The following is a 143,109-nucleotide window of genomic DNA, read 5'->3' on the forward strand; positions in this document are numbered from 1 at the left end:
AAGCAATTCAATAAGGAAGTGTCTTCCTCCACGTGACAAGAATTAAGGCTGAAAAATGGGCAACCTCTGATCTTCCACCTAGAGAGAATTACTCAACCAACAACATTTAGTATTGGCTGCGATAAAGAAAAATTAAAAACAAATTACTCAATTTCATTCTTTGTGGAATTTCTAAAACTTTATTTTTGAAAGTATTCATATAATATCGATAAAATTTTTATATCCCTATATTTATGTATGAAACTTTCTCACAAGCTCTTAGAAAATAAACTATTTATGATTATTTGTTGTTTATACTGCAGCTATAGAGCAATAGCAATATTTAATATTAAAACTTATTAATATTTTTTATTGTAATTTTTATTTTTTAAAGAATTATTTTAATATTTTAAATACAAACCTAGTTAGATGAATGACTAGGACATTTGGCCAGGTCAATCTTTGTGATGATTTAGTAAACATTTAATTTACCTAGTTAGTTTTTGTTAGTTTTCATTTTAAAATTTTCCTGAAAAATTAATTTACATCCAAATGACATCCATCTTATATCTGTTCGGATAGAAAAAATATGAATATAACCAATATCTGATTTGTATCCATATTTATTTAAAATAATAATAGATATTAATATGTATATATAAATACTAATTTTAGTATCCGTTTAATATCTACATCTATATTCACATCTTTTGACAAAATAGGAATACCTATATGAATATAGCAACATTCAATTCATATCCGAACTGTATATGGTACCCCTCTAGAAGTGTTTGGAAAAAAAAAGAAAACAAATGCAGCATGTAGTGTCTATGAAAGCAAGATATAATGTCATGTATGTTCAAAGTGTTGTTAGTTTTACTAGCATCCTCACCCCAGATACTAAAATTGGGAAACAAAAAACAACAAATCTTCTTATCTCTAATTGGTCGCTCTGATGCTATCCTATGACCCCTACTTATAGGTTGCAAGATGGTGCAAGCCAAGAAAGGTTATGTTTAAGTATCTCATCAAGCAATTTTTTTAATAAAGGGACGCCCCACCGGACCTATTCTCTAATATTAACAAAAGTGGGTGTAGAGCATCATATGACTATACGAACATTTGGGTTGCTTCTGGCTCACCACTCTTAGGGCTCGTTTGGTTCGCAGGAAAACGAGGGGGGAAAGTGTGGTCAACGGGAAAGTAATGAAATGCCTTTTGTTTGGTTAGAGTTTTCAAAGGAAAGAGATGGGAAAGTTGTATTCCCATGGGAATATAATTCCCACATTTCATGGGAAAGTCTTTCCCATGAGAAACATGGGAAAGTTACTTTTCCATGAGGTGGGAATCACTCCTTTTTTATTTTTTCCCAAAAAGACCCTTCAGCATTAAAGAAACATTAAAAAGGCATTAAAGACCTAATTTTTATTAAGGGCATAATAGGAATTATACATAACTTTTCTAGGAAAGTGGATGGTCAACCAAACATAAGCACTTTGGAAATTAGTCACTTTTCCATGGTTAACCAAACATGTCAAAAGTACTTTCCTAGGTATCCTCTTCCTAGGAATCTGATTCCCAGGAATCCTATTCCTAGGAGAGAAAATACTTCCCGCGAACCAAACGAGCCCTTAAAGATTTTACATGGATCCTGGCCGAGTGCCGGAATTTTTATTTAATATTTTTTTTTTGATTTTGTTAACCGCAACCACTTGTATAAAAATAAATAAATAAATAAATAAATAAATAAAGAAGCCCGGCATATTCCGCGCATTCACGGCTTGCAACGTGATCGTGTCGTTTCGGCTATGGCAGGGTGAGCCGCTGGACATCAAACCTACGAAATCCGGTGCATACAACCGTTAGAACTTAATCATGCGGCTCTCTACATCCTCCGCCCGAACTCGAAAACACGTGGACCGGAGGCGGCCCGGACCGGACTCGAGTACTTCTCCGTACATCGCTCATCGCACCTCCCATGACCCTTCTCTCCGCCCCCAACCACGCAGCGGCACGCTGTCTTGATCGGCCATTCAAAGACGTCTCCCGAAGAGCTGGTACACCTTCGCATCTTCTTCTCTCCTCTCTCCTTCTGCCCCTCTCTCTCCCCTCCATTTTTCTTCAAGAATTTGGTTTCTTTTTTCTGCGGAAATTTACTTTTCTTGCGTTTGTTTGGGATCTTCCCGGACTTCTTGAAACCAGAGAGTAAGAAGGAGATCAGATCAACGTATGGTCTCAGATTCATTCAATTCTATATTTTGCTTCAGATCGAATCATTGATGTTTCTTTTATACTTTGTTGTTTTTCTATTGGATTTAGTTTGAAATAATTGAACTCTCAATTGAAGTTTTGAAAAAAATTCGTGGGTGTTTCTTGAGCGATCACGTATTGAGGCTTTATCTCGTTTACCTTTTCTTGGATGTATGGCAGATTAAATCTTTCATACCAGAAAGTTTTTTTTGGTAATTGGAGCACCTCAAAGTTTCCTTCAAGTACCGTCAGAAGTATGGCCCAATAGAGGGAAGAGGTTTGCATCGAGCAATCGGAGCCCCGGGCAAAGTCATGGCGAACGTTCGCTCGCTTCTCTTGGGGTAGATCGCCCAAGCTCTTGCAAATTTTCCATTTGTTGTTCATGTGTTTTAATCTTATAGCATTAGTCTAATTTTTCAACATCCTAACGCAATGTTATGCGTGCACAGTCCGCTGATCGTATGTATGTCTCTGATTCTTTGTTTGTTAGAGTAATATAAAGATTTACTTTATTTCAGTGGAAATTGAATTAAATATAATCTGTAGGTCTATGGTAGAATCAATGTGGTGAAGTGGATGAGGGTGTGTTTCTCAAATATCAGAACTCAGACAAAGAAAAGAATTCAGAAATACATAGACATAGTGAGGAATTTTTAATATATCCAGCAGGGACTTATAAGCATAATGAATCACAAATAGAAATAAATTCTTGATCAAAAAAAAATCTTGGAGGAATTGTTACACATGAGTGGGTCTTGGAAAAGATGTATAAAGATTGACAGAGTTAGAAAAATAGCTAGTAAGGTTAAATATGTTGCTTACTGTAAGTTGCATAATGGGTTGATTTCAGAAGAATGCTAGTAGGGATCCTCTAAATCAGTTGGGAAGGGAGAGAGTGTGTGTGTGAGAGAGAGGAATACTATTGATACAGATCAAGTGAGATGCTTTAGGAGTGAGGATGATATGTTTTCACTGAAAGATGGAGAGATTAAAGAAAGATATAAAGGTTACTTTAAATCTTAAATTAAGGATCTGTGAGTGGAATTTGTTTTTCAGTTGGTTCAATTGGGGAGTTGTTAGGTATTTCTTTGTTGATCAAGAGACGTAAGGTACCTTTAGAGAGGATACAATGGATGAAATTACATAGAAAATCAACAGAGGAATTGCATTAACTTGGTTAACTAGCTTAAAAGCCAAAAATTGACAAACGAACAAGAAGTACTAGAGTACTCATCTATGACTTTGAAGGTATCATATAATTATATCATTTATTAGGGAAATAAACCTATAAGTAACACCATGATTTTTTGGAAAAAAGCAATGGAGCAAAGACTTGGAAAATGGCAACAATTAGAGAGAACTGCTTTGTTTTTAGTCGGAAGACTAAAAATGGAGGCTACCTTCTTCCTTAGGCAATTGATGGTAAGTTTTTTTTTGTTTTCCAAAAAGAAGGGGGGAAAGAAGATGTAATCTAGACTCAATCTTGAAATATGCTAAAAAAGCATATGAAGTGTTCCAGGAGAAGTAATTTAGTGGCTATCAATGGAAAAGATATGCACTAGTTGTATGTTGGAGTGGAGGGGTACATGATGTTGGGGCTATTACAACTGTTGGTAGCAGTTGTATTGAGATATATGAATTGCTAATCAAATTGGCTTACGCAAAGGATCAACACTAATCCCACATTTGACTACACTAGTCATCTAGTTGGACTTTTGCTAATAGTTAGGAAGATGTTATTTTATTTTCCAATTGCACATAATATGGTGTTGATTTAAGAGAACACAATAAGGTTAAAAAAATGTTAATTTCAATTTATGGAGGAAATACTTAGAGAATAAGGGCCTAAAAACTAGTAGAGCAACAATTTAGTACACAATTGTAAATCTTAAGTGGGAAACTTAATGGGATTGGGACCCCAATAAGATTTAACTGCCAAGTGATACCACAATGTGCTCTGATTGTTATCTTGGATATATTGTATAATCGAATGAGGAGGTAGATGAAAAGACATCTAAAGAAGAAAAATTAATGTTGGGAGGATAAAATGGAGGGTTGCTTTTAGGTCATATAGACCTATGCTAGATGACTCAAGGAAAACTTTTGTATGCTAATAATATGGCCAGCAACAATTGCTACCCTTATGACGTGATAATGGTTATCGTGACAGTTTAAGGGGCCTCCTACTGCATAGTGTATACATAAAAGGACTTCAGATAACACCTGGTTTTGGTTTTTATCCCATTATAATAGATGTTTTATGAGAATAGCAACCATTATTGAAACTTTTTACTATTCTTCTAATTGTAGTAATATACATGCATATACAAGTACATACCTATGAAATGACTTTGTAAGTTTGTCCTACCAGCAAATGACAACTTTACCTCCCACATATATTGCACTAGATAATTTTACACAAATGAAGGCATTGTCAGTTGACCTTATTGGTGCAATTTTTTCTGCAATAATTGCTCTACTAGTTTGTGCATTGATCATGGTTTGTTGTGCTGGTACCGGACTCCGGACCGGTTGCTTGGCGGCACGAGTCGGTACAGACCTGACATGGTAGAGGAGGCGGAGGAGAGAGCGAACGAGAGAGAGGAAAAGACAGAGAGAAGGGGGGGAGAGGGGGTGGCGGAGGCCGACGGAGGGCCAGCGAAGGCCAGTGGAGGGCCAACAGACGGGCAGAAAACAGACCGGGTCTTCTGTTTCGTTCGAAATAGGGGCTTGGGCCTTTTTAATTTCGCAATTTTTAAGTGAAGTCGGCAAGTCAAGCCCTTTTTTAATTTCGCAATTTTTAAGTGAAGTCGGCAGCGATTGCCGACTTTACTTAAAAATCGTGAAATAAAAAAAAGGGTCGGACCCTTGTTCTGAACGAAACAGGGGATCCAGCTTGTTTTCCGTCTGCAGAGCTCGGAGGAGCGTCCTCTACATGGCTCGCCGGCCAGCCTCCACCTCCCTCTTTCTTCCTTCCTCTCCCTCTCCCTACCCCTCCTTCCCCACTCACTCTCTCTTTTTCTCTCTTTTCTTCTTCTTCTCCCCCTCTGGCAATGGATTTCGTTTTCGTTGCTAGAACCGTCCCGATTTGCTGCCAGGACGGCTCGGTACGACCGAAACCGCATGGTTCGGAACAGTTTCGCTGACCTTGGCATTGATGGCATGGGCCAAATGACAAAATGCTCACGTACATGTAAAACTATCTAGTACCTACATGGGAGGCAAACTTGTCATTTGTTGGTAGGACAAATTCAGAAAGTTGATATAATGGGTAGGTCTAAATGAGTCAAGCTTGAAAGAGCTAGGCCTAGCTCAAGCTTTGCCCATTTTTGTAGTCGAGCTGACCTTGAAGCTCATTTAATTTCAAGTGAACTTGAGCTGCTTGCAAAGATCTCATTTAAGAGATCTAGTGAGAAACCAAGGTCCCCGTCAAGGCTGTCACATATATTTATATCATATAATATATATTGAACTAATTTCCACCATTATATCTCAATTTTATTGCTAAAGTGCATTCTTTTTTATGTAAATTATATTATTTTTCAACAATTAATATTAAATCAAATTTTTATCTATAAATAATAACTATATAAATAATAACTAAAAAGTATATGAATTATTTCTTTCTATTTCTAGTTTTGTCGACTGAGTTGAAGCAAGTCAAGCCTAGCTCTACCTCGTCTCATCTACTAAACAAGCAAGCTGAGCTCAAGCCAAAATTTGAGCCGAACATAAAGTGCTCATGAACAAATTGTTCTTTTGACAATCCTAGCGATGGGAGCATGATAACCCTATCCATATACATCAAATCTCTGTTCCACTTTAAAGCCAATGTTTTCATTCTATGAACAATGACATAATCAAATAATGCTATTAGTTCACTGATGTTGTCTGTTATTTCTTGCTATGACAGCTGACAACAATTGTTACAACAACCATAACTATATTGCAAAGTATATAGTCAAAGACCTGTTTTTTTTTAATTTTTTAATGGGTCTTATTTCAATTAGAATGGTAAGTGATGGTTTTGAAAGGGTTTGGTCTGTCATTTAGGGATATTTGGTATATTTCAAGCTGTGCTTCCAATTTTGTATGGTTTAGAATTCACAATGTTGGGCAATAAAGACCAAGAAAAGAAGATTAACAAGGTAGAAATTAGAATTTTATGCTGAGTTCGTGGTAAAAGTGTAAAACTAGCAAGGACATGGAGGGATGCATCATTGAGGATATAGGAAGTGGTTGACCTAGTATGAGCATGTACAATGAGATTTATTTATTTTGGATGAAATCTATGTTGTTCTTACAAGATAATTCGTTTTAGATGGACTCTAAATCCATTTGACCAAAATCTTATGTTTTAGATCAAACTCGGTCTATCCTTCCTGTCTCTAATGGGATGAGGTGGCCATAATTACCTGATCTGTACCTGGTTTTTATTGGATTGTCTACATTAATAATGTTCGGACAAATATCATGTTGAATGAAGCATCAATATATTAGAGTGTATCAGGTGGATTTTTATAGTAAGTTGTATTCTTTCCTCTCTTGGTGTTGTTGCCAATGGTAAAGCATGGATATTTTAGAGTGTATCACGTGGGTGGGGGGGTTATAGTAGTTGTATTCTTTTCATTCTTGGTGTAGTTTCCAACAGCACTAGCAACTTTTTTGAAGTAAGTTGCAAAAAGAGGAAATCTTTCTAAAATAAATTGAACCAAGTTATAAGATGACTCGTGTCAAACTAATCCAATGAATTACACATGCAGAACTGATACAAAAATAACTCTATAAATAAGTAAGTATGAAATCTATTATACATAAGTATAAAATATCAATGTGAACAAGCATACCGAAATTCTAAAGCTAGTGTAGCTAATTTGTCAAATCTCCTAGAAGTAGCTGTCTTCTCAGGTTAAGTTGCTCTAAAGTTTTGGATGTTGATTTGTTTAACTGTTTTCTAACTCTGCTAGTGCAGGGCATCAAATTGAACTCTCATGGTTGACTGTGTTGACGGTTTTTAGATTATGCAATATTGCTAAAAGTTATATGAATTTAGGAGTTCTTTAGAAGCTCGTCAAAAGGGGAGAAGAAAATTGTGTTCTGACTTCTTTTCTTTTGTTCAATTAGTTTCAAACCTGTTGAGTATGTCCTTTTGTTCAATTAGTTTTAGTTCATACATCATCATCATCATCATCATTTGTTTTAGTTCGTAAAACACAATAGTTTGTCAAAGTATGTCTAAGTAAATATGATCTTCCTAGATATGCTTGTGGTTGGGGTGATTTTCCTTATGTATATGTTTAGGCAGGGTAAAAGTTATTTTCCTTTTACCAAGCAATAATGAGCGGCAACTATATATTATAATTATTCTTCTATTTTCTTTCTTAAATGAGTCTCCGAGCCTATTACCATTATGTGTCATTTATCTTTCTCTATTGCTTTCTGAATTTTTTGTGTAGTTTGGCCCGTGCACGGGGTCCCTCTCTGTTTGGCATTGGTAATGGTACTCATCTAAGGTATGCAAATTTAAATTTACCTTCTTGGTACGTCACATACTTTATTATCACATTTATTCATTTACTTTGTTGTCTACCAAATGAACCAGTTTATCATCATGGCTTTGAAGTGGATTTTTGCCTAAGATGATTTTTCTTTAGTTGCATGATATCAGATATGTCACGTATTATTATATTTTTATGTTGAAGTATTTTACTTGTTATTAGTTTAGTTCAAAAAAGAGATCAGGTGTTACTTGCTTTTTTTGCTATCACCATGTGGGTAAACGTATATGTGAGACTGTTCTAACATTTTCTGGACTTAAACAGGATATATCATCTACAGAAGTTTAGTTGAAACATGATATTCATGTACTTCAATATGTTTATTATGAACTTGTTTGAAGCACAAAACTACTTTTGCACATTTAAGCAGGAGAGCATATTAGTTATAAGAACATAACAAATGTGACCTTAATTAATATGTAATATGGGAGTGTGGAAAATCCTACGAAACCTTTTAGTCTAAACTTTTCCAATAGATACTTTGGCATTGTAAGGCAGGAATGCATGCTGATATGGACGATGGTGGCTCAATTATCTGTAGATAAATGTGCTAGCCTGCCCCATTCACATCTAAAATTTATGTTATTGGGGATCGCTAAATCAATATGATGCTCATGTATCATTTTTCAATGCAGTGTATGCTGATTTGTGATCTCTCAAATATTTTTCATGCCAATATATCAAAGTGCTGGATTTTTTTTGGAAACACTGAGTATAACATCTTTCAGGATAATTAAGGTGGTGGATGGTGCATATTGGCAAGGACTTTAGTAGCTTGAATTTGCATCCAAGAAAAAGGGTGGGTCAGGCATATTGCCTTGGACTTTAGTAGCTTGAACATGGATCAACCAAGGAAGTGGAGTCACATGCCTATGCTGAATGATGATGGTGCCCACAATAATTTAGGCCATCCTAGTGCAAAAGAAATATATTTTTAATCATGACATTAATATCAAGAGATTCAAGACTTTGTCCAAATATTTAGGGTCGACTTGTTAATCCTTCAGTACCAAGGTCATTCCTACTTAGGGGTATGAGGTGTCTAAAATCACTTCCATCACAAGATTTTTGAGTCTTTTCTCCAACTTCCATCCACAATTTTTTGAATCTTCCCTTTCTCATCAACTCATGTATGATCTTCTCTCCTTTACAGGTTGGACATGCCCACACCATGTATGATTTATTATTGTGAACTTTTCTTTGTAAAATGCATGCTGTTCAACCATTTGACTTTTTTAATACCTTCAAATATTAAAGATTGTAGATGAAAAGTGTTATAAGAATACATGCAAATATGCACTTAAATATTTTTGGTGTCTAAACCAACAAAAATGTGATCCTTTGTACCTTTCCCGATCTTTTTCTCATAGGTCTTCCTCATTAGCATTGACCAGTATCTTGTCAAGAAGCCATTTATGTGATGAGGTTGGTCAGCAAATTGTTTTCATTATCCTTTCATTATGCGGCCATGTACTAATATTTATTATTCAATGCAGTTACTTGTTCGAGTTCGTTGTATCTCATCTACAGGTATCATTTCTTTGCTGATGTCCTCAATTATGATATATATGTATGTATGTATGTATGTATGTATGTATGAGATAGTCTTGGCTACACTTGAGTAGATCTCCACTCAAATCCGATCAGATCTAGAGCAGACGATAGATATTCCACATCAATGATCTGAGTTGTTGGATGTGATGTACTACCTTTAAACTGTTTACACACAAAAATTCATTTGATTTAAAGATCCCTAGCCTATGCATCAAATGATCAAAAAATTAGACAGTTTAAATCAAGATACGCCATCTCGGATTAGGCTCCCTATCGATGCCATCTTGTTACTGTGTCAGTACATCTAGTACGGAGACTGGTTTAGTGTATCGAGTGTCATTACTCCCTCGTACTATATACCGATACCGAATTGGTATGGTACGGTACGTTTCATACTGTCTGGTTTGGTACGATATAACGTATCTTAGTTTAAATAACACAAAATGATACTTTTTTTTTAACTATTTGATACATAAGCTCGAGATCTTCAAATCACATAATTTTGGATATGTATGCAATTTAGAGGTAGTATATCACATTTAATGGCTAGGATTATCATGTGAGACCCTCATTGTCCGATCTAGACTTGATCGGATCTAAATGGAGATTCACTCGAGTGTAGCTCTACCCACACATGGCACATATATATACACTGTTTTACCATACTATTTTTTTCGTTGGTACCATGCAAGGGTCCGCAATTTTGGTATCAAGTACCAAATCAGTACCTTATCGGTACGGTACGGTACGGTACATCCCTGTACCGAAATAGAACTCTAACTATTTTTCTCAATTTTTATCTCAATACGTCTCGAGATAGGTCGGTGCACCTCGGTACACGCCGGTACGCGCCTCGACACGAGGCGGTACACCTCAGTACGGGCGATATGGGGTTTGTACTGACTTGAAGTTAAGTTTGTACCGGTTTTCTTCCGATACGGTACAATACGCCCCATACTGAGTAGTACGGGGCGGTACGGCAGACCATGGTACCATGTTTAATGTTTGTGTTCATGGAGTTCTCTAAGTAATTGGTAAGATATTACCATTTTTTCTTAGGGGTGTTGGGGAGGGAGGGAGGCAACATTTACATGTTTAGGAAAAGTTAAAAGGATGCTTATCTAACTGTCCTTTATGTGAAAAGTTCATGGAAAAATTTACATAAGGTATTATCTCTACTTACCTTTTGCAGATATTTATGACTATATTGGTTTAGTCAAGCTGTAGGGTACATTATGTTTATGCTTGTGGCATTTGTGGATAATGTAAATTGGTTATCATGTCACATATGTCACATGGCAAACTAATAGCGAACAACTATGTTTAATGCTGTATTATACTTCTAAGCAAAATTTGAGTTCACCTTTACACACTTTGAATGGATTAACCAACTAGATATATGAGAAGTTAGAAATCTGCTCTTATCTCTTGATTGGGAGGATTCTTTATTTGAAAAAGGAAAGAAACATATGATTAAATTGTTGTCCAATTGGTTAAACGTGTTTGAAACTCATATTTATTGTCAGCCTTTCAAAGTATGAAGTAGAAGTAACTTAATGGCCATTTTAAACATTTTTTTTTTTATAAAAATAGTCTCCTAGACTTAGGGGCTGTACGGTCACTGGGTTGCAGGAAAACATGATTTGTATAATTGTTAGATTTTGTTAATTCATATGTTTTGGCAACTTATTAATTATTAATCAGGTTTTAGGTAATCTAAGTATCTCATATAACCCAAAGGATGAATTTATGAGATACCAAGGGACCCATTTTTTGTTCTTGTCAGTACTTTTCTGAAACCTCTTAGAAACCCTATCTCCCTCATCACATCCTTAGTAACCACCCTCTTAGTAACCAAATCTCCTTCCTCTTCCTCTCTCTCTTTTCACCTTCCTCTCCTACCTTCGGTCTCATCTTCTTCGCCATCTTCCTCTTCCTCCATGTCCTCCACCTCATCCTCATCAGCCCCATCCCTGCCCTGCTGCTCATGTTCCTCTCTCCCAACCACTTTCCCCACCACCATTCCTCATTCTCTCTTCAAAGTTCAAACCTTCCTTTCCCACCTGCCCTTTCTTCTTTCCTTCCACTCTCCCCTTCTTCCATTATCCTCCCTTCACCCTTCATCCCCCTCCCCCGTGACTGCTTGTATTTCTCTCCACCACTCCACACACGTCCACCATATAGTCATTCTTATTCTTCCTCTACCACCTGTTTGATTGTTAATTCATTTTTCAACCCTCCTAAATCCTTTTCTTACCAAAGTAACCAAACACCACCAACAACAAAAAAGGATGTTTTCTCTACGCCATTCTTAAAACTTGTTTTTATCCAATTGAAAATTGTTCTCATGAAACCAAGAACTAAACAGTTGCTTGAAGACTGTTCTTAGACAAAGCCCCAGTTTATAACATTCTTGAATCTGTTCTGGGATCCTGTAACTATGCATAAAGTCTACCATGCTATCAGCATTTTCTCATCAAGCAATTCTGGATTTTTCAAGCTTAGTCCTTTGTTAACGGGATACCTTTTAGCTTTAGCTGATTATTGCCTTCTCATTGGGTCTCCCACATTCAAATATCTCCTCAATCACATGTAAGAGGAATCATTTTATTATATTATCACCAACTATATATAGATGATGAGAAATAAAATAATTTAAATCAGTGGGGTTTGGGGGGGTTAGCGGAGAAGAGGTCGGGATTGGGATTGAAGTTATTCCTCAAAGGTTCTAGCATGCCAATAGCTTGAAGAGCCCTTATCAGAATAGTAAGTTTTAACAGAGAAGCAAATAATGCCCTCTTGGAAATTATGCTATCCCTGTAACCTCATAACAGTGGAATGAATCTTATTCTGAAAAGCATAATTATATCTTTTAATCTATATAAGCACCGTTATTAGATCACTCTACAGTTCGAAGAACACAGAATTATCTCTTCAAGGGTATAAGTCCATTCTTATTTCTTAGATGTCTTGGAGAAGGATACAATTGGACCACTAAAAGTCTTTCCATGCACATTGCAACCCTAATCTACCTCATTGCATCCATGCCCTTCCTAAGACTGACACATAAAGGAAAGGAAGCCCATTTTTTATACTATCCTTCCATTGATAACTTAAGGCAGGTAATGCCAATTAGTTCTGCACAGTGAGCATATTGGGGCTAATCGCATCTGAACCCTTGAAAGCTCATTAGGACAGATAGTATCCTCACCTTCATCATTTGTTTTTTAACTAGTACTCTGTTAGTTAACCTGTCATTTACTCACATTGTCCTCATCAACTTAACACTAAGCATTGATATTGTGGACATCTTGGAACAATGGTATGCCATACCGGCCTGAACCAGATGGTACAGAGTGTACCATACTGTATCGGTTCGGTACTAGACGTACCATACCGTACCGGTATCCGGTATAGGTGATATACCGATACTCGGTACGCCAAAAAAAATCATAGTGCACCGTACCAACACCGTGCTAGTGTGGCAACGGTAGGGAGTCCGGTACCAAGACGGCGAATCTTGCTTGGGACGATTGCGAGATTGACCTTTTGAGTTAAAGAAAAAGCTACTAGAATACTTTGTTGAAAGTTTATCCAACTTATCAAAATTCATGAACCAAATAGACTAAACTTTTGTTTTTTTTATATCAATTAACACCTTGGCATTCGCTAAATCAGTATTGGTTCTACTTTCCCTTTTTACATCCAACTTTCTTCATGAGCTTTGTAAATGACCTATCAAGAGAACAAGTTATCTTAACAATCATCCTCGATTCCCATGAGAACCACCATGCCAGTGCCTAAGGCACCACATAGCCACTAGATCTCGACATTACATGCAAGACCCAATATTTTTACAGCATATATGGTCTTCCTTGTTATCCATGACCTATATAGCGAAATGAAACTCTACTGAAACCTTTGGGTGCTAATATTGCAAATTTCCATCATCTATTATTAAGCTTGTATGGTCCATATGCAGAGAAACTCCATCTCTGATTTCCTGTTTGAGAGAAGTCGTTGCTATTTTTTCAGTTTGTATCTATAACCACCTGTTCTACCTTCATGCATAGCCTCCACTGCAACATATATCTAATCCTACTTGTTTGTGCCCTCTGCCTAATCTTCACAAGCATCACTCTGTCTTCAACTCTAATCTTGTGGAAGTGCTTTCGCCTTTGATTTTGATTTGAGCTCCTACCCATTATTTTATTGGGTGATATAACGGATAGGTGATATTGTATATTGTATTAAGTTTCACTTGACAACAAGGGACTCGGCAAGGATGTACAATTGACATTACTGCCTTGAGAAGGCTATCTTGACACAAAACTATCACTTAATTTGACATCATGGGACTTATCTCAAATTTTTGTTACTTTTCAATTTGTCAATGCAGGAGTTGCTTCCCATATGGTTCTTGAAATGCCCGCATTATCCCCAACAATGGTGAGTAAAACAGGAAAAGTGAATCACCATCAGCTGTTTCAGTTTCTCAAAAGCCTAAAACTAAAAGCTGACCTTTGATGTGATGCTCTCAGAATCAAGGCAACATTGCAAAGTGGAGGAAGAAAGAAGGAGATAAGGTCAGTTGTTTTAGTTCAATATTTTATAATTCGAAACATTCATATTATGACCCTTTTGGTAGGGAACTTGGAAACCTATCCTCTCCTCTTATTGCAACTCTAAAGCCATTTCTTGCTGTCTGTTTATTTATATTGGCAGATTGATGTGGGTGATGTGTTATGCGAGATAGAGACAGATAAAGCAACTCTTGAATTTGAAACTCTTGAAGAGGGGTAATAATACTTAGCTTGATCTTTGATCAAATTATATTGCCATTTGAGAAATTTCTATAAATATAAAATTATATTTTATCACAATGTATGTGGTGCAAGTAACATTTAAGCTATACATATTTTAGACCTCTCATTTTGAGAGCTTGCATTAATTTGAAATTTCTTTTATTGCTAGAAGGTTCTTTGAAAGAGAATAGAAGACCTTATTTGAGGTTAGAAAGTGACATGACAATTTCACTAAAAGATTTACGTCATATGTAGGTGGTACCAATATATATGCTCATGAACTTGCTGATGCTGCTCTTTCCAAATAACCCAACTTCTAAAAGTTATTAACTTTCCCTTTACCCTTTAATATCCTTTAAGGCCCATTAATTTCACATACGTTCTCAAAGGTGGCATTTTTATATAAATGTTTCCTCTGAGTTGAAATCAAAAGGAATCATCTATCAAATCTAACTTTTATTCCGTTATATTTTTCAATATCAATCAAGGTTTCCTGAGAGGTGATAATTTTAAGAGAATTGACATGGTTTAAGTTCCAGCCTATTATTTCTGCTAAGACCTTGTCTATTTTTGTGGCGAGCCTTGGCCCTCGCCATTTGATGTTGAGAATACTCGAAGGCTTTGAGATCTCCTTCTTCCAGATCTTTAGGGACCTTAATGTTTTGATTTAACTACCTTTTTTTCCTTTCAAACATTTTATAGCCATTAGTAAATTTTATGTTTTCTTCAGTCTTTGCACTTGCTGGAAAATGACTAATTTAGTTGCTTTTGATCAATTCTATGATGCTGTATAACCTCAATTTTTACTTTATTCTCCCACTTCTGATGATTGGCATGAGCAAGGGGAATTTGTGGAGTGTGTCTGCAAATTGATAGAGGTTCAGTGTGCAGTGACTGCTTGGATAGTGATTCTTTAACTTAGCTGGCTGGTTTAGTGGTTCTTCCTGCTGTAAAATAACCTGTAGTGACAGCAGTGAGTTTCTCAAAGACGCAAATATCCTGCCATCAGCTACTCTTGAGAGGGGTGCATTATAAGTTGGTTGCACAATATACTGTATACATCTGCATGGTGACTGGGGAATCATTTGAACCCTAGGCAATTGAAGTTTGATCTTTGCTTAGATATCCTAGACAAAGGGAAAGAAAGGGTGCTAAAAATAAGATAGTTGGGGTTAGCGAACCAATGAAACTCAAAAGGAATAAGATTATGAGTTATTGGCTGCTTTTACCAAATTCTAGAACAATTTCCTAGAATTCTTTGAATTTGTATAAGCAACATGATTTCCACACTTTAATTCTTGAAGTAGTCATGCACCTTCAGTTCCATTTGCATAGAATAAACACTAACTCTTAGACTTGGGTAAGGATCCTCTGACTTGGCTCATGACCCATTTTATGTTAGGAGTATTGTGGAGCAAATTCGGATCTTGCTCTCATGCATCCATTAGATACTATTAAGAAGTGACTAGGTCAATTGCATGGCTTGCTAATCAGGAAGTGGAAATACATATTTTTTCAGCTAGCCCTGTTTACAGCATTGATTGTACTATGGAGTACTCCAATACTGGTCCTATACTGTCCTGTTTGTACAGTACCATCTAGGGACTCGTATAGGGTAACCTGGATAATATCCCCAAACAATCTCCCATCCTCACACTGAATTTCTATCAACCCATATTGCCCCGAGTCACCCTAACCTGCACTGACCCTACTGTTGGATATGCTCTCTTTTTATTTTTTAAGCTCATTTTAGCTGGCCCAACAATGGCTGGTATATTGTTCCAGTATGATTTGCAGTACGGCACATACCTTACTGGCTAGGGATCATTATGGTCCTGATCCTCAATATTTAAAACCTTGGTACGATATCCTTCTTCTACCTCTCTATGGTTTCTTAAGGTATAATCCATCTGCTTTATAGTAATTATTGTCCGGAGATGCATGTAGATCTTGTAATCTCAGTGATAGAACATGAACCATTAGGTAGCAATAAGGTATATTGGGGAGCTTTCTTGCTCAACTAAGTTTGAACATGGGCACTTGTAACTATTTAAATTTCTTCGTAATAGTGGACTAAAGTTATGAGAGTTTTTTTTTTAAAAAAAAAATGAATTGTGATGGTAAAGGATTTAGATATTAGGAATTGAACGGATCCTTTTAGATGAAAGTTATGATGGCAACCTTCGCTAAATATTGTAGTCTGCAAGCCTGCAACCATGGTTGTAACTGAGAGTTTATTGTACTTGCTCGAGGAAAAAATGATGCTTTGCCTCCCATATATGTATGTATTTTCCATTAAATGTTATCATGTTTGTATCTCTTCTTCCTTGGCGACTTTTTTGGTTAAATGCCTTTTCATGTTTTGACCATGTTGATACACTTGTTTAAATAGCTTTCTTAGTCTCTGTCATTGCAGATAATGTAGTCATGAAATGATGAAATAATGGAGATCGTGTATAGCATTAAATTTAGTTTTATTGTAATCCGCTTCTAATTTAGTGTCCACCTTTTTTCTTTTGAAAATAGTAATGGCAGTGGCATTCATAACAGTTGATCCATTTCCTTGCCCAACTTTTAACTCTATCCAATTTGTCTGATAAAAATCTCAACAGGTTTTTGGCTAAGATATTAGCACCTGAAGGTTCAAAGGATGTGCTTGTAGGACAACCTATTGCAATTACGGTATATGCTTCATGAAATTCTAGTTATCTACTCAAGTAAAATTTTCCATATTTGGTCTTATTGATCCAGGAAGATTAGAATCTAAACTATAGATAATTAGATATATCACAGTGTTATTGTTTTACATAAATGGTGCCATTTCTATGCTATCTACATCTGTTACTTTAATAGAAATATTTATTTTATTGATATTGGTTTTCTGCTGATTTGCAAGGTTGAAGATCTAGATGAAATTAAAAATTTACCAGCTGATATACCCAAAGGAGTCGAGGCCAAACAGGACAAATCAATTCAGGATTTAACTCATGATGTGAAACATGAAGGGAGATCTGAAAAACCAAATTTCAGCAGAATCAGCCCATCAGCAAGGTTGCTTATTTCAGAATATGGACTAGAACCGTCTTCATTGAAGGCATCAGGCCCCCGTGGTACTCTTTTGAAAGGGGATGTGTTAGCAGCAATTATGTCTGGAGGAGGACCTCCAGGAATTTCGGAGTCTTCTCAAGAAAAGATATCTGGGTCGACACATACCTCTCAGCCAACTTCTCATACACCACCCCAGTCTGCCACCCCTTTACTTGACAAGGATACTCATGAAGATTTACCAAATACTCAGATACGCAAGGTAGATTTTATTAATTTACAAAATATGCTTTTGAGCATGACAGCTTTTTTAAGTAGAATAAGAAAATTCATGATTCTTCAAAATTTTGGTCTCCAGAATTAGTAGTCTTTTTAACGTGGTAATAATAACCGTGACTTCTAGCTGTCTCTTTCTTAAGGTAGATTTTTTGTTTTTTTGTTAAAGGTCTATTAGATGTGCATTCCCATTCATTGGAAGGGAATATGTACATCTAAGTGGGAATTACAAAGAAATCTATGTACATTTATCTTGAAGATGAGCCATCCTACCTGCTACTAATTGGTTGGTCAATGAAGACATTAGTTGATTTGTGCAAAATTAACATTTCCTCTTCTTTCTAACAAGGTTCCCCTTGCCAATCAGATAAGCATCAACTTTGAAATAGTAGCATTAGTTGAGCCATCATCTAACCTCTGAAGTAATATCGGGAACCTGTGGAAAAAAAAATAAAGAAAATGTAATGATATTGTTCATGCTTTCATTATGCTTTTAATTCTTATAGGCTCAGATATTGGCTTGTTTATTCAACCCCTAAGTATTTCTTAGAATCCCACTACTAGAGCTTGGGTAGCAGAATGATTGACCACATTAGTTGAACACTGTGGCCTTTTTCCATGGTGGATCCACTTGGATTGACTCGTTCAAACTTCAAATGGTATTTGCAGATTTAGTTTTTAATCATTGAAGAAAGCAGTTTTTCTCTTTAGTAAATTAGATATCACCACCTGCCGCAGAGCTTTTACAACTTTCTAATTCCCTATTTTGCACTTCTCTTACTTGATAAGGGCACAAGACATATGAAATGATGTCACAAACATTTTCATCTCTACGATAAACTATTATTCATGTGCACTTATATAGCTGAGTTGTGGATTGCCCTGCAAACCCTACTTGCTCATCTCTGAAACTTCTGCTAAAAATCTTTGGCGGCTTGTATTTCGTTGTCACCTGAATCCTCTTGTGATGCCACTGTCTCAGGTATCTCTCTTGGAGACAGGCTGGCATTGGAGAAGAGAAACACCAACCAATATTTTACTAATTTCATAAATCATGATTTGAATGTGAAATCTCATTAAAAACTAATGTTCTGTGACAAAGCTTTTAGATTTGAGGAACATGTTTTGGGGAACCAACTGTACCAGCTACTTATACTTAAAAATTGGAAAATTCTGTGAGTTTCATGATATGAAAATGCAGCCTCTTGTAATTTCTGGAAACAACTAAATCTTTTTAGCATTTCTAGAGCCAGCTACCATGATAACACAGAGGAGAATGCTTCCATACACTATCCTGCTTGTAGGGTCCAGAGTCATACTCCATGTGTATAAACTTCCAGTTTGTGAGTGTGATAGTTGGTGTCTTTGTCTTGTTATAGAAATAGGTGAAGTTCGATCTGAAAGCAGGCCTACAGTAAAGTCATATTAAACAAGGTTTCTGTGCACGTCCAGTTCATTTTACAGATTCAAGATGTTATATACCTTCTTGTAGGTTTATGTTTGCATATTCCTGAGCAAGTGTTGTTTTATTTTTCCACCAATTGCAACTCATGATGGAAAACTGTAACTTTGACATAATAAAATTAAAATGACTGTGATTCACAGGAGACCATAATACGGTTTTACTAAAATTCGAAGATTGATTGTATTTCTTTTCTTTCTTTTCGCCAAAATCTATGTTTGATGATGTTGCTGAGTGTGTTTTTTTGTTAGGTGATTGCAAAGCGGTTGCTGGAATCAAAACAAAGCACTCCACATCTATATTTGTCTACAGGTTCGTCCTCATTGCTTGACCATTTTGTTCTATCAACTTTTCAGCTTGTTGAATTATTTTCGATTTGTTACCAGATGTCATTCTGGATCCTCTACTTGCTTTCAGAAATGAACTTAAAGGTAAGCAGTGTGTAGTTCTATCTTTCACCAATTTAGTTCTCTATGTTCTTTTTTTTTTTGAGAGAGAGAACTCTATATTCAATTTACAGTTCTACTTTTTTTGTATTTCGGGCATCTACTGACTTTGGATGATGTTATTGCTCCCTTTTTGTGATCTGAACCTGCAGAGCAGCACAATCTGAAAGTTTCAGTTAATGATATTGTCATAAAAGCCGTTGCACTTGCATTGAGAAATGTACCTGAGGCAAATGGTAAGGCTTCAAATACAGTGTAGGACACTCTATGCTGAAATGAGTCATTTCATATCAGGACAAAAATCAATCCATTGAGAAATACATGTTATTTTTTTTTAAACTTCTGAGTTACAACGGGAAACTGCAGATTTCATTATCTGATCATGACCAAAACCAATTGAGGCAGGCTTAGTCAACCTACCTCAACACATCAACTAGTAATTTCCTGTGTTGCCTAATTTTTGATATGATAGGGTAAAAGTCTCTGTTTGTTCACCAATGGTCAGAGATGTGGAGCTTCTAGCTGCTGTCATATATCAGTAATTGATGAACAATTAAACCTTGTCCAATTTTGTTAGAATTTAAGTTATATAACTTACTGGTGAGAAGCTGCAATATCGAGCTAGACCAAATAGACCTAGAATGGCAGATGATTTTAATTGACTCATTGTATTTTTCTTTCTCAGAAATATGTATAGTAATATATAAATAATGGATACAACTTACTTTTACCTTTTATGCAAGGATTATTCAGTATACATATTTAAAATTTAAAAAACAAGATCTGCATGTTTTAATGCACTTCATTCTGTGATAATAATAATGTTGGACGATTAGAGAGAAGGGAAAAGAGAGGCATCACGTCAAAGATATATGATTAATGATTTGGAGTACCATTATAAGACCACTGCAAACTACAAAAAAAAACACTGGAAAATTAAAATCCTTATGACTCTCTGCACTTCAGATCGACCTTATATCAGTTGAGTCTAAATACCTAGTCAACCGAACTTGGGGCTAGAGAGTGTATCTTTCATAATACCTAGACAGGTGGTGGGTTGGGACTTAGGATTGCCGAACCAGTACTAGGGGCCGAACCGGTCGACTCCCATTCGGCAATCTTTGGCTTGGTTCATGCATCCACACACCGTATTTTTAATTTTTTTAGAGTTTTTTTTTTTCAAACTTTTTCTATGAATTTAAGTCTAATTTGATTTTTTATTGTTTTCTTGATTTTTTTTGATATTTTCTGATGTTTCAGTGGCAAAATTAATCGGACTCGGTGCGAACTGACCGGTTCGCACCGAGTTCTGACCGAACCGGATGGACGGAACCGGCCGGTTCCAGCCGGAATTACTGTGATTTTGGCCTCTATAGAGCCGGAACCGTTTTCCATGCACGAACTAACTCGGTCAGAGACGGGGTCGGCTCGATTTGGCCCGAACCGGGTGGTACAGCCCGGTTCGGCAATCCTTGATTGGGACACTTGCCTTACTATGTGGTTTGAGTTTAGGAAACTGGAAGATACCCCCCTTGGTTTCCTAGAATGGAATGTTTCTGAATGATCAGAAAATTAGGTTGGGTTCAATATGGAGATGCATCTTTGAGGCATGGGCTATTAACTGAAAAGCCATTTTATATCGAATTCTTGCTGAAAATGTAAACCCAATCATTAGGTACCAATTTGAGCTTCTATGGTGCTCAGTCATGCCTATCTTAGTATGCACTTTGATGCTGCAACCCTTGAGGATCCTCTATGTTTATATTGCTGCTCAGTAACCATGAGAAAAATAAATTGTTAAAACCAGCCCATAATTCTTCTTAATTATATAGGTTCAGATTTGTAGAAGGCATTTAGAATGTCTTTACCTTTTTAATCTTATCCTGTCAGTGTCTAACATTGTAAAAAATATCTTTTCACACATAATGGTGCTCAAGTTTCATCAGATTCTGTGTGCCTCGCTCCCTTTTCACTTTTTGATATCTATTCTTGATTGTCCTGCATTCAACATTTCGGCTTGACAGAATTTTTTGACTAAGTAAATGCTCACTACTTTTTGTTGCATGTGGATATTTTGCAAACATAACAGGCAAATATTTTTAGTATTTGTAACTCTATTCTTTGCCAAGCCAATTCAGTGTCATAATTAGGTTTAAGACTATCTTATAGAATAACCAAATGCTGACTCAGAGGATAACAATAGAATCCAGCCCATGTATAGAATGCATGTTCCACATCTGTTATTGCTTCATTCTAATGGTATAGACTACTAATCCATGCATGCTCAAGCAGCTTACTGGAACAATGAGAAAGGGGAACCCTCTTTGTGTGATTCGGTTGACATATCGATAGCAGTTGCTACTGATAAGGTAATTCCCCCAGATTGCCCCTAAAAATGATATTAGTTTATACTAGTATAGCTAATTTGACTGGTAATATATGTTGTACAGGGCTTAATGACTCCAATCATAAGGAATGCAGATCAGAAAACATTATCAGCAATATCTTTGGAAGTAAGCAAAGTTCTTTTGGTCTAGATTACAGCATTTTAATCTTTAAATGTGCAAGCAAAATCTAATAGTTATAAATTTTGCTGAACTTACTGTTGAAATTCTGTGTCTTAAATTTCATTGTTCTTGAATTAGGTGGCGGCTTCAATATGTGCAAGCAAAATCTGTTAGTTATGTAAATTTCTGTATGAACTGGCGAAGATGCTATGTTCGCTGTGCAGTTGTTTAGATACTGCTGGATATTTATTTGTGAAATGTTATGTCTCGATTTGATTACTCTTTAATTATTATTATGCATTTGCAAATCATCAAGAGTTGTGCAACATTAATTGAAATGCATTAAATGCTCTTTTAAACCACTCTAGAGTTGTTAGAGTCTAGATTTGAAATATCCTTTTCTATTATAGATATCTAAATGCATTCTTGTTGTAGAAGCTGATTTGTTTTCTGATTTCTATATGAGCAAAGAAACATGAACTGTTATAATTGGCTCCATCTTCTTCTTCTTGAGCAATCTCCAGGTCAAAGAATTGGCTGAGAATGCACGAGCTGGGAAGCTTAAACCTAATGAGTTTCAAGGTGGGACTTTCAGGTGAGTTTTTAACAGTTCAAGGTTACCGTGGGAAGTATCTTATGCTTTGATCATCTTTTGCAATAGACACTATATATACTCATATTTTTATATCTTATGCAGCATCTCAAATCTTGGAATGTTTCCTGTGGACCATTTCTGTGCAATTATTAACCCTCCACAGGTCCTCGCCTCTCTCTCTCTCTGTGTGCGTGTGCATGTGCATGTCCATGTGTGTACGTGTCAATGCAAACGTGTGTGTTGTTTTCTCAAAGAATCTGCCATTCCTGCCTGAACATGTGTGTTCATGTCATCATTATAGGCTCCTTTGCCATGGTACCTGTCAAATTACATCCTATTGATTGAAAATATGTTCAAGAGTGTTGCTTTACATGCTTTTCTTCTAGATAATGAAGTTGATATTTAAATGATTTCTCATAATGCGCACACATTGTAACAACCCAGGACCTCACCCAAAAAAGCTAGCCAGAAGGTATTTTTTTGGCTCCTTAGTCCTGTATAAGTATCCAAAATCTTCTTGGCGAATAACTGATGTAGGACTAAATACACGCCCGCACGGGTCCTCACATATTTTTTTTGTTCAAGCCCTGACATGCTCGTCAAGCTAAGGGTTCAAATCCATTTAAATCTAATCACAAGCACCACAATCGGCCTATGGTCGGCCTCCATGAACCCATGTTGCAGTGTCCCCTAGTCTACATAGGCTATGGGCCGAGTTCGCTCTGATATCATTTATCACAATCCAGGATCTCACCCAAAAAAACTATCCGGAAGATATTTTTTTTGGCTCCTTAGTCCTGTATAAGTACCCAAGATCTTCTCGGCGAATAACCGATGTGGGACTAAACATACACACGCACAGATCCTCACATACTCCATTAATTCCTGATGTCCTCATCAGGCTAGGAGCTCAAATCCATTCAAATCTAATCACAAGCACTATGATCGGCCCATGGTCAGCCTCCATGAACCCGTCCTGCAGTGTTCCCTAGTCCATATAGGCTATGGACCGAGTTCGCTCTGATACCATTTGTCACAATCCAAGACTTTGCCCAAGAAGGCTAGTCGGAAGGTATTTTTTTGGGCTCCTTAGTCCTGTATAAGTACCCAAGATCTTCTCGGCAAATAACCGACATGGGACTAAACATACACCCGCACGAGTCCTCACACATAATGCAGAAATAAAGGCTAACAAATTTGAGCAGGTCTTGTTTTAAATATCGATCCAATCCGTCATCTCATTTTAGGGTCACCAGGGTCGGAGGAACCGGTACCGGGCACCGTACTGATTTTCCGGCGGAACGAGTCGGTAGAGGTCGTGCCGAGCTCGTACCGAGAGAGAAACCGCCGGAGCCGGAGAAGGAGAAGAGAAAGCGAGCGGGGGAGGGAAAGAGAAGAAGCGGCGGCAGACGCCAACAGAGGACAGTGGGGGAGCGGCAGAGGCCGAGGTTGCGGCCGTGGCTAAAAAATTTGAAATTTTTTATGTGAATTTGGCAAACCTCTTCCCAACTTTACTTAAAAATTCGAAATTTTTTTAATTTGAAAATTTTTAAGTGAAGTTGGCAAGCGATTTGCCAACTTCACTTAAAAAATTCCAAATTTTTTTAGGGCTTTGGAGTTGGCATTTATTGAGCGTACCCCTCATTATGAGCGTAAACATCTATGAATATATTAATATGAGAACAATATGCTCTGGGTAGATTTGCTGTCAGCTTTTGCACATATCAGCATAAACATATACAATGATATATTGATTCAGCTAACCGCTATGCCAGACTCTTAATTTCTTCATTCGGATTTTCTTAATCATTCTAGTACTTTTGATATCGACAGCTATCTTATTAAACATTATTAAGTACTGGCTCTTGCTCTTCACTTCATTAAACCTTCCAAGACTCTTCTGTTGGTTCCAGCTGGAGCTCGTCTTAAATCTCAATGGTCCATGGGTTGTACATCTGATACAATGCTGTATAGGCCCATTTTGTGTTGTTTGTGCCTAAATACTAGCTATTGCATTGTTTTTTCTTTGGGTCCAGATTTGTAAATATTCCTATTGAGCTAGTGCTTGCCTTGATGGAACATATTTGCACAATTTCATTTTTAAATAGTTACCAAGCAAGGATTGGACACGAGACCAATATTTCTTAGAACTGCTACAAATGTCTTGACCTCTTGAGTTTAATTGTCTGCTTGAATTTTCTGCAGGCTTGTATTCTTGCTGTTGGCCGAGGTAACAAGGTTGTTGAACCTGTGGTCGGCAGCGATGGTATGTTTCTGCACTCTCAAATACATCACCCATGTTTATAAATCTGCAAGTAATTATATCTATTAGAATCTTCAGGAATTGAGAAGCCTGGAGTTGTTACAAGGATGAGCTTAAAATTGTCTGCTGATCATCGTGTTTTTGATGGCCAACTGGGAGGTAATTGCTTAACTGCTCTTCGTCTATAACCTGTAACTGGGAACCCTTCACTAAGGACGGTTTTTTCTCGTTGAATTCTCTTTGCAGGAAAGTTCCTTTCCTCTTTGGCGTCAAACTTCAGTGACATTAGAAGACTACTCTTGTGAGGCTTAGGAAAAGAACTCTACAAAGCCAGTGAGAACATTCTCTAAGAGACTAGCAGATACCAAGGTTTTAAATATGTGATTTAAAGCTCACCTAGTGTTTATCAGTACAAATCCAAAAATAATCAAGTACAGAAATGAAAACATCAAATCACTACCTGGCATTCCTGGAGAGGGACACTGAATTGCTTGGTCTTCATTTATACTATTTCAGGCTCTCATTTTTGTATACATTTTACAAAGCTCAGTTACTCGAGACCCACGTTTCTCCTGATCTGGCAAATTTTATTTATTCATTTTGGGGCTTGCTGGTGATAAACTGAAACGTCAATTAGCCCAATTGAGCTGGGCATTTTCTTGTACCTGCTAATAAATACGCTGTCTGAGTTGTATGCATTTTGCAGTGATAACAATAAAAACTGTCTGAGTTGCATCAATTGATTTGTTAAGCTTCCGAGTGGACAACATGCATCAAAAAGCCTGGTAAGCCATGAGCCCATGAGGGATGTTGTGCTTGATCAGCCATGGGTCTACAACTAGCCTAAATTCAGAAAAGGTGGTGGGTTGACAGAATAGAAGATGCATATGAGAGAGAGAAACTATTGCCAATACTGCATGCACTACGTGGCCGTGCATACAACCAATCATGGCTGCAGGTTTTTGTAGGTTCTATTCATCGAGCATACATCTTAGTGCACCACCATAGAAATCAGCAGTTTTGATTGGTTGCTTGCATGGCCATATGGGTGCATGCAGTATAGATAATATTTTTTCCTTTAAGATCGCTGCAATCACATGATGAATGGAGCCCACAAAAATAAGCACCTATGATTGGAGTGGTGCACCATCACATGGTGCCATGGTGTAGGATAGAATTTCTCTCCTCTCTAGTGGATCAAAGCAAGATGGTGGGGCAAAGCTATCCTACATAAGGTTCTTCAGTAGATCACAAAGGGGGATGACATGTGGCAATGAGTACAATTTGAAAGCACCAAATGGTTTTTCTGGCAAATCGAAAGCACAAAAAATATTAGTAAATAAGGAAAGAGTAAAAAGAAGGCAAAGAACCTGATGTCTTTCCTTTTTGTCTGTCCTCAACTTTCAATCTCCATCTCTTACCTCATCCCACCTCTCCAAGAGGTTTTGGTTGCATCTTTCATGTGAAAGAACGATAGATCTTCTTTCACAACATCCATCATTGGATCATGCCTTGCATAGATCTCCAAGCGCTCTAAACTTATTCATCCACTTGCACAAAATTTGAGGTGATCACTGCATGATTCAATAGTAGTTTCCTGCGAAGAAAAGTAAATCCTTCATTACAAGCTCCAAATCCCAAGCCAAACCTAGAAGATTAAAAAAAAAAAAAAGAAAGAAAAAGAAAGGTGGCGGCCTTAATCGGAAGCTGCCTGGGGGTACATCAGCCTTGATGTTTATACAAGTCTTAGTAGCTAGCTACAGTATGGCTACCCTTAAATGCAAGAGACGTATGGCACATCAAAACCACGGTGTAAACAAGTATTGAGCAAACAATCAGGGAAGATAGCATGCTGCCCCTGAGCTGCTTTCACTCAATTCATTCCCGATCACCGAACTCTAGTTGTTTATGTTATGGCTAATAGGATGCAACATGGTCGGAGTACTGGTGGTAACTCGGTGAAGCAGACCCTATTGAGGAAAAGATGAATAATCAAAAAAGTTGAAAGCAGAATTGGACAGCTGATGATTGCGATCACATTATGGGCATCATACATGATATGGAATCCTTATTACCAAAGAAAACTTATAAGGTGATTCAAATATATTACTAAGCCCTGACATGCTCAGTCAAGATCAGTGTGTTTTAAGGCCATTTAAAAGAATTCATCAATACAATACTCATGGCTGACACCCCTATCGAGTACACTTTGAAAAACTCAACTGTGTGCATGTACATGGTTACAAGGTAAGAAAATATGGACAAAAATGTTAAAAGATTATCTGTCACGCTATATCAATAATGGAATATTACAAACAAGCATCTGGGGCTTGCTCACCGAATTTCCATATGCTTCAACTGGACTTTGAAACTATGGTGGGATCAGCAACAGATGCATTCGTCCTCCACGATATGCATCTGACCATCTACAAATTGCAGAGAATGACAAAACACCTCGCCCTCTTTTTTTCTTCTTTTCCATTTACAAGAATCTATAGAAGTATGAATAAACTCTAATCATCTAGGACAGATGTTCAAGGGATCCGCTTTTTAGCCTCTCCATCCGGGCTTGAAGTCCAGATAATGCCTTCTCATCCATAGGAAGAACACCGGTCTGACTTGGTGGCTCTCCATCCATGCGGTCTGTTCTGTGGAGGGCATTACCATTAACATATGCCAATGGCCGGGCCCCACAATCCACATTGCCTGCAGCTGCAGCAGCTTGGATGCTTTTCATCCGTTCCCTGATGGCATCTAAAGTCCCCGTTGTAATTGCAGGAGCTGATTAATTTCAGTCGTCATCATATCAGAACAATTGCAGTGACAAGAAAGAAATGCATGGATGCACATAAACAAGGATATGAATATGTGCATGTGAGAGAGGGAGGGAAAGGAGTACGGAGAGACCTCCAGATGGGTATCTATCATTTCGATCACCCCCCAACTGTGACCTGAAGTCTGATGAGTCACTTTGGCCTCTCAAAGAGGTTGTTGTACCAACAGCATCATCTTCACTATATGATACAGCCACATTGGAGTTTATGCTTTCAGTTTTTACATGAAGCGACTTCGTTTGTACCGGGGAAAGAGGTGCGAATTTTGGCGATGGAGCAGTTGCTAAGGGAGGAGGGGTGGACATTGGAAGACTTGAAGGTATCCTTCCAGCTGCTGCATTCTTTTCCATCTGCATGCACCAATAGCAGGACTAGTTGTAGCAAACACTAGTTTCATGTGGTAATCCCAAAAAGCCTGCAAGCAAAAAGACCCTGCTAACCTGGGCAAGCCCATCTCTGATATATGTTCTAAAAGCCTCGCTTGCATTTTGAAGCTGAGCAAATATATCAACCTAGAGATAGTTCAAAAGATGTTAGGAACAGAATACAAGAACTATCCAGTTACATAAAATAATTAAATAAGTTAACTCATATAGTTCACAAAAAAAATCGAGCTTCTCTGAGAGACAAGTTGTCATACCTTGGGATACAGTTGGGTGATACGGTAGAGTTCAAATAGACCAATGGTGCAGGTTTGTTTGTCACCAATTTTCTTGAATACTGCAGCAAGCTCTTGCTGTTTCATGTCAAGAAAGAAAATAAATAGCACAAAAAAGGCCAATAAGAACAAGAAGTCACATGCAGAGGAAAAATAAAAAAAATTGATGGAATTAAAATGAGCTAATCTAATAACGATCAAACATGAAAAGATAAAAAATTGTAATTACTAAAGTGAACCAGCACCTTCAGTTGAGCATCTGCAGAATGTGTTGTAGGATTTGGGCTGTTTGAAGCAGTATCACCCCAATGTGTTTGTCCCATGGGACCAGATGGAGTCAACATTCTAGCAGCTGCGAGAGTCTGAAGAAACATATATAGTAATTGTCACTATAAAAGCAATATCTCATGACCATATCAATTCAAGCAAGCATTTCTATTTCCAACAAATTTACCTGAAGGTTAAGATCAATGTATGCAAGAATGATAGGTTGAGGTTCCATGTCTATAGGAACCATGGAGAGGTGACCTTTAATTGCTGTCCCACGAAGCTTGACTAGTTCATGCAGAACAGTTTTAACCATTCGTAGTGGCTTGTCATCAGCCCCAGCCCTATGCACAGTCGGCCAACAAATTATACCATAAAATGAGAAAATAGTTGCATAATTTACAAGCAAGTATATAAATACCTTCTTCGTATCTCTTCCATCCCTAGTTCTTGCAAATACACGTGAATGCTTTGAAGTATACGGTCAAGATCAACATCATATATTGTACTTTGTAGTACCTAGCAAATTACTGACCATGTTAGCACAAAATTGGGAAGAAATATACAACAATTTGGAAAAAATCTACGAGTTACCTTTGTCAGCTTAATTAGACACTTGACAACTAGATCTGAAAACTTTTGATTCCTGGTAACAAAGGCCTCACTCGGTGCCGGGGAAGGCCACCTTGAGGGGTCCAAGGGCCTCAATAAATTGATTAGCACGACAAAAGATGATGTCCGATCTGCATTGTCCTGCTCAAACAGGAGCAAGTAAAATATCCTAAGTAAACAAGATGCAAACAAGTGAATGCACCAAGGAAAGAAAATTAAAACAGAAAAAAATTGCAAACCAGAATTTTAAGCATCAAAACATTAAGTGCTTTCAATAGTTGGCTGCCATCATCCATCATAGGAACTCTTTCATCTAAAAGCCAAAGTAGTAGCTCAGTAATGAGATTGTCTAGAGTACTCTCCTTCACAGCATGAGCAAGTTTCTTGATTTGGAAGGTCTGCAGCAACAACATTTATCATATAATTCTGTATAATTTTACAGAAATAATATATACACATTCTCAAAAAATGACTAAGAGATATACACACCTGCATAAGCGTGTTCAAAACATATTTACACGACCTTGAAGAAGCTCCAGAAAGGCTAAAATTGAAGGTCTTTGGAACCTGCAAAAATAATTGAGATTACAGAAATGAACAGAAAGCCAAGCTATATCAATGAGAAAAACAGAACCCATTACCATAGATGCTAGGTTTGAAACTAGTCTATCTGCCTCCTTAACAATATCTTCAATTATACTGCTTTCAGGATCACTTGTAGCCTGCGTCAGCTCATGGCAGATAATTTTCATGCCCTCAACTGACTGCACCAAAGCAAAGCCTGGGTAAGCTAAGATGTTGTAACACAACAGCTTTCAGTGACAACAGAATCTCAAGCAGAAATGTTCTTCAGATTTAAAATCAGGTCATCTGCATGTTATGTAATGCCAATGATGGAAAGCTGACTCACTTCATGCTCCATCAGTCAATTTTGACTCATACCGTCTAACAAAATCATCAAAGAAATGAAACAATTAAATAATATATAAAACAAGAACATAGCAGGATTCTAGAAGGACCCAAAAGTTACTACATCTAAATCCCCCTCCTACCTCACTAGAAATTGTGAAGTATGAATAGTAGTATAATAATATGAAAAGATATATTTTCTCAATCCCTTACTGGAGGTCCAAAGTTACATCTACGAGAACCCCGTATGTACCTGGATATTAGAACCTGTTTTGGTATCATTTTTTTTTTAAAGGCCGCGCACTGTGGCCTTTTTCAAAAATAGCCGACAGCACGTGCGCATGATGTCACCTTGTTGGCCCGCAGGGCATTGCAATCCCAAACCCCGCGCCAAGGTTCAGTCGAGGGAGTTGTTGTTGATTGCGGGACCGTCTTTAGGGCGGGTAATGCGCTATCTCTTGCTGCCTTTAGAACCTTACCTATGCTACTCCAATGATGGTGCTCGGCCAAGGAGAAGAATCAAGTATGAGGATGAAAAGATGATGATTCTATTCCAAATGACAACGAAGAAAGGTAATCTAGCAAGATCGGAAAGGGACCATGCTAGCCTAATACAATCCAAGGGGAGCTGATTTACCCACCTCTAGCCCAAGCCTTGCGGCCGAAAACCCACCTAAGGGACCGAAGGGATAACCCTTTACAATGCAGAAAAATGATATCCAATGGATGCCTTAGAAGGGCCCTAATGGCTCCTTTATATAGGCCTAATGCCCATGTGCCAAATAGGTTTATGGGCGGAAGCAAATTTGAAATTCAAATGCTATTCCTAATCTACCGCAAGGGGATCCAAACTAAGTCAGATCCCTTGCGGCCATGTGCTGAAATTGCTGGGCTCTTGACGCCGGGGATGCGTTGCCTAGTTGGCCGGGGCGCGTCCCATGCGGGTGCTGCCATTTGTCCGCGGAGTCTTGATTTGGTATCCTTGAATGGCTGGCTGTGTTATGCTCCCCAACTGGCTCGGACGCAGGTCCTGGTCGGCCGGGACAAGGGTCTTGGCTGACCGGGATGCGGATCCAGCTGCCTCTTCTCTCGCGGATTGATGGCATATCTTCTTGTGCTTCTTTGATCCTGCGGCCTGTTGCATCTTGGTCGCCTATGCTTCTGCTCGCCTGGCCTCTATGGAAGAGTCCGCGAACTCCTCCATGGATTCTGCACGCGTTCCTTCCTTCTTTGGCTCCTTGCGCTCGGATGCATGCCATGTGGCTCGGCTTGCTGTCCTTGGCCGAGCGCTGCCTTTGGGGTTCTTTTCTTTTTTGCTCTTGCACGCGGATGCATGACACTTGTCTTGACCTGCTGGCCGAGCGCTGCCTTTGGGGATCTTTTCATGTTTGCTCCCTTGCCCGTGCACGAATGCTTGCCACTTGTCTTGGCCGGTTGTTGACCAAGTCCATTGCTTGGCTTGCGGGCGCGCTCATGATGGCTGATGTGTGGCCCCTTGGATTGCGCTCGGTTGGCCATGATTCAATGTGTTCGGTCTCGGGCCTGATGTTGCTTGCTTTGGTTTAGCTCAGCCCGTGCACATGCTTCTAAACTGATTGGCTTGATTGTGCTCGGCTGGGCGCAGTGTTGCCCGAGCCTTGTGCTTGTCGTGCCATGCCTTGTGCCCGATCTTTCCTCTATGCGCGCGCGCTCAGGTGCACGCGCAGGGGCTGGTGCCTCTTGTCGTCGCCCACGATCATGCCCACTCTTGGCGTGCGCGCAACGTGTTGTTGCGCGTGCCGAGTGCTGGCAAAGTGTGGGATGGCGGTCCGGCAGTGCACCGGCCCTTTTTTGGTCGTGGCGAGGTTCGGGCGCGCCATGCGTGACATGCTGGGTGCGCGCACGAGGATCCTTGCATGGCTGTGGCCGCGCGCTGGTGTTGATGGCCCCGAACCTCATGTAGGCGCTGGGAAAGGTCTGCGCGACGCTGAGTCGGTTGTTGGTGAGGTTGGCTAGTGCTTGGGCAAACCTCCAAGCAGTGGATTTGGCCCGCAACTTGGTCTTGGCTGAGGTTGGCCTCGGCCAATTCTTCCAAAATTTGGCTTGGCGGGCTGGGGTTCTCATCACACCCTTCCTTTTCGGCTATAAAAATCGAGTAATTCAAGCAAAGATCGAAGCATTCAGCAGAGGAAGGAAAGGCAAATCGAACAGGGATCGAACAAATCGGTTGATGCTTCGGATCAGGTGCATGACGGGTGATTGATCATGGCCGCAATATAAGTTGGTCGGAAAGATCTTGATGAAGCAGCGACCACATATTTTCGGGATCCCATGTGCTATACATTGTATCGACCTCATGCTGATGGAAATTGGAAAGATCCGTAGGGTGCAGCATACAGTGGAGATAGACCAACGCATCACCAGGTATATAGCCATACCTGGGTTTTTTCACTGATGAGAAAGTTTGCAGAGAGATTCTGAGACAAGGAGTCACACGGTTTGCTACGAACTACATTGCACTGGATAGCCTTATCGAGAAGAAAGAAACCCTACATCAGATGTTTGTCAGTCCCGAGTGGCGGCAAAATAGGTATGCCCATGCCAGCACCGAAGGGAGCAAGATGGAAGACTTAGTTACAAAGCAGTCATTCTGGTAGCGGGTCACTGCGATAGTCAAGGCTATCAAACCATTATACAAAGTGTTGCGTGCCGTGGATACCGAGAAGTACCCCCATATAGGTTTTCTGTATCACATGATGGACATGGCAAAGGCTCAAATCATGGAGAGAGACCAAGCCCGTACCCATGAGTACATCGAGCAGCAGTGGGGAGCCCAAATAGGTAGAAAATTGCATCTAGCAGATAAGAAAGAACATTGATAATTATATTGATAGATGTACTTGTATAATTTTATTAAGACAGTCTCGTCTATGTGCAGCATACTACCTAAACCCCAGGTTTCAGTACAACGAAGTTGGAATTGGTATGGATGACGAACTTCTCGAAGCTTTGCGTAATGTCATTTACAAGATGGATACTGATCCAGAAGTCGCAACATTATGTCTAAAAGAGGTAACATGATTTAGTAGTAAGTACATCGGCATCTTCTATTATTAACATAGTACAACATGCTTTTTTTCACAGACCAAATTATTTAGAAATGACTGCAACAGCTTTGGACAGCGAGTAGCTGTCGTGAGCAAGACAGCTATGAATCCAGGTATGTTACACATCAAAAAGACATTCACCTAGCGTTATATAGTTACTAATATGACCAAGGTACGCGGAACCGACCGAACCAACGTACCGATGAAGATCGGTACCGGTTGGAGGCGGTACCAAACCAGTTCTGAAAAAAAAGAGAATGTGCGGAGATGCGCGCATCTGCGTTAATGCCATTCTGTCGTATTAAAAGCCCACACAGGGCAGCGCGTGGGCTCGTTGCCCCGCGTGGGCACGAGTTGGGGGACGCATTTCCCCACTTGTGCCCGCGCGCGGGCGTGCTCCCCGTAGCCTCTCTTTTTTTCCTTCTCTTCTTCCCTCTCTCCTCTCTCCTCTCTTTCCCCCTTCTCCTGTGAGCAAGGGAGGTCTTTCCCGCAAGGTGCTTGGGAGGAAGAAAGAGGCCCGGTAGTGCAAGAGAGGTCTTCTTCCCCTCTCCTCTCTTCTCCTCTCTTCCCCCCCATTCTTCCCCACAAGTACCGATGCGAACTGGTGCAGTTCGCACCAAGCTTGTACCGATGCGAAGCGAACCGCACCGGTTCGCATCGGTACGAGCAAGGAACCGTTCAGTTCCGACCCCTTTGGAGTCGAAACCAAATTCCACCGCGGTACCGTACCGATGGAGGCTGGTACCGGTACAGTACAGGCTGAACCGGTTGATTCCGACCAGTTCAGCAGACCATGAATATCACACTATCATATATGTAATTTTTTTCAATATTTTTGTAGCTGAATGATGGATTCATTTTGGCAGGTCCGCAAAAAATTTTAAGCGGATAGCTATCCAGATCCTCTCAGACGGTCTCCTAGAGTGGTTGTGAGCGCAACTGATCCACCTTCGCCCTCATCCACAGCAAACAAAGGAACCGTTTGACACAAAAGTGCCTCAATGACCTTGTTTATGTACACTACAATCTGTGATTGAGGTTAAAATGCATTCAAGAGAAAGTGGACCTCAAGTATGCAAATTCGATCTATAGGGTTTTCACAAATGATGATGATCCTATGCTCGGCTGGCTTGTGGGCCAGCAGCAGGAGCCCGAGTTTGACGAGCCAGGATTGCCTCCACGACCGGCCGGCTTCATAGCCAGCGAGGCTAGGATCGATCCACAGCAATGGGCTAAGCGCAATATTCCACGCACTCCCATAGCTGATCAACCGCAGCCAGAGAACCAATCACCACATCACTGGTACGACACATCCTCTCAAAGAGATGATTGAGAGATGCTCAGACAAGGACGCTAAGATACCCAGTCAACTCGGTCAGGAGGGCGTGGTAGCCAGGCGGAGAAGGACACGAAGGGTAAGAAGGTACCTGCCCAACAAGCAAAAAAAAGAAAAACAAAGGGCCTCAATGGAGTATCGAGAAGATCTGGAGCAACAGCGTTAGAGGTTCTGGTGGTGATGGATCTACTAGCCATGAAAAGAATGGAGGACAATATGGTACTACTTATAAGACAGCCGGAGACTGGTCTTCGATACACCGGTGAGTCCCAGTTTACGCATGCTACATATGATAGGGACCACGGTAGGCCATCTGATAGAGTTCACGAGGATACCATTGCATATAGAAGAAGGGCTCCTTGAGGTCGTTCAAGAAAACAGAATGCAGCTGCAGATGACCTCACATGTGGAGTAAGATCCATACAAGTGTCACTCGCCAATAAGTCCCTACTACGGTACGTATTGTACCAAGCGTGCAGCATTTCGATCCAAGATTCACATGCAACATTTGCTCATATGTTACATTAGATAATTCTTAATGTCTCAACTTGCTTCACTTTTCCAAGGCCAAAAGGAAGAGATGACTCAACCACTGAAGGAAATGTGATACTCCTAGTATTTTCTTTCCTTCTTTTGGTAAAGCGTACTTACGGAGATGGGACAAAACACATGTTCTTTTTTTCTGTTAATGACTTAACTTCTCGTCTATGATTTTTTTTTTTTGCTTTCCTCATGCAAGCAAGCTTTTTCGGAGATGTCTTGGAAAGGGGAAAAAATATAGCAAACAAAAAAAAATACAGAATTACTATTCATTAAATAATAGCCATACTCTTATGAAGAAATCCAGCAAGTACAACCAGTGAAAAGATAATATTTTGCTTTATAAATAGCAGGATAAAAAATACTTATTTATAATTTCAATAAGAAAGACCTTCACATGCTATATCTAGGGAGTATTTGACCTGCTCAGGTGAACCCAATGCAACGATATCAAGAGCTTCATGCCAGTCAGCAGGACCATTAACAGTAGCCAGCTGTCTGGCTAAGATGTGCCTCCCCACATGGGAATCAGCATAGCCAATGTTTTCCCTACTGATACAGCAAAATATATGATGAAATTCCAGGAACACAATAGATCATGTTTAACACCAAAATTTCAGCTATGTATTATTTTTAAATATTCCAGTTACCTTGTCGCCATTGGAACAGACATGGAACGTGGGAGAAATTCTCCACTCTGTTCTGCAACATCTGACCTGAAATCGGAAATGATATTTAAAAAATACATAAAACTCAAGCATGTATCACACATATAAGTTTCAAGACTGCAAGTAATAACCTAACCACCCTATACACGAATCTTGAAACATTTTTTTTAAAAATAAATCCAGAACTTGATATATCTAGAAAAAATAGAACAAAAAAGATGTATAATTGATGATTATGTTGCAAAAGAAAAACAGACATCAAAACAGTGTAAGGTAGTTAATAAACCTTCAGATATACATTAGTTTATAAATTTTCAAATATATAATGTTTCAACATAACACCAGCAACAAATATGATAATTTCCTTCACAAAGATATTAAAATGGAGATAAAGCACTACTTCCATTATGAAATTAAGAACAATTTAGAATATCTTAGTGTAAATTCAGCCGAGATCGTATTTTGACATGAAAACGAGACATGCATTTTGAAAGATAAAAGTCAGCAAATTTGTGCATGCACAGACGTACACAAAGAAACAGAGGGAGAAATGACAGCAAGACAGACAAGAGAGAGAGAGAGAGACCCATTTTCTCTAACTGATCGCCTTAAAGCTGCTCTAGCCTCACCAGGCTTTCCTTCCTTCCTCTTGTCCATCTCACGGGCCTGAATGAAGAAATGGCAAAAAGATATTACATGATCCGTGGTATTTAATTCTTAACATTTGGAAGTGTCTCCTACTTCTGTTATAGCTCTGCCATCACCCACTAACAGGCATTGAAGCCATTAATTTCTAACATTCCTCCTTTGTCCCACTATTCTATGTAAAGACAATAACATTCCTCGGCATGGTGACAGTAGTAGTCTGCCGTTGGGTCTTCGTATACTAACCTTCCACTTAAATCTATCATCTAGCATGCTTTTTTGAGCATCTGATAGTTTCCCAACATATCTCCAAACATCCTCCCCTGTTCAAGAAAGACATTGAAATCAAACAAGCATAAACCAAAAGTATTAAAAGTACGAACTCTGATTTTACCTTCAACTGCCTTTCATGAACATTGATCCAACAAATGCGAATGGATTTATATAAGTCATCAGGAGGAATGATTATTAAAATAATAATCATTATGATGACTAATTAGCTCAGTAAATCAAGAAATATTTATACAATAATTCATTCAATCCTACCAAATGTTACAGATCTATTGAATGAAATGTACATACCAAGATTCTTATAAGCAGTAGCCATTGTATTTAGAGCAGCTTTCCTAATTTCACCATCTCGTTCCGATGTCAACCCAGCAACAAGTTGCAAAGACTTCAATTGTCCGCTTATCTGAATGAAAGAAACAAATAAGCATGATTTGTTGAGAATTATAGGACTACAATTACATCAGAAAATTCATTAGTGCACCTCAGCTCCATAGCGATCAATTAAATATCCAACAAGATCAACACACTCTATCCGAGTACGGTTATTTTTTGAACGCAAGCCCTCTAAAATGTACGGAAGAACCTTTGATGCAGAATAGATGGTTACAATTTGCTTCATCAGTTCACGCATTTTCTCCCTAACCTTTTCAATGTTATGACCAGCCTACATTACAACACCAAAAACCACCGCTGTTATGTAATGTTTATGACCTCATGGGTGCACAGTAAGAAATTCAAAAATATGGCAATAGGAGTTGCACAATATAAAACAAAAAAAAAAAAAACAAAAATGTAGAAATATCAAATAATAAATACTGGAAAGGATACAGAAAATTGAACGAAGAATATCATCATATCCTAACTGAACAGCAAGAATTAGATCTATTTAATATACATTGAAAACCAAATACATAGATAAAAAAAAAACCTACCTTCTCTACAAGGCATGGAAGAAAAATTGCAGCTTCTGCCTCAGTTAGAGTATAGCCCTCAATCTTCAGACCATCAAAAAGTTCAGGAAGAAACTCCAGCACCTGCAGAGCATGTCCAGTGACAGATGCTTCAGCAATCAGTGTATTATACATGCATATGTATAATATACTGACAACAAATGGATCATATATATATATATATATATATATATATATATATATATATATATATATATATATATATATATATATATATATATGCATATGTATAATATACAGAGCAATCAGTATATTATATATGCATATGTCCAGCGACAGTGCATATGGATCATCAAAATGGCAGAATCACTTGCAAGACAACAAATCAATTGACAGGAAAGATCTTTACCTTCAACAAGCATGTTGTGTTGGACTCACAAAACCGCAAAACAAACCACCTTAAAAGTATGTCAAGAAGTTCAATCATTTCCTTTACACTTGATGGCAAAGCCTACACAACAGAAGGCATTGGAATAAACTCATTTTAGATATATTATACATGCATATGTGCACACATCTAAGAAAAATGAGTGTGTATGAAGCCACCTTCTGCAACAACTCAAGCCCGTCAACTTGCTTCTTAAAATCCATGCTCAGGAGTCTCCTGTGCAGGTCTTCTCTGAAATGCTTCATAAAATCGCACTGCAGTAGATGGTGTTTGACATGAAAAAAAAGGGGCAAATGCTTGACATCAAACAAAATTGTTACAATTACTAAATATTATCCATTTTCATTCGAGATTCATGTTAAAAGGACATAGGTACATAAAACACCAATCAAACTTCATCGTCAAATTCAAGCTTTTCTACTCCATAAGCAGCTTCCATTTCCATCAAACCATCCACCAAAATTTTTTTATGCTCTTTAGAATATCTTCTTGAGCATATGAAAGCAGTGTAACAAAGCCAAACAGTAGTCACCAGGATGCCAAATGGAATGTTGTCCATTAATTTGGGCCATTCAACAAGCAGTAACTTGGTAACGAGCTTTACAGTGTGAATAGAATTTTGCACATTCTCTCCCTGTATCTATTTGTTTAGGCATGTTGAAGTTGACACTTATTATGTACTCAGCCAGTTTAAACATCACTAGATGAAGCAACCACAATCGCGGTACACAGTATTTAACAGGGGAAAGAGGGATTACTAGATGGCATTGTAAATCTACAGGATTCAATCATAAGCTACTGGGTGAAGAATGTAGATAACATCAACGATTTCCCTTCTAAAAATGAACTAATCTGAAAATGGTAAGTTAAATAAAAATGGCACCAGAGAGAAATACCCCTTTTAAGGTCTTGGAGAGGAGTCTACTCAAAGTGTAGAGGTCCAAGAAAAAATTCATTTATTTTCAGATTGACATTGGTAATATACCAGGACTGGTTATTCTATGACTTCCTAGTAATATTTGTCAAAATCCCTAAGATTTATGAGTTACAGATAGGCAAAAATTATCTAGAAATCCTTTTTTTATATGCACATGAGGATAAGAGACTAAATGAAGGTAGGGAACTGGATTCTACTTACAAATTTTAGATGGCCAGTTTTTGTATTCATTACTAGTTTTTTATGAAAGTGTTGTTCTTCTTCTTTGGGATGACTTAAAAAGCAGATTTTGTTTCTTCAAAAAGCTCGCTCTCTTGCAAAGAAGTGAACTTTATAGAGAAAAATCACATGTCTAGCAATGCACTATCAAAATGGCTTCTCAAATATGCAAATGTCAAAAAATGGGAATTGGGAAAAGCTAGAAAACCTAGTTTCTGGCTTATTAAGCAACTTTTCGTCCGTTCAAGACAACAAATATGCTTAAGGCCCTCTGTAGTTCAAATCTTTGAAGCTGCAGCTTATTGCAGAATGAAGATGTGTTATCTATCAAAGTTCACACCACATCATATCTATGTCAAAAGCAATTCCCCTGATGAGTAGTTTTGAGTGGGCAGGCACTCCTCACAGCACTCTCGTGTGACATGCTTCCTTTTAGGGAGGGGACTAGAATTGATCTCTGGGTGATAACCTCAGGGCATGATAGAATATCGTCTTGCTCATCTATGAGAATATTTTCAAGGCTTGAAATAATGTCTGGAGTAATATTATGACCGCCACTAATTTAACTTCAACTCCGATTACATTTTCGCTTAAATGAAAACACTCCCATTAAATTTAAAATTCAAATTCTCTTCATGTCTTCAATTTTGGGCTATAGTGATTAAGAAGATCAATCAGAACAATCATTACTTAATTCTTAAAAAAAAGGGGAGAGGTCCCTTTACTAACAATATTTCCATTATCTACGTGCAAAAGAGTTTTGAAGTGGGGTGTTTGTTGAAGACAGATATTGCAATTAGAATTAATGGAGCATCCAAATTGGTGCAGGCTAGACCAAATAATAATGTTAAGATTTTATAGATTTTTCCTAAAATATCTTTATCTTATTGAGGTTTTACCCATATAGGTACAACAAAGCTGTTTATTCTTTGCAATCAACTTATTGAAAAGTCCTCGTGAAGAAAATATCTTTAGAATCTGGAATCAAGTTATTCAGAATTCCTAGTTGAGAAAGTATCATCGAAGAGTTTTTGAGGAACAAAACTCTAAATTCTAAGATTCTTATGATAAGTATTTTATGTTTCTCTACTGCTCGAATCAAGTATTGACAGGACACGGAGAATGAGGAGGCAGCAGGGTCAGGGGTAGAGGCTGCATGAGTATGTAGGTTGCATGGTAAGCAATTACGAGATCATGAGAGGGCCATGGCCTCCATTGCCCCCTGCCTCCATCCATGTTTCCTTGAGGCAACATGAGAAGAAGCACTTGGCCCCCCTCAGTTAACTAGTACTCCTACATAAAAAAGTGATTAATGGCTATAAATATTCATGTATGCTATGCTCAAAGGGAATTTTCCTAAATCGCAGGACTCTTCTGATTAGAGTAGTATACCCACTTCAGAATCTCTCTGGAAACTAATTCCTCAACCTGCTTCCTAATTTTTTTCTTATTAAATCTTGTTAAGAGACCTGCTTCACTGTGACCGTACCCAAATATGCTCATGCACTTATACTCACTACTGGTGCCTAAGGACTTCCCACGGAAAGTGATATTTGCAGATGTTTGGCGATTTACATGTATGCTCATCATTTCTGATTTCCGATGATGCCGGCTTTTTGAAAGAATTTGTTCCCCTTAAATGAAGTGAGAGCTACTATGCTGGTTGTGCCTCTAGAGGCCTATGCACCTGTAACTAATAAGGCATAAGTTTGAGGTTATTAAAAAAGTGTATAAATAGTTGATAGATTTGTGAAAGGCCTGACTATGATAAACCTAAATAGGTGGGACTCCTGAAGAACAGCTTATATGAACAAATTGATGGGCCAAGATTTGCTGGTTAAATGCCATTGATCTCAAGGATATTATGGTAGCACTTGGAGGTGCCTGCTGGAAGAGGAGACAAGGGTAAAGGTGGGGCCAGGGAATAAAAGCGATGTACAAGACATGAATAACACCTACGGACCCAAATGATACCTCTCTATTCAGGGCAAAAAATGATGACAATGTCTCAATAGCTCGAAGCTACATACATTGGGAAAAAAAATTAGAAATACAAACCTCCAAATCTTGAATCTGCTCAGGACGTGGCTCCTCAAACTTGAATCTGCGTACAACATATCTCTCCCTGTCTTCCTGTATAGACAATCATGCAAATATCAAATATTTAAAATCTGTGTTGATGTATATTATGTCTCCATGAAAACAGACCTTGTTTGAGTCCTTGATGTTAAGCAAAGCCTGTGACTGGACCGCAAGATCTTGAACAGAAACAATAGTGTCAAGCTTTGACGCCCTTGTGGGAACACCTCTCTGTCAATATATAAAGAAAATAAGCAGCCAAGTTTTTGTAAAAAAAAAGTTTGTAAGTTGAGACAAGAACAGACCAAAGATATGGCCTTGTTTCCATGTTTAGACCCACGATCACCAAAATTATTTGAACCTGGCTTCGCATTTCTTGTGCTGGATTTTAAACCAGTAGAAATCATTTTGGTGGAATCTGAAGCTTCTGGAAGGGGCAAAAAAAAACATGAGTATTATAGAAAAAAAATAATGACAGCAACTAAGATAAATACATTTGAAGTAAAATGATAGACTAAGATTACAAAAGAACACCTTCAGGTAGACCAGAAAGTTTCAGCCGCTCAAGTATAAGAGCTAAGGCTGGTCCCTTTAAATCCTTCAGATTCTTGGCCACCTAAACAACCACAAGATATAACATTCTATGACTGACTAGGACAATAAATAAAGTGGGAAGGTATAGAACAAAGTTCGCCGAACCGGACCCATCGGGGACCAGCATGGTTCAGGCATTTAATTCGAGACAGGCTGGTTTCCCTCACGATTTGATTCCTCCCATCACACCCCCCACACCGGCGCTCAGAGAACTCTCAAGAGCGCCCCTACTCATGGTTGTCCTCCTCCTTTTCATCTTCTTCTTCTCTCCGTCCTCGCTCTAGCATTCGGATTATTCGCAGCGATCTCCTTCGCAAGCGCCCGAAGCCACCCCCATGAGGCCCCGCATCGCTGCCCTCGTTAGCCCTCTAATCCTGACTTCGGTGAGCCCCCCCCCCCCCCTCTCTCTCTCTCTCTCTCTCTCTCTCTCTCTCTCTCTCTCATGCTCAGGTTAGGGTTAAGGTTAAGGTTTCCCTCTGCCTCCCCCTTCCTATCTCTTTCTCTCTCTCTTCCTCTCTCTTTTTCTCCCTCTCCCCCTCCCTCTTCATCTCTCCCTCCCTCTCCAGCTCTCTTTATGGTACACCCCCAATGGCATGGAATGGACCCATCCTGTGCCAAACCAATCGTTGGCCGGTACCCCCTTCAGAACCAATTCAGCAAACCTTGGTATAGAAGAAATTTAAAAGATGACCACATACTGCTTCTTGGCCGCAAACATTCAAAATTTCACCTAAACAAGATTCAGCAGCTTTTCGAACTTCTGCTGATTTATCCTGGAGAAAGGCCAGAGAAGTGAACAAAATTAAACATAGTTCTTACATTTTTCTAGAACAGTGACATTGATAAATGAGAGATTTAACTATTACCGAGAGAGAGGAGGCAGTGGGCTTTAGTAGGTGCAAAGCATCAGATGACTCATTAATTTTTGCAAGATGCCTAGATAACCAATCAAAGAGATCTTTTCGCCCCTCTACACCAAGCTTTGACTCAGCCAATGCTACCGTAATGTACGGAACCTGGAAAAACCAACAACAAATCCTCAGATCACTATATGCCAAAAGCAGAAAACAATTTTCTCAAATCTCCTTTGGATCAGCGAATACCATTTTATCAAGTTGAACGGCTCCAACCCATGCATCTAGAGTATTCAAAGTGCATTCCCTCATGTGCTTTTTGTTGTCACCAAGACATTTTAGTACATCAGCCAGAATTCCCTTTATAAGATACAGTGTCAGTAATTCTGTCATCAAGACTTCAAATTAATTTAAAGAAACTAAGAATCACTAGAAGTTTTTGCTTAAGCGAACCTTGCTTGACTTCTCCACAGGAGGACCCATGGCAGATGCAAGTCCACCAATAGTAGACAAGGTTGCCATCACTAAATTTTTATTGCTATCACATAGACGGCCTCTTAGAGCTGCAAATAACTCCCCTAACAGTTGCAAAATAGGATAAGCATCAGGATCAAGGTCAACATGGAAAATTTTTCTGAATCTTATAACCATATGAAGAGTACATTATTCGACAGCATACCAGTTCCAGCAGGTTGTATGCGTTTATGAGCTTCCTCCAGAATTTTATTGACCGAGTCAATAGACTCCAAACGAACCTGAAGAGTACATACATAGCTCAGCCTTGCATAGTACTGAAAGGTGAAATCTATGATTGATGGCAAGAGTTTTCAAGCTCAAGAAAATCCTAATTACCATCATACCTTCCAATCAGCACTGCTAAGATTTTTTAATAAATTAGGTGTTATCTTTGCACTGACATCTTCCCGTGGTAGACCATCAAAACCAGCGGCAGATGTACATGACGTAGAATCCAAGACTTTCACTGTTTTCTTTGGAGCTGCAGCAGCACCCTGTCAATTAACATGGTAAGTACTGCAAGTTTGGTGGGTGCTGACTAATGCAGTTGGTAAAATCATTGGAATGAGGTACCCAACGACCTGGGTTTGAATCCTGCCTACACCTGGGTGGTTGGGTGGAAGGTAACCCCCTCCCCTTTCGGGGAAAAAAAAAAAAAACTAGTACTACAAGTGTTGAAGTAAAGGATCTGACGGTAAGTTCCTGCTCCAGCATTACAAATATACCTCAAATGGATTTTTTTCATATTCTGCATCCAGAGCACTAAGAAGTGCAGGCTTGACATCAGTCAGGAAACCTTTAATATCTGCAGAGAACCAAAATTTAGAAACTTAACTGAAATCATCAGCAGCCACTGTTTTGAGCTAAATTAAGGATCATCACCTGGACCGACAAACTTATGCAACATTCCAATCAATTTGATAGTTGAGTTTCTTGTTGCAGCAGTACTAGATTGTAACCCAATATCCTTGCAAAAATCAATCAAATCCTACAACAAAGCAAAGCAGCACTTTTGTCAATTAAACAAGAAGCACAAAATTGTTGTCGTCAAAAGCCTACGGTAGAAATAGCACATCATAGAATAAGCAGAGAACATATAAGTACCTTCAATTTTAAATGGGAAATCCCGAAATCTTCAACTGCAGACACCATCCACAGTATACCCTCACTGAGAACCTTGGGATTCTTGTGCTCTTTCATGATTTTGTAGAGCTATAGTGTAATAATCAAAAGTTCTCAGTGTTGTTAGCAAATAAACTAAAAACAAGTATGTATGTATGTATGGATGGATGGATGGATGGATGGATAATATATATACAGATGTGTTTTCTATGCAAGCAATCCAGATGTATAAAACAGCATACTTAACATAAAAGCGGTAAGGAAACCAAATCATAATCCCATCTCTGCTTACTCTATCAAAAATAAATCCTGGACCAACTGCCTCGGAGAAAGTAGTGAGACACTTCATTGCATGGGCACGTGTTTTGATATCAGCCACCCTTTCACCTATGCCTGTCAAAATGAAATATGTCTCAAAAACATTAATCTTCATAAATTTCAACTCACTGAAAGCAAAAGACGATATAAACAGAACCCAAAGTAGCAAAGAACCACATAGAAAAGGCAAGAACAAGTTGTGAAGAGTTGCTATAACATGCTAAGCGAACTCTGTTTAGAATTTTTAGGATCATGTATCTATGTTAACAAGTACAGGGACATTTAGAATAACTTTGTTAAGATAACCATCTTATGATAAGCTATTAGAGCCACCGAAATATTTCACCTAGTATATAGGGTTGGCAATTTTGACAAGAACCCAATAAACCTGACCTGGCAGTGCCCAAAATGTTTGTTCAAAGGGTCGGCTTTGGGTCCAGAAAATGTTGATCAATTGGCAGGTTAGAGTCAGGTTGCGATGATCCAATCCTTACAGTCATAATACATAACTTGATAATATACTTATACATGTATAGCATATACTACAAAATCAAAACCCTGAAGTATAATCCCTACCCTCCTCCAATCTCTCCACTGCCTGACTCCCCTCCCTCTCCTCTCTTCCTCTCCCTTCACCTTGGCCCTATGCTCCTCATCTTCCCTCACCTTTCTTCCTACACTCCACCCTTCCTCACTCTCCTCTACTCAACAACCCATCCTGCCACATACTGGCAGCCTGCAGCAGTCCAACATTCATAACCCCACTACAGACTGCTTCCCTGCAGCAGCCTATCATGTCTTCCATCAAAATTCACCACCATTCATTAGCTATCTTCTTTTCTTAGCTTGCTTCCCTCATTTTCTCTTCCTCTCTTCCTCTTATCTTCTTCCCCTATCCTCTGTTCCTCCTTACCCAAGTCAGATCCTGATCAGTCTCATTGACCTGAGTGACAATAGGTTCAAATGACAGTGATCCATTGGCAGGTTAGTCGGGCTCATGTCAGGCAGGCTGGGCCTTGAGAGTAGAAGTTGACCCAACCTGATTTGACCCACTGCCTCCCAAAGGCATTACATCAACATATTTACATAACCATAATCATTAAGCATTATCCCAACTACGTTGGGCTGGCTTTATGGATCTTCATTCGTCACAATTTTTTATTTAGGCCACCACTTATGTGATTTCAAGTTTCTCTGTATATTTTCTTACAACTGTCATGCATGTCAGCTTAGGTCTTCCCCTCCTACATCATCCGACAAAAATTAATTTATTTCTTCTCACTAGGGCTACCAATATCTTTATTGCACATGCACAAACCATCTCAACCTAATTGTGCACACGTATATAAACAATAATTATGTTTATATATAAACACACATATATGAATATAAATATATATGGTAAAACTAGAAAGGATAGATTAAGAAAGGAGTATATTAGAGGAGCTCATGGAGTTGCACAAATTAAGAACAGTGATGGATAACATGGTATGAGAGCAAAAGGTCATGGGTCCACATCCCCTTCTAACCAATTTTCCTTCAAACAATTCATTAATTACCTTCTTTTCTTCTCTTGACTCATTCCTTGTTTAGTCATTCTTGACTTGTTCTTATCTCGAGTCATTCTTGAGTCATTTATGCCTTCACATGCATGGTTCAAGAGGCACGTGAGGGCGATGTTAAGACCTTATATACATTATTGACCCCTTTCCTAACAACTTAAACTTCTGGTGTCTAGTTACTTAACAATTTTATATATATATATGTACATATGTAAATATAATAATATTTATACATAAACACATACACTTGTGAAGAATAACTATGAAAATTTTACCAGCAAAAGCATACCTTGAAGACACAGTACAACACATCGTTTTGGAAAGCGTTTCACAGCTGAAGCTATGTATGTGATAACCTCGATGACTTGTTGTTGAACCTATTTCAATGAATAAAAATTCAAATGGCATGTCATGTGAAAGATATATATATTCATTCCAAATTCATGTACAAATAAAGGGTGCACAATGAGTTGGTAAAATATGGATATAACAGACTTCAGCTCGATCCCACCCTCACCCTGATTTTTGGGCAGGCTCCCAATAATCCTACTTCTATAATAATAATAATAATAATAACAAAGTGCAATACCTGTACATTCTTCTCGCCCCATCCAGGAACAGCACACAATAAACGAATCAAAATTTCAGCAGACTGATCGAGATCTCCAAGATTTGCAACTTCCTGCTTTAGCAAGCCAATAGCTGTCAAAAAAAGTAGCTACTTTAGTGTTCTCAAAATCATGAGCTAGGAATGTAAACTAAAAAAAAGCATTGTATATTTATTTTTTTTCAGAAGTTTACAATTACCATGTATATATTAATAGGAAAGTCAAAATAGAAAATTAAACAGGAAATGCTACTCCTTCGTATGAAACAAATTTCCAAATTTCTCCGCACCATCCAATTATGCATAAATAGTTCAAATCGAAAATGTGCATGTGTGCACATGCACATGCACCCCAAAGATTTGGGACCAAACTTGAGTTGGGTTAAAAGCACGAAATGTATTTGCGCACGCGCGCACAGAGACAAAGAGAGTGACAGACTGAAAAATTAATCAGTTATAGCAATTTCTTAACCTCTCTCTTGAAAATAGGCCTTATTCTAGAAAATAAGAGCCTGAAGAAAAACAATGAAGCACAGAGGAAGACGAAAGGGGATCCAATCCTACATATTGCTCTAGAAACCCACAAGTTACCAAACAAGTTCTACATAACCAGTAATAGGTAATGCACGATGCGAAAAAGATCATTTAGTCAACAATTCAACTATATAATGTCACCTACATTATCCACATGCCTATGCAATTTTTCCAAAAATGGAGGATAAATGGAACTACTCTTATCTAAAAGCTCAGGCTTCAGTAACTTAATTAATATAATGTTAGCGAAATATGTTGCATGTGTTAAGTAGATCTTAAGTTCTAAGCCATAATAATTAGATACACACATAAAGGACAAGCATGAATACGTAAATACACAAATATGCATATATATATATATATATATCAATAGCATAAATACGTGCATTGTGCACATCAATCAATAAGGTCCCACATCAAGGTAGGCTGAACCGGACCAAACCGCCCGGTTCGACCCGTACCAAGCCGACCCGGTGGGGAACTGGGTCGATTCGCCCATTAAAATCGGTTCCTGCTCCAAACCAGCCAAAACAGGTTCTAAACCGACCCAAACCGGCCCGAGAAAGTCCGAACCGAATTGGTCAAAAAAAGTCCGAACTAGCCAGAACCATTCGAAATCGGCTGGTTCCGTTCAAAGTCAGTGCAAACCAAGTCAACTCGATTCGAAACCGGGCCCCTCCTTTGCTTATTTTATTAAAAGGAGGTGTTGAAAAGGCCGAAGGGTCAGTTTTGTATCCAACGAGGCCAGGGTCGATGTAGAGTAATGGGCAGAAAGCAAAATTTCATGCATCCTTTCAGCTGATCAGCCATAGCCACAGGAAAGCCGGTCACCACATGGCACTTTGTCCGAGATATCCTCCTAGAGACATGATCAAGAGATGCTTAGACGAGGCCATTACGCTACTCGGTCGACTCAGTTAGAAAGGCAACATACATTCTCCCAACATAGCCAAGCAGAGAGGGGCACGAAGGGTAAACAGGCAAAGAGCGGCGTGAAGAGTAAGCAGGCAGTGAGTGGCACGAAGAGTAAGAAGGCAGCTGCCTAACACACCAAAATAGAAAAATAAAAGGCACCTGCAGCTCCAATGGAGAGTATAGAAGAGAAGCCAGTTCACTCAGATTCAAAAATCAAGAGCAGTAGTTCTAGTTGTCATAGATCTGCTGGCCAAGGAGAAAGTGGAAGACATGAAACCACCGTTTATGAGATAGCCGCATGCTACATAGGATAGGGATCACGGTGCACAATTTGGAGCTCGCGAAAATCCGATTGCATATAGGAGACGAGCACCTCAAGGTCATTCAGGACACGATGCAGCTGCAGATGACCTTGCACGTGGAATAAGATCCAAAGGCGTCTCAAGTTCCAAATCGTATACTAAATCCTATTACCCGCAGCCACATGCAGCTTATAACCTATATGGATACAAATATGGATATGGTGTGTTTGAGGCATCATCCGGTGACTACTACACTATGCAGTCCGGAGCATCTTACGAGTAGAATTTTGCTATCGGCTTATTCGAATGGGCCCCTTCACAGTCATTTTATCAGCAGAGGATACCTCTCAGAACCAGAGCTTCAGCGAAAGATCCAAAAGTGCTTATAATCTGAAACGTGTTCCTTAAGGAATGAACATACAAAACTACAATGTTGTTTGATTAGAGGGGCAGGCTGATGTATGCCTCCTAATGATGCTAATGATCCGGATATCTACGAGAGAAATCACCGCTCGATGAAATTTTAGATATCGGTATGTATATTGTACATTAATATATATGTAATTAATTGTATTATTTTATATTTTTCATCTCACTACTTGATTTGAGGATATTTCATATTGCTTCTTGTAGCATGCAATATTTTACTAATCATTTTATATTTTGTATCATTTTAAAACAACAAGATGCATCATTTAGGTTAAACCGAAATTATAGAAATCTCAAAAAATATCAAAAAATATCAAAAAAAACATCAATAAGACTTAAAATCATTGAAAATGTTGAAAAAGATTTATTACCAATTAATTGAACTTGAAAAACTCAAAAAAAATTGGACGTGCCGACCTGCCCAAGCGTCCGTGTCAGTATGGTACCGAACCAGTACTGTACCGACCTGTCCGCCAACTGCTATAAGTCCCGATACCGGTTCGGCAGACCTTATCCCACATTGTATCGTGGAAGTAAAAATGAGATTGCTGAAAAATAGGGTCAAGAACCCTTGACTGCAACATCTAAATGGATTGATTTATACCTACAAATTCTTTCTTCCACCAGTGCTAACACCAAATTTGCATATCAAACTTGTATCACCACTTGTGTTCCAATGCCAAAGCAGAGTAGGGCAATTATACCCGGTCACTGTGACACTTTATAGAATGCAATCATAGAAATTGTATACTCCTTGTCATCCATCAAAAATTTTATTCTGTTTTCTTGCTGGATCAGTACACTAGAATTTATCGCAATTCTTGTTAAAAATTTTATCAGCTTACTTCTGTAATGGACCGAGGATTGACATTCAAAGCATAATTTCAATAATGAAGTCAATCTTCATAAATTGGAACCAAAGATTTGAGACATATGAAGAGCCCTCGAGTGCCACCAATATCGTGTCACCCTTTTAATATATTGACGACATCAATATTTCATCAAATCTACACCCTCCTAAATTCTGTGGCAACCTTAATTACCTATAAATGTCATTCACAGAACAGGGGAAGATAGGCAAATCGAGCATTATAACTTAATTATGAGTAAAGAAAAAGGAAGCAGCATAGTCTACTGTCCCTCGTAAATGTCTCCAGTGCTCCAAATAAGAAAGTTCCACAACATTCAACCACTTTATCACATCTACAAGGAAAAAATCAGATATTGTTCCAAATTATTTTCCAATAACTTGATTATCAACTCCATTGGAACAACAAATCACTACTTATTCATCTCCCTCATAGCTTTCTACCATTTATTTTTTTTAAAAAACCCTTCAATAAAGAAGGCTGACCTAAAGAATTTGCTGGCAACTCAAAGTGCCCATATCCTTCCCCATAGGGAAATATCCGATATTTCAATACTATGCCATCTGGTAAGTTTTAGAAATCAGGTGTAGCAAGAAAACTGTGATGTGCCAAACGAAGGAAAAAAAATATTAATCAAGAAAAGGAGAAAAAAAACTACAATCTACAATGAATGGAAGTCTAAGATGAAGGTACAATGTAATGGTCCACGAACAAATTCCAAACCACAGCCCTGTTGGCGCTATGTTAGATATTACAATGTGACGCCCCCAACTGGCAGAATAATTCTTACTCCCTTATTTTTACGATGCGAATCTGCCTAAAATCTCATTAATAATATTCCAGAATCTCCTTTTGAAAGACATGTCTAGCAGCAGTTGAAACTCTAGCAGAAGCAGACGCCGCCTTGATTTGTAGTACAGAACAAGCAGATTGAAGAGAATAGTAGATGTCCTTTGACAAGCCCACAGGGTAGTTTACTTGGATTCTTCTATAATGATGTGCTAGCCTAGCAGCCAGAGAAAGAGCAAATGTCTATGCCTCATTCTATGTCTTAAATCTCACATAACCAGAGAATAAGGAGTTTCCCTGTAATAAAGTTTCTAAACAAATCATGATTATGGAACTCCAAGTCTTACCATGGGAACAACGATCAAGGTCGAGTTTTTCAAGTAGTTGCATCAATCGTACTCTATGAGTCTCACAAATAATTGCATCAACCATTCTCTAAGAGTCACACCTCTTTCTTTTAGTCTAGTTGAAAATGACCATTATAGTTTTGGCTTTTTGAAGATTGCAGCATCCAACAGATGGCATTGTTTTGTAGTCTATATCTTCTCCATAAGTATCTACTCATCAATAATGGTGTACATCCAGCACCTACCAAAAGTCCAAAGGCATTGCTTTCTTGATAAGCATCTAAAGTTCTAACAAACAATGCTGCCTATCAAAGTGTCAAATAATAAAAAAAAAAAAAAAAAAAGGATGAGCGACCTGATCCTTATCAACTCTCTACAGAAAGAGTCAAGATCTTCTGTTCTGGTTTTGCATCAAATGAGAGGTTGATAGACAACTAATTGTGCACACAAGAAATGAAGGATAAGTAGAATAATAAGCACAAGTGTGAGACTTTCACTTTTCCGAAGAAAAAGCATTATAAAAGAAGTTACCAACTAAAGCTAACTTCAACATAATCCAGTAATTCTACAAAATAATACTGACTAAGAGAAGCAAAAAAAAAAGCAGACGGCAAAATCAAACTACAGAGTTAATTCATGATGCAATCCAAGACAATATTCAAACCAGCAATAACAAGTTAACCAGATGTGTCATGGGGCATAAAAACAAACCTTCAAGGCGTTCTTTCCAAACGCCACTCTTTAATTGAGAAATCGCATCAGGCTTTATAACAGAACTCAATTTTCCTTCAATTTCTTCAAGACTCATATCACCTGGCTGCAAACAAGAGAAACATTATGACATGCCATTCAAGGGACCATCTAAAGAGAATAGCAACCCACATAAAAATAAGAAAGTATTTTGCTTTTTTCTCAAACGATTTACTTTCATTGGTATTGCATTACTATAATCTACCAAGTACAGATTATCTTTCATTAATTTAACAAGTCAAAGATTCAGTTTCTAATCAGCAAATAACCTCAACATCTTCAGTCTCAACTGATCCTAAAGCCTTTGACCGTCCAACTCCATCAGCCTTTTTCACAGTGCCTGATTTGACCAAGCCATTTTTCTTGGTAGTTGACTGAATAAGAAGTTATAATATTAAATCAATCAGATAAGAGTTAAGACTAAGCAGATGTGACTTTCTCCGCAAATTGGTGTGATAAAGTAAAAATTGCAACTCACAGCTGCTTGGGCAGGCTTCTTTCTTGTAAGCATGCTTGCTGCAGATCTTCTCACAAATGAGTTGTCAGCAGCCTTCAGATAATTGAGAAAATAGCAATTTTAGTTCCCATAGGAGTAAATATGAAATAAATAAATAAAATAAACAGATTTGTCCAGCACCCATTGTACTAATGATCATTTATGATAACGAAATGGATTGAAAAACTCAATGAGCATCGATAACAACAGAAAGCCTAGAAAAGGATAAGGAATTGCTAACAAATTGGTTCAACAAGTCAATATGATGTATTAGTTATCTAAAAGAAACAAATCTTCAATTTAAAGTATAAAATGATAATTTAGAAAGCAAAAGCAAGAAAGCTCATCTAACTTCCCATATAGTTCGGCACAACACTAACATGAACCGGTACAGTATCTATATCAAATGTAGTACAAATCCCCATGAAGTACAAAAGAATAGCACAAAGAGAAGTGACCTTCACTTGAAGTGAAAGAACAGGCATGCAATTAATAAGCCCAGCAAGATGGGATGTATCTTTTCAGTGGAGCAAAGCTCAGAGAAAGCATAATGCCAACGGACAACTACAGCTGACAAAATCTTAAAGCAGTTTTAATTGTCAGCCCAAAAGAATGTCGTTTCAAGTATCATTGCCAACCATCTACACGATTATTGTTTAATCTCATTTTGTAAAAGGAGAGATGATTTGCTTTGGCCCCATATCGTAACTTATTATCATTTTCTTCAATTGCAATAGTTTTCTTATTGTTGTTTTTTTCTGCTTTGAGAAATATTTCATCATTAAATTAAGCTATTTTCAGTTTCAGAGCATTTCCAACAGAATAAGCAATGTGCTTTTCTTTTGGCCCAAATGTTCCGATTTTCTGCTAATCTAACCGATTTCCACAATGAAAAATTTTAACCTAATGAACAAACTTCTTTAAAGAATCTTGACGTGTGGAATGAATAAGAAAAGTTTCTTTAAGATATATTAGCCAGAAACAAGAACAGTTACCAATATTAACATAAGGTGTTGGGGAAAGAAAATGTATCGAGTGTGGAAAAAAACATAAACTCACCTCATGACCAGAAATATTTCCACTTTTAGTTGAGACCAGAGCTGGCATCAAACAAATCATCATCACGACAAAGCAAAACATTTTCTGAAGTGTTGATACAGATAAACAACAAAAGTATGCCATTGAAATTTCAGACCTGATTCTGAACTAGTAGCCGCACCACCACCGCTACTTCCAATCATTTCTGATAGCTTCTTTTTCCTCACATCATCAAGTTTTTCTAATGATTTTTCCAAAGGTCTCATACCAACCATCTACAAAAGAAAGAATTAAAACAACACTGAATGTTCATTCTTGCTAAAGAAAGTAGCTATCTTCTTGGTACATATGAAATGAAAGGCATTTCTTATTTGTAACTACCTTAGCTATAGCCGCCAAAGCAGCAAAAGAGGCATCTCTCACTTCCGGGGTGCCATCGTTCAAGCACTACAGATATCAATAGAGACATCAAAGACATGCAATATATACACACGCACAAACAGATCATACTACATATCTCCAATAAAACTATTAAGACTTCAAGCACAGAGTAGGGGTGTTGGTATTTGCTTACCTCCATGCAGATAGGTACATAATCCTTGTGCAGCTTAAGAACAACAGCTTTAGTACTTGTTTCGAGACAAAATGTGACCCAGTTTAACGTTAATGAGCGCACAATTGGAACTTTATTTTTCACAGCGACTCTAACATCTGCAACAATGAGTAATCAACTAAGATTTAAATAGGTACTAAAATGACTCCAAAGGATTGATCCAATTAAGATTCAGAGTTCCACATGAATCCAAAAAATTTAATAAAGAATTTAAAGGTTAAAGAGCAAAATCTCAAGATAGAAAACGTCCTAAGATATTTTAATCAGAGAATATTAAAGATGCAGGTAGTAGAAGTTTATATCATATGAGGGGGGAAATATACTTCTTTGTGTATCTATAGTGGTATGAAATTTGACTGGCGAAGAATGTTAAAACTTGAGTCTAGAATAACATATTAATAATTGTCATTAGAACCAGCACGCTACAAACTCGCAAGGAAATGGACCTAGACTAACATTAGGCAACTCACTGGACAAGCAACAAAAGAAAACATCTAGACAAGTCATAATTAGGGGGTGCAAATGAACCAAACAGCTTGCAAGCTGCTCGAGCTCGACTCAAGTCCAAGCTCGACTCGACTCGACTATTACCGAGCTCCAGTAGCTCGAACAATTTTTTAAGTTGAGCTCGAGTATCAAAATACTCGGCTTGAAGGCTCGCGAGCTTAGTCAAGAGTATATATATATTTCTAATGATATTATAATTTATTTATAATATATATTATTAATTAAATATTTTAAAATATAATATTTATATACTTTTAATCTGACCTAACTTCTAACTTTTAACTATATTTTTTTAATTATGACCAAGGCTCAAATTCGAGCTTAAACTCGAGCTCAAGTATGTTTCGATTGATATTCAAGTCGAGTTGAGTCAATCTCAAGTATTGCTTTTCTTTTTAATCAAGTAGAGTTTGAGCTTTTGGATATGAAGGCTCAATCGATCTCGAGTCGAGTTTCAAGCCCGAGTATTTTAAATCAAGTCGAAATTGAGCCTCTAGCTACTCAACTTGGCTCAGCTCAATTGCACCCCCTAGTCATAATCCTACAAGAAGGTGAGACCATGTAGCAACATATAAGTATGCCAGCAAGTAAATTCTCACATGAATTAGATCTAACACATATATGCACCGTTACTTTCAAATGTCATCAGTCCCTAAAAGTAACCTTCCATACCAAAAGCATAATTAGCAATTCTGTTTTTCAAAATCTCCCCATATAATCCACTTCTGCCCTAATCATTGAAGAATACATACAATAATACATCTTCATCTTAAAAAATGGGAGAGAAATGCATGAATTGACCAAGAAATCTTGTTACATTCCCTATTATAACAGATGATGATTATTGTCTGATCTCAATCAATACAGGTATCAGAAAATAAACAAAAAAAGAGAGAAAAATTATGTCATCTTTATAATTCTCTTGAAAGACAATGCCATGTGACCTTAACTTTTGAATAACCTCATTCTCCTATACGTCCTTCAATTCTCCTCCAATGCCCACCTTTGTGGCCTCCCAGAACCATCATTCCTCTCATCAAAGGTTTTTGTGATAAAATTTATAATCCAAGCATTACATTTGTGATAGAGATAAATATAAGTAAAAGACCTCTGTTTGTAATCATATATATTCATCATAATGTACCAATGATATGTAGTTACTAACCAAGGCCAATCTCATAGAGATTGTCCTTTGATCACCTTTCATATCCAAATCCTTTCAGTCTCCCCCACTCCTATGACCCTACAACAATTTTTCAGAAAATAATGAAAGAATGAACCTAGAACAGTTGAAAACATCCTTTCAAGGAAGCTAGCTTGCATTGCATATTGTCAAACCATCACTTGTTAACCCCCAGCCTCTTTTACTAGTTTAACTACTAACATAAATTCACTTAAATGTTAGTTTTTCGGTTGGGGTTGTTAATACTGTATAGCATGTATTTCTAATGATGTTTATTGGTAAAAGCAAAGCATATATAGGAGAACTAACAGTATAGAATGGGTGGTTATTTATATAAGAATCATGTATACTGATTTTCAAGCTTGTGCATAATGAAGTGTTCAATCTACAGAGCATTTTCCAAACTATTTGAACATTTATTTTGTAGTCAATGTGTCAATCTAAATCAATGAGTGTCAAGTATCATCACAATAGACCATGCTACGTACTATACAGCAGATAAACGATTGTTGATTTTTTTTAAGCCAAAATACAGAATTTGCATGCACACAATAGATAGTAACAGATGATACATGGTATCCGCTACCTAGGATAAGACTCACCCTCTATAACATCACCAAGAGTCAAGCACCCTGACTTATGCAATGCTTGTAGGGTATGAGTAAGAGCCTCCATCAAAGCTGGTTTTTTCTCCTTCAACTTTTCCTGTTCAGAGAGCAAGGGCATAAGCAGAAGTCGTATCACATGACACAGTATGCAACAGTAAAAAGAGTTTAAATGTACCAAGAACACATCATGAAGAAAAAAGTGTAATCCTCATGCTACTCAACAAAAATAAAGCTAATACTAGCATTTCCACCATCAGGGGCAGGAAGAGACCTTATGATATCCAATACTTTATGACTGGTAGCTGGCAGAATATACAGCATACGATTGAACAATCGGCAAATGTTTGAATTCAATGATACAAGAGCAAAAAAGAGTAGTATGAGACTTTAACTTACAAGTAACACAGGCAGTAGATAGCGTGAGCTTGCAGCAAAATGATTTCTTAAACCTTTAGCCAGATTCCCTATTGCTTGAATAGCTTCTATCGAAACAGCTAGATTCACATCTGTAACAAGCTGCAACCCATTTTCACCATAAGAATACTTTATTCATGTGTAACCAACTGCAATTAAGAAGTCATACATCATCCTTGCATTACATAGACAAAGCCATAATCAGTTTCACAGGCCTCATTCCAACTATATGAATCATAATTTAAAAACATTAGTATTGCCAGACATGACAGGGAATCATGAACACTAGCCCTAAACAACCAGCGGAAGAATCATCTATAAAATAGTATAATTATTTAGATGATGTGACAATATTTACACATTTAAAACAGGCTCTGGATAATCTGTAAGATATTTATCAAAAAAAAAAAGTAAAAAGGGGATGTCTTTGTTCTAATTGGCAGTCCATGTGTCAGATAATTGTCCTCCAATAAAGTGAAAGTAAAGCTACCTTCTTGAGTGTACGACAGATCTCTGTAAAATCACCAGGAGTGATTCTTTTTGTTGAAGCAAGCTTAGTAAGCTCTGCAACAGCATCCCTCCTTTCAGACCATTTAGCCGCTTTCTAAAAATAATCAGTACACAAATTATTACTTAAAGAGACATATTATAAAGCAGCCCTGGTGCATTCTCATAGACCAGATATTCAACAAAAGGACAGTAATTAAAAAACAAAGAAGGCATTAAAACATTGTGAAAAGGCACTGACCACTCCATCCCAAAATCCAGATTTTTCCAAAGGCGTCAAGATATCAACAGGATCAACAAGTTCATATTCATCTATTTCCTGGGGAGCTGAAGGTAAATTTCCATCAGCCTCCTATTCATAATATATCTGAAGAACTACATGTTTCAACAGGTTGCTCAAATTGGAATATGCATTTATATAGAAATTTTTTACTACCATTAGCCAAAGATTCATCAGAAGCACCAGCACCAGCACCCGCAGCTTCAGCAACAACTTCTTGCTCCGGTTCCTTGTCTTGCTCAGATCTGATAAAAAGTTGTCAGAATACTAATCGCATATCAATATCCTACTTCTTCATATCATTTCTTCTCAAAGTTCAGTTTACAACTTGAGGTAAAAAGGGCACTCAAAAGACTATTAAAGTAGAAGAAAACCTCCAAAGAGAATCAAGGAACACGTTAAATTTTCAAAGTAGTCCTACCAAACATGCATGTTTGACATGCTTCACATATGCAGAAACTAACAAGAACATGCAGAACAAGATTTTGATACTTCATAGGTCTCATCACTAAAAATAATTTTCATCTAATAAGCTCATTATAATTTGTGCGTGTAACCAATAGATCATATGAACTTGCTGACAAATCTAGTTTTTGGGGATATCAGGAGGGCGGGCCTGGGCCAGAATTTAGCCTAGGGATTGAAAGGTAGGGGCCTAGGGCCTGAGCGCGGCCTTGAGGCAGGTGAGGCCCAAGCCCAACCTACAGCTGGTTAATTTTTCAGACCCTGCTGGGAGTAATCAAGCCCCATTCTTTTTTTAACACAAATTTAAGATCTGGCATGGGCCAAAACAATTCGAGTTTCCTAACTTTCAAAACCAATGGGTTTTAAGGCCTAAAACCAGAGCACAGGCCCCTTTTATTGGGTCAGGACTTCCGGTCACTTGGCCCAGCCCATGAACAAACTAGATATGAGATTTAAGATCCAGTTTTACGAAATCATACATGTTAAACGCCCGTATAACCCAGTAAAATATTCTTTAGAAGATACTAATATTTGTTTAAGTTTAGTGTTATACAAAGTTCAAGATTTTCCATAATATCTGGAATGATTAAACTAGAGTAGTGAGACCGTGAGAGGCATTTAATCAACTCCATCTTAATACAACAATCAAGGCACCAGAATGTAGTCGACTCCATGAAGATATTTAATCAGTATTTGGTCTAAAAGTATTTAATGTGAACCCATCTTATATAGCTATTTTATAGATATTTCACATTCTGTAGCCTATAAAACATACAGAAATTTGTTAGCTGCTGCAGATCAGTGCAGATGCATAAGAGGATCAATTCTTTAAGCAGTCCAAAACAAATAGAATTTAGATGCTTCTTATCCTTCATTAATTTATAGTTCACATTCAACAACACAAAACTAAACAATTTTAATAGGATAAGTCAATCATCTAGAATCTATGATATACCAGGTCGCACACAATCTCAAATGCTATTAGTAATCATCTGAATTAGTATCTTTTCCATGTAAAATAATCAAATTGCAAGTTTATAATTTCAATGTGAAAAGATGTAGCATGTTGCATTGATTTTCTTCCATGAATAGGTTGGGTTACATAACATATGAAGAACTTTTACATAAAACAATACTTTAAAAACATCTTTGACTGAAATGAGTAAATTTGAACTGCACATATTCTGCTGATATATGCTTGTCAACTACGCCATAAAGAACGTCTTAACTTTTTGGTTAAGATTGGTTCATGGACACAGGATTGGTGTACTTATTTAACCCACTTGGCATTGTTTTTCCAGGCTCCAGCAATTAACTTAAATTTTGTTTAGTTGCAATTTTTTGGACAAAGCAATGATAACCTACAAATACGTGGACAGCTGGATTTGAGCAACATTGTTTTAAAATGGACCAAAGGTAAATAAAGTGATGGAGGCAGAATAAACCAAAGATAAGCGTTGTTCAAGCTACCGTGTCTTATGGAACCACTATCCATCAACTATTCTAAAATAAGCAAGTTATGAGAACTAAAATCCCTCTGCTATTATAAGATACACTTGATGTGTTCGGTAGAAATAGAGGGATAAAACCCCTTATCCCTCTTCTATTGATGAATCAAATTGTTCCTTAGAACCAGTTACAATATGCTACCCACCCATTAACATGTGATTCAGTTCTCAGAAAATAGATGGTCACAGAAGAAAAGATATAGAACCAAAACATATTAAATAGCAAAGATGAGATAAATTGACCTTATCTTGCGAGTTGGCTTAGCAATCCCAGTGACATTGGCAAGTTCTGCTTCCAGCTCTTTTTTCTTCAGACAAAAAGAGAAAGTAGTTCAGCTGCACAGTACAAAACATAATTCATGAAACTAGAATGAAAAAAAACTCACCATGGTATCTCGCATTTTCTCAAACAAAATTGATTTTACTGGTTCCTTCCCAATCCAACGACATAGTTCAAGTGTCAGCCCTTTGGAAGATGCACGAACATTCTGGTCTTGGTGATCAAAAAGTTCAGGAAGCATTTTCAAAATTTTCTTGGGTGGAACAACCTTGGCCCCAAATTCACTTCACATAGGAATAGTTGACACAGGAATGGCAGAATTAGATTATTGTCAATGATGAAATCAGCAAATGAAACCTCAATTTGAAGAGAAAATAAATGCGGACCTAAGAGCTTGAAACATAACATCAATAGCTGGTACGACCGCTTTTGCAACTTTATTTTTTATAGCTTTCTCCATGGCTTCCTGAAATCACAGTGTAGTCCAAATAAGATTGTCTTGCAACAAAAATAGACAAAAATTGCATTGATAACATATGGTTACTAGCAATTAGACTACTCACCCACTAGATATCACTTCAAAAATGATCACTCACCATATGAATTATATAATTTAAGTCAATTGACTGAATATATTTTATAGCTGTATTCTGCGATGAACTTCTCTCGCACACACATTTTCCGATTGTAACCAGTGTACATCAGATAAATTAGATAGTATAAATATTAGACTCAATAAAATATTCTCTTTCTACATGTCTAAATGGAGAAGTGCCACCAAGGTCCCCTGGTGGATGTAACAATATGCACTCTCATTTTGCAATATGTAACCCCATTAATGGATAGAAAACACTACTGTGAACTACGACACCAAACCATCCGACAAGTCAATTCCAATGACCCAGCACGACCAACTTATTCAAGAATACTCAACATGACCCAAATGACCCATCCCATCCTGATGCAACCTCTCCTAGCCACCTCAACTTGATCTGAACCATCACTGTTTAATGATGAATTCCAATAACACATGTGAAGAAGAAGCACACTCATAACTGAAAGTAAGTACAAAACCCATATGATAATAAACTCAACAGTAAGTAATGTGCATGTCTTGAGACAAAGTAGAAAACTGGTGGTGTTTCAAGCCAAAAATGTGAAGAAAGAACAGGACATAGGGACAAGATGTGTGCTGAGGCACCTCTCATCAGGTTTTTCACTCTTCAATAACTATTTTTGCTTGGATTAAAGATCCTTTATCGACTCTTATTAGATGATTGCAATGAGAACAAAACAACCAATTACAAAGTAAAAGAACAACCATAAAAGAGCTAACCAGACATGAGCCCAACCAACCAGTCTGTCATAATTCATAAATTTCACTCTCATGGTCGAAATACAGACCCAAACTCCAAAACATGCTCAACCCACTTAAAATCTGAGTCAAAGGCAATGAAATGTTTGACATGTAGACATGTACCAAAAATGATGACGTGAAAATGAGTGCCAAACACAAAGGGAGAAAAAAAACTTACGGGGCAGATATTTATATGCACAGATAACAGGAATGCATATAGCCTAAATCTTTAATCACTTATACAGACATATGTTTACAAAAATTATAAGTTCTTTAGCCTTATTTTCCTCATCCACATCATATTGGCAAAAAAATAGAAGGGCAAGTTAGGAAATTTATAATACACTGTCGCTTTGTGATAATACACTCCCTTAATAGTGCGGACAAAGGAAAGTGAAGGACCATCCAGGAAAAATAGTATGGCCCATCATTACTGATGAAGGAAGCAGCCAACTATAAAGACCTTATCAGCCTTTTCTTGGGCTTTAGTATCGTCAGAATTTTCTTTCAGTTTCATTTTCAGAAGTTTTTAGAGTATCTAGAAGAGTTTTTGAACAACAATACAGTCAGGAAAACGGTCTGACCTTGCTTTCCTTTTTAATAGTCATTTTTGGCTCAAACAGGATGAACTTAGTGGCCAGCAGTCCTTTTAGCTTAGGCAATTGGACTGCAGAGTGTCCCTTTAAGGTGTCCTGATTGCAATCTGATAAAGGGACAAGAAGTCAATAAAAGGGTTCGATTTAGTCAGCTGGTTTGCTTCCTATTTTTGAGTCCTCACAAAAATCCAACAGGATGGCCAACTGTATGCTTATATTACCTGATTTGGCTGAGAATTACATCTTAATTGGAGCATCCCATTTGTGCCCAATCTTGAGTATGAAAACAGGTTAGTCAGATCTCTTATTATGACCATCAGCTAGTCATTTTATTACTCATAAGACTCCTTCAGACTTGAAGAGTAGTAGGCTAAGGCTTTTATCTAGGTTAAGGTTGACTGCTTAAGCTCCGACCTATTTTCTAATTGAAATGTCCTACCTGGGGTTTTTAACAGGTTAAGCTCATTACAGGCTTTATCAACTAGCTGATTAGGTTGGGTTCATTTATTTCTTTTAAAAAAATGACAGTGGCATGATTATTGACCCCAAAAAAGGGGGCAGCAGGCCTTTTCCCCTTCTCCACTTTCTTTCTTCCTTCTATTTTTCTTGTCTACTTCTCCTGTGTCCTCCACTTTAAATTTTCTTCTTGCTTTGGTAAAATTACATCCTTTTCACAGTTATTTACTGCTTTAACCACATCATAAACAGATTTAGAATTGAACTACAGAAGTAATCATTTTCATTTATAACAGGTTCAAGGCTGATTTTCAATATTCATGAAGCAAAGGTTCGAAAATTGAATATAGTTCAGACCTAAATTCAGATCCGAATTCAAGAGAGAAGTTGTTTATTTAATCGCCACCCGGATTACATCGATGGACCTACAATACAAGGCCGATTTTCAATATTCATGAAGCAAAGGGCCGAACATTGAATATAATTCAGACCTAAATTCAGATCTGACTTCAAGAGAGAAATCATTATTCACAAGTAATCACCGCCAGGATCACATCGATGGACCTACAATACAAGGTTATTATTTCTATATTTGGTTATAGTAGGTGGCTGTATCACTAATGCGTCGAAAATCATCGAAAAGTGGATACTACTGGTAAAAGAGGAGCGGACTGTAGATAAGGAGTTGATAATCTGAATTAAGAAATTTTTTCTGTAGGTTTAAGGATCGTCCAGTAGGTAATTAGAAAATATTTCCGTCATTACATGAGGCATCGCAGCCATGAAAGCAGAAGATTTTTAAAAGAAAAAACATTATTCTCCACTGGAAATTTGAACAAGCTGACTTAACAAAATAATCTTATCAATATTGGGCTCCACATAGAAACCACTCTTTAATTTAAAATACATACATGCATACATATATATATCACACTCCTGTTGACATGCATAGTCAAGCATGTGTCGCATTTCCCCACCAACACATATATGCCTTATACACTAAGTCAAGCACTACAACACAACACAAACATCTGCTAAATCATGATTGCACATACTTCAACTTATCAATGTCACTTATAATGGACAACACATTCAAACCCCCAAGGTAAGTGACTCATTCCTCCCAAACTCAGATGGTAGTTCTTGGTGGCATACGTCTCCTAACAGGGCTCTCAGCAAGGCAACGCCCCTCCACATTTTATATTTGTACTATGCTACGTTCTTAAAATTTAAACCCTACAACAAGGAACAGAAAAGGTGTGATAAATCGCTAATGACCAGAAACTGAATGTGGGGAAAAAGAGAATCAAAATCAACTGATCCTTTTCAGAAGAATCTAACAACCGACTCAGTGCTGCAAGGGCAATTCATGGTGCAAGTTTGTCATTGTATCATGAATCATGGTGGAAGCATCAAGTATGTTGAATTGAGAGTAACGCTTCTTGATGGGGAAAGAAAAATGGAAAAACAGATAAATTATTTTTACGGGAAAAAAAATATGAGGGTTCTGGGTTTATGGATGCTATCATCTTCTTACCAAGAAAGCATCTGCCGCCTCCAGCTCCACCCACAAGAGGAACGCTGCCTGAGATTTCTCGACAGTCTTGGGTCTACCCGTGAGGCATTTGGCAACAATCGCATCGCAAACTTCCTTCGCGTACCTACATTGACAAGATCCAGCCAACAAACAATTGTAACATGTACCAGAAAAAAAACAAACAGTTGTAACCATTTGCAACAAAAGCCCAAATGCTAAGACAGCCAATGCCGCTCGACCAGCAGCGACATACCTCCCAACATCAGCATCCGCGGCCCGTAAGAACGCAATTAGGGCATCCAGAGCCTTGTCCTGCACAGGAGCATTCGAATCCGCCACCGTCTTCTTGAACAACGGCGCTAATCCCGACAACAAAAAACAGAAACCAAGAAAATTAGCAAATTCCGCCTCAGATCCAGTCAACAGCTAAAACGCAAAAAAAATCTAAATTAAGACAGCTATTCCTGTCCGAAAATTGGTGTTCGTGGGTCCAATCGAACAGATCCCTGGATCGCGAGGATCAAAGCGTGATTCGTCGAGGGAAAGGGTTGAGGAACCGGGTGCGGATCGGATCGGGGACGTACCAAAGTCGCGGAGGCGGGGATCCTTGGGATCGGAGATGGACTCGCAGAGGGCGGCGAGGTCGATGTTGGCATCATTCCGGACCTTCCAGCTCTTGTGAAAGACCCGCTCCTCCCACGGCAGTTTCTTGGCCTCCTTCAGCAACTTCTCGTCCTCCGTCGCCATGGCCGTCGCCGCCCTCCCTCCCCTTCTTCCGCTCTCTCTCTATCCCTCTCTCTATAAACAAAAATCTACACTAGAAATGCACTTCAGGCGGTGGATCGGGTAGCGGAAAGGGAGAGGCCTTGTCGTCGTCTTGGGATCCCTCTCGCTCCGCCGGCGAGTGGGGAGAGGGAAAATTTAGGAACGGATTTTTCTCTTTGGACGCGAGGGGTGGGGGAATTTGAGGAAAAGAGAGAGGGAGGGGAGGGAGGTGAAGCCGGAGATTTGTTTGGGTTGGCACGTGAGACACGGTAGGTTAGGGGTCGGCTTTAAGGGGGGTGGCACGGGGGAAAGGGAGCGTGCGAGAGAGGGGAGAGACTGGACAGCGTCAAGGGGGAGTGTCGGCCCGGGTACGGGGCCAAAAGGGGGTCCGATTCGTTTGAAAGAATTCAAAATGGGTGATGTTTGGTTTTGTTTTCTGTTGCCAGATGCCGAGGTGTGGTTGGTCGGGCAGCGGCCTCGCGACAGCGAGGGGAGAAGCGGCCGCGACTTTACGGATTACCCTTTTGATCGTGACTAGTACCCGGCACGAGCGTTGCACGTGAGATTAATAGTGATTTTTCTCCTAATTGAGCTGTTCAGGTAATGTCGCAATGATGATGATTTATTAGTGGTACACTTGCTTTTCGTACTCCTGTCTTTGATCCTTTCTTAAGGAAAGTAGCTAAAGAGGAACAAATATTAATTAGACTTTAAAAAAGAATGGATGGCGTGTCTTCAGTTATGTGCCTGGCATCTGATTGTTTATAAGATAAAATTTAATCATCATGCGCAATCTCACATCCCAGGTGCTGAATGGACTGATAGCTCGGTTCAACTAGATCCATTCGAAATATCAAATAATGGCAGGGTTTTGAGAGGAAAAGGATGTTACACCCATGTTAGGATAATGAGCTCCGAGCCCTTGCATGAGGCATCTTAGAACGAAGGATATTGATGCCAAATCCTCTGTGCATGTACGTCTTAGATTTTTTTTTTTTTTTTTTTGGAGGTCTTTCTCTTTACCGCTTCCCTCTCTCGTCTCCTTGCTCCTTGTCATCCATGCATGAATTTTTTTTTTTGAGTCTTTCACCATCCCTCAATTTTTTTTCTTTTTTTACGAAGAGGGAGATAGGAAAAGAGAGAATTGAAATATGCATTACAACTAGCAAAATATGATTATACATTATATTACTTATATTAGATTTCGTGAATAAAATTTTTGTTTTTTTTTAACAGTGATTCAAAATTTAATTGCCTTATGTTTTTGAAATAATGCGTATTTTGGAATTCTCTTAGGGGTGTCTTTAAGAAACACATCTCGTGCGTGTTGAATCTAAGTGACTTATTCACTTACACTTTCAGTGGGTCATTAGATCCCCAAACAATTGAAGATACAAAAGAGAGTAAGAGTGGATTACCACCACAGTAAGACTTAAGAACGTGAGTGTATCAAGAGTATGTACTTAATGGACTTAATATTTAATTCCATGGCATAGAGAGAGATCCCACGAAGCATTTTTCTTAAAAATATTTTTTCCTATGTTTTCCGATATTGTATTGTATTTGGGCAAAAATTTATATATGATAGTCAAATAAACATCAGGAGACTCTGATTGTTCGTGCTATCTTAGCAGCAGATGCCATTAGATTGTATGCTAGGCAGTGATGAATTCTATTTTAAAGAAAGCACCTTTAATACCATTTTCATGAGGGAATTCTATTTGTCTGACCTTTTATTTATTTTTTTGGCTATATTTGTTGTAAAAATTATGGATTACTTGAAGTACTATTTCCAACAATTCACCATTTTATATGCATGTATTTGTTGTTCAATCAATCAATTTACATCAAAGTAGCTATAGCCATATTTGGTTCAATAATATTGGGGGCATGATACAAATATACAATGACTGATCGAAAATTAATAAAGATCAGTCCCTTATTATTCAAGTTATTAGACTACATGGGGTTGTTTGATCCCTAGCCATGCACCATGTTTGTCATATCAAAGATAAAATCCTGTATTTATCTTTTTTTTACATATTTTGTTTTGTCCCCACAACCAATGAAGGGAAATCAATGAAGATCTCGTCACAATGATATCTAAGATTGACATTTTGTACTTGAAACTCTTCATATTGTGTTCCGCACCATAATTTGTTCATGTGGGGGATAGCATAGCCTCATTTTTCCTCTTCAGCATATTTTTTTTCATATAAATAAGAAATCCCAGAATTATCCGAAGGAACATAGTTCAATATTATTTTATGGAAGGAACAAAGTCAGGTCAAATTAATTATTCTTTGCTTTTGAAAAGATATCTTGCCAGGTAGAAACTGTACCTACTATGATAGACCGAGGACTCATGTTGAAATTATGATTAAATTTAGCATGTAACTTGTGAAAACTCGGCTCCCATCACTCTTCAATATAAATTGCAAAGATGTCCATTTCCACAGAGAGAGAAAATTGTAAACCATCCTTCATCCAAGCTTCCGAAGCACCATCTCTCTCCTGCTCTACGTCGGTGTTAAAAATAATAGTTATTATAATAATTTTGAGCCGCGCATGCATACATAAATACTTACATGCATGAAATCGCATAGGCATATATCTACATGATCAGAATTCTAAATAATCATCACAAATTAGCATATAAATTTAATTTCAACATTTTTATTGTTCATTTTAACGAGATAATTTATTTAAGATTTAAATATCCAAGCCCAGTCAGAATGATATATATTTTTTTGGATGAACAGTAATTTGAGCAAATAATGTCATATACTTCCCTACCAGTGCATGCTCTTGCGATCCCATCATTCGGCAAACAAAACAAAAGCACAGAGCCACGGGCGCATGACGACGGCAGCAGCGTCGTTTACGCTCCGTTATTATTCTCTTCCGTCAAATCCGTCAAGTTCCGTCGAAATCCCACGTTCGATCCGCTTCCCAACTATAGCTATTCGTGGGCCGGGCCTCGGGCCTAATCTATTGGCCTATTTAAACTTTGATTTGTTTGTGACCAAGCCCGGCCCACGATCAGCGCCAATCCCAACGGATGAGAAAGATTCATGCGCAAAGCGTGAAAAAAATCGCTCGAGGCTGAAATCCTCCCATTCTTGCAGCCAAGATGTCTCTGCTTCCATGGCTATATCCGCTCCGATTTACTCTCCTTCAACACTCGCATCCCACGACCAAGCTCTCTTCCTTGGGCTCTAAAAAATTCACCACTTATCGTTCCATGCGAGAAGCTCCTAAATTTTGGTGCTCCAGTTCCAGAGAAGGACCCGGAGAATTCTGCTCGAAGGAGGTATTCTGTTTGTTTTCTTTTTATGCTAACGAGGGGAAAGAAAAATTCTCATTTCGAACAGCCGGTTGTTGAGACTTGAGAGCATAATAACAGCACGAGACTATCATTTATTATTTTTAATATGTTTAGTTTGCATCTTGTTGTGTTTGCTGGAGCCATGTATATGGATAGGCAGAGAGGATTTTGTTGCTCTTCTTTTGGTAATTTTTTATCTTCCGTTCTTTGATGCTAACAAAAGTTGGGGATTTATTATCAGAATTTGGAAGGGAAAGAGTTCAAAATTTGCCGGCCATGGCACGTTCCATGGGATTGGAAGGTCACGGCATGTGTCATGATGCCGTACTTGATAAGGTATGCTGCTATTTCATGGTAGACCTTTATTTTGAGGAAAAGTGTATTAAAGATTAGCTGATATCTGTGGTATATCTCCGAAAATGATACAAACATATCTAGTGAAAAAAAGGGGAAAAGAAGGTAGACTTAGACTTCTCTAGTACCTGTTTCAAGATGGTCTGTTTCATCAATTTTTTTTGAAGAACAACCATGTTATTGATTAAAAATTCCTGCATCGCAGTTAAAGGTTTAAGGTTGAAACAGTTCTACTTTTGTTATTGCTTGAGCAAACATGAATAGTTGCTTTGGTTTGAGCTATTCAGGATCATCTGTACCTTCTCATCTCATTGGTATTTGTGATTCCTCATTAAAGAACTTGAGCTACTACGTTTGCACACAATGACACAATGTTCACCTTGTCTTTGCACTTTCTTACTTCGAAATGACTTGCTGTAGCACCATTGATTAGTCATCAAAGATGATTGTGGCTTTGCTCAGATCATTCTCCGAGAAAGAAGAATCTATAAAATAATCCTATTGTGAACTGTCCTGTCTTTCTCAAATATCTTACATTGGTATTCTCCTAATTTCTCTTTTCACATTTAAGAGCTTCAAAGCAATTTACTTAAAGGCCTGATAATATTCTTCCTCCACCCTTTCATATGATGGGTCAAAGTCCTCAGCATACTAATAAAAACAAGGAAAAAGCATCCAAAACAAGATTCTGATTAATCTATTAAAAAAAGGTTTTCTTAATCATCACCACTAATTTGGGACAAATATTATATTAGAATGAGGCTAGAAAAGAACAAAATCATAGTAAACCTTATGAAACAAACATCATATGTATTGAAAAAATATTTCTTTTACAATGCTAACTGCATCACCCACATGTACTGGCAATTTTTAGTTGAATAGATATGCTAGTTATATGCGTCCAGGCAGACCAAATACATAATTCCAAGACACTAGTAATTATACCATTCAATATGACATTAAATTTTCTTCTAAATGTTTTCAAATTACTTGATGCATAGTCTTGGACTAGTTATACTTCAGCTGCACATCATTTAAAATGCTAAAGATTTTCTCTCAGTACTATTTTCACAGGATTCATGGAATCAGGAGGATCGGGTGGATTACTGAAGCCTTACTCTGAGACTATGCTCTCTCAGATGCATAGCACTGATGAAATAGCAATGCAATTGTTTATGGATCAGCTGTACGCTCCTTTAGTTGGATGTGTGTGTGTCTATATATATATATGCATTTAGAAACAGCCCTTCTAACAAATTTCCTGTTCTCGTGCAGGTTAAAATCAGTGGCCAAGCTTTCAGTTTTGTACATGTTTGTCAGGCCACATCAACCATTTCCGGATGACATCTTTTCTTTTAGTAGGTTTCATTGTTGCACTGACTTTTCATGATGTATTTTAGATATTTTTTTTAACTGTCGAGCTCCCTATAACCTTTAAGACATGATGTAGAAGGACCTCGATCCTTTTCTTTTCCTTTTTTCTGTCAAAGTTCATTTCCTCACTTTTTTAGGTTGTTTCCTGAGGCAAGGAAACAGCCCTTTTTTCTCTGTGTATGTGCTGATGGTAGTGACTACTGACTAGTGAGTCTCATCCAATTTGCCAAAGTCAGTTACCATCCATTATAGGAATTTTCTCTGGTTGTGTAGGTGAGTGTGCTTATTTCAGATAATGTTTTTATCAATTGGAGGCGGGTGATAACTGAACTTGTTCCAGGATAAATGAGTGGACAACTGCTAGCAGACATTTTATTCATTAACAATGTTTGAAAGTATTATCTTTTGGCAACTATAAATCTCCTATTACTAAAAGCATCTACCCTAAGTTGATTTGTATATCTGCAGACACCTTTGTCTCTTGTTCTTAGAACGGCCAAGCATGGTCTTAGCTTATAAACCCACGTTAATGTAACATGATCATTTCATGGATCTAGTGCTCATACCTGCCAAGCAATTTGAAATCCAGGATCCTAGATATCCATAGTCTACACATTTCTGATATAGCCATTCAGTGCATATCAGAATATATTAATATTATGGTGATTTCTATACCTTGTTGAACATTGATTTTGCACATGTTTGTTTGTATACAGGATGGGGGCGACCATTCAATCTCCAGAATGGCTGGATTCTATGGGCAAGTGGAGGTTTAGTAATTGCTAGTTTTGCTGTTTTTCTTGTTAAAGCTCTAATATCTGCTTCCAGTGCTGGCCAGACACCAAATCAGGTTCATTCAGATTTCCCTCCTGCATGATATATATTATATATTAGTATCTGGAATTGGAAACAGAAAAAAGAAGCACAAATGCAATTGCTGCGTGTGCCTATATGATGAGCTATATAAGAAAAAAAAATTGCACTAGTTAATTCTCTCCTTGTTTGTAACTACTAAGATGTTGGAAACTCATGATGTGTTCTAAAGTTTTGTGCTTTTTGGATTGTTGTTGCATTACATTCGGCTATATCAGAGATGGTTTCTGCTCCTGAATCTTCACAACATCAAAACAACGCTTCCATTATGGATGCCCAAACATGGTCATAATGCATAGGTGACAAGAATGCGACAATAGTTTTCTATATCTCTTGAAAGCTTGGATACAACATTGAAAGTTATCTTTTCCACAGGTCCACTGTTTACATACAAAGATGCAGATACAGATATGATATTCCTCTTCACATCTTTTTACTTAGGAACAGAGGCAAACAGAAAGATGTCATTCACAGCAGTAAAAATTTGTAAATTATAAGGAAATTGACTGTCCTTATTGTTTTTATCTCAAAGATAACCCAAGTAGGCATTACTGATTTTTCAGTTGACACATTGTGCAGATCTAGTCCTTTTTCTAGTTAGTAATAATATTTGTTGCCAGGTTGTATCGTATCCTGGATCCTCAGGCTTGTAGAGTTAACTGGATAACCCTATTATTGTTCTACTAGATCAAATATTTTTTCTTGGACTTTCTAATTGAGATTCTTGTGTTCTTCACCCTTCATTTGCTAACTAATTATCTACTTAATAGTAGGGAATTTTCTAAAACTGCAGCCAGTAGAATTCTGAAACATTGCTTATTTGTTTAAGCAGGCGCTGTGGTGCCATCATTTAAACTCTGTTAACTGCAAAACCATATGCAAGCTTAGAATAAGGACAAGAGAAACTTTTCAACTGAACTCCAAGTCAAAGTATGCAATAATTTCATTCAGTTTAGTTTCAGAGAAAGTGGTCTCATCAATACATCAAATTTTCCCTCAATGGCATGCAGTTTGAAACTTTGAAAAAGTAATGTTTTTCAAGAATTTTTCGTGTTGCTTGCTCTATCTTCATGGGTTATACTTTTATAGCCTGATGTATTTTCCTTTTCTCCTTTTGTTGCAGGCAGAATTTTTGGTACAGTTGCTGCCATTCATTGATTCATCAAATCTCAGGTTATGATTTTTCCTGAACTTAAACACTGATGTCAAACTATTTACATATGTGGTGGTATTTTTTTTTAGATCAGGTAGGAGCATGTATTATATTACAAACAATGTTAGTGATGACAATATATTCTGGTCAGTACTTTTTGGCTACTTGGCACCCTGGGTATCCTTGCCCCGGTTTGTGAAGAGACAGTGTATCGTGGCTTTCTGATGACGTCCTTAACAAAATGGTAATCCCCATTCCCTTTTGTATCCCACTTAAACTGGGCAGGCACATAGATTTCAGTTTTCACAAGCTGCACCTAACCTTAGCATCTTTTGAATATTTAGCAGGTTTCCTCTTCCTGTCTCAGTGGCTTTGAGTTCTGCATTATTTACTATTGCACACCACTCTCCTGGAAAATCTATCGAAATTTTTATTTTTGGTGAGAATATCCTAATCAGTATTTTTGACAACTTTTTACTGGTATAGGTTAAAAAATCATTAGTTAATCTAGAATGCAATCATTTAGTTTGAAGTACTATTGTTCCCATAGATCTACCTGATCTTACCGCATGCTTCATCTTTACTTACTACTTGATGCTGATGGTGTCACAGGATTGTTGCTAGGGCTGGTGTATGCTCAGACACGAAATCTTCTTGCTCCAATTACAATGCATGCATGTTGGAATGCTGGTGTCATTATCATCCTTACTTATCTTCATGTACCTGTCATCACTTGTATTATATGTTTAAAAATTGTATCTATTTACTCACCATTACTGCTTGCAAACATGACTCAAAACTATTTTGCAGTCACAAGGACATGAAATCCAGAAGTATGTTCTATGATTTGATTACTAGTGCACCACTGCTTAATAGTATTGGATTGACACGTTTCTACAAGGCTTGGTGCTCAAATAAACTGCAACCACCATAGGAGCAAAGGTAAGCTTGCTTGCTTACAATTACAATATATATATATATATTCTACTCATTATACAACTTTAACTGTTGATTTGGTAAAAAAGAGTAGATTTATCCCTTTTTTGGCATGCGACATGATAGACTTATTCACAAAGACTCTGGTTAGGCCAACATGAGCTTTCTATATATCATCACCGTTCCCCATACTATTCATTTGTTTGTGCAGTTCTATGAATTTCATGATAAATAATTGCCACCTATTGTTGCAAAGAACTTCTATCCAGTTTCAAAGCCCTTTAGTTCTTTAGAAGAAATTGTCCTTGAGGCACCACATCACATCTCCTCACTGATGTGGGTTGTATCAAATTGCTTATACTGTCAGGTGGTTCTCTAGGGGAATATGAGAATTAGGATGCAAAATTTAAGCTTCATATTTTGATTCTCAACTCATACCAGGAAGTTGCAGTTAGTATTAACTGGGATTCAGGTAGCAGGGGCAAACACTCGCAGGGAAAAGAGAGTAAGGGCAGAGTAATATAAACGGGTGAGAGGACGGGTTAATATAATACCTTTTTTTTTATTTTTCTTTCTTTCTTGTTTCTTGTTTTTGGGGTGGGGTTGGGGGGAGGGGGGAGGGTCAGAACCTGTAAATCCATGCATAAAACTTTGGAAATACTGTACTGGAATCTGGTATTAATTTTACTTGTAAGAGTCGACAATGATTTTCCAAATGCATATGGAAGCGATGGCCAGTATGAAACATTGTATTTTGATCCTCCTCACAAAAGGGATGCTTCTGCCACTCGGTTTCCATAGTGAGTGAATACACTTTTAAAGTTTTTTAAAGTTTCTGAATAGTGATTTGGAAAGTAATGTTACATGTATATAGGTTGTAGCATGGCTTAATTTCACTTTTAGCACAAGTCATGTTATGTTGTTGATGCATATATAATACATTTTCAGACTAGAACAATAATCTTTGGGGATTCAAATACTTATCATCTTGAAATAGCCCCCTCTATGGAATGAAGCACGGTTAATGCTGTGAAATCTGTTCATATTCTCTGGTCGTATATCCCATTATGATATCTTGTTTGTAAATTGTGTTGTCGGACTAAATATTTCCTGTCGGAAAAGTGGCATTATGGTGATGATGTTAGAGAAATACTGAGCTCGAGCAACAAGATAAGAGATCAGGGAAATTAAAATTGGAGAATATGAGCTTTTCCTCCTGGAGTAGATCGTCAAATCTGGGAATGAGGCATAGGCGATGAGCAGGATCTTCCTCACTTTCAGTGGTCCACTAACTTTCAGAGAAATTTCTGGCTTCCTCCAGAGTGCCATCCCCATGGGCCTCATGAACAGCAGTTCTGTGGTTCACTTGCTGTATGCTATGTCCTTGATAGTTGATACTAAATCTCACCTTCTGAGTTCCCCCCTTGGAGAAAAGATTCCTTTTAGTTTATGTTAATTGTTAAAAGATTCCTTTTAGTTGTTATTAATTGTTATGCCCTTGGGATTTGGACAGACAAAACTATGGTTTATCACTGCATGCATTTCATTCACAGTATAACAGCTATGATCTTAAAGTCTCCACTCTGATATATAATCTGGAGTCAAATTGAGATGGAGACCATGGCAATTATCTTCATTTATTCCCCTTCTCGTGCAGCACTTCATACCTGAGGAGCAACTTGTCTCCCGGTAGCAGGCTGTCTTTGATGACTGGAGAATTTGAGAAAGCTTTCGCCATGCAGAAAGTAATGCAAGTCTCTCTGCATCGATCATTTTCAACTTGGTGTTATCCTCAGATTCGATCACAAATGCAACCCAACCAAATGATATATATGTTTTTGGTCTCTTGCTGTTGTTGTCATCACCATTAGTACTAAATCAATGTCTATCTTGGTATTCTATCCAAGATTACAAATTTATAGAAACTTTGAAAATATTTCTGCAAATGTTATTTTCTTCTTCTACTGGGTAGTAACTCAAAAAGACATCTCCACCAACTTATCAGGGAAGAATTGCAGGAAGAAGATGTCTATTTGAGAGTGCTATAACCAAGCACAAACAATCTACAATAGCAAACAGTTTGTACCTTGTCCTCTCCAAATGTACACCAGAAGCGGGCCATGGCCCTCCTATAAGGATCTTCAGGCCAGATAGGATTGTTCTTCCAAGTGTCTTTGATGTATTTGAGGCTAGCAGCTGATTCAGCTATTGGATATCCATTGTGCACAAGCACTTGCACCTTCTTATGCACAAGATTGTACTCCAAAAGCAAATTGCTTTTGTTGGAGACATGCACTTCTAAGAATTTGAATTCAACTCTCTCGATTCTCAGTGCCCATTTGATTCTGAGTACTGGCGGGCTCACACATATTGCAAACAATTTCATTTCCCATTTCACCATTGTTTTTGCCAAGGTTCCTTCCATGCTGCTAGAGTTTGCCATATAGAGAGAGGAATGCAATTTTGTAGAATCCTCTTTCATTAAGTTAGGCTGGATGGCTTGATTTTTTTGGTGATAGTTACATCGTTCATTGTTCATCTTTGTCGGAGAGGTCTTATTTTACTTTACTTCTTAATCTTCCATCAAAATATATATCAAAGAATGAAGTTAGGCTGGCTAGCTGCTTTCTTTTTTCTTTTTTTCTAGTGATTATTTCATCTTTCATTGACCATCTTGTTAGAGAGGACCTGTTTCAGTTTGTTCTTAATTCAAAACATATATCAGAATGTCTCAACTTGTCCATGGTTGGAGAAGCTATGGGTATTGAAGTAAATTACTATAGGAAACCCCTCATGTATTAAAAGATCAGGCGGATAGACAAATTACCATGTTTTCCCTCGCTGGACATTAAATTTCTTTAAAAGTCACTTGCAAGCCTCGAATAACTCGAGAGTTGTTTTTTATTTTTTTCCTTTTTTTTTTTCTGAATGGGAGGAATAAGTTGTTTTTAAGATACATATGCATTAGCTAAGAGTAAAAAAAAAATCAGGAGGAAGATGGGCAAAAAATTAATATTGTGAATTATATGATGTCTCCTATAAGAGATGTGCAGAAAAATCTTGCAGCAGCTAGTGTGAGATTTTAAGTATATAATAATTGGTTGTCTTTCCTTCCGCGGATGCATTTATACCAGAGAGAAGTTTTAAGTTTAAAAGAGATATGGAGTATATAATATATAAAATGTTTTGACAACTTTGTAAGCCAACACTTTTCATGACTACAGAACTTGAGAAAAAAAATACAGACCATAGATGCTAAAATTCTAAAATTTTTGAGAGACTAAAAGTTGTATCAATCTCCTACCTTTACATAGCCTTCACATTTAATGACTTTTGCTCGAGGTGTTTTGAGAATATTTCTTTCAAAAAAATTTATGAATTTTTGTTGTTAAAATCCCCGAAGAGACCATGATGGTATGCCTATATTTCACATTAGCTCATGAATGTCTGATTGATATTCACATGGTTGGAATCGAAAGAATATGTGGAATGGTATAATAGAATGTAGGATTGTATGATTGTACTTATTGATGGGAGTTTGAATCAAAATTTTATAAGATCATCGCTGTAGGATTGTATGATTGTAATTATTGATGGGAGTTTAAATTGAACTTTTATAAGATCATCATTCATCACCATCATTATCATTATTATTATTATTAAAAAATAAAAAAAGGTGTAGTGTTATCAGTCTAAATTTTAAGAATGCACCATGTAAGATTTGAATCTAAAATCCGCACCTAATATGCAAAAAGGAGGACCATTTTATTTTTTTAATTGTAATAGTTCATAAGTGTTATAACAACCATTGTTTGCTTAATTCTATCCAGATCGAGATTATCTGAAAATATAAATATTAACTTGATAACATCCCTTATTTGTTAATAAAACGGAATAAGTAAAACCTGTTAGTAATTAAAAAATGACCCAGAAAAACAACTTGATAACTCCGCGCCGTAGCTCCGCGTTCGGTGCGTGGAAGAGCCGCCGCGGCTAGGGCTCCTTAAACCCATTTTCTCACGCTCTCCGCCACGCTTCGCTCCGCGCCCCGGGAATTCCTCCGCAAAAGGTATGCCCATGAGATCAAATCTTTACGCTCTCTCTCGATTTCTCACCATTCGATTGCAAAAGAGGACATTTTTTTGTGATTTAGGAGGGCGAACTAGGGTTTCAGTATTGTTTCTTTCTCTGGTAGAACACGGGGATCGCGATGAATCTGGCAATTTTAAGCTCTTAAGATCCGTGGATGGTTTTGGTTTCCGTTGAGCGATTCATTGCCTGGGCATATATCTTCAAAAAAGACTCTTTATTGATCGATTTCACGCACGTTGGTGTAGATCATTTAGGCTTGATGGTGTTCGCTCACATTACTGTAGATTAGTTAGGCTTTATGGTACCGTGACTAGGGCGAGGAGAGGCTGGGGTTTTTAGTTAGAAACGAGCGACGGCCTTCATTCTAATCGTGATATTCCGATCAAAATCTGATCTTTCGACAAGAAAAGGAACTTCTTTCTTTCACCATGTCTATTCGTGTGGACACGGGGGAACAAATTGTAACTTGAAGGGCATGCGACGACCTTAGATATAACGGTGGCTTTGTCAACTTATAGACTTGAATTATAAACTGGCTTCCAGTTGATTTTTTTTTCGTGTTGCCTACAGTTTTGTAGGCCCTCCAAATTTTCTAAACCATGGTATGTTCATGACTTTTGGAGATGAATGCGTTCTCTCATATCCAAAGAGTTCATTCTATGCAGTTAGAATGTGTCCCTATTTTTGGAGAATGGTCTCTTCATTTTACAGCGGATATTAAATCTGACATTGCTTTCTTGATCAGGCTTGTGGTCATGACGGGTCCTGGCAGGTCCATGCTGTACTCATTGCTTCTATTTGCCATTATTCTCTCACTTCTTGAGATGTACAGAGGGAAATTGGCATCTTCTGAGTTGCTGACGATTTTTGGTGGTTTTATCAGCTCCCTGTTATTTCTTGTGCTGCTAACAGTAAGTTCTAGGTGCCTTAGTTGTTTTTTTATTCTCTTCATGGAACTCTTTGATGTGATGTTAAACAACATGCCAATCTCCTTCTTTAGTTGTTTTAATACTATAGTTTTCTAAATATTGCTATCTTTCCCTTCTTTTATATGAATCTACCATTCCCTTCTATTATGTTTGTAAGCTGTGATAGATCAATTGCTGCAAAGACTCAATAGATTTGTTTAATAAATTTTAGTATTAGTTGAAAGCATTACCATAAAGCCATAAGAAAACCTCACAGGTGTATATCTGAATAACTGATAAGGTCATTAGGCGAGGACAATGGCCAATGATAAGTATATCTAAATTCTTGACCATAAATTTGTACGAGCCTTGAAAATTAAAAATAATAGTCTTGATGGAAAAGCAGCTCATAATTGGTAGATACGTTTGCATGCATGCAAACATGCATGCCTTTTTCTTTAGAGAGTACTGGCCCCCTTTTTTTTTTTCCTGCACGGATGGAGCCTGTGGGAGTTTGTTTAGGAAGGACTGGAGTTGAGGCAATTTGTTTGAACTCCATAGATGTTATTGATGTTGTAGATATTGTGACAGCATGAGGTATATACCATTCTCTTTGACTGGGAGCCCTATTGTCTCTCCTTGCACTTGGAGAGGCAATAGCCATTGCATAGAAATATATTGTTTACAGGCATAAGAAAGATCTTCTATCGAAAAGAGTAGCAGCAACTTGTAGGTAAAATATGGATGTTTTTGGTACTTTGTTTGAGTTGAATATATCCTGATAACACAGCGACTTCCTGGTATAACTAGGAGTACTTATGTAGCAAGAGGTGAATAATTCAGCGAATAACATAGATTCTCATGTGCTGTGATTTCTAGCCTCCCTACAACCCTCAAAATTTGTATTCTCATTGAGAACAGGAAATTCTTTGAAAGATACCTTATTTCAACAAATTACTTTTTTTATCCTTATGCCTTGTTAGGAATGCCTTTGATTACATCAAACATGGATAAATGACTACTGGGACATAGATAAGGCCAAGTAATTTGAATATCTTACCTTGGGCACCACACCCACCTTGGAATATCTCTTTGGAATCTTATACACTAGCTTACTAAGTGTTTTTTATTCGAAATATTTTTGAGAGTCTACTTCCCCACTCTTGCTCCCAAATCCATGGACATAGCCTAAGTGTCAAAGTTGATCAATATTTTGGCATTCACCTCATTGAAACCTACATAAACTCTAAAAGCTACCTAAGTGACAATTTTATTTTATAATAATGGACTTAGGCCTAAGGTTGCCTCACAAGATTATAAGTTGTTGAAATGGATGTAATCTAAGAATATTAATTTAGAGATAAGTATCCTATGATGAAGCTAAAGAAGCAATACCAATAGAGGATAACATGAAGAGAAAATGCTTGTGATGGTTTCTGCATGTGCTATATTGGCTAGATACTAGCTGTGGCTGGAAGGAGCCTCTAACATAGATTGAACGATTTTCAACTGAAACAAGACAAATGTCATATGGATAGAGGCTTATGGCTGATCTTGGGTGCAGATCAACCTTAATTGAGGATTCGCTTTCTTGCTAGAATTAATGTTCGTCTGTGCTCCATTCCCTAATAACTTTAGTATCTCATACGAACCGTGTTTTCGTTCTTCTAAATTTTTCTGCCAATTACCTAGACTAAAGCTTTTATGGTCAACCTTCTGCACCAGATAGATTGTGCTAGAGATTAATGTCTGTTATCCAAACCTTTCATTTCATCCTCATATGCTGTTGCTTATAAGTGTAGTTCTATTACTGTGGGGTCAGCATGACCACTATAATCTTTAGATAAAGCTGGAGGGAAATGGAAGAAATAGAAGAAGGGAAGGTAAATGAGGGGGTGTCCAGACTGCTATGCGAGTTGGGAAGAGTAAGACTGAGCTAATAGCACCCTCCATGCAGCATGTTAGTTTACCGATTTGATGAACGTCTTTGGTGTTAGATAAGCCAATAAATGTGTTGATTTTGATCCATTCATATATTAGTAGCCTTGTATAAGTAGTAATTTAGCCCTGTAAACCAGGTGCCAAAATGGCACAGATATTCACATGTCGGTCTAAGGCTTCAAAATAGGATCAGATGGAGCTTCCAATGGGGAACAAATACATCCATATAATTGATTTACTTATGCAGGTCAAACTAACAAACTTAAATGTCTAACCTTACTCCATACTTTTTTGTTTAATTGAATTTTATATAATTAACAAATATGAAAGAAAATTTGTACGATATGTCAAGAGAAAGCTCTAATGTTGCATCTTTTTGCTGTCAATTATCGTGTGAAATACAACCTGCCTGACTTGATTACAGTAGTAGTTAATTTCTAACACATTATTTATCAAAAATGTTAATTTCTTATTAAAAAAATTCTGACATAACCTTTTGTTAATCACTTACGAAATTTTAGAGGCCAATTTTTGTTTTAATGTTTGTCATATAATAAGATTATCATGAAGATTTCGTTAGTCAAGCAACATAGCCTTATCCAAAGATGACCTACCAAGTTATGTTGACATCACTTATTCTGCAGTTCATTGGGAATTATCAAGAATCAAGTGGGATGAAAACAGGGTGGGGTGCTGGTAAGTGTAATATTTTACAGGCAATTCTGTTTATTGGCACTCTCTTTTTCTTTTTTCTAAAAAATTGCATTTTTTTGGCAGTTGTACTTGCAGAAATTGTTGCTCTCATTGCTGCTAGCACTGTTCATCGTGTTTGTGTCACAACATGGTATTATATTTATCCTATCTCTCATTGCAACACATTGTTTTATATTCTTTTCTTTGAATATTTTGTTGACAATGAGATTATAGAGCAGAGAAACCTCTGGCAGTTCTTTTAGATATTTGCATGGATAACAAAAAGTAAATGCAGACAAATCATTTAGTTTTAGTTCTCAAGACACAAAAAATGAATTACTAGAGTTGAACCTGCTTCATTTCGATGAAAGGAATTTCCCCTGGGAATTTTATGATTGCTGTAAATTTCTAACTTTTTCCTGGCTGAGAAGGATGGGTCCTATTCCATAATGCTGAAGTCGATTATGGTAATGTCCTTATTTTTCTAGTGATGTTAAAGAAGAAAGAGGAAGAAGAATATCTATTTGGATTTTGATTCCTGGGATCTCCCCAATTATTGCTTTTAGATTTTTTTTCTTCTTTTGCACTTTTGTTTGATTGACTGCTTCTACCATTTAATTAATCTACTTTTATCGACTAATTCTGAACGTTTATCATTTTTAAGACTTCCATATCCAAATTGTTGAGTATTTTGAGACCCAAAAGAAGTTTGCTTCAGTAATGGTGGCACCAATATGATTTCACTTGATTTTAAGTATTATCTACAGATCTGCATTTAAACAGCAATTTCTTATCCTTCACCATTATGCACTTCACAAAAAGATAGCATTTCCATGATGCCATGTCATTTCTGTTAGTGAACTGAGGTATACCCTACTGCTCTACATGTTATAGATTAGCTATCAGTATCCATTCTTGGTGGTGGTTCACCTAATAAGGTTTCTAGAAGGGGCTTCCATCTACTGTATTCGAGCTTTTAGTTGTTTATGGAATGTTCATAGTGATAAAATCCTTCTTAGCAAATATGATCGAAAAGAAGATTACTATGTTCTCTTGGATGCTGTGAAGCTGCATAGGATTCTTTGCTGCTCCATTATTCAGGTTTGATTTTAGAACATGTGACATGTGATGAAGATTATCGTCTTTATCGCATCTTCATTTGAAACTGTTACTAATGGATAGCACTAATAGAATCCTGAGTCAGCCAAGCACAATGCTTAGACACTGTCATGTCATCTACCTAATAGCGGAACTCTTCACAAAGCCTAAACATCTTCGGCTATCAGCCCCATGCGGACTGCATGGCAGCTCCAATATTCTTTTACCTCTGTTGGAAGGGTTCGCAATAGACATTATAATCACTTCCATCATGATAGTGTCATCATCCTTATTTCACCCTGTTAATAGAGATACTCATATAAATGAAGATGCAGATGAAAGCAAATTTCAAATTTCATACACCCACCTAAAAGGACCATTTGCACTACATTAAAATCAAGGTTTAGAAGTTAGAATGTTGTTCTCATTCATCACATAGAGCATTGCCATCTGCAGATGGACTTACATGATCGGGTCTAAGTTTGATGCTTCTTTTGGGTCGATGGGATACAATAATAAAGGGGATTTATTGTGAGGATACCTTACAGTTCTCCTTGGGAAATTTCAGAGTTCAACCTTGCACAGGGTATATTTCTATGTGGCCCCTTTTTTAGTTTTCTGAGATGAAACATCATTTTTCTAATGGCATAATTTATAAAATCTATGTGGAGCACACCAGTTTTGCTGAAAATGGTGTCTGACTTTAGATGATTCATCTATGGGTTAAAACAAGCTTCACAGGAATGATTGATTGTAAGGAAAGTTGTCGTGCTCAAATAAGCACCAAAGGGTCGACCTCTTCAGTAAAATGCTTATATTTCTATTATGTGTGGATAATTTGATGGTCATATAACTGACATGGCTTAAATTCCTAAAGTAAAAGCTGTCTTTGCTCATGAGTATACGGTAAGTGGATCTTATTGTTTTCTTGGTAGTGAGGTCCCTTAGACTGATATCCTACTGTCTGAATGCAAGTAAGTCAACCGTTTGAAAAGATACAAGGTTGCATAACTGCTTTTTGGAGCACCAGTCCTTAATCATCATCTTTTTGCAAATTGATGGTGACTGATCCACAAGCCACACAGTAAGGTTCTGCTATGTTTTGTATATATCTTGTCTATTTATTTTATCTTGTCATCTAACTTCACCAAAAGTAACACCAGTTCTGACCTTTGTTAGAGATCATAATTCGTCATGTGCTCTCACTTATTCTTTTTTCTTGTGAAAACAAATGACTTTCTCAGCTATAACATGAATTGCATTTTCAGGCCTGTTGTTACAGAAAAATATCAAGTTGCAACAGCGACCAAATAATCTTAGCATTTGATTTTCTTTGGGTTTTGTTGATTTTGCATGTTTATCTTTCTCCCTCAAAAAAAAAAAGTGAAAAGAACAGAGATTTTGCATGCATGTCTTTCAAAGCATACTCTACTTATTTGTTTTGGTGTGTCTTGGGGTTGAGAGATTTAAGATAAGCTTAACACTCTTTCCTTTGTTCCCGATGCTTGCAGTTTCTTATTTTCAGCTGGACTTCTATACGAGGTTAACAAGCTTTCAGGGATGATGCTTTCTAAAAATGAACCAAAAGTGCGGCGACATTGAAGAGGTGGCTTGTTGATTGTTTTTCAGTATAGTGAGAGCCTGTAATTCTGCAAATACAGGGTGTTGTTAAGATTAGACTCTTAAGCTTTACATCATGGATAAAGAGATTATTGAGGATGATGACTTTCATGAAATGATGTTTATTCTGCCTTATTTAAGTAATGTGAAATTGTCTAGAATAGGTGAGAGATTACGTACATTGTTTCTATGGGTTGATGCCCTCATAGAGGAGAGACCATAAAGTCACGGGTTTTTTCCTTTTATGAAGATGAATCTTAATGCTTTTTTTTTGTTTGACTAAGTAATGCCAAGCTTGTGAGTTGAAAAGCTAGGTTGTGTTCAAGTCATACTCATTCAATTTGCAGCATGTTTGATTGATTGGGACATCAATTATGAGTGTTCAGAGATAGCAGGTTACAATTGATATCTGGATTGTGGACCCATGCTAGAGCCTATCGTTGTGCATGGGTGATTCAAATGACAGGGCCTGTGCGTGCGAAGTTGCATGGGTTGGTTTTTGGTACCTCCTTGGCTCTTTCTCAGTCATTTTCTGACAAATATTTTGGGCATGCGTAGCTGAAGGTGGTTGGTGGCAATGTCAATTTGAAGACGAGTCAAAGTTAATGATCTCCAGTACATCTGTACCATGCCCAAATCTAGACTTGTCATTTAGAAAATGCATCATTCTTTTCTGCAGAATTCAGCGAAGCACTATCAGGAAAGACTTGAGATGGGCATTTTGGAGTTATACCAAATCACTGCCATCTCAGTTTCATGATATTTTGTATATTTGGTATTTGGATGCTAATGCTTGTATTTTAGGCATTATCAGGGAAGACTTGAGGTTCGATGAGAACTATGGAACATATCCATTTTTCTCTAGTGGTATCTGTCAGCAAGTTGCAAATCATCATCAGAATCCCTGTCCAGTATCTTGGTATAGCTTAATGAATACTGTAAGGGCACTGAATTTCGGGACCCTGTTTTCCTTTCTGAAAAGAATGCATACTCGTAGGTCCTAAACTAGATCCCAGAGGGATAACTCAACCAGGAGAACATATGATACATGCCTTTGCAGATAAGGGATAACTATAACATAGATTTTAGTTGTTCAAGGTAATAATTTCAGGACTGACTCGGTATTAAGGCTAGCTGAGAACCTGGGATAGCCCAAGAAATAAAAAAGAGAATTAAATCCTATAAAAAAATAGATAACCGTATTGGATTGGGTTGAAGTCTGTCACAAAATAAGATATGATGTTCCTAAGTAATTCTTTACTGATTGAGCCCCCTTGTTTTGTTTATTAGTAATGCTGATCTGCTCCAGAGAGATCGTACTTTAGTGGAAACAGTTTTTGATAGCCTCCAACTTTAATGTGAACAGTTTATTTGTCGGTTTTTGCTTTGAACAAGAGAAGCAGATGCTGGTATATGAGTTTATTCCAAATGGAACATTAAGGGAAAACTTGATTGGTCAGTACTCATTCTTCATCTCAAAAGATTTCTTTTATCTCTTATTTTACATTAAGATGTATGTTCCTGCCATCATTACCGATTATCTCTTATTTTACATCAAGATGTCTGCAGGAAGAGGTCGCATGCAACTGGACTGGAAAAGGAGACTTAGGATTGCTCTAGACTCAGCTAGAGGATTACCTTATCTCCATGAATTTGCTAATCCGCCAATAGTTCACAGAGATGTCAAGTCTACTAATATCCTTTTGGATGAAAATTTAAATGCAAAAGTTGCAGATTTTGGTCTCTTGAATCTAGTGTCAGACAGCCAAAAGGGGCCAGCTTCTTTTGCAATTATTTATGCTACTCCTGCACATTATTCATTTGAATGCATGGAATACATCATTGATAATTTGTGGTAAGATCCATTTTATTTCAATCTTAGTAGTTCAACTAGTTCTTCAAATACTAGATTGGCATCTTTGGCAATCAGTCCCGGAAAAATAAGGTTCTCTTAATAATTTTATTCTTGATTCATCTTTCCATATTTCAGACCCATGACACTCTTACAATCCTTTGTGCCAAAACCCACCCTCATAAAATAATGAAAGGCTAATGGTGGACTAATCCATGAATGTCAAGGTTGGATTGGCAGTGTCTCTGTCAAGCCACTGGTAGTGGTGATATTGTGGAGATCAAAGAAGTTGGGTTGCATGAATATTTTCCATGCTTTTCCAAGTATTTTTCAACAAAGTCCAAGAGGAACAAAGACAACTGTCTCAGAAAATATAAATATTCACAGTATACAGCAGATGGAACGACAGAGAGGCCAAAATATCGGACATGAACCTGATCGGTGAATTTATTAATGAATTAAACATAACTGGCATGCACTTGTATGTTCTAGAAAATTCATATCATTAGATCTGCAGAAGAAAACTGGATATTCAAAGACCTTATGCTAAGAGTGACTTCTGGCTCTCAAACTGCTTTCAATCTGTAACTCCCGTTACACAACATGGTAACCGAAGAAAGATGCTAGGCCTTTGAGTAAAAAGAATCCTAGTTCATACATCCTTGAAAGCAGCAAATACATCTCCATGAATATAATCATTGTCAACAAGACAAACCAAAAAGTAATTTCTCTGCACCTGCAAATTTGAACAATCAACTCAGCACTTGGAATGAATTTTCAAAAGAATAAATAATAATAGGAGCGTGCAATTATATATCTATCTGTCTATATAGATAGAAGGTGGGGGGTGGGAGTGCGGTGGCTGCTGAAAATCTGGAACTGCCACTTGAAAGTGAAAATGGAAAGTATTTAGGACAAAAAGCTCCATAACCTTAAAAATAATATCACATATACAAAGATGTCTCCAACATACCTGTGCTAGTAATTTCCTTGATGGGTCACCCTCAGGAAACAAGCATGCCCATCCCTTTGTCCAGATCTCAAAAGCCTCATCCTTCCAAACCATGAAGCTTGCAGGATCAACAACAGTTGGTTGGATTATCTCTTTGCCAGGGAAAACACCCCATGTCACTGCATTGACTGCATTTGGGGCAACATTGGAGAGACATTCCCCTTCTTTGCTTACAGCAATATATGTAAGAGATGGAAATCCCTTGCAGTTTTCAGTTAGTAAATTTAACTCCTCTTTTGAGCAGAAGAATTCAAGATAGGCCTTTTGATAGACATAACCCCCTGGTCCACCCCACCCTGCCAAATACAATATAGGAAGGCACTATTAGCATCTCCCATGGAATACTAACATCTCTGTGAAAAATGTTCTTGAAAAAGCAAGGACGTTGTAGTGAAACAAAAATCTTGTTGGAAAGCAACATACAAGATCTAAAATTCACCTTCTTACCCCAAAAAATGAGGGGCTTAAAAATGAATGATTGCTGTCAAACCACCAGTGTGATATGAGAGTGGATGATACAATCTCTTGGGTTGAAAATTAAGGGTATATATGTTACGGAAAAAATAATTTATACACGCCAAAATTCAGAGCGACACTTCTGATGCTTCATTCTGGCACCTAAAATGTAGCTACAGGTTTAAAGATATGCAGAGACCCTTTATGCTTTAACTAACAAGAGTCTCCCATTTATTGTGGTTAGCTATACAAATTTGCCTGGCTACTTTCATGCCCACTGGGCTCAATAACTTTAGCTATATACAGTTTCCCTCCTTTCCAACACTTACAAATCCAATCCCCTTCCGCAAGTGCAGCCTCTTCTGATCTTACGGGAAGTGATGGTGTGTCAATACAGCAAAAGTACAAGCATTTAACAGGAATATGTAAAGTTAAAGTAGTTACTAGTAATCATAACACAACTTTGCTAACTAGTTCTTCCTGATGAGAACTTTTGAAGTTTTACCAGACAGTAGCCTTCATATTCTCATTTCTATTATGTTAATAATAATATCTTGCAATCTATCCATTGCCATCTTCTTATGCATACTACTGATGTCCGGTGAATTGCTCTGCTTAGCTCCCATTATCTTGTGGCTATCCTTCAAAGCACATGAGCCCATCTCCGCTTCTACCAATACGAATCTGCATTTGTAGTATGGTTTTTTACTTATATTCTCATTCTTTATAAAACCAGATCCAAGGTGAAAAAAATAATCCGTCAACAGTTTGAAGCAAGGATGGCTAAAATTGATATTGGTCCTCATGAACAAGACTCCCACTCTCCCTTCTGCTCATGATTCCTGTTGCACTCTGAATTTTGCACAAAAAATTATTTCCTCCATCAAATATCATTCCTCTTTAGGCCATATATTCTAATATTGTTCCTCTCTAGTTCCTATTCTTACTATGTGCATCTCAGAATACTTAAGTATGAACAGAAGATCATTTCATTTGTTTTCCCTGATAACTGACTTCACTATATCTTGCATTTTAAGTTTTGTAACTTTAAGAGTAATCCTGAATATCAGATTAGTTCATCTAAGATAACTGATAAGTGCAAAGAGAAGATGGCCTATGCCCTAAAAACACTTATGGCTGTGGCTTATTCGTATTTACCTTTTTTTATGTTAAAGAAAAATTTGGAACAAATAAGTGCAAATGTTTACGTTAAGAACTCAAATTGTAGAAAGAGCCATTCATATGCAATCTCACTGAGTATGAATAACTGCTTTGAACAATTTAAATTGAAGTAATAAAAAACCATAAATTTTATCATTCCAAGAAAGCAATGATGCATATTTTCATGCAATTAATTCAAGCCTTTCCTCTGACAATTTTATGTGGCAAAAATAACTGAAAAAAGACTACAGTTGTCATATATTCTCTGGGTAAAAGAGGTCAAGGGCTGCATTCCAGCAAAACCATATTAAACCTAACATTTCTCAAGGTCCTTAAGATGGATGAAAACAAGTCTGATCAAATAAAATAAACTGAATTTTATATGCAGAAACATGATTTTGTTTTCAGAAAGAAAGCCTTGCTTTCCATTCCAGAGACCAGCTCAGAGATAATAAAAGGTTTAACAAACTACAGCTGACCTTGAAACCTTTAGAATAAACCTCACTTACCAACTGCTGGAGAATCAGATTTCTCTCCATTAATTGCAGGTTGACTATTGATGGTCAGAAAACCCTTTAAGATGATCTCTCCCAGTTGTTCATCAATTATCTTTGTCTCCAGCTGCAGCCCATCTAACTCCGACCACGGGCTACTTCTAAGTTTTCCCATGCAGAAGTTCATGAACCTCTGTCGAATGTATTGCAGGAAAAGAGTAAGATCAGTCTGTCATGCCGATATTCTTCAATCTGAAACAATTTACAGGTAAGCGTCCAGAAGAACAACAATCAAGTATAGAGAAATACCTCTTTAATGTCATTCAGAGATTTCAATGGGACTGCCCATTCCTCTTGAAGCTTCTTGTCACGTGCACGTGGGCGCATGAACTGTCAAACAAATAATAAATTTTAGATACAATTACCTTCATATTGATATACAGTATGAATAAGCAGACAGCAAAACATTATCCATTTATATAACCTTCAGGAAAAAATATCTCAAAGTGACAATTTAAAAAATAATAGGTTAAAAAGCTAAAACGAGCAGTACCATCTACCATGAGCAAAAATAAAGTGACAATATCTCGAAACAAGCTTTAGCAATGATTCAGCAGCTTTCACTTAACCTCTGAGGTAGTGTTTTTATCAAATCCCCGACCAAACAAGCAATGAAGCAGCTTAAAGATTTTGAAAAACAAAGGACTACTCTAGAAAGGGCAAAATGCCAGCTCATGTTTCTTAATGCTAGAGGAAGTGGGAAAATTTGAAGGAAATAAGAGAAATTTCCAATAGTACTGTAAGTCAGGCAAGTGAATAATAATTTGGGGAGTGGCATGCCCAGAACATTTTGATTTATAAAATACTAGAACATTTGAGTTTTCCTAAATTAGAAGACTTACAGGCTCTGATCAGGACTGTTAAAAGGTTCTACAGACAAACTATGAAAGAAAAGTCAAATGGTGGAGAAGATAATCAAGGGTTGAGTTATAAATGGTTGGTGTCTGCCAGAAGTTTTAAGTGCTTGATGTGGTTTCAGCATGGCTATAATTGATGTGCATAAGATCTGTCCAATGAAAATAAAGAAAGGAAAGCATTAATAGAAAAGGGCATTTAGGGGTTAGACATGATAAGTCAGACTGTTGATGGACTTCTATGAGGTTCTGGAGGATTTAAGAAGGTTTGGAGAGCCAGTAAAAACAGGTCTGCTGTTCAATTTGCTAACAGCAGACAGACAGGGAGAGAATTAGGGACAGAAGAAAAGTTAGACAAGTGAAAGAAGAAAGAATAAGAAAGAAAAGAAAGACAAGATAATTGGGCTCAGTACCACTTTTTACTTTTATCTGAATTAACTGAACTTATCTATATTCTAGCCTTTCTCTCATCTTTGACGTGGCAACTACATTTGCTAAACTAATTGAGTCCGTCTAGGACTCTATGAAAACAGGGAACCAATAAGTCAATATAAGTTTGTTTATTTAAAATTTCTTTTTTTTCTAAAGACTCAAAAATCCTTCTCTATAATGGTAGACCCTGTATGAGGTCAATAATTGAAGTTTCCAGGGCCCAACCTCTTGGCTGCATAACATTCCTATTTATCAGATATCAGTTTGTCAAGACAACAAATACTGAACAGGCATATTCTAAAATTGCAAAAATATTCGATTGGAAATTTAGAGATGATCTGATGACCTGGTGGTCAGTAAGGGCTCCATATGATGCGTTACGAGAATCCCCCCACCTCCCTTGTGGGTACTGCTCCCAACGAAGAGTCCTTGAAATGTAGCTTTTGGGACGATTAGCCCTGATTCATGGTCCAAACAAAATTAGGACAATCATGATCAAAGCATATCATCATAACATTCTATTTGCAACAATCCCAAAAAAATAGAAAGAAAAGCATACCAAAAGATAGGTCGAACATCTTCTTTGGCACGAAAAACATTTGTTGGACGCCTCCATGGTAAGGACCTTGAAATCTTAGATTCCTCGATTAATCCAAGGTTCTGCAAACATATTTTCTTTAAATAATAATAATAATAAAGAACATGAAAGCATAATTTCAAACCAAGTGTCACCATTAATATGGCCAAAGCAGACTTCTCCATGTTTAGTGTGTAAAGATGCAGCGTTTTGATCCCATGAGCTAAAATCTTCTTGCACATCTCAGTTCCAAGGTGGATTCCATATGCCTTGACAGCCTCCTCATTGTCTTTAATAGGCTCCAGGGCAGCTGTAATCTCAGGTGGTATCTGCAGACAACCTTTAGTCATATCATCATTCAACATGAAAGCAAAACTTACATGTACCCTAAAAGGCATTACTTATACATGTTGAACAAGACATACAACTGAAGAGCAACACCAACAAATTGAGATATCATGCAATAAAAGATACAGACAGCATGTTGAGGTGCAAAATGTGAACTTGTTGGCTTGGCCTAAAAATAAGGAAAATCAAATATTTTCTAGAACTCATGACCTTGTGAAGTGGTTTATTGTGCAAAATGTTGGTTTGGTTATGATTATCTGTGCATGCGTAAAGAAGTCATGTCAATAGCTCAGCAAGCCCTTGCAAATGTAGTTTTTGTCATACTTCGCAAAAGGACTTAACTGAAAGCAACAAATAATGGAGAAGTTCACCTATTAAAATGAAAGCAACACCTATAAGATCACATTGACGAGCATAAATTACACCAATATACCTGATTCGACAACTAATATCATGTCACTTGAAATTGATATGTCCAAGAATAACTTAAATTCAGACAGGAAAAAAATAAATTCTGCAATAAGGGAACTTACCCTAGTTTTACAGAATCCAGTCATACGCAAGAAGCCCTTATAGTTGTTAATAGGCATTATACCAGGAACAATGGGACAAGTTATCCCAATTTGACGGCAATCATTCACAAACTTCAGAAATATGTCAGTATCATAAAACAGCTGAGTGATAATAAGATCTGCACCAGCATCCACCTGTCAGAGAGAGCAAACGAGATAAAAAAGAGCAACAAATCAGTGCAACGAAAGAAAAAAAAAAGGAAGCAGAACAAAAATAAATTAACTCCTCAAAACTTGAGACATGATTAATAACTATCTTGAAAAATTTGGACGCTGACTATATATTATATGAGTGTGTTAAATTTCTTGATGCACCATGATATAAAAGGGTTGTGATTCCACGAGGATTATTTAGCCTCTCAGTTCCATACAAGATTTAACCATCTAAAAAGTGCATACAAATTTAGACAAATTATAAACTCTTTTGCAATAAGAATGTTCATAGAATAACAGAAACAACACAGACATGATTATGTTGGAGGCAATGCTAGAACCAGGATCAACATGATCTTTTATGCAATTACAGTGGTACAACAAATGACTACAATGGTGGACTTGCACAGGCATACTAGCCATTGCAACACCCAACCAACATCGTAATGGCATTGCAGTCAACAATATATAGATTCCTTCCCACCAAACCATGGATAGTTACAAGCTCTGAGATAATCATAGGCATTAAAAATTGGCCCACCATTGTTACCACAAAAAAATAGACTGCTAGTCACCTTTGCCACAAATAAATGGCGTTGCTTTAATATTTTAATGAGCCACTCATTATTCTTACAGCCCCATTCACACCAAAATTGAACCAAACTATCAGCACGATCACTAGAATTCACTTGCCTCCAACATTACCAATCTTTGTCACAGTACCACTAATTACCACAATAGTATTTACAGGACCACAGAAGCCACCTAGCACCACCACCATAAAAAATAAAGCCTTTCACCTAAGAACCTGCCTGGTTACCAACATATTGCCTAGGCACTATGCAGTATTCCAGTTGTCTACATACTGAGGCTACTTTCTAACCTTGTGCACCGAGAACTAGAACAATGACTTCCCAAGTATGAACCTATGGCCAAATTTAAGTAAGACCCACATAATATTTTACAATGTGGAAAACCATAGCTGATCTGTTTTCATATTCCATTGTAACTCTATCATTGTGCCACATCATAACTAAGTTTCTCAACAGTATCTTGTTATCATGTCAAATTGTCAGATTGTACATAGTTGTGCACCTCAAAATAGCAAAACCATTAAATGGTCAGTTCAAAACAAGATAGAACATGAACCAAATAGCAAACCAGAAAGGGAGATAACATACCTTTCTCTTCAAATAAGCAAGATCATTGCTGTAGGCTTCTAATGTAGCACCTCCTTCACCTTGTATCACGTCAGGGTGAGCCTCTGAGATGGAAGAATTTTTTTTTCAGAACAGCTCTGAGTTAGCAATGCAACATCATGTACTGATTGTACCGATTGAATCCGTAAACATTGACCTGGATAGCCAGCAACAGTTATGCCGAAGTAGTCACCATACTTAGCTCGAATGTGCTGCACCTGCAAGTCAATTGCAGTGACCATGCTTTAGTACCAGATTTTTCTTTCTTCAAAGCATCTAGAAGAACTAGACAGCTAGTACAAATTCTTAAGGCAAAAGTATCAAGGCTCAGCCTTAGTCCACAAAGTATATACAACAAATAGAATACTTTATGAGTCTCAGAGGATAGGCAAAAAGTGATTAATGGTTAACATGGAAAACTTTTTTTCTCTGCTAAGGTCCGGTCCAGCAGCCACATACAACTCAATGCATACAACAATTTTCAAAATTGAACTCTCACTTCAACAAGATGGAGCAGCTTTTATAAACAGTCACTGAAGAGTATAAAGGAGTGTTACCAGATCAAGGGCACAGGCAAAACCGCCAGCAACCTGAACAAACTTGTCCTGACCATGAGGAGGATCCCCTCTAAGAGCCAGAACATTTTGAATCCCATTGGTCTTGATAGTGTCCAGGGCATGGTTGATCTTCTCCACTGGCATGTTGGTGCAAGTCAAGTGCATCATTGTTTCCACGCAGATCTGGAAAAAGGAATCGGAGACTCGTAAATGATACAACATTAATCCTCAGCTGTAAAACTTATGTTTGGTAATATACATTGGATTTCCTCCATCCTTGTAACAATTGTTAAAAGCTGACTGAATATTTTAACTCGTTATGTAGATTTTTGGTGTTTTTCTCTACCCCCCCCCCCCCCCCCCACAAATAGGGTTCAGATCTTAATTCAGAAAGTATTCTACTTAACTGTCTCAGCAAAGTAGGGATAATGGTAAACCTCTAAGTAGATATTTAGTGGCGCCAATCCCCAGCAAGTAACCAAATCCCCCCTTGTCATATTAAGTTTTACCTTACGCTCTTGAATATGTAACATGGCTAAGTAGTCCAAAGGCCAAACTTTTGAATCAATGCAGCTAATACAAGCAACCCATGCTAAGCATCAACACAATTGGACAAAGCAGGAGAAAAAGAAGAAAGCAGCAAGATATCTCCAATTAGGAGTTCCTGCTGCTCAGAAGTCAGATCTGCAATTCAAATAATAAAATAGAACAAAAGATGAATTTTTAAGCAAAGGTGGCAGCAAGATTTGAACAAGCAAAGACTCAGATCCAAGAAACCACCGAGTAACAAAAAAAAGTCCAGATCTGAATATCTTATCCACCATATCTTGAAGAAAAACACAGCAAACTATAAAAGGAATCAACTTTAAGCTAGAAAAACAAGGCATCCAAACAGAATATCTGGAAGAGCAGCAAGAGCTACAGAGAGACGGCGAACAATGGCAGGGACGGATCTGATACCATGTTCTGCATGCGGTTGGCGATGTCGAGGGTGAGGTCGGCAGTGGAGCCGCCGGCGCCCCAGGTGATGTCGCAGAAGGTGGGGTTGTGGGCGACCATGCGGTCCATGCGCTCGAAGAGGTTCTCCACCCCTTCCTCCGTCTTCGGGGGGAAGTATTCGAACGAGAACACCGTCCGCCCCTCCCCCTCCCCCGCCGCCCGGATCTTCTCTATCACCTTCATCTCTTCTTCCTCTCTTCTTCGTAGCGCTCTCTACCTCTGTTGATGGCGTCGTCCGAGAAGCGAGGAGGCGCGCACGCGAACGCCGCCCAGCGAGTGGGTTTATAAAGTCGAAATTTACAAGGCAAGAGAGACGAGAAATAAAACAGAAAAAAGAGAAATTTGGATCCGCCCCCAACTACTGCGGTGGAAGGTCTCTCTCTTTCGCGCGTCGCGATCACACGCCGACCCACTTACCATCCCCCCGGAGTCCGCATATACGAAATGGGCCGGGTCCGGGGGCAGGTACCATTCCATACATTGATATTTAATATTATAATAATACAATCTTATATAATAATATTTAATAATATAATATAATTATATTATACTATAATATATTACATTATAATATAGTATTAGATTATATTAAAAGTACTTGCTACCAAATATACTTAAAGTTTCATAATATTTTATAAATATAGTTACCATTAAAAAAATAATTTTTAATAAAAATTCTACTTTTCGAAAATCCTATTCCCAGTAGCAATTCCAAGCAAGGCTTAGGTCATTTTCCCATTATTCGATAAAATAACTTTTTTATTTTGTTCTTAAAATATCTTTAATCTTATAATAATAATACAATATAAAATATTATAATATAAGTTTATTATATTTAATAATTTTTATATAATAAAAGATATTACGAGGAATATCTTAGTAATTTATTTGAAAAAATAGCAAAAAAAAGAACATAGATAGTCGAGGCATTTTTTGATGCATAAAAGAATATAGCTAAATTATTTTTTTATCTAAGTGCTGTGCGCAAAATATTTATAAAAAAAACGGATTTTTGGGTAAATTTTTACCTTCCAATGACAGTCCTGAGATGGAAAGGAGCAGTGGGATAGGTTCCGTCAGCTCAGCACGGTTTATTATTATGTTGTTACCAAAATTCTTGGGCTACCAAACCAGTAGTCCTCCCCTCTCGCTCACCAACCGCAGGGCGACTTTGCCATGCGTTTGGCTGAGAAATGCTGTGATTTAGCCGTCATGCGAACGTCACTCTTTTATTTTTTTTCGTTGGTAAGTGATGCGAACGTTATTGAAGACCACTCTTTCATTCTTTTGCTCCCAAATGAGTGAAGAAATGGAGTAATTCAGCTATTTATTCTAAGATAGAAACTTCAAGCTGGAAATCTTTTTTCGGCTCGCAATACTTGCTTGACCGATAGATCGGCAGCACTAGCCTCCAACATTAGAACCGTCGTACCTCACAAACAAACAAGCCCACATTAGGTGGTGTCACTGTACGTAGAAGTAGTGAATTTGAGCCTTTCAAAAGTAAGAGCCACATCATACTAGAATTCCACTTTGAAATAGCATTTTATACTATAAAATGCGTTATTCTTGGCAACTAAAGCATTTGATAGAAAAATTGCATCTTGATTGCTTCATGGATGTAGAAATACAATGATGCAACAACAACTGAAGCAGGATGAAATTAGGATGGGTTTGGTCTTTCATCGCTATAGTTTGGTTTCCTCTTGGGCGTTTTCCAACAGTTCAAGTCCTACCATCAGTCTAAATTTTACAAATATTGTGCAGCTAGACTGCATGGAATATTGTTACTTACTTTGGAAAATAAGTCCCTTCGGTTGCCATTTTGTGTTTAGCACCAGTATTCTATGCTTGCTTCTTTGTACACACCATTTTTAATTGCTGCCATGCAAGTCCAACTCCCAATTACCATGCGAACGCTGATCATATCAAAGTCCCTGCCAGTGGCATCTAATAATGCAGACTAAACCCCGCACAAACATGTACATACATACATATATACATCAATTCAGCTTAAATGGATCTAAACCATGAAAGGGAACACGGATTGAAGTCACCAGTATATATCACCTTTTTTTTGGAGAAATGTACATATTATTCATACTAACCATAGATTAATATCGATTATGAGTGTGGGAGCGTTGCTTACATGGTACATGACCAGGAAGCCCAAAGAACAAAGAACCACCAAAGGAAGAGAAGAACCATCATGATTACCCCTTCCTTCGATCCCTCCTCCTCTCAGGAGAAGATCGAGGCTCGCCGGTGGGCTGCGGCACAAGCCGCCGCATGCTTAGGTGTAGGACGGTGGCAAGGGAAGCCCGACCACCGCCCCGCAGCGGAGTGCGTTAGCGGGCATATTGTACTCATCCCTCAACGATCGTGCCGGCGAGGTCACACTCACGTACAGCTGCTGCCCCAGGTATTTATTCTCCCAATTCATGGATCTCAAATTCCACATCCCAGCATTGTCGAAGGTCAGCATGATCGCCGTCCATGACCTCGGGAATACTTGGATACTGTGCCGGCTCACCGTGTCCAAATGATTGTAGCGTTTTCGGCTCTCCGGCGACCACTTCCCTGGCCCCATCCTGACATCAATATCGGTATAAGTATCAGTCACCAAGTATAAATTTCAAAGTTGAGAGAACATCAGAGATGGTGAGATTCTGCATGCTTGATTACCCTGCAGGGAAGAAGGCGTAGCCATCCAAGTGGTAGGACTGGATGCTTCTCTCCGTGTTCTCGAAGATGATCTCGATGAAAGTTCTAAACTCGGCAGTGATGACATTGGGTGCAAGGGTCACCGGGGCATCAGGGGCAGGTGGCACGTCGCCCATGAGATTGTACTCGAACGCCGGCTTGCTGAGGTTGAAGTACTCGGCGAGCTTGAGCGGCGTGTCGGGGTCGACGTGGGAGATGCCGTTGATGAAGTGGCGGCGCTTGCCGTCGACGACGCTGTGGCCGTTGACGAGCTTAATGGTGCGGGTGATGTTGATCTGGCCGTAGTGGTAGGAGCCCTGGGGGTTGGGGCGGGCGGCGCTGGCGGTGAGGTTCCACCGGAAAGTCCGCCACTGGTTGAAGGACCAGGCCCAGCCGGAGGGTCCGTCGGGGATGACCGGCGACGGAGGGGCGTTGGAGCCGGCGTAGCGGAGGACGGCGGTAGCAGCGAGGATCTCCTTGGTGAAGCGGGTGGAGGCGACGAGGTAGTAGTCGCCGGGGGCCTGGTCGGCGGTGACGAGCACCGACAGGCACTGGCCGACGTGGACATCGAGGGAGTCGTAGAGATTCTGGACGGTGTGGGAGCCCTCCATCTCAACCAACTTCAGCGAATGCTTTTGGAGGCGGAAGTTGAGGGAGGTTTTGAGGCCAACATTGCAGAAGCGGAAGCGGTAGACGTTTGCCGGCTTGCATGGTGAACATGGGGGCTCGTCGCGGCCGGCGGCGTCCTTACCGAGGCGACCGTTGATGAGGACGCCGGCGGGGAGGCCGAGGCCGCGGCCGGCGTCGAGCTGGCGGGCGAGGACCTTGTGGCTCTTGGTGAACCAGTCGCCGGCGAGGACGTTGAATTCTTGGGCCGGGGGAGCGAAGGGGACGGGGATGAGGAGGCGGCTGTGGACGCGGAGCATGCCGACGCCGCCGGCCGCCTTCTGCATGCCGAGGGAGGGGAAGTAGAAGAAGCTGCCGATCTGGTCCTTGGGTTGGAAGTGGAAGGTGAAGTTCTGGCCCGGCAGGATGGGGCAGTTGGTCCCCGGCGTCCCGTCCATCCATGAGTTCTTCCTGTGCTGAACGCCGTTCCTGCCGAGTGGTAAATTTGAGAGTTTTGCAAACAACTTCAAGCCAGTAATTTATATATTATCTTCATGCAAATAATACTCAGGCTCGGTTTGCCGGAGTATTTGGTAGGTCAGAAAGTATTTTTTGCCCTCTAAATTTTTTTTTAGATGGAATAAAGATAAGCTGTTTTAGCTTGAGAGGAGCTCTAAAATAGAGCTTATTGGAAGAAGCACTTTTAGCATATGTTTAGAAGCTATTTTGGTTCATAAAATTTTTCTTCTTTCAATGATGTGAACTAAAATCTGTGAGTAATAAATATGCTTTTGTTTTTAGCTAATATATTTTCTTACTTTTCTTTACCACACAACAGCTAAAATATTTGAGGTGTCATTTGAGCGGTGCCCCAAGGATAAAAAATGCAGTGCTTCAGCGAGCGGAAGGTCCAGGATAAGGATGAAAGCTTAAAATAACTTGCATTATAATTGCAGAGATGAAATATATGTGTGAAGTTGTAAATGTTTAAGAAAAGCATAATTTCATATATTGCTTGGAAAAATAACAATGCTGGCTAGGTAGTTTTCTCGACCTAAACAATGTGTCCAGGATAGAAATGCAACAAATATTTATGTGCTGCCAAATGAATTATTATATTCACCTACACTAGCTGCTTGACTTGCTGGGTTTCTTTGGAGTCAGTAGATCCTCTAAAACCCAAGTTGCAAGAAACTCCTCCATCCAACTTGAAAAGATTTTCATAGATGAAAACAGAATCCATTCTGGTTCTCTCTATGAATCTCCAAGCTGATAAGAGATTTAATTGCCTCCATGCAGGGGCGGCTCAATGCATTTGGGGGCCTAAGGCGAACTTTCTAAGAGAGGCCTTTTTTTTAAATAATAATAATAATAATAATAAATTTTAATAAGTGCAAAATATTTTAAAAATTTATTTAAAAATAATCCGTCTAGCTTTTTGAGATGCAAAATTGCTAATCAAACTTTTGTACTCAAGATTCATTAAAATACTATTTTCAATCGATAATATAGCTAATCCATTTAATCTTTCTTGTGACATAGTTGACCGCAAATAAGATTTTATCAACTTTAATTTTGAAAAACTTCTTTCAGCAGAAGCAACTGTTACAGGTATTGTTAACAATATTCTGTAAGCAATGCATGCATTTGGAAAAGAATCTGTTTTTTTAATAAAACTTAAAGTATCAATAGGGGTACAAGTTTCTATTTGTAAAATTTCTTTTAAAACGTTTAACTCTGAAAATAGATCAAGACCATCAATATCAGAATATTCACCATGCTTTAAATAGTTTTCAAGATTAAGACAACACCTTTTCAAATTCTCTTCATTCAAAGATTTTAACTTTCTAAAATTAAACAAAAAACCAAAAAAATCTTCATATATGGTGAATTGTTCAAACCTACTTTGAATTGAAGAAATAGCTTGATCTACTACATATAAAAAGTAATCAATTCTAAAAGATTCTTCAGCTGATCTTATTGTCTCATCATCAGTATTTTCATCAAATTGTTTTTTTCTACGGATCACACGTTTTTCACGAAATGTAGGTTCTATTTCCATTTCATTTGCAATTTCTTTAGATGAATTCAAAGCATTCATAAATCCATTTTCTCTATAACTTTTTAAATAAGAAAGAAGACCTTTTAATTGATCTATAGCAACATCAATATGCATGTCTTCAGATTGTAAATTCTTACTAACTGAGTTAACAGCAAACAATATATCGTACCAAATATTCATGCCTAATAAGAATTCAAAATTTTCAATCTCATATGTAGCTAAACATATGGCTTCACTCTTTATTTTAGGATCTTCACTAGTTTCCGCTAATTGAATTAAGGCATCTCTTATTTTAGGAGCTTGATGTTTAATTGCTTTGACACTTTCAATACGACTTTCCCAACGTGTTTGTGATAAAGGTTTAAGAGTTAATGTAGATACATTATCTTGTAAAATTTTCCATCGTTTTGTAGAAGAAGAAAATAAGGTATAAATTCGTTGTATTACTCCAAAAAAAGATATAGCCTTAGGACATGAGTTAGCAGTATCACATAATACTAAATTCAAGTTATGACATCCACATGGTGTGTAAAATGCTCTAGGATTTATATCTAATAATCTTTTTTGTACACCTTGATGTTTTCCTTTCATATTAGATCCATTGTCATACCCTTGTCCTCTTATATCATTAACCTCAAGTTTATGTTTTTCTATTATATTTATAAGTTCATTAAAAAGGCCCTTTCCAGAGGTATCATCTACTTCTAAAAATTCTAAAAAATATTCTTCTACTTTTACTGGACTTGTTGAAGTATCTACACATCTTAAAACTAGGGTCATTTGTTCCTGATGGCTTGCATCAGGAGTGCAATCAAGTATTACAGAAAAGTATTTTGCTTCTTTAATCTTTTTAATTATTATAGCTTTAATTTCAGACGCTAATATTTGAATCAATTCATTTTGAATATTATGACCTAAATAATGATTGTGAATTTCACCATGTTGAATGCGTCGAACATGTTCTTGCATTACTGGATCAAATTCTGCAATCGTTTCAATAAAACTTAGAAAATTTCCGTTATTGCTTTGATAGATCTTTTCATTCTTTCCTCGAAATGCTAAATTATTTTTTGCAAGATTTTTTTACAACAGCAATAATTCTCAATAAAACTTTTTTCCAATGATCCTTCTCTTGATTTATTTGTTCTTGGAGACTTTTATCAATTGTCTTATTTTTTATCAATCTCACTTCTATATCAATCCACCTATTCATGCTAATGATATGCTCATTAGTTGTTTCATGACTTTTAAGCTTGATACCTAGATTTTTCCAATCCCTACTTCCTTCATTGACTAATTGACTCGTGCTAGACTTTGAATCAAATAATTTACAACAAAAACAATATACCCTATCCAAATCCTTTGAATACACTAACCATCTTCTATCATATTTTTCGCCATTAGGTAACTTACGAATATAATGTATAGTAGAAAAGTGTCTATTATTTTCATCCCTAGGAAAATGAAGATCATAATCTCTAATTGGACCTCTTTCTACTAATAGATCTCTCAACTTTGTATCAATATTTTTCCATTGACCAGGATCATATATATTTATAGAAATAGAACTAGTTTCATTAAATTCTACACTATCCTTATTTATCCTATCTTCATCTAATTTCTTATTGTGTTCTTCACTAGATATTGTTTGGTTGTCAATCTCAATTTGTTTCGTTCTTTTTATATCATCTTCTAACTCTATTTCGTTTTGAGTTGAACTTGATGTAGTGTTTTGTTTATTTGTGACAATAAATCTATCTAAAGCACCTTTTTGAGATTGAATGAGTTTTTTGATTTTTCTTTTCTTTTTGAGTTTTTCATACCCACATTCAAATTTTCTATTAGACATTTGAATCCAAAAATAATATTATCAAACCAAACAATTAAGACAATCACTACAAACAAATCAAAATAGAATAGAGTTGAAAATGATAAAACCCGAAATGCCAATAGAAGGGGTGCCGGACTCGACGACGAACTCCAGTCCCAACAAGCGGTGCCGGACTCGACGACGAACTCTGAACTCAAATCCCAACAAGCGGTGCCGAACTCAATTTTAATGGAGACCCTAGACATGAAAAACTATTATCAATTTTTAAGAATAGACATAAAATTTATTTTCAAGAATCCGACAATAAAAATTTTGATAGCATTGAAATATAAATAGTAAAGTGGAAATGGGTGCCGGGCTGCCGGCTGCCGGCACAGTTCCGGCAGCCGGCACATTCTGCCCAAAAAATAATTAATAAATCCCCCGTTCCCCAGTGCGTGGTTACCCTCAGGCCAGATTTCAATCACAACAGACATCATCTTCTCAAAAGAATAAAAAAAGTTGCACGGGACTATATCAAAGAGTTTGAGACTCAAAATCTTTCATACATATCATAAAGTGAATTTCTATTGACTATACAGCATACCGATGAATTCAGAATGTAATGCTTCAAGAATCTAAAGATAGCAAGAATGCCAAGAAAGGCCATAATTTGGGAATGGAATGCAATACTTTGGGGAAACACAATGCTATCGATGCATTTCCATCTTACAAGAATAATCAAATTGATTACAGTGGCACAAAGCCACAAACTGTAAGAAATCCCCACTCCCCAGACGGCCAGACCCAGACTGCCAGACAGGCAGACACCCAGGGGCGGAGCCGCGGAAACAAAGGGGAAAACGGAAAACAGGGGCGGAGCCGCGGAACGGAAACAGGGGCGGAGCTGGACTGCTGGAGAAGCCAGAAGGAGAAGGAGAACTCACCTGAAACAGGGGCGGAGCCGCGGAACGGAAACAGGGGCGGAGCTGGACTGCGGAGCCGCGGAGGGCCGAGAACGAGAAGGAGACCTCAGACCTGGAGAAGAGACGCCGGCGTCAAGTCTCAAGAACCGATTTATCGAGATTCGAGGAACGGGAAGCCGGGAAGGAAGAGGAAGAACTGTTGAGTGACTTGAGGATTAGGGATTTAAGAACTCAAGGATGAAGAAGAAGACGCCGTCCACTTTGGTTATTTGGGATTTAAGAAGCAAGAAGACGGTGGCGTGCCAGGCGGATGGTTGGATGGAGAAGACGGGCTACCTAGTTGGCTACGCTAGGGCTTGGGCTAGTTGGCTACGCTAGGGCTTGTTGCCGTTGGCCTGGAAGGCTGGATGCCGGTTGCAGAGGACCGTTGGTCGCTGGCTCGCTGCCCGCTGGTCGCTGGCTCGCTGTCGCTGCCCGCTGGTCGCTGGAGGAGCTCGCTAGGCGGAGGCCGGAGGCGGAGGCCTTCCTTTGGTCCGAGGCCCTAGGCGACCGCCTCGATCGCCTAGGGCTCGGGCCGGCACTGCCTCCATGCTTCACTTTGTGACAAAAAAGTAAAGAAAGTTCAAATCATGCATGAAATGCTGCGCGAGAGTAGAGTGACGAACCATGTGAGGAGGAAGGGCTCATCGAGGTTGTTGAAGACATTGATGATAATGTTGTTGTTGGAAGTGCAGTTGATTTCGGGGCCCGGGAACTGGTTGTTGATGAGGATGACTTGCTGGGGAATGCCAAGAGGGGCGATGGTGCCGTACGTCACGTTCCATGGGAACCAGAGGTATGGGTCCTCTGCCCGGACGACCGAGAGGCCCAAGAGCGAGACGAGGACGAACACGGCGGTGACCTGCGACATCTCTCTTCCCCTTTCTTCCTCTTGCTTGTCTTTTGTTTCTCTGGTTAACGCGCTCTCTATCTATTCTAACTACTTAAAAAAGAAAGAAAGAAAGAAAGAAAAGTTAGCACCTATCCCTGCTAATGGAATCAGTATAATGCTTGAGTTCTTAGAAGGAATGGAGGATTGATAGGATGCGGAGCTTACAGTAATGAAATTTAACGAGCGGCCAAGGGAAGATCCCGGCTGAAGTTTTTCCTTTTTTCGGGGGGTTGGCCGGGGGACTTCGACCTGGGCAAGGAGGCCCAAGTCCCATTTTATAACCAGGATATGTTTTGCTTCCAGAGAGGATGGACGGATTTGGAAGTCGATGGCCGTTCGAAGCCTCTCTCTCCTTCACTCGTTCTGTTTTTTTTTTTTTTTTTGCTAAAACTCGTTCTCCTGTTTTCCCCTGTGGGCGTGGATGAACGAACGGGAGAGGAAAGAATAACTGCAATGCCGTGCGGGAGGAACGGTTTGGATCTCGGTTTTGTGATTGTGGTGCTTGAATTTTGACCGCTCCCCAACCGGCTTTCAGGCACCAACGGTCCAAATGTTTGTTTGAAAATTACTAATCTTGTGCTGCTACGTTTCCCCAAAGACCTCCGGAATCGGGATGGACATTGTGTTTTGGTGCGACACGGGGGTTCTAGAATTAATTTGGTGCTCAAATGCTAAATTCACCCTCTGTGGCTCCTAAAAGTACCATGATCCACAACGACCCTTCAGATCGGAATCAGCCGGATGGTGCGGAAATTTACCCAAAAAAAAAAAGATTAGGAGCTAACCCTTACTAACAGAGAGATTTTAGTCATTTTAGGGAGTTCTAGCATTTCCAAACTTTTAGATACAAATGAGGAGCCAAAGCTCATATCTTGATGATTATGCATTACCCAGAAAAGACCCTCCTGGTAAAACAATAGAGGCTTCCAGGTAGAGCCACTGCAGCTATTAAGTGTTTTGAAAGTTGAGATGTATGACGCTTCCTACCTAGCCAACAAGAACAATTTAACTGCAGGTCTTTGCACAATCACCATCCTAAGTAAGGATGCTATATTACAATATCTACCATCCAATCAAAACATAATTCCAGCCACAAATTCCGACTTGAAAGTTGAAACCGATATTCCTGAACTCGGCTACACAGTAACCAACTACCTAAACATCTTCCTGCATATTAGGACTTAACAGGCAAATTTATGATTCATCCGCTTCCAAAATCATGACACCTGAATGGAATACACTTTTACCATGAAACTTTAATATTTGGGTGTAGAGCAACACATTACAATTACTGCACTATAAGGAGAGAGAGAGAAGTGAGATTTGTAATCAATATTAACATAATGCAGACAGTCTCTCAACTACTAAGCAGAAAATCTTGTGAAAAACATATTGCATTGCATATGCAGTACTTGACAATAAAGAATCATCAATAAAGAGATCCCAGCTATACCCTTATTGTGAAAGAAAACTGAACAACAAGGGTCAAAAAAATAGAGGGAAAAAAATCAATCTACATCCTAGGTACGATGGCAGCAATCCAATTTGATGTGCCTTGTCAATAATTGTCCAACTATATCACAAATGAATGACGCAATCAACTAGTAACCGAACTTACCTGCAACACCATTTTACATATTCAACTATCCTAGCCCGTTTGTTTTACATCTCTCCTGCTGCCGTTAAGAGTCACAAAAGTAACATCCGAAATCTTTATGCTGAAGGGCCTTTGGCTCTTATCAGACATGATCAACCCATAATGCTGCTTCACCCATTTATTGCTTTGACATCTCAAACCATCTCAGTACCTGAAAATCTGCTCTTCCTGTAGAGGAATCTGCTTCAAACCTAATAGGGGGAACACATCAGCTCTGAAGCAAATAAGTTTCCATTCATCCCCTTGTCTCGAATTTCCATATTCAGAAGCCCTACACCTCATACAAGTGCTGCTATGGATTTACGTTGCACTCATCCATAAACCGCTCATCTTGGGTGAGAAATTTCTTCCAATAGCTCTTGTATTTTGGTATACCAAGCTCTAGCCATGGTTTCATGTTGCCATTGTAATGCAATGCTGCAGCATTCTGTAAGGCATCTGCACTAACTCCATAATCATGGCCCAGCCTTGACTGAACCCAGGTATCATCTAGAGCGTAGATCAGATCTTGAAATAAGAGTAAGCTTATGGGCAGTGCTGAAGCTCTCCATGATTCCTCAGTCCCGTTTTGAAACTGTCATTGCCAAAGCATGACAAAATATTCAGAAAGTCCGAAAACTAACAAGGCAATTCATCATTGGTTATCTGCCAAATTGGAAGATCACAGAGTTTCTCTTTACATTTCATCCATTAAAAAAAAACAGAGACCTGAGCCTCAAAAATATCATACGCCTCTAGCAATTTAAAAATGTATAGCAATAATAGATAAGTGATACAAAGTCATTTATAGGTATTCAAATATGGAAGCACAAGCCACCAACCAAAACTTATATCCAAACAAGCTGATACTTCAGGAACGGGTATTGTATTTGGCAAGTTACCAAACAGCGAACACAGGTCAAAGAAAGTTTAGAACTACTCAAATCTGATAACTAATCAAATTAGAGCTGAATTATAATTATTAAGTTAAATCCCAAGCAGTGGGAGGAGAATGTGCTTGTCTTTTCGTTAATAACTAAATTGGTAATGGAACCACCTTGAGTTTGTAAATCAAGTTTGTAATTTACACTTAAGGGCTATTTTCTGAAAATGACTCAATTATAAGTAAAAATATTCTTTTTTCCCCATATGTGTATACCACAACAATAAAGATGACAAGACTAGAGATGATTAACGCCACTTACCTTTTGTAGCAGGCCTAGGTAATTTCCAGTAATGTTGTGCTCCCTCCAACTTTCCAAATCTACAATGTTCATTCCGGACATCCAGGCACAAGAATCACCATTATAGTTATATCCTCCCATATAAGTTTTCAACTGACCCAATCTAACTCCACAGAACCGGACAGCACCATTCACTTTCCCTTCCAAGTCAAGGTTCCATAAGGATGACAAGTCCTGTTGAACCACAACATCATCATCCAAAACCACTACCTTTTTTAGATTTTTGAATATTTCAGGTAGAAGATAGTGGGAGTGGCCAAAAACAGATAGATATTCAGTTCTCATCTGCAGAGTTGATGATTGAGCAATGTCACTGATGGAAACACGGAATTCCTCAGATGGTGCTAGCTGTCGCAGGCCCAAATTGTAAGAGTCGAACAGGTTAAGATCATCAAAATTCAAGACATGAACAGTTGCCTCCTTGTAAGAATTTCTCGCAAACCAGTGTTTCATGGCATAAAAGTTTTGCCCATCAGTGACCAAATGGAAAACCATATGTCCAGTTTCCTGTAAAATTACAAGACAAAAGTCAATGACACTGGTCAGACAAGACATTCTTTTCGATACCCAATCATTCAAAGTGAAACAGTTTACCTCAGCATTCATCACAGTAGAATTGATAGTAACAGATGCTGCAAGTATGTTTCTCGAGATGAGTACATAGTGCTGAAAGATTGGGTTGTTGAGCTTGTAAGCATGTAACTGCTCTATATCCTCCAATGAATTCTTGAAATATTCTACTGTCAATCTCATTGACAAGCAATTAAAACTTTTGGGCATGGTCTGAACAACAAGATGATATAGGAATGCACTCTGCTTCATATGGAAATAGGCTTCATCCTCAGTCAGATCAAGTATCTGTCTAAGTTTCTTGTCCACATTATTGCAGTCTATGGTACATGATCTGGCTTTAGCAATTGTGTGATCCATATTTTGTATCTTCTTTCCAACACTGAAAGATAAAAGTGGAGTTGATCTTTCAGAACCAATTCATCATATATATAAAAAAAAAGGAAAAGAAAAGAAAGGCTTCAAATGATTTTAATAGATTGCTGAAGTTAAATCCAGTGAAACAAAAGTGTCTGCCAGCCTCTGTAACCTCAGACTTTCAAGACTAAGAAGAGAAAAATACAACAATTAGTTTCATGTCATATAATAGTCAGGCATAATTACAAGTCCTCAATTGAGGGTCTTCCATAATTAATTAATTATGGTAAGTATGGTTCAAATTTTGGGTTAAGCTAGCTGTGTACTAAAATGATTTTTGCTGGTTCAAATTTTGGGTTAAGCTAGCTGTGTACTAAAATGATTTTTTCTCACAACCACCATGTTCCAGGCAGCTCTGGTCAGAGATAAAACAGAACACAACTGGTAAAAGTCATAGCAATCATTTTAAGTCACATGGAACAATAGTCTTGGGCAAATAAGCACTTGTTTAGGTGTTTCATTACATGCTTCACTTGAAATGCCTAAAAACAACCTCAAATAACCCAATGTTCAGGGTCAGTTTTGTTTTGACTCCTCAAAAATCTAGATCATTTCAGTCCAAAGGAAATGTTTCCACCAAAAATTTAAGCTACAATTGTTATATGAAACTACTACAGATAGTACTTAAAACGTTCTTTGAAAAATGGCCCAATCAAAATAAGCCACGATGAAGAGAAGGTACAAAATCTAGTGGTTAAACAAGTAAACAATTATCAAGATGACAATCGCTGGCAAAAATAGCTTCGAGAAGTTCTTTTTTTCAAAGGCAAGAAAATTAAATTATAAAAAGGCTACAGAAAATCTCAAGAAGTATTCTTCGATCACACAAAATATACAGGTCATACTTCCTCTCCCCACATTAGCAAATAAACACCATATTGCACCACCCTGCATCAAACACTTGGCCAGGCCCTTGGACGATCCTCGTGCTCCTTTCTTTCTGCACCCTACAGTAGTTCATTTGGCATTACGCTCAATCCTATTCAATCAATTAGGCAGCTTGGACAACAAGTGCCTAAGATACCATATCATTTGTATTGAATTATCCCAGGTCACACCCATTTGAACTGAAAAGGCAAAACGACACCATAGTGGAAAGGATCATTCAAAATTCCAAGCCTCCATGAAAAGATGAAAACCAATATTCGCTCCCAACACCATAAAATCTTATCCAGAACTATTTCATCCGAAAAAATCCAACCTTAAGTCAAAAATAGAAGTACTATCCCCTCTATTCCCTCGCCATCCTACTCTTTTGAGATTTTATGGAAGTAGGCAGTGACAAGCTCCAAAGCATGTAACTAACATGGATGGGATTTTAAACTAAATTAGCTTATATATGTCACTCCCAAAGAATTTGTGAAGATGGAAATGTGGAGGATATGGAAAAAAATTACATGATGAGAAGCCTATTTGGCAAAACAAAATGCCAACACATCATTTTTTACTCAGTTTACATAAAGTAAGAAACATTAGAAATGATTATAAATAGATCAGGCACTAAGTTCAGAACTGTTATGAAAAGATAAATTACATATCCACAAAGACACCTTGTCCACTAAATGATTAGATGATCATTGAAGTGAAAAGTTCTTCGAGATTTCCTTTCTTTTCTTTTTTTCGGAAGTGCCAGACAAGTTCAAAATTGGCTGTCATTCAATATGATTAAATGATCCATGTTGGTGAGTTTATATATAGACCTTTGCAAGTGGGACCAGCAAGCACAGAAGCTTCTTTTCCAGATGGAGATGTTGTAAACGTCATTGGCAAGAAGCCAAGAAGTTTGCCAGTGAATCATAGTTCTAAATGTTTTACATCTAAATTAATAGCACAAAAGTTCCAAAAAAAGGTTACAAGTTGGTCAAATAAACACACAGACAACCATATCTGGACTGATTTGGACCTAGTAGCTGTTCAGAGTCCAAACCTATGAGGCAGGTACAAGATCTTTGAGGTCATTCTAACCCCTAAAATACTTTACATCAAACTTAGGGCAGAGCCAACATCCCACATCAAGTTCAAGTTTTGTTTGGTAGAGCTATCTTCCGACCAACCTAAACATGGCCAAAATGTGCAAAATACAGAACCATGGGTAGGAAAAGTTGAATTAATTAGTAGAGAACTCAATATAATATTGCTTATATAGGATCTATACATAAAGAATTGACCATCCAAAGCTATGCATGAATTGAAATTGGGGTCAACACAGAGACCCACGACCAATGCCTAACCTAGACCTATAGACCTAACCACGAAGTAATCACATGATGAGACGTATGATTACATATATATCACGACTATTTTAATTCAACTACTAAAGCAGTAATATTCATTATATTTGACATTGGGCCAAACAAGTTTGAGATAATGTCATCTTTGTGGTCTACAATGATTCTTCTCCCTAATATCACTTCCATCATGCATGAGCCCCTTTTACTAGCAAAATGCAAGGCTTTAAATCAATTGATACATGAAGAAAGGAAGGTTAATACATGTAAACACATTACTTACAATGGTGGAAGATCAGCATCTGAAATGGCTTCACTAAGCATGCGCTCGTGTTCTTGAATATTCTGCTTCAGTTCAAGTGACAGCTTCTCCTGTCTCTGAAGCTTCGCAATGCTTGGGTAGTAAGCTCTAGCCACAAATAACTGATCTTTGAGTCTTTTCACTAGAGCATCTTTCATCACTTCTTTGTGTTCCATGGACCAAATGCAGTAGCTTCCAAATTCATGCTGGCAGGATTTCTCTGTCTCATCACCAGCTGAATCATTGGAATGATTCTTCTTTCCATCTCTTCCATCATTCTGAGATAATTAACAGAATAAGTCATTTAGGAAGCCCTAAAAGTTGAACCCAAGGGGATCAAACACCCAAACTCACTACAATATCATACACATCAAGGCCTAAAACAGGGTCAAATATGAAATCCAATGTATATAAAAAATCTGACATTCTGTCTATTTTCAAGACAAAATGACAAAAAAGTCAATTTCAGGAGCCCTAAAAGTTGAACCCAAGGAGATCAAACACCCAAACTCACTATGATATCATACACAACAAGGTCTAAAGCAAGACCAAATATGAAATTCAGCACACATAAAATCTGACTATTTTCAAGAATAAAAAGGAGAGAAAAAAATATTTGTTACAAAAAAGGAATTACTTCTCAAAGAATTCAGCTATAACTGCCACAGGGTCAAAGGAGTCAGTTGGCTGAATCAGTTCAACAACTTTATATGTGTTTAATATAAATGCCAGTGATGAATATTTCCTAAAACATGGGAATAGGTCTTACTCTTGTAGTCAGAGATGATGGTGCTTTTGGTGCAACTACTTGCTCTGTCGACGGACCTGTACACATGATCAAGGGTGGGGTTTGGCATCAACTTCTGGATGTACAAACTGGGGGAAGAAATCAAGACAATAAACATATAGCTGAACTTGCGTTGTTTACCTCTAGAGGTAATATTCTTTGGTTTAGAGTAGGAGATAACACCCTTTGGCCGTGAAGTGGACTGCGCACCAGCAACAGATTCAGTCGTAGGCTTGTTCATGAAGTTTACAGTAACATCCTGATATATAAACAACTGCAAATGTTCTCAGAAATTCTAACTTGCCGATCCAACATAGCTAACAAACATAACGGCCGCACTTCCAAAAACAACATGATATTAAAGATGCTTCCAGCTATAGGTATGTTACAAAGATAAGGAGAGTTGATCTCACAAAGTAATATAGGTAATCACAATGGCCTAAAGATTGTGTAGAACACATAATAGAATAACAGAAGAATCAATAGAGCTAGATATTAAATTTAAATTGCTAGAAGAAAACAAGAACAAAAACTGATTCAGGTGAGGAATGACCAACAATTGAAGGATGGCAGAAAATTTTCAGAGACAATACTATTTCAATAAACTAAAAGAATATACTGAAAATGAAAGAAAATTATCAGAGAAAATCATGCAAGCAAAATGAGATTACAATGCCATCACATAAAGCAACTTTCAGTATACGGTAATAGTGGATAATAGTGGAAAGGTTGCGCTACCAACCAACAGCTTATAGAGAACATCGACTATAGTACATGAACCTATGAGATATAAAGATAAGAAGCGCTTTCAAACATCTGTGAAACATAAAAGCTTAATCCTATAACTTAATTGAGTACACCGCAATTCTATCAGATGTTGGGACCATAAATTGAACTTTATAGGGTGCATAGATATTTGAAAAAGGTTACCAACTTGAAATCAGGCTTCCTTTTTATTCCACATGAAGAAAAGAAGACTTTCGGTTCTCTCATGGGCCTTGATGTGACATTTTCCAGAAGTCGCAATACATGACACCTCTCTTGAAAAGGGGTATCCAGAGATTTTGGAGTACTTATCTTCAGCCCCACAATGATGAACCATGTAAGTTTAGGTGCTCATTGATGTGGTTATACAAATTTTGGCAACAACTATATTAACGAAGATTTTCTCGAGTAAAAAATTAATGGATAAGACAAACTTGGGGCAGTGCTAAGTTTTTGTGTGTAGCAACTGTTCTCCTGAGACTTTCAACTATTTTCTTGTAACAGCAATTAATGGGAAGCTTTAAGTTTTAATTGATGAAAAGTTGATCCATAAATGGTTTTAATTGACAGAACTATATTATTTTAAGTTTGACGACAATCTAGATGTATGCGAACCTATGAGCTTTTAATAATTTTGTAGTCCTTTTTAATAAAAAGAACAAAGTCAAGATATCGTCATTTTTTCAAGAAATAATAAGAAGACATTTACTTAAAATTCAAAAAAAAATGATAGATTTACAAGATTTGCAGAAGTTGGAAACAGAGATTATATATCTACAAAATCTATAGAAAAGGATTATGTTTTTGAACACAACAGCCTATACAGGAAATTTGAGCTCAAATCTCACAAGCCAAGCTCGAATATTTCAAATCCACTCTCCATGTGATATGATCTACTCAATAAACTATTACTTCTTTCCTTAAAAATCCACTAAAAAGCCCCCACAGACCCTAAAAAATTTCTTTCCTTTTGTTTTGAAGAGGGGGGGGGCGGTGCATTTTTTTTGGAACCAAGCACCTGCATGGTTCCAATATTATCAAAACTTGCAAAATTCCATTTCAATCTTGACAAAAATGCTTCTTGAAGTCTTGCTTTATCACCAAGGAGTAAGATTTCGCTCCCTTAAATTAAGGAAAAACAGAAATGGCCCTAAGAGACACTATTTACCCAAATGTAATGTAAAAAATTATGGTCATTGTCCAAAATGACAAATTAACATACACGGATGCTAATTAAAATACATACAAATCTACATTGCATACACATACGCATGTAAGTGGGTGTTACTTAAACCCCTCACCCAAAGTCAGATTTAATCAATTTCAGCCAAAACCAGCCAAAATTGGACCATCGACTTTAGTTGAAATTGACCACAACTGTAGCAACTTAACTACTTCCAAATATTTTCAGTCGTAAAAGTTTGAGCCCCTTATAAAATTACTAGAGGTGGGCATTGGGCCGGGCCGCCCATGGCCCGGCACGAAACGGCCCGCTTGCTACAGTAACGGGCCGTGCTAGGCACGGCTCATAAAAGGGGGCCGGGCTGGGTTAAGGATTTCTTGCCCGCGGGCCGAGCCCGGCACGGCCCATAAGGGCCTGGGCTGGCACGATTCGTGGGCCAAGCACGAATTTACAGGACTCCAATTTTTTTTTCCAAAATACCCCTCAAATTAGCCGTTTTATGGCTGTTGGAAAGGGCAAAATGGGCAAAAAGCCACAAATAGCCGTTATGGGCCAAAAAAATAACCGTTATGGGCCACCCATAACGGCTATTTTTTTGGACAGCCACGGCCCGTCTCGTGCCGGGCCCGGCATGGCCCGCCACCCCACGGGCCTAGGGCCGTGCCGGGCTTAGCCTTTAGGTTAAGCGGGCCGTGCCGGGCTTAGCCTTTAGGTTAAGCGGGCCGTGTCGGGCACGGCCCGTTTAGTAACAGGCCGGGCCAGGCACGACCCGTTTGGTCTGTGGCCCGGTGGGCCTGGGCCGGGCCGAGCCCGGCACGGCCCGATGCCCATCTCTGAAAATTACAATGATTTAACAGGCAACAGTTCCTAGCAAGCCCATACATACATACATAAAAATCTACACTGCACACACGTACAGGACACATGTATATGGTATCTTACTAAACCCCCTTAAGTTCAGCCAAAACAAGCCAAGAGTGGACCATCAATTTCAGTTGAAATTGACCATAACTATTGCAACTTAACCAGTTTCAGATATGTCTCAGTCATACCTTAAGACTTTGAGCCCCTTGTACAACTACTATGGTATAACTGGCAACAGTTTGCAACAAAGATACCACTTGAGCCTAGCAAGCCTTTATTAAACGATAGGAATCGTACAATCTTCCTTGTTGGAAGTCCATGGATGCTATGAGATAGAAGAAGAGACTTGTCAACATCCATAGCTTAACCAAGGTTTCGTTAAGACAGAAGAATCAAACCACATGTAGTTTTGATACCCTCAGAGATTTTTTTTTTCTCATAAAAACTGAATCTAGTTCATGTTTCTATTCACATGTTAAGCTCCTAAATAAACTTCCCATCCTGTCAGTTGTCAGTTTGACCATTCACAACAAAAGCTAGACCACTTTAAAGATGTGATAATAGAAAGTTCGTAAGAGATTCTTTAATTGAGAAACCACTGATGATAAAAACACATGTAACGAGGCACATTCTTTTCCAACAGCACATGCATGTGGAGCCATATTTGACGAAAGTTATGGCTTGATACATGCTAGGGAGTCAAAACAACTGTTAATTGTTAAATAGACCATTAGAAAGCTCAAAATTTGAGATGCATGCATTCCTCAATGTTTTAAGCAAACAGATCCAGCACTTTGATGTTAAAGATAAACTTTAAAAGAACATAGATCCTGGTGTTCCATAGTGTTATGCCATCACCGTTTATAGGCATTTTAATGAACTGATCCCGACCAGTCCAATCTGAATATAGTCCATTTACCTGGATCTAATCCAATTATCCAGATCTAGTAGAGATTCTGATCCAATCCAATTATCCAGATCTACTAGAGCTTTTTGATCCAGCGACCGGAAAAAAATGAATTCAATTAGTTAGAAAATTAAGTAACCAGATTTGAATGGAGGATGATCCAGTTAGCCCAACCCTGAAAGTATACAATATATATATATGAAGTATAACAAATATCTGCAGTTAGATTATAACCTAACAGCAGATGATATCTTAGGAATATTTAAAAAAAAGAGGTCAAGGTTTCTCTCAATCAGAGTTCTCTCTTCCTCCACTGCAGAGGCCTTGATCTTATCGAAGAGCGGCACTTACAGGCTGCCAACCACCACAAACTGATGACTACCCATCTCTCTCCAATTGGCCAGTCTCACATGGTCTATCACCACCGTCTTCCCTGGGCACACCATCCAGAACTCTATCACAGCAAACACCCTCTTCCTTCCCTCTCTAATCCCTATCCCTGTCTCCATCTTCTTCGCTCCTCTCTTCCCTGTTCCAATTTCTGTTTATTGCTACTCTTCTTTCTACCATAATCGCTGCCCAACTAACAACCTTGCCATGTCCTCCTACTTCGACTCTCTTCTCAACCTTTCATGCTTAGCAGATTGAATTAATTGAATCAAGTGTCGTGTCAATATCTGATCATTAACAGACCCACAGCTGAAAAACCATGTTGCCAATCTGTTGAGTTACCATATTAAATTGGTTTAGGCTATTTGGTTGACTGAACAAATGTCAAACGCCCATTATCCAGTCCTAATCCATTCATTTACCAGCCTAATCCTTATAATCCTTATGCTTGATATAACCATTATTACCCTGGATTTCACATGCTCTAACAATGAAGTTAAAGTTACAACTTCAATATACACAAGTAAAAGCCTTATACTGGGAATTCGATTTATCATTGTCAGATAGTAGATAAAACCAATGTCCAAGACTAAGCTGATGAGGTAATAGAAACAAGATTTGATGTTTGTATGTGGAACCTATTTGGGAAATGAAGGACTTACTCTTCGCAGGTTGTGCTTTGGTGTATAGCAACTTACTGATTATCACTAATGCCATAGTAAGAATAGTAGCATACATCAACCAAAGTATTTAACTAAGTTCCTTTTGGAGGATAAAAGGCCATGGACCTAAAGATCACAAAATATGCATTTTGGGTGACAAGAAATAAAGAAACAACCCTTGTACCACATACCACCTACTTAAGAAATCTTACTGGTCATTACATTGCTGTTGGTTCCAATTCAAGGGGAAATCCTAAAATGAAAGAGTCTGCAAATTTGTCATCAACCTTCAAATCAACATCTTTGTGGGTCTCACAACCATCTCTTGTGAACCCTACCCCAAAACTTATGAACCTCCCCATCAGGTTCCGCTGAATAACCAATCATATAGAAATTAAAAACTATGATCCAACAGAATATATACAAGGTTAAAAAAGGAAGAACAAATATTGCAAGCAGATGCCCAAATCAACCTCAGTATGACACAAAAATATCCATGGGAGAAAACACTTACCTATAGAAGAAAAAAACTACGCAAGCAAAAATACACAATGAGCAAGAATTACAATGAACAGAGATCTAAAAATGCGATTTCTCAAAGGTGCATGTACGAGAACAAGCATGTAGATAACATGATTAGTTCTAGAAGCAATTATTATGTAAAAAAGGATTGTTATGAGCCAAAATCTCAACACTTTGTTTTGGTCATTCCTGAAAGTTCATGAATCATATATTTTTTATGGAAGTGAAAGGATGAAAAAAGTTAAAATCTAGCTTTGTATATCATTGTTAAAAAAACCTTTTATAGCCTTTTATATCACCTAATGTTTCAACATAGAATTATTGGAATAATGTTAAGTGATAACAAAATTTTCAGTTTCAGTTTCAATATAAGCCCACAGAACACCATTAGCAGTAACTGTTTATGCAATCCTTCACATGCCACCAGAAAATTAATAAATGAATTAAACAGTCCAACAAAAGTGCCCATCATATACTCTTTTGGCACCTTCCATTTTCATCAAGTTTGCGATGTATGGATGCAGACAGGATTCAGGAAGAAGACCACTGTCACAATGCATCAAAAGTATAGAGGTGCTGTGAAAACATATCAGTGAGAAGCTACTGACTTAAGTAGAAAAGGATAATAAGGTAAAAGAGGGAGAAGTACTTGCAAGAGAAATCCATTCAAGCAAAAAAGTCCACAACAAAGTGCTGGAGAACTAAGTTGCACGGTTAACCCATAACAATATAGTATGAGAACCATGATAAAGAATGAAGAAGGCCTTTGATTAAAGACTATCAGGTCTACTCCCATTAAACGAGCAATTAAATTCATGGACACTCAACTATAACTACTTCGACTTATTTGGGTACAACTAGAAAGGAAAAGTAATGCAAGGAGACCATGTTTTGCATGAATTCAACAAAATGCAAATATACAGTTAGCATAGGGCATACCTCTGGGATTGTTGGTTTAAATCTATGCATGAGATCATTAACCCTCAACTCATCCCCCTGCAAAACACCAAAGCACGAAACAGCATAATAAGTTATTAAAGATATACAGACAAACTACAGCTTTTCCTATCAAATATATCTTTTCAACAACCCATCTACCCCAAAGAAAGCGACTAGAGCAAATCTAGTAAGCCACTACAACAAACTGTTAAAAAAAATAAAAGAAAAAGAAAAGAAAAGAAAGAAAAAGAACAAGAACCTCGGATTCATTCTGCTCCCCACCAGAATTCACACGGGCGTAATTCCCAAAGCCAGACTCCTACGCAACGATCAAAACCAAGCATAAGGAACAACCAAACAAGCAAACAAACAAATCATCTCCATGATCAACATAACAATAAATCTTCTCTCACCGAAGACGAGCGCTCATCACTCAAGTTTCCTGCACAAAAGACAAAAAAAGCATCAGAGATCACAGCGGGCAGAGCAGTAAGGAACAACCAAATGCCACTAGAACCCGCCATTCGCCCTAAATCTCGAAATAAGACAAAACTAACACCACAGATCTCTCCAACTCGAAGCCACGGAAAGCACGGAAGCCAGATCCGGAGCAGATTGCCGGAATCCGAGACCGAAACCGCAATGCGGGCGCAAACCAAGATCCCGCCGGCTATATCGAGCCAGGGTTGGAGATATTGCGAGATCTGAGAAGATCCTTAGGGTTTAGAGAGGGAGAAGTATTGAGGGGAGGGAACAAACCGGAGGGGAAGCGGTTTTGGAGGCCGAGGAGGAAGGCAAGGGGGACGAGGAGCGAGAAGCATACGAGGGCGAGGACGGCCACGGCGAGCCCCTTCCATCGCCGCTTCGCCGGGGGCGAACTCGCGGCAGCGTTACCCTTCATCTCCCCGCCTCTCTTTCTCTCTGCTCTGCCTGTCCTCTATTTATACTTATCTATATCTCCGAAGATCGCCGCCGCCTCTCGCCTCCCATCATCTCCAACTCCGAATTCTTCTTTTAACTCAAATGTGGAAGCTCTCATCTCCTTCTCTCTCTTCATATAGATAGAATGGAATCATAAATAAGACTCTTGGCTTTTGTTGGTATATCTTTTTTTTTTTTTTGTTCTTCCTCCTTGGCGTCCACCGCCCTGAGAGGACTACGAAAATAGAAAAGGAAAAAAAGGGACAGAGAAAGGTGAAGGTGTGAGATAAAGTTTAGACGGTTGGGGAGTCTGGATGGTATAATTTCGATAACAAAAAAATGGGAAAGTGACAGCTGAAGGTGAAGGTGTGAGACAAAGTTTAAACGGTTGGAGAGTCTGGATAGTATAATTTCCATAACAAATAAATGGGATAGTGATGGCTGATGTCTTGTGTTGAATTTTTTTACCTTTAAAGGTCGTAATCTATAATCCAACCCTTCGATCCAACCCACTAACTAACTAGATTTGGATAGTAAATGAATCGAGTCGTCTAAATTTAATTATTAAATTAGTTAATTTCAAATTTAAATTTTTGATATGCCCAACTCATTTTGTCTCATTTAATAAATAAATCGAATTATGACCCAGCTCGTTTAACTTATTTAAAATCTATTTAACCTATTTCTCACATATTTAATCCGATCCGCTTAATTTATTTAATCTGTTTAAATTTATTTATCTCATTAAAAAATCTATTTAACCCATTTAATCTATTCAATTAATGGGTTATATGGTCGGATTGAATTATCTGTTTAATAAAAAAAGTCGGATATAAATTTAAAACTTTGATAATTTAATAAATAAATTAATTTGAATTGATATATTTTTTGATCCAATCTACATCCAATCTGAACTGATTGCGACCCCTACTTATGGCTCGGGCTATTTTTCATGAATTATGATGCAATCTAGTTCTTAAGGGCCGCTCATTTTTGTTTTTTTCACGTGCGATGCACATGAATAGAGAGAGGGGGTGTTGTAGGGAGGACCCGTATCTGTCTGAGTTTAATTAAATAATAGTAGTAGCAATAGACATGGTGCAATGTACATAAAAAGATATATATTATTCTGGTCCGCATGAAAGGAGATACATATAGTAGTAATTATTCAGGTATATGATGATGTACTTGTGGGGAAAAAAAAAATGAGAGACCTTGGTTACTCGAGAAATGCACATACATTGCTATGTAGTGGGTTTACTTTAATTTGTTCCTTAAATAGAGCAGTCTAATTAAATATACATTTATTAAAAGAAGAGGATATGTGAATAGCATCTTACAAAGGAACAAACAAATGGTAGAATCTAAGCACCGACAAAGTTTTGATGCCATAGAATAGTAAAGACTCTAATATTTTATACAAACCGAATATATGTCAAGTTTCGAAATTTATTTCTCCTGGTTTATTTTTTAGAATAAGAATGGAACTAATACTATATTTGTTAAAGATTTGATTACTTAAGAGGCAATAAGAATTGTGGGATATATTAAGGTGATGCAAAGTCAAACTTCAAGGGTTTTTATGCTACACAATGATATAGATCTAACAAATTTATGGTACTTGAGGAAGTTGCATTTGTAGCTTTAAAAGTCCAGGTTAGTTTATGGTTGATCAATGCTTGTGCAGCTCACTACTTTTGAGCTATAATTTCATGGCGAGGGGTTCAAGTGAATCCTATGTTTATAAATCTATCTTATCTAGGAGATCAAAATAGAAGTTGCTACCTAGGCTTGCAAACCACCTCCTCCCATGGCAAAAAGCCTGATGTTGAGCTGATGTCCCATGACTCATTAATTTTCTATCTAATGGATGCTAACTCTGTTTTTGCTTCTCTTAACACTGTTCATTCATGATCTGTGTGTGATGCAATCTCTTTATAAAGCTCCAAAAGAGATCCTTGACATTTATATCTTCATGAAAGTATTGAATTCAATTAAAGCATCGATGCATGAAGTGAAAACGTCGCATGTTTCTGTGCACACTCGTCTCTAATTTTTATAGAGAAACTTCTACTATTGATAATACTATCTTTTTTTTAATCATATAACTAAACCCCTTTTAATAAGTTTGTAGGCACATATATGTCAGTTAGGTCCAAAAAAATATTAAAACTATAAATAAATTATTTGCATGGAATTTTATTTTGAGAGTGGTGGTGCTTTTAATGTGGTTGTGATTTGTGAAAGGAAGAGGATTAGGATGATAAAATGATTTGCCATTTTCAAATTCGAGCAGGGTGTTTACACACTAAGATAATTGTTCTAATTATGCTCATGGATATAACTTTGTGATGCAAAGTTTTACCTAAAATTTCAACTCATGCAATAAACCACATGATTCCATCCACCTCCATTGGTTTGACTCGTTGTCAATCTGCCGAATCATTGCAATTGATCTTTGATCCTAAAGAGAAAGAAGAGATCTTAGTTCCGATAAAGAATCAAATTCATTTAAATGTTTTTGTTACTCTACATTTTTTTGAAAAAGGTGCTCAACCTAAGAGAACTATCATCACATGGTGCTACAGAGACTTTAGAAGTGCTATTAATGACCCAAACAAGAACACGTAATCGCACCAAGATATCATGCAAGTCAAAGATTTCCTAATTATTATATTAAACATCCTTTCTTCGATTGTCTACGTCAACCATTTAGTAATCCAAGATCTTTCAACACTAAATACCTGGATCTTTCATTGGTTGGATACCGTCCATAGCATCCAACTACTGTAAACTAAATATTTAAACAGGAAACAATATCATACTCAGACGTCGTGCCATACGCTCAAAGCAATACTTAAAAATACTAAGATCTCGTACCATCCAAATCAAACTACTCACAGCATGTGAGACAAATTGGGGTGGAGATGGCGATGTTGTTGGTGTATTGTGGACTGCGAGCAATAAAATTTTTTGGTGTATTAGAAGTTATATGATTAATAATGAGCACCTTCATAATTTAATTATTTCCATGACCTTAATGACATTGGTCCCGCACCCCAAGTAGTAGTCAGGTACAAGCATTGGCCTTTTGAAATTCTAAAGGACATAAAAAAATGAATGTATATAGGTAGATTGGATACTAAAGAACTCATGATTTCGTCTTGTTGTATGGCATGCCTTCCATTATGCCGGTTAGCTATAACATTTGTGCTTGGACCCGTCTGTCAGGGTCGTGGTTGCCCGGGGACAGTCAACTCTTCGACATATCGGTTCCGAGTGCGAAGCTGAGGCTACTTGGGCGGGCTTTCGCCACACGTGGTGTATTTTATGGGCCAGTTCCATCATCCTGAAGAGAAATTCGACCACGATCATCAGTTGGGTTCGAGGGGCCAAGGGGTAATGGTAGTGCCCACCCTTTGCTCCGAGATATCTAGGCAATGGTGGAGGCTGGAGGGCCTTTCAGGCCAAGAATGTATTCTGTAATGCTAATGGGGTTGCGGACTGGGCGGCTGCTTATGCAACCAGTCACTCCGGTAGTACCCTATAGACTGGAGATGTGGAGTTGTCCATGGCACTCTGAGGTATTTTGTTTTTCGATTTTACTGGGTGTATCCGTACTCGGCAGGTATGATATATCTGCTTTAGCCAAAAAAAAAAAGAAAAAAAGAAAAAAGAAGAAGAAAAAAAGAAAAGAGGGGAATACTTGTATGTTATTTGCTGGTCCCATTAACTTGGCAAAAATGGATCATGATGACACTCCTTTAAGTGATTAGGGTAGCAGCTGCTACCTAAACAAATATAAGCTATGGTCTCTTAATTGGCTCCTCAGGTTAATGCTTGTCTGTTGAGTTTTAGAGGACTAGCTGCTAAACTCTTCCCTGAATTATGGAAGGTGCATTACTGATAGTTAGTCATCATTATCAGTAGAAGAACAGCTAGATGGAATTCATGGAGAGACAACATTATGTTCCTATTCTGGTTTAATGTTTACAAACCATGATCGAGAAAGCAGCTCTCATGGCTTCCGTGTAATAGTTTGTGGGAAATGATACCTCTGCCATAGAAAAGGTGTAAATTGGACTATCTGGCTGATTCACAAGGTGCAGAGGCAAATCAAGAACATCATCTCTCAAACATAGCCTGACAAATTTTCATTTCATATCAATTGTAAATTTCTTAGATTTCTTGGACAACTAGCCGGACATTAGAGATTGATTGATTGATTTTTTAATGAACTCGTCGTTTACATCAAACCAAACAACCCTTGCAAACATCATTGGCCTTTAGTGCCATGGGCTTATTGGAAATAAATACGGTATCAGAAATTAGCCTTTACATTTAAGCACTTCAAAAGTAAAGAAAGTGCGGCTCTTTGGAAGTTTTTTTTTTTTTATTATTTGGAGCTGTGGCTTTACGAGCCCTTTGATTATATGTATCATCTGGCATCAGTCATAATAATATCCTATAATCTTTGGAGCAACAACACTAACGTACGCCTCTCATAGCACAAGTCTACTGTGATCGGCCACGAAGGATGCCATTCAATTAGCTGCATTGTAGCCCTCTTTGTAGGTATGCCTGATCACACATGAAGCACAACTTGATATGAATCTTCGGATATCTGCCAACAATGGAAGACTCGTGTTCCGATACTCCATCCCTACTCTAATCCATGGAATAACTGTTCTTGAATCTCCTTCCAAAACTATGCTGTCAGCCTGTAGAACTAAGATGGATGAGTCAAGCCCTGCCATGTAGCTCTTAGCTCGGTGGGTGGCCCCAATGTGTCACACAATTAGCAGCCACTTGTTGCCACCAAAGATGACATGCGATTATGAATGACAAAACCAACTCCTTCACTTTGCTCTCTATTCTTGACACTTCCATTGAAGTTGACCTTCGAAAAAGTTAGGGATAATAGTTCCTAGGTAAACGAACCTCATGAGGTACGAAAGCTATAAATACGGGACTCAGATTTTTTCCAACTATCAAGAGCGTCTGGTGGCCCAAATGAATTTTGAAGCATCAATAAAAACATGGATCTTGTTGCAACCACCAAAGGGGCTCTCCGTCGCACTCTTAAACAGCATTCTATGTCCTGGTCATCCAAATATAATAGGCAGCATAGCAAAGAAAATCTGGCGCCCCGATCCCTAGTCTCTTTGTGTCTCACCTCCTTTACACTTCGAGTTTCTAGGGCCCATCATGATGGACAAGCAACTGAATAGTATGATCCAGATCTATTATGTAGCCAGACACTCGAATAGCACATAATCAATGGACTCCTCCGTATCCGCACACAACTTTTTCTCGAGTAGATTCCAATCCTCCACATCCAGATCGCATCCGTTGGTTGGCCGTAGAGGAACCACTGACTAAGATATTGAGCTCGCTGACTCTAGCCGTCTGAATACTGGTCCCATGCCAAGTCTGGCTGGTAAATCTCACAAAGGAATAGCCAAGGAGAAGTATTTCTCTTCAAAACAGAAGTCGGCATCATGTCTCAGTCATTTGCAGCAGAAGCGCCACCCTTTCATGTGTCGGCAAAATCTATTCACTTCCAGATGTTGGATTCTACGTTTCTCTTTCTTCCACTCCCGTGACGAGCCAAAAACCCACCGACAGCCGATGGCAAGCGATCTTATCCCATTAGAACTTTTCATCTTGGAATCCTGTCTAAAGGGAAGACCAGAACAAAAAAGCATCTCATCATCCACAAGCAAAATGACCCTCAGCAACAGCTCCATTAGTATATCTCAGCCGTAACCAGGACGTTGACGGAGATGAAAGCCTTGGTTGAATTATGATATGTGACCTGCCTCTCAGCCGAGTCTCCCCTCTTTGCTAAGAACTCTGGTATGTGGTGAGGTAACAAATAGAAGTTAAGTAACTCTAAATAGCCGACGTGGAATTATTTAATCAATTTAATATAAAATATCAAGAAATTGAGTGTGTTAAACCAGAAAAAAAAAGGAAAAAAAAAAGCCTTACTCTCTTAAAAACGCTAAAGTAAAACTATTTTATTAACGTCTTCGCTGGCATTTTTAAATCATGTTTCAGTTATTTTGATTTATCATTTTAAAGATATTTTCATCTCATTTTTAAAAAAATCAAGTCACCGTCCCAAAATCACAATCTCCCTTCCTCCCTTCTTTCATAATGGAAGAAAAAGAAGGGAAAGTTCCATTACTTTTGATCACTCTATAAGATATGAGATCATCTACGGTTTATCTTTTATATTGCAAATAACAGTACTATTATAGATAGCTATTACATCATCTATCTCAAAGATAGGCAACTAATGCTCGTCTAAAGTTTCATCATGGATGGTATCGAGTATGATCGCTTCGATTCTCATGATGGTATTCGGTATTCAAGATGATTGATCCCGCAGTTATTCAATTTTTTATAATCTTTTTATTTTATTTACTTGTCCATTAGTGCATCCATGTCATGAACCGTTTAACATATCACATCAGCTGTCCCTATTTATATTCCTATATAAGGGTTTTTTTTGGTGAAAGCCCCACATATGGGTTTGGCTGACTACGCCCTTTCCACGTTTAACGTCGGCATCGTGGCCATGCAAATAGGGACCACGAAATTATTATAAAGTCATAATCTAAAAGTAAAAAAGTAAACTTGATGACCCATCTTTCTGCAATTCTGATTTTGTATTTTAGTATAGCGGGAGGTGTATTGAACTCAGCTTGATCGAACTTGGATCTAATTAAGCTTAGTACGGAGTTGACTTCGATCTCTAAGATCAAGCTCAATTCATCTATCATTATTTCGAGCTTAAATCAATTTAATTTCAAATAAGATCAAATACAAGCATCATTGAGAAACTTGATAGTCCTAAAGTGAGTTGAAATCCTTGGTTTCAAACTTGGTTCATGTTTGTACTAGTATTATAGTTGATTCAACGAATAAACAAAATATAGTAATTAGGGCCTTAATATAATAATTCATTATATAATATTAAAACCGCGGTTCTCTCTGTCTCTTTACAGAAAGCGAGAGAGCGCGGCATATTAGGTGTTGGGGTGTTACGTGTTCTCGAAGTAATAAAAAGCGATAGAGGAACCATTTCACGTGAAACCGATTTCAGCCCTGTCACGTTGCATATATTATGATTAAAACTCGGTGTTTCCTATACAGTGTGCATGGAACCATTTCACGGCCACTAATGAAACAGGGCAAGTTAATTTTAATGACGGTGCACAGGTAGTTCATTAGTTATGATAAAGCCCAAATTAACTATATTTCCACACTGATCATAGAACTAATTCAGGATAGAAGTACAAAACATCAGAAATAAAGTCTAATAAAAGATCCTTTTGTGGTTCATACATTATATCCAAATCCAAATTTTGTGTTTTCATATAGGGACCTCACATATAGCAATAAATGAAATATAAGGACATGTCTCTCTTTAATTTCTTAATTATAATAATCACCATAAAATCATTCTAAGATCACCATATAAATCAATAGGTTCTTTTGTGATTCATTAATTGCATTAATACTCAAAGTTTTCCTATCCATATGATGACCATATAGCCACTTTTGGGTCCACTATACAAAATACTGTTCAAAAGTTTACCTTTGCTCGTCTCAGCAGCAATCTTCTATCATTGCCCAGAAGCAGGTAAAAGTCCTGGGTGTCAACACAGCGAAATTATCACTTGTTGGCCGAGAAATGTTGAAGATGAGAGGCATCAGACTTGTGGATATGCTCCATCCCAGCTATTTTATCCAAAGGATATTTGCAATGTTTTTGCAACTCCATATATCTCCGCATATCGAAATTATGCCCCTGCGACAATTTCCTTTGTCTGGATAAGAAGAGCCTCTTCATCAGATCTTGATATGTTGGATCCTTCGATGTAAAAAGGAAGTAGGCATATCCGACGACTATGCTGGTTGTCGTGGTGAAGAATGCTATTGGCTCCATGACATCCCATGAGAACTCCCAGAATGTTAGACGAAAGAAGAGACCAACCTGAACAACCAAGAACACCAATCCTGACCACAGAATGCGGCGGACCTGCTTGTGAGCAAGCATATCGATTTCTTCCTTTTTTCTCTGCAGTTGCTTCAGCTCTTCTATCCTCGGATCATTCTCGGGTTCCAGCACAAGGGGAACAGCTCTTCTAATGAGATCCACAACCTAGAAGAATAGGCAAATAGATCGAGATGATAAGCCTCCAGTCTTACAGTATCTACCCAGGTAGACTAAATAAAAACATATATGATCAACCTTTTGTTTGACGCTAAAAGGTCCAAAGAATAAAAGTACCAATGGTTCATTCAGCTTCGTAAATTTAAAATTTCCGACACCTGATAAAACTAAAAAAACACTCCAACTACATGCCCAGCTGCCAAATTTAATCATCATTCGTTGCTCACTAGAATTGTGAAGAATAGAAAGCACTTCAAAAATTTCACTGCTAATCAAATAACCAAGTGAAAAAAATAGTAAGCATGGGAAATCTTTTAATGTCGACTATTAAACATTATCATTGCATTTCAAAGTTGTGTGAACTGCTCTTCACGATGCCATTGAGGTGAATTGAAAGAAAAAAAAGGGAGAGGCTTTGGGGTGAGAAAATTAATTTTTACCAAAACAGAAACTTTGTGGGTAATGCGTTAAAATTTAGGAATCTATCATGACAATTCAGTGGCATCAAAATGGAAGAAAAATAGTATAGTATTCATGAGAAACTTTAAATATCAAACTCCTATAAATTCATATGGCATATCTATTACTTGTATGTTCAATTCAATAAGATCTATGCAGTCAAATGAAACACGGAAAAAAAAATCTACCTAGGGTTTTGCATCCGTTCAGGTTTTAAAGTATCGAGGAAATAATACGATTTGGATTCCAATGGAAATTGAAAATCCTAAAATGAAAATGGAGCTACAATAGGTGAAAGATTCTTTTTCTTCAATTCAGGCCTATATTAGTCAAGAATAATTGGAAGTTGAAGATAAACATGAAAACCTGAAACCAAGGAAGAAAGAGAAGATTTAAGATGGAAAAAACCAAGTGTTCTGACAGTTTATATACATCATTTGAACAACCAAGACTGAAATTTACCAAATTCAATCTTCTAAACTTTCATAGCAAGAAAAAACAATGAGACTGAATTGCACTTCTGTGAAAATTCATGGAAATTCTTTTCAACGTGCTGTCCTAATTCGAGATACAACTGAAGCACAAAAAGCTAACACGTAAAGACAGAGAAAATCTCATTACCTCGAAAAGCCCTCATGGGAATTATTTCTATGGATCTGAATTCTCATCTCCGGAAAATCCAAGCCTCCCAAGAAGCGAAAAAATGAGGATCTTTTTATCTGTTTCTTATTTATTTGAGACAGCATAACACCTTTGCAGTAAGCAGAGGCATGGCATTTGGTTCTCCAACCCCATCCTCTGATATGAGGCATATCAGAGATAAGGAAGTAACATCCATTATAATATACCTAAGGGCCTCCTTGGATCCCTTCTTGGCATTCTGCTGGATAACTCCTACAGTATGAGAGATGAGAGTCTGCTAATGAGAGGGAGGATGCAGTGGAACGGAGAAATTGGGAGGATTCGGAAGATTCGATCCTAAATTTCAAGATATCTAAAACATCAAGCATTACCCAATCAGATCGTTCTTGCCATTCCATGGGTCTCCCTTTTTCCCTTGTTCTTGTCCCCTGCCTCTTCATATCAGCTGATTTCCACTCCTGCTGAAATTATCCTTGGATTTGCTCATCCCCTATTGCAACTCCAAAATGGCCCAGAAAAAAAATTCAAGAATCAACACCTCCAATTACCAAATCCAATTTCTCCCCCTAGAATCCCCCATTTCGTGTATCTTATAGGAATCTCTTCTCCAACTATTGAGCAAAGAATCATCAAAACCCACAATAAGATGGGCCAATCAGCAAGCAAAGAAGGACATCTCTGTCATCCAGTAACCCATCAAATCCATCAGTTTCATTTTACCTAGATTAGCCGCAACATGGAATCTTTCTCTGCTGGGAGGTGGAGAAAACACCTATAAATGATTGAAATCTAATGACCACCTACTAATAAGAGAAAAAAGCCACTTCCAACTTTCCCTTGAAATCTTGAAATGGAATCAAAACTATCCATTCGCTAACATATAAACAGCTAATTCCAATCTTGAAATCTTGAAATCAGATAAAGAGCTAATTCAAAACTATCCATTTGCTAACTACGTTAATTCCAATCTACAAACATATAAAAACACAAAAGGAGGAGCAAGATCAAATTCTTAGCTTCGCCCTTCTGAAATCGAATCAAAATAGCAAAAGCCCATCTCGGATCTCCCAAAAATCCCCCTTTAAATCTAAAGAACGAGAAATCGTGAGGGGAGAGAGAGAGTTCAATCACCTTATCTGGGTGGAGATAGACCTTGTCCCTAAAGAGGAGGAGGACGCCGGCCTCGTCGAGGACCCGGGCGAAGGCCATCGCCTCCTCCCGCGTCCGCGCCATCCCCATCCCCTCGCACTCCTCGAGGAGCTGTGAGAACCCTATCACCTCCTCCCCATCCCTCTCCAGCTTCCGCTTGAGCGCCTCCACGTTCACCAGCCGCATCAGCCGCTTCGCCTCTGCCAACGTTATCGCGTCCGGCTGAGCGGTCGCGCCGCCGGAGATGCCGTGGTCCGCCTCCCAGGCGGCGGTGGAGGAGGGCGGCGACGGCGAGGCGGTGGGGGAGGCGGACGCGAAGGAGAAGGAGTAGGGGGAGGCGAGGCGGAGCCAGGGGCGGCGGATCGGCTGCTCCGCCCACCGGCACCCGGTGGGCTTCGCCGGACCGCCTAGGCGCGTCCGGAAGAGGAAGCGAGACGACGAGGATCGCCACATTGTGCGGGAGAGTGACAATAACGTCTAGAGCGAGAATGGCGGAAGTGGGCGGGGGGGGTTTGCACCCGGGTTTGCGCGAATGACGGTCGCCGTCACCGGCTTAACGGCAAGCAACGGCGAGAACGAGATCCCGGCGCGCAACGGAGCTGCAGGGCCAAATTATTTCCATCTCTATATTTATATATACATTTTTGAATATATTATATTTTATATATATATATATATATATATATATATATATATATATATAATACATATGTTTGGTAGTTGGCAAAATTATTTAATATTTTTTATTTTTTGTTTTCATGATCCTTTTTCGTATGGTTAGTATATAGATGGTGCCAATCTCTTTATTATTGCTAGCCCTTTTTTTATTTCCTTTTTATTGTAAGAATAATTTTTTTCTTTTTTTGTTGAAATATAAGATGTTTCATATAACAAGTCTTTATAAAATAGCCATGCCTTGTGTTTATCATTTTCTTTTCTCTCTTTTTCTTGATTTTTTATATATTTTAACTAGGAGCTGGTGAGTAATAATGCAGTTCATACCATTGGTGCATCAATTTATATACTATTTTTTATATTTTTTTAATCAACTTATATAAGGTATTTTTTATATATAATACTATTCTTATAATAATGAGAAGAAACCGGCAAGGCGCCACCTTTTTGGCATCAACTTGCATTATCACAATATTAAACAGGTTAAAAAAATAAGATATTTGGAGCAAAAAGATCATATACTAAACGGTGATTTGATAAGGACAACAAAGTGGACCCGAAGTGGGTCTAAATTGCCATTAACGTTTGGCCGTTATGATCAGAACGAATGGTGGAAACGGACAAGGACAGTTATAAGAAGGATCGGGGCAAACAAATCCAAGATCATCTTAATCATCCCTGCCAAGCTGCGGTGTGGCAACCCGACGCCGTTTTTGCACGTCACTGGGGACAAGAATCTTTCCATTTATGTATCTTCCCTTGTTAACCATTAAATTTGTTTAATGTTAGTTTATACCACTCCTAATCAAAAAACTGTACCCTACACGATCGTATGCGGTACACGCTACTAATCATAGCTGCTATTTTCGTAAACTTCATTCATCAAGCATCAATTCGATGCATTATTGTATGAACGAGTGGTTATGATTGGTAGCATAATTTATTTTCTAACATATCGGTATTATTTTTAATAAGCCTGAATACAATTGTATGGTGTTTTTAATAAGCCTGGATACAATTGTATGGTGTCTCTCATGATGAGAATAAGAAGCATAAAGAAGGGAGTCTAATCAACAAGATTGGAATGGATTATGGAGATATTGGAAATTATATAATTACATTAGAGACATTGAAAATATAAAGAATAAGTCATCATTCTTTTTTGGTTGGGAGGTGAGAATGAAATGATTTGGGACCAAAAATTCCCAATGATAAATTAGAACTATATTGGTTGGGTTCCTGCCCAAATTCTTCTTTTTATTTGTTAAAAGGAAAAAAAAATAACACATGAAATAACAAAAAAAAGAAATATGAATGTTCAGGTTTTCGCTTTTATAGAGGGAAGCAGTTCATATCTCTCTCACCACAAGAGCAACTCTGAAAAGATGAATAAAGAAATTCTACTTCAAAACCCTTTGGGATAGTTATGCTAAGATATGAAAATCTAAGATTAATTCTGAAAAATTACAGAAATATTTCATCAAATGCCAGTGAGAAATATTTAGACTCTAATTTTTTAAAAAGTTTTACTCAGATTCCTTAGTTTATGTTGTAATATGGCCTAATCATCTATAACTATTTTAATATTGTTCATGAAAGGTAGAAAATGCTTTAATTATCTTTATCTTTGTTGAAGGGTTATTCATGAAGGAAGGTTTCTCGAGAAAAATTTAGTAATTTTTCACTTTTAGTTAATAGTTTTGAGGTGTTAATAGATGGTTAGGCAACATTATAATAGAAAAATAAATTATGATGTTCAATTAATTTTAAAAAAAAATTGGAGCCGAAATATTTTTCATCTAAATTTGAAAGATTGCCTCTACAATTTTCTCAAAAATTTAAAAAAATATATAATGGTATCTTTGGATGGTGAGCATAAAGCTCGACTAGATTCTCTCAGTTGTAATGGCGGATAACAAATCTGATATTTATAAATTTGTACCATTTATTTTGGAGGCTAAATAGTACAGAGGACTTACATTTGCAGGCACCGAACAAGGGCGATGTAACAAAATTGACAACGAATTGGGCCGGCCTATCTTGAGTCAAATTCTTCTTAAATCGAAACCTAATAAGAGTAAAACTTAAGATTATCATTATCCCATGGGTTATACAAACAGAAAATATATGTATATATTGTGCGTGTAATATAATATAACATAATATGATTACCAAGTTTATAAAAATTATTATTTTTCTTGCATCTATTCCTCTTCTTTTTTAACAATGTAATTCATCTCTGCCTCTCACCTCTATTGTAAATATGATTAATCTTTAATAAAAGCCAGGTAACTCTTTTTGCCTCCTTTTATTTCTTTTTTTTTTTTTTTGCCAAGTTTATATATAACCGACCAAGATTCAAAATCTTACCAACATCAAATAAAGTGATATTATTTTTATAATTTTGTTGGATAAAAATTATATAAGAGAGCTTATGTTAACTGGGACAACCTTTAGCCTAAGCCAACCCAGCAGCATGCCAAGTGCATTTGGAACTTTAGGTAGTTTAGAGCCATGTTCATAGGTTGCGATCCACTTCTTTGAGCAAGCCTGCATTCAGATGCAATTACAATTAGTGATTTACGAATTTTGTATATTATCAGAGTATATTCTAAAAAACAAAAGAAAAACCAAAACATACTATTGTTTTTTTATGCTCGAAGACAAAGCAAGCATATCTTTTACTCCGTGCTAACTTTAATATATCAGCTAAATGTTTCTGGTTATCCGTTCTTTGGATTCTTTTTGGGATGTTGCTTCTTTTGCTATTAATGTTCTTACATTTCACTATTTTAATGAAATATGGACTGGATTTTTTTTCCTCTCTCTTTTCTAAAAAATTATATATCAAAGCTAAATACAACTTATAAGATCTTTGTAATTTGCCGGGCTGACCCAAAAAAAAAAAAAACTGGACAAGCTTAGCGGTCACAATCAGCTTTTAAGCTGCGCACATGACCTAAATTCAAGTTGGATCTCATCTCAATTTTCATCGGGCTTCCTCCCATCCTAGCTATGAAAAATAAAAAAAAAGAAGAAGAAAAAGAGTTATGAGGCTGGAGCGGCGTTGTTGATGGGACTGAGGTTGTATCTTTCGTGCGAAAAGAAAAGAATTCATCTTTCTTTTGCACAAATCCACTGTTGGATCATGCAACGACCGCTTCAGAATTCATGCGAGCAGAGTGCTTTGAAATCTATGCAGGACACGATACAACGGACCCTGGCCATGGGCATCCATACGCTCAAGTTTTGGGGCGCCGATCCTGATTTTTTGGGGTTACTTGTGATGTTTGATATTATCTTATCATTTATCTTTTGGAATAGCTACTTAAAAGCAACCTTCTGAGCTTGTTTACATGAATGCCTAATTGAAGACCGTTGCCGTTCTTCTACTTCACGGCAACAAGGATCGCTTTTTTTTCCTGGGCGACACGATTTGGTCTTAAAGGAAACGGAATTGCCTAAAAAGACACCACGACAAAAGCCATTTGGACCTAAAGCATTGGCCTTAGCTAGGATTGGCAATAGGCTGGGCTGGAGTCCATTTCAACAAAGCCAATTCCATTGTCCCAGCTTTATTGAAATGAAACCAGGCTCAGTGCTTGCTTTACCAAAAACATTAACATATTACCCAGAAAACGGGGCTAGCACTAACCACATCCAAAAGCTTCTTAAAGCCTTAGTTCTATAAATAGGGTTGATACAATGCATTATATTATAGGCTGGGTCCTGTAGAAAAATGCTGATAAGGGGCCATTCGTCCTCAGTTTCTTGAAATTATATATGATCTAATCATGTAGCAATACCTTTTTTTGTTTCTTGGGGAAGACGGCTAAGGAGTGTGTATTAATTTTTTTTAAAAAAAATTCTTAAATATTTAGATAAAATGGAATAAGATCTTTTCTTTATTAAGAATATAATAAATATTTTACACTACTTTTTCAGAAAATTAGATGCTCAATCATTTTAGAATGTACTACTTTTTCATAATCAACCAAATTTGCGAAAACCACTTTTTTAAATATCATATACCATGCATCAGCTTTTTAGAAAAAAATATTTCTGTAACGAAAAATTCTTCCTGCGAACCAAACTAGCACTATATGTATTGAGGATTAGTGTAATTGTTTTCTATTTTACAAAATAAAAAGGCTCAAAAAAGCACCCCTCATGATAGTTCTAAATTGAAGGCTAATTTTGTCCTACAATAAGAGAACTAGGAGAAGGGTTCCTCTTTAAATTGCGACCTCAAATGATTTTATTGCGTTCTTGTTAGCATCCAATCAGCTTCACTATGACTGAATTTTCTAAGGTTTATCTGACATATAAAGGCCAAACAGGTGACGAATCCCAAGGCGAGCGAATCAATGCCTCCACCATTCATCAACTTTACAGCAAGTGGTGCAAATTTCTGTGTCTTCTAAAACTTCCCTCAAATCATTTGTTGCTGCATCCTTCCTGAGACTTCCGAGATGAGGTTGATAGCTTTATATGGTACATGGAGGCTTTGCTTCCCAAAGTGGAGAGAATCACACCAGTAAAATGAGCAAATGCAACAGAACAAATACCAAATGGGAGATGAGTGGAGTTTCGAAAGGAGAGAGAGAGGCAATACTACCATCATTTTGTGTGCCTCTTTTTGGACAGAGTCTTCATCATGCCTTTGAATATTTTCCAAAACCAAAATACATTCATTAATGCCAGCACTGGTGGAACAATCGCCAAACTGTAACGCCCAAGAGGAAGTATTGTCTTCACCTGAAACAGAAGGACAAGAGGAGGGAGAAAAATTAAGTTTTTGATGGTAAGATATTATATTGGTTGTTGAGGAAAGATGGGACACAAACCACCCCATCGATCTTCTCAATGAAACTTTTCAACATTAGTGTTTCTTATAATCCCTAAAAATTTGTGCCTGGAAAGCAGATGCTAAGTTGATGATGGCATTTCCAAGTATTGATTGCTGCTTACAAAATATAGTAGCAGAAATCTTTTTTAATAGAATTTATAGAAAACAAATTCAAAGAAAGGTGCTGACAGGTATCTTGGGTGAAGTCTTACAGTGTTGTATATTGGGTCTAAGACTTAGGGTGTTATATATTGTTTTGCATGCCTTGTAAGGAGAATGCCCATGCCACTCCTTGTTGCTTAAGTTTCAGTATTAATGATCAAAAAGTCGATCTCTTATATCGAATTTCCAAATCACCTTAATCTGCAGCATACCTGATCAAAATGAAGATATATGTGGGTGAAGAAATAGATGAAGAGAAGGATCCTTGCAACCTAAAAAAGAGACAATCCACAGGTCAGAGAACAGATTACAGATAGTGAAAGCCTAGAAACCATATTAGTAGCATTTAATAACCATTTTGTTCTCATTTGAGTATGGACCCATGTATTCATGCAATATGTGAACACTTAAGAATGTTGAATGTTTTTAGAGATCTGATTAGAAAATCTTGCTGATGTTATAATAAGTCGATAAGATCAATCATCAGAATTCGGAGTTGGTCATTAAACTGAGGCATGTGATATGTGCTTTGACATGAAGTTAACGAGTAATATTATCCCCTATCTAAAAGCATTGTCTATACAAACTTGATCATACCAGCCATCCAAGGAACAAGGCCATGCCATTGTAAATATACAGTTTCGAACTTTTCTGCCAAGCATTATCCAGATACCTGCAGTCATCCTTTTGGCTTTAGTTCAAAATATAAGCAATTATCAAATGTTTGGAACAGGATGTCAGAACATACCATCTGAGATTTACAAAGGGAGTTGTAGCTTCAGAAAATAAAACCATGAGTACGTAAATATGTGCTTTGCCGAGTATCAGAGAAAAAAAAATTGCATACATCGAGAGCCCATGATGCAAGACCTGGAGTGAGAACATTACAGGTTCAATCTACAGGCGGAAAGAGAACAATATGGGTTTACTACACAAGAGAACCTCAGCCTATCAATGCATTGAAGTACTTACATATTCCTTGCCACCTAAAGAAGGGAAAAACCATAGAATCATTGCCAAGTCTGAGAGAAAATAACCCAGAGAAATCTGAAAAAAGAATTCAAGCAATTGGATACAAGTCGACAATTAGATGAAAAAAGCAGTCCAGTGTAAAGCAAAGCCAACTACATTTAGATCAGTTGCTTGGCACCCCTCTCCTCATTTTATGCTCCTAACCAGAGGTTCTGGGTTTGACCACAGAAGCCAGCATTCTCATCTCATGAAAAAAAACACCCAATCAAAGTTGAGAATGGGTGCATTCAAGATAGCATTTGTTAGGCGTCTAACCAACCATATCCTTAAATAGTCACCATAGCAAGAGAGACTTATATAGGAGAAAGATACTAAAGCTCAGACATCATCGAACAATAAAAGCCAGCTTGTAAATAATGGTAAAACTTAAAGAGAAAGAAAGACGACCAATCCCATATTATTGTTGTTGTTGTTGTCATTATCTTTCTGGAATTAATCCCCTATTACAAAGTCAAGTAAATGGCCTAGAAAAGAACATAAATTCTTATCAGAATAACTATCATGAGTTTTTAAATTGCGAATTCATTTACTCATCTCAGCTTCACATTGACATATTCTAAATAGTCTCCATAGAGCACACCATGCAAAACACTCCCTTAACTTTTGTGTCGCCTCTGATTAAGCAATCAATCGGCTCCTCCTAATGATCCAATTGGTGAGGTGTGGATAGGGAAAATGATGTCCATATCAATGGAATCACATTTAGTGTTGGAAATCTCAGGGATCTCCATATGCAAATAACAGTTCCGAATCCCTTTGGTTGCAGACAAGTAGCATCTCATTAGTCGACAATGGAGAGAGCACACAAACCACCTAAAGGCCAGCTGGTTGGCACTTCTCTCCTCAGCACTTGTGTTGGGGAGAGGTTCCAACTTCGAATCAGGATGGTGGCAGCCCCATGGTTATTCTAAAAGAAGGAAAAATTAACTATAATAAGACATATATGGTGTCATGATGTGTTCTCCGAAGCTATTAATATTGTTTTGTTCTACTAAAATGGCTCATCAGTTTGCAATACACTCTCTTAAGCAGCTAATGCATATCATGAATCTTCAAACGGGTTAATAGATGTCTAGACATAATTGACTTCTCCCGATCTTCTCTATGTTCAGCTTAAGTTTCGTATTCTTTATTGTCAGTTAGCAATCCATGAAAAGAACATGGGAATTCAGTAACTTCAACAACCAAAACATCATGTTCTATTAAGCACAATCTTCAAATAAGATGCAAAATTGTAAGGCAGAAAATCTGTAAGATCATGTAGCTAACCCAATCTGATAAAACTCGAAAATGTAATTTAGCTGGCAATGTATGAACAACTCATCATCTCTGAGAACACTACAATATGCAAAGTGCCATTGCAATTTCACTATTTTTTAACAGTATATCATAGACTATTGTTAAAAACTCATCTAGCATATATAGGAAGCGAATAAAAATAAACAAAAAAGTTCTTCATTTTCAATTTCAGAAGCATTTTAAAAGAAAAACAGGATGATACTGCTACCAGCTTATCAATTCATCTATTAAAAAAAACTCCGAAGTACAATTGACAACCAATAACTTACTCCAAACATGGTGTCTGATAGCACTGATTTTCTGTTTATCATTAGCTCTTCACAAGCACCATCCTTGAAAAGGTCTGATATCACTACCAGATAGAAAGAAACTGCTGCAGCAAGCACTGCATGCAATGTGGAGAAACCCCTGCATGAAAGAGTTAATGGATCTTAGACATATAAATATAGTAGAACTGATTTACTGGAGTCATCTCACAGGTAATGGTATATATCTAAGTACGTCTTACCTATTGTTCCACTCAATTTTTTGTAATTTGCTTAGCTTGTTATATGCCTTAAAGTACCTCAAGCTGATCAGACATGTAATTTCATATACCTTCACAAAAAAGATGCTTTTGTTATAAAGAAAAAAAACAATAGAGGCACATCTGAGAATCTCAACCCACCCCCCCAACCACCTCAAATATATATATATATATATATAAATGTGGAACTATTTTCCTAATTAGCGGTAAAGAGATGTATTACTTGAAACCGTATCTCTTCTCCTCAAGGAGCGTTAAAAGACAAAGGCACCATAGCATTTATTCCATTATAAAATCAATCATCATATATAGTTAATTGTAATCACAAAGATAAATATCATGGAATTTTCTCTTTTCGAAGAAACAAAGAAGTTCATCGGAGATATCCAAATGAAAAGTTCGTCATCAGTTCAACTTTAGAACCTAAATTAACTCATGAGTAGAAGCCTATCCTTTTATCTCAAGCAATTCCTTGCTAAATGACTGACATTATATTACAAGTCACTTATCACTAAGAATTTGTCGATCTTCAATTTCAAATTTGTATGCAAATTTCACTGGCATTGTAATGAAACAGCTATATTATTTGGTTTATATAGCCTAGTTTGGTGACTCAAAAGTCTACGGAAGTAGGAAAAAAGGAACTAGAAATAATAAATAAGAAAAGAATATCCACCTAAGATCTTGGGTAAGTGATTTTCTTACATGACCCAAAGGCCATCATTTTGCAAGTATTTTTTTATATTTTTCTCTCATGCATATGCCCGGATAACTAGGTATATATAGATAGGTCTAATAAGGTTATGAACAAATAAAATGTTAAAACTTCTTGCTCTTGCTTTATGACCCATAACAACAGAATTTCCGCTTAGATGTACTCAAATTTGTTGGATCCACAAATTTATATCCTTTGATCTCATTTCCGAAAGCATCAAATGCGATGTCCTGTGAAAAGGTGTGGTTAAAAAGAGCTTGTCCCCTCTGAAGCACAACCAAAGAGCCTTTCTTGCACTGTGGCATCAGGATTTCAAGATGAACTTTACAGGCTGCTGTGCCTATGATAATTAAGTAATAATGACACAACGATCTAAAGTACAAGAAAATAATCGAGATACAGTTATGGCAAATGTTACATGACTTTGCTCAAACTATCAAACACTCAAATCTTTTTCCCCTGTCATAGTGTCATTTCAATTTAAATGAGGAAGAATTGTGAGTTGTGTCTTCTAATTTTAAACATCAGGACCGCTTGCATAGTACTACTTAGCCTGACAATGGTGCTTGCAATTTATAACATGGGTTTGGAGTTTCCATAAATGAAACAGTAGTATTCAGAACTCTGCTCATTTCATTCTTTGGATTTTAAGTGCTTTCCAGAATATCAAACTTTATCATGTATTGCAACTACCGGACAATCTAATAAGATTTGCTCTGTAGTCCTCCGTACTCTTAATACAAGACTATATATTGCTTACTGGAACTACCACTACCTTCTGAAACAACTACAAGCATAGCCATGATGCAAAACCTAAAGGACACTGGCATAAACCTTACCGTAAACAATTAATTGAAATTAAGCAGCATATTCCATGCCCCAAAGCAATATTTTTTAGCTCAACAGAATGATGTAAAGTGCTTACGATCTTGCACATGATAATGCCGGAGAAGACCGATACCGGCCAAAGAATTTGCTCGGTCGGACCGAAATTTCCATCCATCGCCAGCTTCCTTCAAACAATCTCCAGCCCACACAAACTGAAATAAGCCATAATTCGATTTCCATCAGCCTCAAATAGAATAAAAAGATCCTTCTATTGAGCAAAATTAAAGGGTCTGCTACTTTCCAGAAATCTGTTCGCCCTCCAAAAGCACCAAAAGAAAATTAAAGAAAAGAATGAACAAAAGAAATGCAAAAGAAAGGACCTTTAATCCAGTTGTCTTTTAATCAGAACTTTTCAGAACCAAGGAGCATATAGAAGAAGAATGAGATCACCAGACCAATTAAATTATGTAGGACAAGAACAATAAGAAGAAACACTCCAAAGGAATCAGAATAAAATGTAAGGATGGACAAATGAAAGCAAACGAGAAGACCTGCAATCTGTTGGTCTTTTGATAGAACTTCTTCTATGAAGCCAAAGACTAAATGTATAGAAGAAAAGCAAAGACCAAGTGACCAATCAAGCTCTATAGGAAGAGAACAAGATTAGCAAGCACTCCAAAAGACACATATAAACAAATAAGAAAAAGAGAGGATCTAAGAGAAAGAGAACAGACCTGGGTGAAGGAGGAGAAGGCTGAGAGGCTATATGTCTGTTAGGTTTTGTTCTTTGGGGTCTCCTTCAGAGGGCCGAGTTGTGGAAGGCCAGAGGGGTGGATTGACCCAGAAGCGGGAGGGAGAGAAGAGAAAGCGCTGGAGCCGTTTAATCTGACGCGCTGGACACGTGACAGCGAATCTAAGCGGCATCTATTTGAGAATCTAGTGATGATTTAGGAACATTGCCGTATCATGCTTTTTTTTCCAGCATATTATTTTAATATAATTAAATCCAATAAAATTAAATAAAATAGTTAAAAATATTTAAAAAATTAAAATATCGTGCAACGAAAGATTCCATCCAAGCAAACAGATTTTATTATCAACAGCCAAGCCTCGTTAGGGCACGACATCAAGTGACCTGCTTTGTTCACCAATCATAGGTTGACACGTCGGCAAGCTTGAAAGCTGAATCTACGTATAAATGGGACCCATCAAAAAAATTGTAATTCTGTGCCTTGCTTTCCTCTAAGAATCTGACACGTCGCCAAAAAAAGGCTGTTTGGTGTGAGACGGAACGGGCGAGCTACGCCTCCATCAGGATCCGCCGGCGACCGGTTGACGAACCGCAGAATTGGACCCGCTGGCCAAGGACTAGTTTAATGGGTTCGATTGACCGATGGTGATTGAAAGTTTCGTCGAGTGGTCTATGCTTGACTCGGCCAGTTTGAATACTTCTCTGTAGACTTGTCAAAGGGGGATGGCTCTTCTAATCACTTATTTATCCTGGTCCACCTAATGGGAACCAAATATGAGCCACTAAATCATAGCAAAAGCCACTTTTCTGATCCATTGATAGGTCATAACCAGACACTGAGCATCATGCATGGAGATGTTAGGTTTTAGATGAAAACCGATCATGGGACGATTATCTCTCAAATATCTAAAATTAGCCGGCAGTTTAGTGTTGGATGTATGTATGACAAATTGAGTTAGAAAATAATACATGAAAATTGATTATTATTAGTATTTTTGTTGACATGGAAAATAGAAAGATCATTCAAGCTCATCGTCACAGGGCAAAAGTCATAGTATCTTCCATGTGTAGCTTGGTAACCCTATCTCTCATCCTAGAGAGGAGAATCTCATTTGAACTTTCAGTTTGACATGCATTAATTTTTTATAAAATAACCAGTCAAAATTTCATTCTCTCTAGTTTTCAGAGAAAATTAAACACTTGAAGCATTTGGTCCGGACAAATGTTGTCCACCTTTGGTTTTGATCGTATACCAACCCAGCTAATTAACATTTTTTTTGGGGGGTAAAACTAGTTGACCTTTAAAGGATCATTATAATGCATGATAGGACGTTGGTGAGAATACAACCGACAAAATCAATCATTTCAGGCGATTAATTATTACCATATATGCTTTCCAACAATCCTAAAGAAAAGTTGAGTTCGATTAAGACGTGCAAAATCATCAGAAACATGTAATATTTCATGGAAAGCCATTCCCATCAATCATTTCTTTCTTGTGCAAATGCTACTTGAACTCCAAAACCACATCAAACAATATGTAACTGTAGAAATCAAGCGCATCGTCGTCAGTAACATGCTTTGCTAAAGTTTTCAGAATTTTAAATTTGTCAATGTCGCCCCTGAGAGTGCCTTAGGCACTGGATGAGCGAGGCAACGATGCTGGAGAACTAGACGATTGACTATTCAAGCCGAGCTCGGTGAAGATCTGTAGCGGACGGGCGCTGTTGAAATTTTTGTTCGATGGCTCCGTTCCGACCTGAAACAGAACAAAAGAAGAAGTTCTTCTGCTGGAGTGTATCCGATAGAGGACTCTTCGATGCCTAAGTCAAGACGATATCCAGAGAATAGAAAGACCATCCAATAAGAGTTCGCCACGATGCCAGCACGCAACTAGTCAAAAGCAGCCATCTGGCGCGCCCAAAAGCTCGCGGCCAAGTTCGAACCTCGAAAACTCCCTACAGTTGGCAGCACTCTAGCTGAGATTCCAAACGGTCACCGAAATTCCATTGGCTTAATAGATATCACGTGATCCGTGTACGAGATGTTTGCGCCTGATATCCGGATGTGCGGAGGCCAACTATTTCTAGTTGACCCACATGGCCGAATTCCACGGCTGTTGGTATTTTCTTTCCCCTATACAACCATCTTCTTAGGGAGACCTTTGAGGTAAGTGCTCAAACGTCCTAACAGATTGTTGAAAACCTCCTTCTGTTCTTTGGGCATTGTCCCAACTTAAGCATTGGAGAGTCTTCTGCTGGACATACTCCAGCATGAGGAGTTTTTCGTTTATGCTGTTTTAGGTCGAAGAGCAACCATCAAACCAGAATCCCAACAACGCCCATTTGCCATAGATCTTCATTGAACTCGGCCTAAACAACAAATTGCCGAGTTTTCCAACACCGTTGTATTGGTTGTTTGGTGCCTAAGACAGGTCGGTTCTTAGTGGCAATGGTCGATTTTGTGTGTTTTTTGCTCTTGATGTTATTGAGGCAAAAAAAAGAAAAAGAGCTTGCCCAAGGAATCCCAGCCTCTATTTTGGCCCAAAGGCGACCCAATAGACTCCAGCGGCTTGTTACCTGATGGGCCAAATCATAAGTGACTAGAAAGAATGGATTCCAATCGTAGTTGTTTGCGATATGGTTCGGCCTCACAGAGAATGGTGAGAAATTATAGATCTCCATACGAATTGCCTCGTAACTCCTTTTTAAATTCTTTCATATGTAACCTTAACGAATCAACGCATTCCATGAAGTAGAGTTTTAATTAGATTATGTCAATAAAAAAAATGGCCTACTCAAAGCACACACAATTATCAATAAAGACGGAATTGAGAATTTCAAGCCCAACTATCCTTCCTCCCTTCCTCTCTTGTTGGCACAGGCGACCAATTGAAGATTTATATATAAATTATTGTGCTAAGTCGTTATTCCTATATCATTTGCCTCCTAATTCTGATGATTTTATATTGTAAACTATGTCTTATCCTAATGGTCTCACTACTTTATTTAGTAACCATGGTTGATGCATCTCCAAGTATAAAATCTAGATGATTATAGCACAGGCAAATCTCCCTTCTTCTTCCTTTGAAAATGCTGATTTTGTGTTAGTCACCTTATTTACTCTTTTGCGCAAAAGTCTTCTTGTTTATTTAACAAATTAAAGCATTCTTTGAATTACTTTCTACAAACGGAAATAAATTTAATCAACGATGCAAAACGTTTAAAAAAAAATCTCAAGATACTCAAAGTGAATCTAATTTATCAATAATGAACACTTCGTGGATTATGAACTCGAATTTGAATCAGGCATGCCAGCAGTTTCCCAAACTATTTGGCAAACAAAAGACATTTTTCTTAGATTAATTTTTAACAAAAACCATGATATTTCATGAGGTTTGCATTCCATTTTAATCACTCTATAATGCATTAATAGCTCGAGATAGACATTGACTGGCCCAGGTAAGAATCCGAATCCATTAGCCAATGAAAATTGTTGGATTCTGAGGTGCTCTGAATCGGGTATAAATAAATAAATGCAGCACCATTTTTTGGAAGAATGGAACATCTTTTTATCTATGTTTCTAATGAATTTGAGGGACAACCACCTGTACTTGGTATTTGAGAATGAACAATTAAAAACTCCAACCTAAAACTTCTAGTTTTAGTTGCTAGATAGAGTTGGGCCGCTCATGGCTCAATTCACATATTGTAATGTTTTTTGGTGCATTGGAGTCTCCACGAGCAGGCTTGGAAGGTGGTGCAGCTCAAGCTTGATTAACTTCCCTAAAACGAGTCCGGCATATACGTTACATAATCTTACCCTCAAAAAAGAAGTAAAAGAATGTAAAATAAGTCAATTTTGGGTACGTTGTATTCCCGTTGAGTTATTTTAATTGGAATTTTTTTGTATACAAGAGCTGTTTACTAAATGAAATTTCTCCATGTGTATTAAATTATATGCTGCCTCTTCGTGCATACGCTACTCCTGAATCTTTCCTAGACAAAGTAATAAAGAGGGAAGGAGACAAATCATGCTTATTTAATTTGTTGGTTCACTTAATAATTCAAATCTTTGTGGATTAGTTGAGCTTAAGTGTTACGAGAAATTCATTCTAATTAATTTATATTTTTTATATCAACTTATAGAAAGTTTTTTGTAATAAAATACTTGGGACACATTATAATTAATAGTATTAGTGATATAAAACATCTTAAAAGATAGTTAAAATGCAAAGAATATAATAATTTAATAGCTACATTGATCATTTTATATTAGCTTCTATGGATTAATAATGCTCCAACAGATCCTATCACAAAATGACAATTTTAACTCCATGAGAAGAGGTTTTTTATACTTAACTTAGTCATAATCCTAAACCAGTTGAGTTAAGCTATATAAATCCTTTTCCTCCATTCCACTCTATTTAGGACCAAATTTTTTGAAAGGTGCAGCAATATTAAGTTCTTCCTTATTATTCAATCACATTTGATTTTTGCTCCAAGTATCAAATTATTCTTTCATATTGATGCATCTTTAGACTTATGTTGTAACTTTTCTAGACCATCCAAGTCGTCCTTCCCTCTATTTATCCTTAATTGATACTACATCTACCTATTTATAAATAAGTTTATTTATTATTCTTTCTTTTCTTGTAACACTATATATTTATTTCAACCTTCTCATTTCAACCATATTCATCTTATATATATATATATATATATATATTATTTTTTAACTATCCAATATTTTTTAGGATAAAATATTATTGGTCCTACTGCCGACTTGCAGTTCTATAAATTTTTTATTGTAATATTTTATTTTATTAGAAACGTTTGTAGGCCAACGGTCAGCAATAGACGCGGGTCCACAGGCTTGTAATGTGGTGCAACCCCACAAGCTTGTGGTCCTACTGCATTGGAGTCTTCACAAGCTGCATTGAAATGTGGTGCAACTCAAGCTGGATTAGCCTTCCCCTAAGGCCTAAACTTAGTTAGACGTATAGGTTACACAATCTTACGCTCAAAAATGAAAAAAAAAAGAATATAAAATATGTTGCATTCCTG

The 143,109-nt window shown here is 37.8% G+C and overlaps 9 protein-coding genes across 34 annotated transcripts; 3 read left to right on the forward strand and 6 right to left on the reverse strand.

The window, feature by feature from the left end:
* The first annotated feature begins 1,916 nt into the window (after nt 1-1,916).
* Nucleotides 1,917-25,479, forward strand: LOC103705895 (dihydrolipoyllysine-residue acetyltransferase component 1 of pyruvate dehydrogenase complex, mitochondrial). Of its 5 annotated transcripts, none has more exons than XM_008789779.4 (20): nt 1,917-2,036; nt 2,410-2,570; nt 7,686-7,742; nt 9,158-9,212; nt 9,284-9,317; nt 13,741-13,790; nt 13,883-13,927; nt 14,067-14,140; nt 16,759-16,828; nt 17,043-17,453; nt 19,181-19,241; nt 19,316-19,360; nt 19,528-19,611; nt 21,668-21,744; nt 21,826-21,888; nt 22,407-22,477; nt 22,580-22,640; nt 24,683-24,743; nt 24,810-24,899; nt 24,987-25,479. In XM_008789779.4, exons 2-20 carry the CDS (start codon nt 2,542-2,544, stop codon nt 25,043-25,045), a joined length of 1,497 nt encoding a protein of 498 aa, XP_008788001.1. In that variant the 5' UTR covers nt 1,917-2,036; nt 2,410-2,541; the 3' UTR covers nt 25,046-25,479. The 5 variants fall into 5 exon arrangements, with proteins under 5 accessions (XP_008788001.1, XP_008788004.1, XP_008788003.1 ...); XM_008789782.4 differs by having other exon boundaries at nt 24,819-24,899; XM_008789781.4 differs by lacking the exon at nt 1,917-2,036 and adding an exon at nt 2,056-2,206.
* Nucleotides 25,480-26,811: 1,332 nt separating this feature from the next.
* LOC103705896 (protein MOR1-like) lies at nt 26,812-64,575 on the reverse strand. 2 transcript variants are annotated; one of them, XM_008789785.4, is made up of 54 exons: nt 64,118-64,575; nt 63,787-63,892; nt 63,534-63,657; nt 59,974-60,053; nt 59,694-59,871; nt 59,551-59,615; nt 57,491-57,579; nt 57,296-57,381; nt 57,038-57,151; nt 56,530-56,649; nt 56,128-56,230; nt 53,797-53,933; nt 53,604-53,669; nt 53,380-53,497; nt 53,244-53,284; nt 52,167-52,238; nt 51,958-52,062; nt 51,650-51,755; nt 46,736-46,848; nt 46,436-46,523; nt 44,559-44,659; nt 44,249-44,356; nt 44,027-44,132; nt 43,870-43,949; nt 43,489-43,638; nt 43,308-43,383; nt 43,082-43,206; nt 42,878-42,988; nt 42,641-42,790; nt 42,473-42,547; nt 41,715-41,796; nt 41,486-41,607; nt 41,310-41,411; nt 41,160-41,234; nt 38,104-38,199; nt 37,907-38,008; nt 37,519-37,620; nt 37,068-37,250; nt 36,878-36,989; nt 36,542-36,618; nt 36,237-36,316; nt 35,633-35,698; nt 35,405-35,531; nt 29,753-29,875; nt 29,601-29,678; nt 29,351-29,509; nt 29,094-29,252; nt 28,921-29,018; nt 28,687-28,843; nt 28,478-28,594; nt 28,215-28,310; nt 28,015-28,086; nt 27,648-27,924; nt 26,812-27,521 (listed from the first exon to the last, which is right to left on the reverse strand). In XM_008789785.4, the coding sequence occupies exons 1-54, from the start codon at nt 64,278-64,280 to the stop codon at nt 27,262-27,264; spliced, it is 6,078 nt and encodes a 2,025-aa protein (XP_008788007.1). In that variant the 5' UTR covers nt 64,281-64,575; the 3' UTR covers nt 26,812-27,261. The 2 variants fall into 2 exon arrangements, with proteins under 2 accessions (XP_008788007.1, XP_008788006.1); XM_008789784.4 differs by having other exon boundaries at nt 35,405-35,534.
* Nucleotides 64,576-67,363: 2,788 nt separating this feature from the next.
* On the forward strand, nt 67,364-74,632 carry LOC103705897. 15 transcript variants are annotated; one of them, XM_039132357.1, is made up of 12 exons: nt 67,366-67,611; nt 67,868-67,962; nt 69,041-69,166; nt 69,256-69,338; nt 70,071-70,204; nt 71,060-71,157; nt 71,351-71,400; nt 71,532-71,624; nt 71,728-71,819; nt 71,993-72,099; nt 72,191-72,322; nt 73,974-74,632. In XM_039132357.1, exons 1-8 carry the CDS (start codon nt 67,432-67,434, stop codon nt 71,603-71,605), a joined length of 840 nt encoding a protein of 279 aa, XP_038988285.1. In that variant the 5' UTR covers nt 67,366-67,431; the 3' UTR covers nt 71,606-71,624; nt 71,728-71,819; nt 71,993-72,099; nt 72,191-72,322; nt 73,974-74,632. The 15 variants fall into 15 exon arrangements, with proteins under 15 accessions (XP_026659996.1, XP_008788016.1, XP_026659995.1 ...); XM_008789793.3 differs by lacking the exon at nt 73,974-74,632 and adding an exon at nt 73,265-73,864; XM_026804190.2 differs by lacking the exons at nt 71,060-71,157; nt 73,974-74,632 and adding an exon at nt 72,684-73,864 and having other exon boundaries at nt 67,369-67,611; nt 71,725-71,819.
* Nucleotides 74,633-76,230: 1,598 nt separating this feature from the next.
* On the forward strand, nt 76,231-82,981 carry LOC103705898 (keratinocyte-associated protein 2). Its single transcript, XM_008789796.4, has 5 exons — nt 76,231-76,385; nt 77,154-77,319; nt 79,902-79,953; nt 80,035-80,101; nt 82,560-82,981. Exons 2-5 carry the CDS (start codon nt 77,164-77,166, stop codon nt 82,648-82,650), a joined length of 366 nt encoding a protein of 121 aa, XP_008788018.1. The 5' UTR covers nt 76,231-76,385; nt 77,154-77,163; the 3' UTR covers nt 82,651-82,981.
* Nucleotides 82,982-84,942: 1,961 nt separating this feature from the next.
* Nucleotides 84,943-93,735, reverse strand: LOC103705899 (methylenetetrahydrofolate reductase 1-like). Its single transcript, XM_008789797.3, has 12 exons — nt 93,356-93,735; nt 92,396-92,578; nt 91,996-92,056; nt 91,821-91,903; nt 90,448-90,621; nt 89,722-89,895; nt 89,549-89,649; nt 89,336-89,447; nt 87,953-88,033; nt 87,659-87,836; nt 85,494-85,828; nt 84,943-85,256 (listed from the first exon to the last, which is right to left on the reverse strand). Exons 1-12 carry the CDS (start codon nt 93,575-93,577, stop codon nt 85,173-85,175), a joined length of 1,788 nt encoding a protein of 595 aa, XP_008788019.1. The 5' UTR covers nt 93,578-93,735; the 3' UTR covers nt 84,943-85,172.
* Nucleotides 93,736-95,429: 1,694 nt separating this feature from the next.
* On the reverse strand, nt 95,430-103,506 carry LOC103705900 (L-ascorbate oxidase homolog). The gene is made up of 4 exons (XM_039132359.1): nt 102,598-103,506; nt 102,167-102,483; nt 96,080-97,192; nt 95,430-95,985 (listed from the first exon to the last, which is right to left on the reverse strand). Exons 2-4 carry the CDS (start codon nt 102,409-102,411, stop codon nt 95,688-95,690), a joined length of 1,656 nt encoding a protein of 551 aa, XP_038988287.1. The 5' UTR covers nt 102,412-102,483; nt 102,598-103,506; the 3' UTR covers nt 95,430-95,687.
* A 304-nt stretch (nt 103,507-103,810) lies between these two features.
* Nucleotides 103,811-116,967, reverse strand: LOC103705901 (probable galacturonosyltransferase 7). 2 transcript variants are annotated; one of them, XM_008789800.4, is made up of 10 exons: nt 116,607-116,967; nt 116,261-116,289; nt 116,107-116,166; nt 115,848-115,904; nt 109,757-109,874; nt 109,598-109,653; nt 108,811-109,106; nt 105,907-106,264; nt 105,274-105,819; nt 103,811-104,663 (listed from the first exon to the last, which is right to left on the reverse strand). In XM_008789800.4, exons 1-10 carry the CDS (start codon nt 116,746-116,748, stop codon nt 104,382-104,384), a joined length of 1,944 nt encoding a protein of 647 aa, XP_008788022.2. In that variant the 5' UTR covers nt 116,749-116,967; the 3' UTR covers nt 103,811-104,381. The 2 variants fall into 2 exon arrangements, with proteins under 2 accessions (XP_008788022.2, XP_008788023.2); XM_008789801.4 differs by having other exon boundaries at nt 116,671-116,966.
* Nucleotides 116,968-124,099: 7,132 nt separating this feature from the next.
* On the reverse strand, nt 124,100-127,709 carry LOC103705902 (calcium uniporter protein 6, mitochondrial-like). The gene is made up of 2 exons (XM_008789802.4): nt 127,189-127,709; nt 124,100-124,944 (listed from the first exon to the last, which is right to left on the reverse strand). The coding sequence occupies exons 1-2, from the start codon at nt 127,657-127,659 to the stop codon at nt 124,456-124,458; spliced, it is 960 nt and encodes a 319-aa protein (XP_008788024.2). The 5' UTR covers nt 127,660-127,709; the 3' UTR covers nt 124,100-124,455.
* Nucleotides 127,710-132,033: 4,324 nt separating this feature from the next.
* LOC103705903 (TLC domain-containing protein 4-B-like) lies at nt 132,034-138,176 on the reverse strand. Of its 6 annotated transcripts, none has more exons than XM_008789804.3 (10): nt 138,027-138,176; nt 137,390-137,504; nt 135,732-135,820; nt 135,493-135,631; nt 133,865-133,939; nt 133,641-133,762; nt 133,490-133,565; nt 133,105-133,164; nt 132,500-132,639; nt 132,034-132,391 (listed from the first exon to the last, which is right to left on the reverse strand). In XM_008789804.3, exons 2-9 carry the CDS (start codon nt 137,465-137,467, stop codon nt 132,502-132,504), a joined length of 777 nt encoding a protein of 258 aa, XP_008788026.2. In that variant the 5' UTR covers nt 137,468-137,504; nt 138,027-138,176; the 3' UTR covers nt 132,034-132,391; nt 132,500-132,501. The 6 variants fall into 6 exon arrangements, with proteins under 6 accessions (XP_008788026.2, XP_008788027.2, XP_017697989.2 ...); XM_008789805.3 differs by having other exon boundaries at nt 132,034-132,386; nt 138,027-138,175; XM_017842500.3 differs by lacking the exon at nt 138,027-138,176 and adding exons at nt 137,673-137,700; nt 137,844-137,996 and having other exon boundaries at nt 132,034-132,639.
* Nucleotides 138,177-143,109: the final 4,933 nt, after the last annotated feature.

The sequence above is a fragment of the Phoenix dactylifera genome, chromosome 12 (genome assembly GCF_009389715.1).
Source record: "Phoenix dactylifera cultivar Barhee BC4 chromosome 12, palm_55x_up_171113_PBpolish2nd_filt_p, whole genome shotgun sequence".
NCBI lineage: Eukaryota > Viridiplantae > Streptophyta > Magnoliopsida > Arecales > Arecaceae > Phoenix > Phoenix dactylifera.

Coding starts and splice junctions, on each gene's coding strand:
- LOC103705900 (XM_039132359.1), bottom strand. CDS start 102,411: ATGTCGCAGGTCACCGCCGTGTTCGTCCTCGTCTCGCTCTTGGGCCTC. Junction 97,193..102,166: donor GAGCCCTTCCTCCTCACATG/GTTCGTCACTCT, acceptor ACCACTCGGCAG/GAACGGCGTTCAGCACAGGA. Junction 95,986..96,079: donor TACGCCTTCTTCCCTGCAGG/GTAATCAAGCAT, acceptor TATTGATGTCAG/GATGGGGCCAGGGAAGTGGT.
- LOC103705897 (XM_026804190.2), top strand. CDS start 67,432: ATGTCTCTGCTTCCATGGCTATATCCGCTCCGATTTACTCTCCTTCAA. Junction 67,612..67,867: donor GAGAATTCTGCTCGAAGGAG/GTATTCTGTTTG, acceptor ATTTATTATCAG/AATTTGGAAGGGAAAGAGTT. Junction 69,339..70,070: donor GGATGACATCTTTTCTTTTA/GTAGGTTTCATT, acceptor GTTTGTATACAG/GATGGGGGCGACCATTCAAT.
- LOC103705896 (XM_008789784.4), bottom strand. CDS start 64,280: ATGGCGACGGAGGACGAGAAGTTGCTGAAGGAGGCCAAGAAACTGCCG. Junction 44,660..46,435: donor TGTTGTACTGTGTCTTCAAG/GTATGCTTTTGC, acceptor TCATTTTGACAG/GCATAGGTGAAAGGGTGGCT. Junction 36,990..37,067: donor TTGATCGCTATGGAGCTGAG/GTGCACTAATGA, acceptor TCTTTCATTCAG/ATAAGCGGACAATTGAAGTC.
- LOC103705901 (XM_008789800.4), bottom strand. CDS start 116,748: ATGAAGGGTAACGCTGCCGCGAGTTCGCCCCCGGCGAAGCGGCGATGG. Junction 109,107..109,597: donor CATCATCTCTGACTACAAGA/GTAAGACCTATT, acceptor TAATTATCTCAG/AATGATGGAAGAGATGGAAA. Junction 105,820..105,906: donor CTACTGTGATGAATGCTGAG/GTAAACTGTTTC, acceptor GTAATTTTACAG/GAAACTGGACATATGGTTTT.
- LOC103705898 (XM_008789796.4), top strand. CDS start 77,164: ATGACGGGTCCTGGCAGGTCCATGCTGTACTCATTGCTTCTATTTGCC. Junction 79,954..80,034: donor GAAAACAGGGTGGGGTGCTG/GTAAGTGTAATA, acceptor TTTTTTTGGCAG/TTGTACTTGCAGAAATTGTT. Junction 80,102..82,559: donor CGTGTTTGTGTCACAACATG/GTATTATATTTA, acceptor CGATGCTTGCAG/TTTCTTATTTTCAGCTGGAC.
- LOC103705902 (XM_008789802.4), bottom strand. CDS start 127,659: ATGTGGCGATCCTCGTCGTCTCGCTTCCTCTTCCGGACGCGCCTAGGC. Junction 124,945..127,188: donor TCTATCTCCACCCAGATAAG/GTGATTGAACTC, acceptor CTATTCTTCTAG/GTTGTGGATCTCATTAGAAG.
- LOC103705895 (XM_008789779.4), top strand. CDS start 2,542: ATGGCGAACGTTCGCTCGCTTCTCTTGGG. Junction 13,928..14,066: donor GGAAGAAAGAAGGAGATAAG/GTCAGTTGTTTT, acceptor TTATATTGGCAG/ATTGATGTGGGTGATGTGTT. Junction 16,829..17,042: donor GACAACCTATTGCAATTACG/GTATATGCTTCA, acceptor CTGATTTGCAAG/GTTGAAGATCTAGATGAAAT.
- LOC103705903 (XM_008789804.3), bottom strand. CDS start 137,467: ATGGATGGAAATTTCGGTCCGACCGAGCAAATTCTTTGGCCGGTATCG. Junction 135,821..137,389: donor GCATTATCATGTGCAAGATC/GTAAGCACTTTA, acceptor TTTTTTGTGAAG/GTATATGAAATTACATGTCT. Junction 133,763..133,864: donor CTTTAGGTGGCAAGGAATAT/GTAAGTACTTCA, acceptor TTCTCACTCCAG/GTCTTGCATCATGGGCTCTC.
- LOC103705899 (XM_008789797.3), bottom strand. CDS start 93,577: ATGAAGGTGATAGAGAAGATCCGGGCGGCGGGGGAGGGGGAGGGGCGG. Junction 90,622..91,820: donor TTGCTTATTTGAAGAGAAAG/GTATGTTATCTC, acceptor TCTCTCTGACAG/GTGGATGCTGGTGCAGATCT. Junction 89,448..89,548: donor GATGTTCGACCTATCTTTTG/GTATGCTTTTCT, acceptor ACCATGAATCAG/GGCTAATCGTCCCAAAAGCT.